This window comes from Scyliorhinus torazame, chromosome 4 (assembly GCF_047496885.1).
Source record: "Scyliorhinus torazame isolate Kashiwa2021f chromosome 4, sScyTor2.1, whole genome shotgun sequence".
In the NCBI taxonomy this organism is placed as follows: Eukaryota; Metazoa; Chordata; class Chondrichthyes; order Carcharhiniformes; family Scyliorhinidae; genus Scyliorhinus; species Scyliorhinus torazame.
In genome coordinates, this window is record NC_092710.1 from 327,594,000 (window position 1) to 327,738,178 (window position 144,179).

General features: G+C 49.9%; 1 protein-coding gene across 1 annotated transcript; it reads right to left on the reverse strand.

Annotated features, from left to right (window-relative positions):
* Positions 1–66,822: 66,822 nt before the first annotated feature.
* Positions 66,823–107,103, reverse strand: LOC140411129 (heme-binding protein 2-like). Its single transcript, XM_072500190.1, has 4 exons — positions 106,896–107,103; positions 105,405–105,534; positions 77,854–78,028; positions 66,823–69,419 (listed from the first exon to the last, which is right to left on the reverse strand). The coding sequence occupies exons 1-4, from the start codon at positions 107,025–107,027 to the stop codon at positions 69,248–69,250; spliced, it is 609 nt and encodes a 202-aa protein (XP_072356291.1). The 5' UTR covers positions 107,028–107,103; the 3' UTR covers positions 66,823–69,247.
* Between the last annotated feature and the right edge of the window lie 37,076 nt (positions 107,104–144,179).

Genomic DNA, 144,179 nt, shown 5'->3' on the forward strand with positions numbered 1-144,179 from the left:
TACTAACTTGAAATTTTCTAACCTGATATTCAAAATGTACCTTTTCTTTACTTGTTCATGGGATGTGGGCCTCGCTGGCTGGGCCAGCATTGATTGCCCATCCCTGGGGGCATTTAAGAGTCAACCACATTGCTGTGGATCTGGAGTCACATGTAGGCCAGACCAGGTAAGGACTGCAGATTTCCTTCCCTAAAGGACATTAGAATCATAGAATTTACGGTACAGAAGGAGGCCATTCGGCCCATCGAGTCTGCACCGGTTCTTAGAAACCTATCCCCATAACCCAGTAACCCCACCCAACGCTAAGGGCAATTTTGGACATTAAGGACAATTTAGCATGGCCAATCCACCTAACCTGCACATCTTTGGACTGTGTGAGGAAACCGGAGCACCCGGAGGAAACCCACGCACGGGGAGAACGTGCAGACTCCGCACAGCCAGTGACCCAAGCCGAGAATTGAACCTGGGACCCTGGGGCTGTGAAGCAATTGTGCTAACCACTATGCTACCGTGCTGCCCTGAACCAGATGTGTGTTTACGACAATTGACAATGGTTTATGGTCACCTTTAGACTTTTAATTCCAGATTTGTATTGAATTCAAATTTCACCATCTGCCCTGGTGGGATCGAACCCGTCACCCCAGAGCATTACCCTGGGTCTCTGGATTACTCATCCAGCGACAATACCTGTAATTCTCTCTGACTCTTTATTCCATGATCTTGTTTGCAGCTTGAAATGTAACTTCCACTAAATCCCATTAGTTTAAAGTTATGTATCAGCAGAAAAAAAATATTGATGAATTTTAAATGAATGAAAGTCAACACATCCCTTAGACCTGGTGGGCTGCATCCCAGGATTGTCAGCGAGGGAATTACTGAGATCGTGAATACACTGGTTATAATTTGTCAAAATTTCCATAAATTCTAGAATCACCCCAATGGTTTGAAGTGAGCTAATTTTACACCACTGTTGAAGAAAGGAGGGCGATAAAAAACAGACAAGTTAGCTTGACATCAGTCTGCAGGGAATGTTGGGATCTATTATGAAGGGAATATTGCTGAAAACACAAACATGCTGTCGAAGCTTTTCATTTTTAAATTTTTTCTTTGCCCCGGTTTCGATTCCGGCCCCGGGTCGATATCCGTGTGGAGTTTGCACATTCTCACCGTCTCTGCGTGCGTTTCCCCCCCATAGCCCAAAGGTGTGCAGGGTTGGTCGATTGGCCACGCTAAATTGCCCCTTAAATGGAAAAAATAAATAACTGGGTACTCTAAATTAGGGTGACACTGTTGCTTCACAGCGCCAGGAACCTGGGTTCGATTCCGGGCTTGGGTCACTATATGTGCGGAGTCTGCACGTTCTCCCATGTCTGTGTGGGACTCCTATGGGCACTCCGGTTTCCTCCCACATTCGAAAGATTTTCAGGTTAGGTGGATTGGTCACGCTAAAGTGCCCCGTAGTGTCCAAATGTTAGGTAGGGTTGCTGGGTTATGGGGATAGGGTGGAGGTATGGCCTTAGGTCGGGTGCTCTTTCAGGGGCTGGTGTAGACTGGATGGGCTAAATAGCCTCATTCTTCACTGTAAATTCTATGATTCTATGATCTTACACTCTTCAGAACAGATGCCAAGAAAATCAAATTTAAAGAGAGCAACAATTTATACTGCATGAGAAGAGGGTGCTGATTGGTTGTCCGTGTCAGCTCTGATTGGTTCAGGAGATATCATGTAGAATGTACCGCTGAACTATTGTTCCCCATTGTTTTGTTTCATTTTTTAAAAGATGCAATGCTGGGTCATGTTCTTTCTGCTTGCAGAGGATAGGCCCCTTGCAAGTCTGAGCTTGACTGATAATTTTAAATTGTTTTTTCGTGAAAATTATTGATACGCTTAGGATTGTTCTGCAATTGCTAATCTTCTTGTCCCTTTCAAGAAGGCCGATCTGACTTTGGACGCTGTGATGGTAGGTATGAGTATGTCCAAGGCTGCTAGTGCAGTTGACAATGGTTTCCTGCTTGAAATTAGCACAGAATGCATTGCGTTCATCGGGGTGTGGTGTTTGATATTGTAAATGTGAATGAAGGGATTTAGTAAAAGGGTCAATAGATCTAACACCCCTGCATTACAGTAAAAACACATGATAGTCAAATGCTCCACCTCAAGGACTAACCACCAGCAGAACTCACCAGCAAGGTTATTCACTCATTAGAAGGGCAGTGGCTAGCTGGGAGATAACAGCTAAGCTTTTGGGTGAAAGGATTGATAATACAAGATTGAAATTAAACAATATTCTGTGTGCCGACTAATAATAATAATAATACTCTTTCAGACTTATTTCTGGCGGTCTCCGTTTTATGAATCTTCACTCCAGCTCCTCACTGTGGATCCTCTTTTGCTGCTAGCTCCACTGACATGGCAATTTCTATCACTGATTCAAGAGTTAACGCGGTTTCCGTAAGCAGCTTCCTCTATATTGCTTCACTGTCGATTTCACATCCTATCCAGTTACAATACCACTGCACCACTGCCTCCCCTATTGCCTGGGATGGAGCATCTGAGCTGTAAGGAGCGACTGGTTAGCCTTGGATTGCTTTCCTTAGAGGGGCAGGAGATTCCACGGGATTGGAGAAAACTATCTTCACTCAGAGGGTGGTGAGAATCTGGAATGCACGGCCTGGGAAGATAGTGGAGAATCTGGAATGCACGGCCTGGGAAGGTAGTGGAGAATCTGGAATGCACAGCCAGGGAAGTTAGTGGAGAATCTGGAATGCGCGGCCTGGGAAGGTAGTGGAGAATCTGGAATGCACGGCCTGGGAAGGGAGTGGAGAATCTGGAATGCACGGCCTGGGAAGGTAGTGGGGAATCTGGAATGCACGGCCTGGGATGGTAGTGGAGAATCTGGAATGCACAGCCAGGGAAGGTAGTGGAGAATCTGGAATGCACGGCCTGGGAAGGTAGTGGAGAATCTGGAATGCGCGGCCTGGGAAGGTAGTGGAGAATCTGGAATGCACAGCCTGGGAAGGGAGTGGAGAATCTGGAATGCACAGCCTGGGAAGGGAGTGGAGAATCTGGAATGCACGGCCTGGGAAGGGAGTGGAGGCTGGAAACCTCAAACCTTTAAAAAGCATTTGCATGGACACTTGAAACATTGTCAAATTCAAGGGTATGGGACAAATGGATTAGCGTGGGATTAGTGGTAGTTATTGTCGGTGCACACTTGATGGGCCGAAGGGTCTTTTGTGGGCTGTAGGACTCTATGACCATGACTGGAGGCAGTTAAGAGAAGTTTCCCTTGGCTGGATCTTGGTGTTAAGGGTTGGAACTATCCACATTGGAGTTTGTAAGAATGAGATCTTATTGCAACTTATAAAATACTGAGAGGATTTGACAGGGTAGATCGCGTGGGAAAGTTCCTCCTGTGGGGGAACCCTGAACTAAGTGGCGTAGTTTAAAAATAAGGACAAGCCCAGGTAAATGCATGTTTTTAATGTTTTGAAAGTTTCCCAGTGTGCAAAGAGGGCAAGAGTGGACCCGTTGTTCCATGGAGTCTGTCCCTCCATCCAGACCCGAGAATCTATCTGAGCACCAATCAAGGACCCACTCAAAACTCTTGACTACTTCTTAGCACAGGCTTCTCTCTCTACACCTTTCTCAGTTGCATTCCCTCTGATCCCTTCCCTCACCAGTTCCCGATGCCAGGGATCATTCCCTCCAGCCTCTGGTGGTGTCCTCATGCTGTGTGGAATCACACTCACCCCCACCACCCACCTCCTCATCCCTGTTAGGTTTGAGTTTCACGGCAATCTGTGTAACTAATCCAGGGAATTAAGTGTCAGGGAGAATTACATTTTGAATATCATGTTAGAAAATCTCAAGTTAGTAAAATTCAGGAATTTGGTTTGTCCAGGTGCATCTGAAGTCACTTAGATCTTGTGACAATGTTTTTCTTCAGCTCCCATGAATTCAACATCAAAGATGCAAAGCACCATGTAAATGTTACTGTGAAGAGAGGCCAGGAGATGGTGGGTGGCTCTGTCAATGCAAAGTAATCACATTAGCTGAGGGCCTCTTGTCGACCACAAAGGAGTCCACATGGAGCAGTTAAAAGAAATAAAGGTTTATTGCAATAACTACTATTTTTAAAATTTTATTATTTGTTTATGGGATGTAGGCCTCGCTGGCTGGGCCAGCATTTATTGCCCATCCCTGAGGGCCTTCAAGAGTCAATCACATTGCTGTGGGTATGGAGTGACATGTAGGCCAGACCAGGTAAGGATGGCAGATTTCCTTCCCTAAAGGGCAGCATGGTAGCATAGTCGTTAGCACAATTGCTTCACAGCTCCAGGGTCCCAGGTTCAATTCCCGGCTTGGGTCACTGTCTGTGCGGAGTCTGCACGTTCTCCCCGTGTCTGCGTGGTTTTCCTCCGGGTGCTCCGGTTTCCTCACACAGTCCAAAGATGTGCAGGTTAGGTGGATTGGCCGTGATAAATTGCCCTGAGTGTCCAAAATTGCCCTTAGTGTTGGGTGGGGTTACTGGGTTATGGGGATAGGGTGGAGGTATGGGCTTGGGTAGGGTGCTCTTTCCAAGAGCCGGTGCAGACTCGATGGTCCGAATGGCCTCCTTCTGATCTGTGAATTCTATGAAATAAAGGACATTTGTGAACCAGAAGGGTTGTAATGACAATCGACAATGGTTTCATGGTCATCATTTCATTTTTAATTCCTGATTTTTTTATTGAATTCAAATCCCACCAACTGTCCTGGTGGGATTCGAACCCGGGTCCCCAGAGCATGATCTTGAGTCTCTGGATTACTACCCCAGTGACAATGCCACAACACCACTGCCTCCCCTATTTACACAGCACAAAAGATTCTGAGCAGAATTCTCCGTAGGCTTGACGCCGAAATTGGTTCCGATGCCAAAATCGCAGAGGACGCCGATTTGATGCCAAATCGCGATTCTCCGTCACCTCGCCAGCAGCATCAATGTGTTGCGGAACACAAATACAGGAAAAATCAGTTGTATATCATTGGCGGGTCTTACCCGGCATTCTCTGCAGCCTCTGCGATGCTCCGCCTCCGATGGGGCGGTTCACTTGTGCTTTCAAAAGTCGTGAAGCGGGTGTCGTGGCTGGTGAGGGAGAGAGAGAATCATCGTATCCACAGTGCAGAAGGAGGCCATTCGGCCCATCGAGTCTACACCGGCCCTTGCAAAGAGCACCCTACTTAAGCACATGCGTCCACCCTATTCCCGTAACCCCACCTGGCATTTTGGATCCGAAGGAACTGTGGTGTTGGGTGCTCTGGTGCACAGATGAGCCAACACAGTTGTATGTGGTACAACTCTATTTTATTATAACTCTTATAATACAGTTCGTTCTGGATACTCTGCACGTGCTGTCTCCCTGAGTGTCTTTGGCAATAGCTGTGTCCTGGTTCTCCTCTGCAGCTCTTACTGACCACCAGGGGTCGTGTCTGTGCTTTTATATCTTTCTGTCATTGGTTGTGGTGTTGTGTGTTCTGATTTGTCTGTTGGTGTGTCTATCATGATGTGTGTGTTTGAATATCATGACATCCCCCCTTTTTACAAAGACAAGTGCCTACGTGGTTATAAATATAATTGTGTCGTGAGTGCATCTAAGAGTGTGCGTTTGTGTTGTGTACAGCGTGTGTTTATGACGTAACTATTTACATGGGGCGATGTCGGGTGCGTCACACTAACAAGGTTGTACCATAACAAAACTTGGATGCGAGAGAAAAAAAAAACTTGAACATTGGTCCGGTCAGACGATATCTGGAACAATAAACAACAACAGGTTATAATACAGAAGTGTTTGACTTTTTGAACATATTAACAGCGTTATAAGTCCAGTCTAATGGGTGACCGCCTCAAGAATGGGCTGGTCCTCAAGCCGGTTCAGCTGTGGAGATTTGGGGTCACACTGGTTCACCTTGGACTGTTGGAGGTGATGCTGTTGCCGAAGTCTCTACTTTACCATTTGTTGTACTTCATGCAGTGCTTGGTTTTTTTCATTCTTGCAAATATAACATTCAACATCTTTGTTAGTGGTGCCCTGGCTGTGGTTTGGTTCTGGTGGCGATGGAAGGGGCATGATCCGTGGCATCTCCACGAAGTCATCCTTGGGAACCAGTGGAGGATCCGGCGTGTGCGTACGGTGCAGTTGCGAGCGTGGAAGGTGGCACAAAGCCCGCTGATTGCGCCTACGCACCAATCCATCCGCCCTGCATGCCAGGAACAAGGTGGAGTCTGTTTTCTTTTTATGTTTGTGGTGGACGGCATCTTGTAGTCGATGGGTCGTTGCCATCGAAGTAGCACCATCACTAATATCATGCAAGGCGATGACTGTGCCAGATGTGGAAGTTGGCCAAGACCGTGTACGCTGGTTCCGGCCACCTGCTGTGCCGGAAGGGCGACTCCGCAGAGAAACGTCGAAGCATGTCGCCTTGGAGAGAGAATTGTTGCTCGCATCAACGTCTGGCGATGGCGCGAGTTGGTGTGTCCATCTTGGACCGCCGGTGCTGGTTGCCACTGCCGACCCAGTGGGACTGCCACGCGATCCATTCCCTGTCGCCGTGGCATCTGCCGTCACCCTGAGCGTGCCATCACCGAGGCCGCGACACCGCCCGTCCGGAGCAAGGTCTGGCGTGCGCAGATCAGAGTCGGCGCTTGGCTGCTCCCCATCTGGAGTCCGGTCTGCCTTCCGTCGATGCCCCCCGTCCGGAGTCCCAACAGGTTCACTGGAGGCAGCCGAGATTCCCTGAAGCTGCACTTCTGGAGTCGGAACATGCAGGAATGCACCAACCAGTGGAGAGGCTCGAGCCATCGAGGGTGGAAGCGGTGCGCCGCCACCGCAGTCGTCAGTGGTCCCACCGTGATCGTTGAGTGCCTCGGTACGCACTAGGCGAGGTCTGTCACCTTGCACCTTTTGCATGGGAAGTGGGATGCTGTCGTCACTCGTCTCACATCCCGTGGATAGATCGTCATTAGCAGCTTGCTGTTCACTAGGGTTGGGTAAATTGTCAGAGTTTTCATCTGGTGGTGCACACCATGTCGGTGGACTGTCATTGTCTTGCCATTGTCCTTCATTTGGGCTTTTCTTCTTTGGAACTTTAAATCTTCCCCCAGACATTGCAGAACCTTGTTTATTACCCCCAAATTATCCCATATGTATGGTCTCGAATATAGGATCCACTGTTTCTATCGACATTGTACCATTTTCCAAAGAACATTCCGTTTCACTTTTCTACTCAGGTACCTCATATGTAACTTTGTTTGATGTACATGCCTTCATGGTCTCTGGGTCTGATTTTGCTGGGACTGGCATGGTCACAGTCTCTCTTTTACTGTTCTCAATTGCCCACATTATACTCCCCATACATAACTGCTTAATCACTGGGGTTAGTGTGGTACAATGGATAATCGGGTCGACCTTATCTGCATCTTCATCATTAGTGGAAAGCACACTTGGTTCACTTGAAACTGCTGTGGGTTTTAAATTCGTTATCTGGCTACTCGATGTCGGTGTCCTCAGGATTCTTGCTCCAATGTTCTGCTCAATAATCAGTGGAGTGTGTATAGGTTCAATGCAATTAATGTTCCCCTCCAGGTTTGAAGAGTCATTACTGACTAACTGCTGGTCTCCGAAGTTGGGATTTTGCGGCATTGTGTTGAAGGGAGACATTTGTCCCTGCTGTAGATATGATTCAGGTTGTGTTATTTCCATTACCTGAGGATCAATGTCTTGTCCATTTTTTCGATCCGTACTAAAACACTGGCAATTCTCAGTCTGCTCCTTGCAAGTTAAACATTCAATTAATTTTGTTAGCAAATCCTCAGCATCCTTCTGTGGCCGTGCTGCATTATTAATCTCTGTTCGGCTACAATGATCCTGAAGGTCAGCGCATAAACCTTTTTTCTTCGGGCTTGGACGAGGCGATTCCTTTGGCTTGTCTTCAGTTGGGCTTGAACAGTCTTCAGCGCTGTGCCCTTTATTGTAGCATGAGAGACCGTCATGGTCATGCTGCTGTGTAGTGGAGCATGGTAGGCTGTTATAGCCTTCTTGCTGTTCACGGGAGCATGGCAGACTTGCATCGTCTGCCGCTGGTTGGTCAGGAGAGGTTGCTAGACCCTCATGGTCTTGTTCCTGCAAGGACTGCGCTCTGGAGTCTTGCGTTCCTTCCATCGTGGAGTCCGTCCACGAGCTCTCTGTGGAGGCTTGTGACACTGGAGTCACTTCTTGTTCGTGCAAGGACTGCGCTCTGGAGTCTTGCGTTGCTTCTATCGTGGAGGCTGTCCACGAGCTCTCTGTGGAAGCTTGTGACACTGGAGTCACTTCTGGTTCATGCGAGGACTGCACTCTGGAGTCTTGCATGTCTTCTTTCATAGAGTCGGGAACGTTGAGCGGGACGTGGACCACGCTCTGTGTGGCAGCAGGGCACTCTCCGTGTGCTTGCACCGCTCCCTGTCTGGTAATGTCAGGCTGCAGCATCATCCGGTACTGATAAGTTGGAACGTCATATCTGCTGGGTTGAAGATCCTCAAATCCGAAAAATGAATCCGCATCTGCGTCGGATTCAATATGGGGGCCGCCAATGTGCAACACGAAAGGTTCGTCCGAGTCATAGTCATATAGGACCACGGAGCTATCATTGGGCTCGCGAGGTCCGGAAACACTGTAAAAATCGTCATCGAAGTATTCAAGGTCGGAATCATCGGCTTGTGCGTAGGTAACTGCTTGTCGGAGGGTTCTTCGGAGGTTAAATTCATCTCCTGGGTCAATTTGCGGCACTGTGCTGTCATTCCAGGTGAAGGAAGGTTGTTTTACAGCTTTAACAGATTTTTGTTTTTTTGATTTGGGACGTTTCCCTTTTAAATTGGATTTGGGACATTTCCTTTTTAAATTGATCCAGTCTTGGGCCTCTGACATCCTGACGCTCGGTATGTAGCACGTAGGAAGCGACTGCGCATGCTCAGATCGCTGTTCCTTTACCGATGGCCGTTTTCTTAACTGCGCATGCGCACCATCTCGCGCATGCGCAAACGAAACTTCCGGTTCTGCGCACTTCTCGCGCAACTGTGCTAGCGTTATACCTTTAGCAAGATGGCCGCCGACCTCGACCCAGCCTTTTCTCAGGCCCGGGATTTCGGGCTCCGGGATCCCAGCCACGAGGTGAGTACTGCAGCTTTTCTTACCTTTAAGTCCCCATTGGATTGCGTATTCTTCACAGTACTTGGCGAATTTGCCCATGACTGCCTGGTAATCGTGCCTTTGCTGCCTCCTGAAGAACCTGAACCTTCTGAACATTGCTCTTGCCCTTGCACCGGCGACGATGAGGAGAAATTCAATTTTTTCCTTATCATCCAGGTCCTTGAGTTCAGCTGCCGCCAGGAACAACTCGAACATTTGCCGGAATCGCCGCCAGTTTTCGTGGAGGTCGCCGTCGCACTGGAGCGCCTGCGGAACCGGGAGCTCGTACATCATGCCTGGGCACTGCTGGTTGTCTGTGTACACGGAGGTATGCCGGCAGGTATCGATCCACTCCTGTACCATGTGGTGTTGGGTGCTCTGGTGCACAGATGAGCCAACACAGTTGTATGTGGTACAACTCTATTTTATTATAACTCTTATAATACAGTTCGTTCTGGATACTCTGCACGTGCTGTCTCCCTGAGTGTCTTTGGCAATAGCTGTGTCCTGGTTCTCCTCTGCAGCTCTTACTGACCACCAGGGGTCGTGTCTGTGCTTTTATATCTTTCTGTCATTGGTTGTGGTGTTGTGTGTTCTGATTTGTCTGTTGGTGTGTCTATCATGATGTGTGTGTTTGAATATCATGACAGGAACAATTTAGTATTGTCAATCCACGTAACCTGCATATCTTTGGACTGTGGGAGGAAACCCGAGCACCCGGAGGAAACCCACGCAGACACGGGGAGGAAGTGAAAACTCCATACAGACAGTCACCCGAGGTGGGAATTGAACATGGGCCCCTGGAGCTGTGAAGCAACTGTGCTAACCACTATGCTACCGTACTGTGGTAGAGATAGGACACAAAGAGGGAGGGTACAGAGACGCCCAACAATGGGTTGCCGGGCCAGACGCTGACCGGGCTGGTTGTGGTGGTGGGGGCCCTGCCAGGGCTGGAAAGGGGGGGTGCTGAGTGGACCTCGCCATGGGACTGGGGCGGTGTCCCGGCATGGACAACCATTGCCACAGCCTGCAAGGCAGCCACCTTGCTGCGCACCCGAATGACAGCCCATCTTGGCCCTTGGTTCTGCAGAGTGACATAAGACCATAAGACCATAAGACATAGGAGCGGAAGTAAGGCCATTCGGCCCAACGAGTCCACTCCGCCATTCAATCATGGCTGATTTCAACTCCATTTACCCGCTCTCTCCATAGCCCTTAATTCCTCGAGAAATCAAGAATTTATCAACTTCTGTCTTAAAGATATCAGTGTATTGGTGTCCTCACTCCCCTACCCCACACACCACCCTCTACCGTACACCCCCCAACCTGGCCGCCACCTGCTGGCTGGACATCAGGCGGCCCACCCAGGACAATGTGCATTGTAGCCCCTGTGAGGGCGCTGGGCAAGGGCTGCGGAGCGTACCCCTGGCATGGGCAGCGCAAGTTGATGGTACTCTGGCAGCAGGGACAGGTGCCAGGGCCAGAGGCCCCTGCGGTGCTGAGCAACAAGGGGCCAGGGTTGCAGAGATGGTGTTGGGTGGGGGACATAAGGGGCCAGAGCCCGCAGTGCCAACTGGGGCCACCGTGTAGCCCATTGGACCTGGTAGCGCATGTTAACATGTTGACCTTTCGCCCCCTGCAGACAATGTATATTGGAATTCAAACAGCAATCGCAGCCTTGCTGCTGGTCACCGCAGCCCTAGGGGCTGCCTTGCAGCTGTGTGACTGGCCCTGCTCAAGGATGAGGATGCTGCAGCAGCGGTTCGTGCTCCAGAGGAACAGGAGCCAGCCGCCCAGCATGGAGAGCCGGCCAACAGGCCGAAGAGGAGGAGCATGAGGTGCCAAGGCGGTGCCGCATGAGGCCTCGTTTGTGCCGCAGTGCCTGCCATTCGATGACCTGTCGAACCGGGCTTGCCATCGTAGACTCCAGCTGAGCAGGGGGACAGTGCAACATATCTGCCTGGGCCGCGGGGGTATGGGGTAGGACACTCGTTCCCGGTGGCTGTCATGGTGATGGCCGCCTTGAACGTTTACGCCACGGGGTCCTTCCAGGCGCCGAGTCGGCACTTCCGGGACCTCACAGACCTCGGTGCAGAGATGCATCCGCACCATCATGCAGGCTCTATATGCCGAGGTGGCTCATACATCCACTTCAATGTGGACCGAGCCCCCCCAGGATGCTCAAGTAGCAGTGTTCGCCACCATCACCAGCATGCCCTGGGTCCAGGATGTTAAGGAATGGGTTCAGAGACATTCCAATTAGATGCCTCATTTATGTTAAGTATTCAATAATTGACTGATATGAAAAAAGGCTACAGGTGGCCTTTGGGGCATGTGATGTTGGTGATAGAGTTTTGTTCAGAGTGTGGTAAAAGGAAAATAAAGGTATTTGTGAAAAGGAACAGAACTCTTGACTCTTTACACAACAGCAGCCAGAGGCGAACAATGGCAGCAGAGGGTAGTTCCTGTGCAAATGTGAAGGGTTGAAAGATACAACTTTTCCAGACTTAAGCAAGGAGTGAGTGAGGAGAAAAAAAAATACATATATATGGCTGAACCTAGAATAAAGATATCCGGATATGACTATCCACCATTATTTTCTGAAAGACGATCGTACGACCAATGGAGAAGTGCAGTTGTTATATGGACTAAGGTAACTGCCTTGAGAAAGAGGAAACAAGGTATGGCAATCCGAAGCAAAGTATTTTCTGAACTGGAATTGGAAGAGTGAGACTCAGAAGAAGGTCTGGAGATTCTATTGTGTTTTATGGATAAGATTTATCAAAAGGATGACTTGTTAAGCCCGTATGAAGCCTGGTCAGAATTTGATAGATTCTGGAAAACGGAGGATATCTCTATTGAGGACTATATAATGGAATTTAGCAGACTATACAAAAGGCTTCCACAGTCCGTGTTGGCATTTAAGTTTGCGGAGGAGTTAAGTTTGCAGATCATGATATCTTATTCGATCAGATGAGAGAGACTTATAAGAAGTTTCTGGGGAAACAGTCAATTCCTCGAGCTCTTATGACACAAATGGGTCAGTCAGCAATAAAGCAGACTATGGACGATATATTAGTGACAGGATGGCGAGGTCGCACAGCTACGAGCAGGTTACGTGACTATGGAAGGAGATCGGAACCCAGAGATAATTAGGACAGAACCCCATTTAATACCTACAACAGGAGGAGGGACATGGAGAATGGTAATAGGAAAATGAATGCCAGAAATGCCCGGGGTATGAAAAATTGGTGTGACTCTCAATACTATTATGCTTTCAACTGTCCAATATGTTATAAAGTAGTGTTTGAAGCTACACATGACACGGAAGAGTCAGAAGAGGAAAAAGATAGTGACCAGAAAGAAGGCATTGTCCTATTGACAAGCAGTTTTACGCAGGTAATGAGGGTGTTGGTTGCAGAATCCTTCAATTGTGCTGTACTGGACAGTGGCTGCACATCTACTGTGTGTGGAATTGACTGGTTAAAATGTTACCTGGGCTCTTTGAATGCTGAAAATCATTACAAGGTTAAGGAATTTGAAAGTTCCACAAGTTTCAGGTTTGGGGATGATAATAGTCTGAAGTCGCTGAAAACAGTGGTGATCCCTTGCAATATTGCCGGAGTGAATCATTTCATTAGCACGGATGTTGTATCAAGTGAGATACCTTTGCTTCTGAGCAGACCGTCGATGAAGAAAGCACACATGAAGCTGGGTATGGAACAGGATAAGGCAACAGTTTTTGGAAAGACGGTGGACTTACAATTTACACCGTCGGGACACTATTGTATTCCATTACTGACAAATAATATTTCAGGTGCAGTTGTTAAGGATGTGTTATTGGCAGCTGGAAATGGGACTTTAACTGATTAAAAAGCTTGTTGTATTAAAAATTGCATAGGCAATTTGCGTATCCGTCTCCTCGGAGGCTAAAAAATTTATTACAGAATGCAGGGTAAGGGATGAAGACTATACTAAGCTGACAGAACAGGTTAGTGATCACTGTGTGGTTTGTAGGAAGTACAGAAGGACACCATCACGACCGATAGTAACTCTACCTTTGGCCAGGGATTTTAACGACATTGTGGCCATAGACCTTAAACTCTGGGATAAAGCTAACAATATATTTATTTAGCATTTTGTAGATTTAGCAACCAGATTTAGTGCTAAATCAACCATTGTATGAATTAAAGCCAAGATAGTAATCCTAGATCAGATCGTGGACAAATGGATAGGGACAGGAATGGGCCCACCGGCAAAATTCCTTACAGACAACGGGGGAGAATTTGCTAATGATGCATTTCGGGATATGTGTGAAAACGTGAATATCACAGTTATGAATACGGCTGCGGAAAGCCCATTCAGTAATGGTGTGTGTGAAAGAAACCACGCAGTAATAGATAACATGCTCCTGAAAATTTTGGCAGATGGACCAAATTGCAAGTTAAATTCAGCTTTAGCATGGGCAGTACATGTGTAAAATTTGTTGCAGCTGGTTGGGGGCTATAGTCCCTATCAATTAGTGTTTGGTAGACTATGACGGACTGGGAAATATAACTGAAAGGTAGGACAGCATACAGGTAATGGCAAGCATTCAAGGAATGCTTGTTGTATCTGCATATTTACATTTCTATCGTTCATGGGGAATGACATTCTAGCCCTTCCGAATAACAACATTTTCCAGTGCAAATTATTCAACTTTTATACTTTTTCCTTATTTGGCTGAATTTTCTCAATAATACATCACATTCTAGTCTCCACGATCTTACCCACTCATTTAACCAACCAAATATGGAGAAATCACATGGTCTTCCAACCACATGTTAACCAGGCGTGAGCCTCCAGCCTGGAAGATCTGGCAACCCCAGACAGAGGAATCCCGGCTGCTATTGTTCCTTTAATATTGTTTAAAATCAGGTTCCCCTTCAATTCCAAATTATTTTGCAATGCAGGTGGCGGAAAGCGTCATAGATCGCAGTTATATAAATGTGGTCACACCCAAGGTGCAGTCAAAGAAACGGGTGACCACCAGAAAGGGCAGGCAGTCAGTGCAGGAATCCCCTGTGGTTGTCCCCCTCTCGAACAGGTATACCCCTTTGGATACTGTCGGGGGGTATAGCCTATCAGGGGAAAACAGCAGCAGCCAGAGCAGTGGCACCACGGCTGCCTCTGATGTTCAGAAGGGAGGGTCAAAGCGCAGAAGAGCAATAGTAATAGGGGACTCTATAGTCAGGGGCACAGATAGGTGCTTCTGTGGACGTGAAAGAGGCTCCAGGATGGTATGTTTCCTCCCTGGTGCCAGGGTCCAGGATGTCTCCGAATGGGTAGAGGGCATCCTGAAGGGGGAGGGCAAACAGGCAGAGGTCGTTGTACATATTGGTACTAACGACATAGGCAGGAAGGGGCATGAGGTCCTGCAGCAGGAGTTCAGGGAGCTAGGCAGAAAGTTAAAAGACAGGAACTCCAGGGTTGCAATCTCGGGATTACTCCCTGTGGCACGTGCCAGTGAGGCTAGAAATAGGAAGATAGAGCAGCTAAACACGTGGCTAAACAACTGGTGTAGGAGGGAGGGTTTCCGTTATCTGGACCACAGGGAGCTCTTCCGAGGCAGGTGTGACCGATATAAGAAGGACTGGTTGCATCTAAATCGGAGAGGCATAAATATCCTGGCCGTGAGGTTTGCTAGTGTCACACGGGGGGGTTTAAACTAGTATGGTAGGGGGATGGGCACGGGAGTAATAGGTCAGAAGGTGAGAGCATTGAGGGAGAACTAGGGAATAGGGACAGTGGGGCTCTGAGGCAGAGCAGACAGTGAGAAGTTGCTGAACACAGCGGGTCTGGTGGCCTGAAGTGCAGATGTTTTAATGCAAGAAGTATTACGGGTAAGGAAGATGAACTTAGAGCTTGGATTAGTACTTGGAACAATGATATTGTTGCCATTACAGAGACTTGGTTGAGGGAAGGGCAGGATTGGCAGCTAAACGTTCCAGGATTTAGATGTTTGAGGCGGGATAGAGGGGGATGTAAAAGGGGAGGCGGAGTTGCGCTACTGGCTCGGGAGAATATCACAGCTGTACTGCGGGAGGACACCTCAGAGGGCAGTGAGGCTATATGGGTAGAGATCAGGAATAAGAAGGGTGCAGTCACAATGTTGGGGGTTTACTACAGGCCTCCCAACAGCCAGCGGGAGATAGAGGAGCAGATAGGTAGACAGATTTTGGTAAAGAGTAAAAACAACAGGGTTGTGGTGATGGGAGACTTCAACTTCCCCAATATTGACTGGGAGTCACTTAGTGCCAGGGGCTTAGACGGGTGGAGTTTGTAAGGAGCATCCAGGTGGGCTGCTTAAAACAATATGTAGACAGTCCAACTAGGGAAGGGGCGGTACTGGACCTGGTATTGGGGAATGAGCCCGGCCAGGTGGTAGATGTTTCAGTAGGGGAGCATTTTGGTAACAGTGACCACAATTCAGTAAGTTTTAAAGTACTGGTGGACAAGGATAAGAGTGGTCCGAGGATAAATGTCCTGAATTGGGGGAAGGCTAATTATAACAATATTAGGCGGGAACTGAAGAACATAGATTGGGGGCGGATGCTTGAGGGCAAATCAACATCTGACATGTGGGAGGCTTTCAAGTGTCAGTTGAAAGGAATTCAAGACCGGCATGTTCCTGTGAGGAAGAAGGATAAATGTGGCAATTTCCGGGAACCTTGGATAACGAGAGATATTGTAGGCCTCGTCAAAAAGAAAAAGGAGGCATTCGTCAGGGCTAAAAGGCTGGGAACAGACAAAGCCTGCGTGGAATAAGTAGGAAGGAACTTAAGCAAGGAGTCAGGAGGGCTCGAAGGGGTCACGAAGATTCATTGGCAAATAGGGTTAAGGAAAATCCCAAGGCTTTTTACACGTACATAAAAAGCAAGAGGGTAGCCAGGGAAAGGGTTGGCCCACTGAAGGATAGGCAAGGGAATCTATGTGTGGAACCAGAGGAAATGGGCGAGGTACTAAATGAATACTTTGCATCAGTATTCACCAAAGAGAAGAAATTGGTAGATGTTGAGTCTGGAGAAGGGTGTGTAGATAGCCTGGGTCACATTGAGATCCAAAAAGACGAGGTGTTGGGTGTCTCTAAAAATATTAAGGTAGATAAGTCCCCAGGGCCTGAAGGGATCTACCCCAGAATACTGAAGGAGGCTGGAGAGGAAATTGCTGAGGCCTTGACAGAAATCTTTGGATCCTCACTGTCTTCAGGGGATGTCCCGGAGGACTGGAGAATAGCCAATGTTGTTCCTCTGTAGTCAATATGGACTATATCGATGTTGTCTATATGGACTTCAGTAAGGCCTTTGACAAGGTCCCTCATGGTAGACTAGTTCAAAAGGTGAAGTCACACGGGATCAAGAGTGAGCTGGCAAGGTGGATACAGAACTGTCTAGGTCATAGAAGGCAGAGAGTAGCAATGAAAGGATGCTTTTCTAATTGGAGGGCTGTGACCAGTGGTGTTCCACAGGGATCAGTGCTGGGACCTTTACTGTTTGTAGTATATATAAATGATTTGGAGGAAAATGTAACTAGTCTGATTAGTAAGTTTGCAGATGACACAAAGGTTGGTGGTACTGCGGATAGCGATGAGAACTGTCAGAGGATGCAGCAGGATTTAGATTGTTTGGAGACTTGGGCAGAGAGATGGCAGATGGAGTTTAATCCGGACAAATGTGAGGTAACGCATTTTGGAAGGTCTAATGCAGGTAGGGAATATACAGTGAATGGTAGAACCCTCAAGAGTATTGAAAGTCAAAGAGATCTAGGAGTACAGGTCCACAGGTCACTGAAAGGGGCAACACAGGTGGAGAAGGTAGTCAAGAAGGCATACGGCATGCTTGCCTTCATTGGCCGGGGCATTGAGTATAAGAATTGGCAAGTCATGTTGCAGCTGTATCGAACCTTAGTTAGGCCACACTTAGAGTATAGCGTTCAATTCTGGTCGCCACACTACCAGAAGGATGTGGAGGCTTTAGAGAGGGTGCAGAAGAGATTTACCAGAACGTTGCCTGGTATGGAGGGCATTAGCTATGAGGAGCGGTTGAATAAACTCGGTTTGTTCTCACTGGAACGAAGGAGGTTGAGGGGCGACCTGATAGAGGTCTACAAAATTATGAGGGGCATAGACAGAGTGGATAGTCAGAGGCTTTTTTCCTAGGGTAGAGGGGTCAATTACTAGGGGGCATAGGTTTAAGGTGAGAGGGGCAAGGTTTAGAGTAGATGTACGATGCAAGTTTTTTACACAGAGGGTAGTGGGTGCCTGGAACTCACTGCCGGAGGAGGTGGTGGAAGCAGGGACGATAGTGACATTTAAGGGGCATCTTGACAAATACATGAATAGGATGGGAATAGAGGGATACGGACCCAGGAAGTGTAGAAGATTGTAGTTTAGTCGGGCAGTATGGTCGGCACGGGCTTGGAGGGCCGAAGAGCCTGTTCCTGGCTGTACATTTCTTTGTTCTTTGTTCTTTTGTCTCAAGTTCATTGCTAACCAACTGTGGTATTATAGGTATTACGGTACCTGAGAGGCTAAAGACCCATTGGTATGCTTGCTATTGGCTAGAGTGTATAATAACCCCACCCCAGCACCCCTCATTCTGTACCTGAGCTGCTTGGGGAAACATTTAGCTTATTAAAGCCAGTTGGACTACAACATCGCTTTAGTGGTCATTGATCGTGCATCACCAACCACCTCAATGCGGCAGCATTGATGATATTAGTCTAACGTCACCACACTGCACCCACACAGGGCTAAACTCAATTGTACAGGGTGGTGGGCCCTCTATTGGGTAACGGGGATTAATCACTGCAGTAATTCGCTTTTTCTGTAATCTTGCTTTAAATGAATTGTGCACAGACTGAGATTGAGATGGTCCGAGTGACAGATACAGTTCCAGAATTTTCTATCTTCACACAGCGATGGTTTATATTCATGTTTATCCATCATACTGACCAGAATGTTTAAAGTTGATGTGAAGGGTTAATTGAAATTGGGATTTGTTACAGAGCACAGAGTATTGAAGCTGTTCAATGTGAAATCATGGAGTGATCAGATGTGGGATTGTCCCTGGGCTCTCTCACTCGGAGTTAGTTCCAGATTGAATTATTTAACGACAAGGGAATGTTTAAACTGTAAAGAGACAGTGTGTTCACATCATCTGGAAGAATTTCCTTCAATGTTTGAATAGTTCTGAAATATAATGGGAATGGACCATATAACAGACTGTGTGGAAGAGACACTGTACACTGTAGAAAGAACACGACACTCACTGGAGAAGCCTGCGAATGGGGACTCCCTGTATGGGGAGTAAAGTATTCACTTTTCCTGTCATTCCTGATAATCAAACACTGGACATTGTGATGGGGATGATTAAAAAGGTTGTTTCTCAATCCAGTTTGGTCTGACTCAGACCAGTCCAGGTTCAGGAAACAGATGGGCCCAGGTCAGGAAAGTGAAGTGGGAGTTTTGTGACTCTGACGTGAAGCAGCTTAAAACTGATCCTTAAACCGGAGCAAGAATCCCAATCTAAAATTAGAATCCAGAGACTGAAGGCGGAATAAAGTTTCAGTTCAGATTTCCTCAAACTCACACTGGGAGCTGACATTGGGAATATCGACAGATTGAATCTGTGATTGAGAAAATGATCGATTCAGATCTGACTCCTGTTAACAGGTGACCCATTCACAGGTTTGTCTTGTGGAGTAAATAAACCATCGTCTTCTCGTCTTTGTTTGTCTTTTGTTTTCCAAACTGCTGGGAATGTCTTCTCACTGTGAAATAAAGAGGGTGATGCATTCACACATTTGGTCTCGTGTTAGATTCTTCCTCAGAAATAAATCTGGGTCAATGATCACATCACTAGTTTCATATCAGATAAACTCTCCACATTTCAGTGAAATGATTCTGTTAAAACATTGAGGTGTAAAATTAAAGAATGAGAAAGAATGAAGAGACAGTGAGTAATTTATTGAGAGATGCAACACTTGGAGAGTGAGCTCCATATTGGTCAGGTGACAGCTCACATCCCCGTGCAGCCTGACACTTCAATCTGTCAAACTCCACTCTGAACATTCTTTCTAACTCTGTTAATGGGATATCAATGAGACAAAAGCAGGATAATGCCATCGGTTGGGATTGCTGTCAGTCTTATCAGGAGAGATTGAGGAAACTGGACCTGTATTCTGTCGAGTTTCGAAGAATGAGAGGTGATCCCATTGAACCTCACAAAATTCTTACATGGACGTGACATGGTTGATGTCAATATGATACTTCCCATGGTTACTGAGTTGAAACCAGGGATCAATCTCAAATTGGCCATTTGAGATAGAGATAAGAAAAAACAGAGAACATATAAAAGTACATGACAGGAACAGGCCCTTTGGCCCTCCAAGCCTGTGCCGATCACGATTTCTGAACTAAAAATCAACATTTGCCCTTACTCGGTCCGTATCCCTCTATTTCCTCCCTATTCATGGGCATCATTCTCCGACCCCCCCGCCGGGTTGGAGAATCGCCGGGGGCTGCCGTGAATCCCGCCCCCGCCGGTTGCCGAAGTCTCCAGTACCGGATATTCGGCGGGGCGGGAATCGGGCCGCGCCGGTTTGCGGGCCCCCCCTGCTGGATGCATTTACACATTTGGTCTCGTGTTAGATTCTTCCTCAGAAATAAATCTGGGTCACTGATCACATCACTAGTTTCATATTAGATAAACTCCACATTTCAGGAAATGATTTTGTTAAAACATTGAGGTGTAAAATTAAAGAATGAGAAAGAATGAATAGATGGAGGGTAACTTATTGAGAGATGTAACATGTGGAGAGTCAGCTCCATATTGGTCAGGTGACAGCTCACATCCCCGTGCAGCCCGACACTTCAATCTGTCAAACTCCACTCTGAACAGTCTTTCTAACTCTGTCAATGGGATATCATTGGATAGATAGTGGCCAACACTCAACAATTCATGGATCGGTCATCCACCTGGTGTTGGGAATTTCTTTACTGTTTGGAAAATCTCCCCAATCTGGGTGGGTAGGGGATGATCTGGGTTGGACCTGTTTAATCCGGATCTCATTCTCCGTTCATCACTTTCAAATTTCCTCCATATTTGACCGGTCCACATGCTGGGAATCAGAGACAGAGTGGGGAAAAGGTAGAGTGGTGGAGGAAATTGGTGGAAGAGGGATTTGTCTTGTGATCTTTGGGCTGTGATTGCAAATGGGATTTTAAATTGGGTGATCTCTGTTCCACCTGCTCCAGGACAGCTTAATGCTGACAGGGGGAGTTTGAACTGTGGATAATATCAGAGTCATTGAGTCACAGATGTTCACAGCACAGAACCAGTCCAAAATATAGAAAATAGAAGGCCATTGGAGCCTGGTCTGCCATTCATTATGATCATGGTTAATCATCCAAGTCAATAGCCTAATTCCACTTTCCCCCAAAACATCCACACAACCAATCCGAATCCCAGCTATCCTAAGCCGATTTTTCCAAGTCTTGGCGTCACAAATGTATATTTAAATACCTCTTAAATGTTAAGAGGGTTTTTGCCTCCACTACACCATTCAGGCGGGAGTTCCACACTCCCATCACCCTCTCCCTTAAAACCTCCTGTCCCTTATCTTAAATTTATGCCCTCTGGTCAGACCTCTCCACCAAGGGAAAAAGTTTCTTCCTGTCTACTCTATCTAAGCCTCTCATAATTTTATACATCTCAATCATGTCCCCGCTCAGCCTCCTCTGCTCGAAGGGAAACAACCCCAGTCTATCCAATCTCTCTTCATAACAAAACTCTCCCCAGGCACACCCTGGTAAATATCAACTGTATCCTTTCCAGTGCTATCACATCCCGTCAATAATGTAGATTCCAGAACTGCTCACAGCATTCGAGCTGTGGCCGACCCCAATGTTTTATGCAGTTCCAGCATAAATTCCCTGTGCGGGATTCTCCCAGCCCTGGGCCGGGCCGGAGAATCCCCGCAGACGGGCCACGCCGCCCCAACGCCGGCGCGCGATTCTCCGCAGAGCAGAGTGGAGAATTGGCGCCATTGGCGCCAGCGTGGTTGGCGCGGCACCGATCGCGGGCCGCTCTACGTAGCCGGCCCACCGATTCTCGGTCCGGGATGGACCGCGCGGCCGGCAGAAAAGAGCCGAGTCCCGCCGGCACCATTCTAACCTTCTCTGAGCCGGCGGGACCTCGGCGTGTTAGGGACGGGTGGCGGCCTTCGGGGGGGGGGGGGTGAGGGCGGGTCGGACCCTGAGGGGGGGGGGCCTCCGATGTGGCCTGGCCAGTGATCGGGGGCCACCGATCGTCAGGCCAGACTCTGTGGCTGGGGCCCTCCTTTCCTACGCGCCGGCTCCTGTAGTCCTGCGCCATGCTGTGTCGGGGCTGCGCGTTGAAGGAGGCCACTGCGCATGACCTCATTGGCACTGGGGCAACTGCGCATGACCTCATTGGCACCGGCGCAACTGCGCATGCTCGGATCCCGCGGTGCCCGGGATCTGCAGCTGGAGCGGCGTGAACCGCTCCAGCTCCATGCAGGCCTCCTGTCGGGGCCAGAATTAGTCGTGGGAGCGGCCAGGTCACGCCGTCGTAAAACAGGACGGCGTTTACGACAGCGCGGACACTCTGCCGCGTAATTGGAGAATCCCGCCCCCTACTTTTAAACTCTATGCTCGGGTAATAAAGACAAATGTTACAAAACCCTGGGCAAGTGTGCGGTCAATTCTAGCCCTCTTGACCCAGAGTTGCAAAACTATTGACTTAGCCAATAATTTTTGGAAAAACACCCAAAATCTTTGGCCTCAGCTGCCCAATAATTACAGTCACCAAGCTTGTGAATTTAAACACAGTCAAGTTGATTAATAACAATGGTCTGGATTCTCCGATCCACCAGCTGTCATCAGGTAATTTGATTTGCTCCTCGTGATATCAATAAACGGCTGAAGGCAATGATACTACAAAGGCACCATGGATCTCATGGCCTGAGCCATGGAGGTCATCAGCTGAGCAATGGAGCAGGCATCCCCTGCCATGGAGTGCATCTCCTGCAGCATAATATCCACTGCTGATACCACCCTTCGCAGTGCTGGCCTCATTGCGCAGGAGTGATGGGACCATCTCCTCCATCAGAAAGCAATGGAATTCCACCAGTCGACCTGCAGTCTGAGTAAAGATGTTCGCAACTCTGCCTTGATGTGTTGTGTGTTCTGGATCACATACAGGTCACCAACACTTGAAATGGTGCAACACTATTTTATTAAAAGGTTTACTATTTAAACATACTTGAACTCTGGGTAAATACGATACTAGCTTTAACTTTAACCTTTGCCTTGTCCTAACCAGGTGATGCACTCAGTACATGGTGAATGTCTGTGTTGCAGGCTGTGAGCTCTGTGCTCCTAGCTAGCTGCTACTCGAATGAGCGGGAACTCGAATGCCTCCTGTCTTTGTAGTGCGTGTGCTCTCACTGGTGATTGGCTGTGGTGTTGTGTATGTTGATTGGTCCCACTCTGTGTCCATCAGTGTGTGTCTGCACCATGATATACTGGTGTATATTATGACATCTCCCCTTTTATATTAAAAAATGTGCCTGCGTGACAATAAATAGTGTGTGGTGAATGTTCCTGACTACGTGTGTGCGACATATTTACAGGACTATGTACATGAAACTAAGCTCTTAGCCTGGTGCAGAAAAAACAACGTGTCACACAAATAACGAGATGAACACTATGTACAAACCACTTGAACGATTAAACGGAAGAACAGAACAGACCAGAGAGTCCATTAGTGCACAAAGTTCACAAATTAAGTCTCTGAGGTGGGCGACGAATTCTGGTTGACCGCTTCAAGGGTGGGCGTATAGCCACCAGCTGAGGAGCGGGCTGGACTGCGTCAGAGTGAGGAGGATGCAGAGTAACTGGATTCTCCGCATAGTCCAGGTCAGGGACAACAGGAGGGAGTGGCACTGGAGGAGGATCACGTAGCGAGCGCGGAACGAGACGAAGGGCACGCCGATTACGGCACAGAATGGAACCATCCGGTAGACAAACCAGGAACGAGCGGGGAGCCACCTGCCAAAGACCCACAGCAGTTGCAGACCAGCCACCATCCGGAAGATGGATGCGGACATTGTCATCTGGAGCCAGAGCAGAGAGATCAGCTGCACGGGAGTCATGAGCCGCCTGGTGCTGTGCACGAGACAGTTTCATTTGTTGAAGGACCGGAATGTGGTCGAGGTCTGGGACGTGAATGGACGGCACCGTCGTCCTCAGGGTGCGACCCATGAGCAGCTGGGCTGGCGACAGGCCAGTGGGCAGTGGGGCCGAGCGATAGGCCAGCAGGCCGAGGTAGAAGTCGGATCCTGCATCGGCAGCCTTGCAGAGGAGCCGTTTGACTATGTGTACTCCCTTCTCTGCTTTGCCGTTGGATTGGGGGTACAGGGGACTGGATGTCACATGCACAAAGTTGTACCTCCTGGCAAAGTTGGACTATTCCTGGCTTGCGAAGCAGGGGCCATTGTCCGACATCACAGTGAGTGGGATGCCGTGGCGAGCAAAGGACACCTTGCAGGCACGGGTGACAGCAGACGATGTGATGTCGTGCGAACGTACCACCTCCGGGTAGTTTGAAAAATAGTCTACAATCAGAACATAGTCCCTGCCCAGCGCGTGGAACAGGTCGATGCCGACCTTGGATCAAGGGGACGTGACCAACTCATGGGGCTGTAGGGTCTCACGTGGTTGGGCTGGCTGGAACCGCTGACAAGTGGGGCAGTTGAGCACTGTGTTGGCGATGTCGTGATTGATGCCGGGCCAGTACACTGCCTCTCAGGCCCGTCGGCGGCACTTCTCCATGCCAAGATGGCCCTCGTGTAGCTGTTCCAAGACGAGCTGGTGCATGCTGTGCCGGATAACAATGCAGTCCAGCTTCAGGAGGACACCATCGACGACCGTCAGATCGTCGCTGATGTTGTAGAACTGCGGGCATTGGTCCTTGAGCCACCTGTCCGTTAGGTGGCGCATGACACGCTGTTACAAGGGTCAGCCGCAGTCTTGCGGTGGATTTGGACAAGGCGTTCATCCGTGGCCGGTAGATTGGAGGCCACGAAGGCCACATGGGCGTCAACCTGGCAGACGAATCCCGCTGGGTCACACGGGGTGTTGACTGCCCTGGACAGAGCGTCGGCTATGATCAGGTCTTTGCCCGGGGTGTGTACGAGCTGAAAGTCGTATCGCCGGAGTTTGAGCAGAATGTGCTGGAGGCGAGGCGTCATGTCGTTCAAGTATTTTTGTATTATATTTACCAGCGTGCGATGGTCGGTCTCGACAGTGAATTGGGGAAGGCCGTACACATAATCATGAAACTTGACAACACCGGTCAAAAGGCCCAGGCTCTCCTTTTCTATCTGCGCATAGCGCTGTTCCGTGGGGGTCATGGCGCGTGACGCATATGTAATGGGGGCCCATGATGAGGTCTCATCGCTTTGCAGGAGCACTGCCCCAATGCCAGATTGGCTGGCATCGGTCGAAATTTTTATCTCTTTCGCTGGATCAACTCAGGCCAATACCGGGGCCGTGGTAAGTTTGGTTTTAAGTTCTCTCCATTCGCGCTCATGGGCAGGAAGCCATTGGAAGTCTGTCGTCTTATTGACCAGGTTCCTGAGAGCTATGGTATGAGAGGCGAGGTTAGGGATGAACTTCCCTAGGAAGTTGACCATGCCCAGAAATCGGAGGACCGCCTTCTTGTCCTCTGGCTTTTTCATGGCTGTGATGGCAGCCACCTTGTCCGCATCCGGCCGCACACCCAACTGGGAGATGTGGTCCCCTAGGAAGAACAAGAACAAAGAACAAAGAAATGTACAGCACAGGAACAGGCCCTTCGGCCCTCCAAGCCCGTGCCGACCATGCTGCCCGACTAAACTACAATCTTCTACACTTCCTGGGTCCGTATCCTTCTATTCCCATCCTATTCATATATTTGTAAAGAACAATTGACGGAACAAGACGGAACTTGAGTTCCGTCTGGCCGAAGGAGCATTTGGCTCTGTTGAGGCTTAGGCCCTGCTCCCGTATGCGTTTGAACACGCGCTGGAGGCGACTGATATGCTCCTGCGGTGTGGTGGATCAAATGATTATGTCGTCGACATAGATGCGAACACCTTCAATGCCTTCCATCATTTATTCCATGATCCTGTGGAACACTTCTGACGCCGATATGATCCCAAACGGCATCCTGTTGTAACAATATCTGCCAAAAGGGGTGTTAAAGGTACACAGTTTCCTGCTGGATCTGTCCAGTTGAATTTGCCAGAATCCTTTCGAGGCGTCAAGTTTGGTGACGAGCTTGGCGTGAGCCATCTCGCATGTGGTCTCTTCGCGCTTGGGGATTGGTAATGCTCCCTCATTATGTTGCAATTCAGATCCTTTTGATCAATGCAGATTCTGAGCTCGCCGGAAGGCTTTTTTACGCACATCATGGACCTGATCCAGTCGGTTGGTTCGGTAACTCTGGAGATCACTCCTTGGTCTTGGAGGTCCTGCAGCTGCTGCTTGAGGCGGACCTTGAGGGGTGCTGGGACTCTGCGATGTGCATGCACCACAGGCGTGGCGTCTTGTTTGAGCAGGATTTTGTAAGTATATGGGAGCGTGCCCATGCCTTCGAAGACGTCGCGGTACTGGTCGATGATGGCGTTGAGTTGCGCCCTAAAGTTAGCATCATGGAAGGCAGACGTGTCATCAGGTGAGAGAATGAACTCTTTGAACGAGGTATAGCAGCTTGCACGCCTATGCGCCAAGCAGAGAGTCCTTCGAGGAGCCCACGATCTCGAAAGGAAGGATAGCTGTTCGTGACTTGTGTGTCACTTCGAGTTGGCATGAGCCGGTAGCAGGAATGATGTTGCCATTGTCGTCCAATAGCTGGCAGGCCGATGGGAGAATGGTTGGTTTGACACGAAAGCTTTGGAAAGCAGACCACGCCATGAGATTGGCGGAGGCACCAGTGTCCAGGCGGAATCGTATTTGGGACCGGTTGACCGTCAGGATGGCACACCACTCATCGTCTGGATCGATGCTGTATACCGACAGCGGCTGGTGTCTTTGCTTCGGGGACAGCCTGTTTTTCGTTACGACACCGACTCGAAAAGGCGCCTTTGGGTCCTCGGTGTCACTGCTGTGCGGGAGGTCGGAATCGGACTCGGTGACCGTGGGTTGAATTGCCCGGACACTCCTGCGAGGCTGGCTGAAGCGATATGAATTGGAAGGCTGAGCTGCTCGACAGCAGGCAACATAGTGGCCAAGTCTTCCACATCATAGGCTTTGTCGAGATTTTGCGGGGCATTGCCGCTGTAAATGGGCGGAGCCACAGTTGCTGCACGTCGTGACGTCAGCACGTTTGCTGTGCCACCGCGCATGCGCGGTGTGGTCATGCGTGGTGCGCGCCTGTGCATTACGTTCCTCCACGTCGCCGTCCCCTCGTTTGGTGCAAACAAGCGCGGGAGTCCGCGAAAAGCGCAAGAAATGGCTGCCCTCATTCAGGCTGAGGCCCTGGAGGTGTTCAATCACTTGGACCCGTTCCGCATCGTGGAGACCTTGCCGTGCCGTTTCAGCCGCTTGTATATGGGAATTCCGACTCGTGGCATTTTCATGTAGGACACAGGTCTCGATGGCGCACGCTAGGGTGAGTTGCTTTACTTTGAGGAGCTGCTGACGTAGGGGGTCCGACTGAACACCGAAAACGATCTGGTCGTGTATCATGGAGTCGGAGGTGGGCCCGTAGCTGCAAGATTGCGCAAAGATGCGGAGGTGCGTGAGAAAGGATTGGAAAGGTTCGTCCTTACCCTGCAAACGCTGCTGGAACACGTAGGGTTCGAAACTTTCATTCACCTCTACGCTGCAGTGAGTGTCAAATTTGAGGAGAACCGTCTTGAACTTCGTCTTGTCTTCGTCATCTGCAAAGGCGAGGGAGTTGAAAGTATGGATGGCATGGTCCCCGTCCGTGGAGAGGAGAAGAGCAATCTTTCTGGTGTCCGAGGCACCCTCCCTGTCCGTGGCTTCGAGGAAGAGCTGGAAGCGCTGTTTGAAAATCTTCCAATTGACCCCGACATTGCCGGCGATGCGGAGCGGCGGCGGCGGGCTGATGTTGTCCATGTTGCAGGATGACGGAATGCTGGCGGAAGGCAGATCACTTGCAGGTAGGTCTAAGAAGTGCTAGTATGCAACCACTCCTGGTATCATGATGTGTTGGGTGTTCTGGATCACATACAGGTCACCAACACTTGAAGTAGTGCAACACTATTTTATTAATAGGTTAACTATTTAAACATACTTGAACTGTGGGTAAATACGACACTAGCTTTAACTAAAGAAATGAAATGAAAATCGCTTATTGTCACAAGTACACTTCAAATGAAGTTACTGTGAAAAGCCCCTAGTCGCCACATTCCGGCACCTGTTCGGGGAGGCTGATTCGGGAAGACCTTTGCCTTGTCCTAACCAGTTGATGCACTCAGCACATGGTGAATGTCTGTGTTGCAGGCTGTGAGCTCTGTGCTCCTAGCTAGCTGCTACTCGAATGAGCGGGAACTCTGATGTCCCCTCTCTTTATAGTGCGTGTGCTCTCACTGGTGATTGGCTGCGGTGTTGTGTATGTTGATTGGTCCCACTGTGTGTCCATCAGTGTGTGCCGGCACCATGATATACTGGTGCATATTATGACATGCCTTTATTGTTCCAGCTGATCAGGGATGACCGGACCGAGGGGCACATTATCGGCCGAGGGCCCAGCAATGCCCTGGGCTCCTGCATGCCTCCAAGTGGTGGTTCTCTGGGATGCCCCCGCCTGCACCTGCTGTGGATCTTTGTTTATGAGGTGCTCACCAGTGAGTGACGCAGAAATCTGCCCACTACTAAAGCCCACAGATGAGTCCTCTGTCTCCAAGGGCACGTCGATGCTCCACCCCAAGGCCCCTCCTGTCACACCATCCCACCCCACGTCTAGGCCTCTCCTGTGACACCGCCCACCCCACACCCAGGGCCCTCCTACCACACTGCCCACCCCACACCCAGGCCCCTCCTGTCACACCGCCCCAACCCACACCCAGGGCCCTCCTGTCACACTGCCCACCCCACACCCAGGGCCCTCCTACCACACTGCCCACCCCACACCCAGGCCCCTCCTGTCACACCGCCCCAACCCACACCCAGGGCCCTCCTGTCACACTGCCCACCCCACACCCAGGACCCTCCTGTCACACCGCCCCACCCCACACCCAGGCCCCTCCTATCACACCACCCCAACCCACACCCAGGCCCCTCCTGTCACACCGCCCCAACCCACACCCAGGGCCCTCCTGTCACACTGCCCACCCCACACCCAGGGCCCTCCTGTCACACCGCCCACCCCACACCCAGGCCCCTCCTGTCACACCGCCCACCCCACACCCAGGCCCCTCCTGTCACACCGCCCCAACCCACACCCAGGCCCCTCCTGTCACACCGCCCCACCCCACACCCAGGCCCCTCCTGTCACACCGCCCCACCCCACACCCAGGCCCCTCCTGTCACACCGCCCCACCCCACACCCAGGCCCCTCCTGTCACACCGCCCCACCCCACACCCAGGCCCCTCCTGTCACACCGCCCCACCCCACACCCAGGCCCCTCCTGTCACACCGCCCCACCCCACACCCAGGCCCCTCCTGTCACACTGCCCACCCCACGTCTAGGCCTCTCCTGTCACACCGCCCCATCCCACACCCAGGCCCCTCCTGTCACACCACCCCACCCCACACCCAGGCCCCTCCTGTCACACCTTCCCACCCCACCCCCAGGCCCCTCTTGTCACACCGCCCCACCCCAGGGGTCTCCTGTCACACCACCACACCCCCAGACTCCTCCTGTCACACTGCCCCACCCCCAGGCCCCTCTAGTCACACCACCCCACCCCACATCCCTCCTGTCAAATCACCCTCACCCCCAGACCTTCCTTTCACATCAGTCCCACCCCCAGACCCCTCCTGTCACAATACCCACATCCCTTGGCCTCTCTTGTCACACAGCCCCACTGTAGCGCACAATGACTTTTGAGAGAGACGAGTAGAGATGAAGTCGATGAGGCTTTATTCAGCGAGACTTGTCCCCAGCAGTTCAGCAACAGAATGGAGCGGCGGGGAGAAGTTCGGGTTCGTATACTCCGCCTTCAGGGCGGAGCCAGGAGTCAACAGCCAACCAGGACCCGGGATCTGTCAGCTAATAGCATCACGGCTTCACAGTCCCACATGACCCCGAATACATACTACCACATTCACCCCTTGTTAAACTGAACCCGGCGGGGTGGTGGTTCGCATGGTGGTAGGGGTTTACAAGGCTGGTCCTGGGAGGAAAATTTCGAGCATGTCATTCCAGTTTTAGCCCTACGCTGGGCTATGTACAAGGTTTGTGAGACTATTTACAATATTAGTAAGAGAAAATTTTTTTGTTACAGTCCAACAACATTCTTGGTGTCACGCCGATGCCACGAGTCGAGCGGGCGGTCTGGTCTTCCTCGTCGATCGCCTAAGCCCTGGTGGTGGTGCAGGTGTTTGTTCCGGCGTTGTCATCTCCGGGAGTGTTTTGGTATTTGTTCCTGTTTCACTCCTGGGCGGACACGGGAGGAGGACCGATCCACCCGGGAAGGGGGCGGTCGCGGGGTGCGCCGGTGGCAGGGAGGGGATGATCGGTGTCGGGGGGGGGTGTGTGTGTTGCCGGCGGGCGCCAGGTCTCGCAGGGAGACCGTGTCCTGTCGGCCGTCGGGGTACGCCACGTAGGCGTACTGCGGGTTCGCGTGGAGGAGCTGAACCCTCTCGACCAACGGGTCCGACTTGTGCGCCCGCACATGTTCTCGTAGCAAGATGGGTCCTGGGGCCTCCAGCCAGGTCGGCAGTGACGTTCCGGAGGAGGACTTCCTGGGGAAGACAAGGAGGCGCTCATGAGGCGTTTGGTTAGTGGTGGTACACAGCAGCGACCGGATGGAGTGGAGAGCGTCCGGGAGGACCTCCTGCCACCGGGAAACTGGGAGATCCTGGACCGTAGGGCCAGTAGGACGGTCTTCCAGACCGTGCCGTTCTCCCTCTCTACTTGCCCGTTCCCCCGGGGGTTGTAGCTGGTCGTCTTGCTCGAGGCTATGCCCTTGCTGAGCAGGAACTGGCGCAGCTCGTCACTCATGAAGGAGGACCCCCTGTCACTATGGATATATGCGGGGCAACCGAACAGTGTGAATATGTTGCCAAGGGCTTTAATGACTGTGGCCGCTGTCATGTCGGGGCAGGGGATGGCGAAGGGGAAACGGGAGTACTCGTCCACCACGTTCAGGAAGTATGTGTTGCGGTCGGTGGAGGGGAGGGGCCCTTTGAAATCCAGACTGAGGCGTTCAAAGGGGCGGGAAGCCTTGATCAGGTGCGCTCCATCCGGCCTGAAAAAGTGCGGTTTGCACTCTGCGCAGATTTGGCAGTTCCTGGTGGCTGTACGGACCTCCTCAACAGAGTTGGGGAGGTTGCGGGACTTCACAAAATGGTAGAATCGAGTGACCCCCCGGGTGGCAGAGGTCCTCGTGGAGGGCTTGGAGACGGTCTACTTGTGCGTTGGGACCCTTAGGAAGTGGTATAGACGCCCGTCTGCCTCGAAGGCCGTGTACTTGCGGTCACTCGGGCGGATGGGGAGCTGGTGGAATGCGGACTTGAGGTCCACGGTGGAAAAGACCTTGTACTGTGCAATCCGATTGACCATGTCGGATATACGGGGGCGAGGGTACGCATCGAGCTGCGTGTACCTATTGATGGTCTGACTATAGTCTACGACCATCCTCTGCTTGTCTCCGGTCTTCACAACTACCACCTGGGCTCTCCAGGGACTATTGCTGGCCTGGATTATGCCTTCCTTCAGCAGCCGCTGGACTTCAGACCGGATAAACATCCGATCCTGGGCGCTGTATCGTCTGCTCCTAGTGGCGACAGGTTTGCAATTCGGGGTGAGGTTCGCAAACAAGGAAAGCGGTTCAACCTTGAAGGTCGCGAGGCTGCAGATAGTGAGGGGGGTATTGGGCCGCCGAATTGGAACGTTAGGCTCTGGAGGTTACACTGGAAATCTAACCCTAAGAGAGTGGGAGCGCAGAGTTGGGGAAGGACATAAAGCCTATAATTCTTAAACTCCCTCCCTTGCACCGTTAGGTTCGCGATGCAGAACCCTTTGAACTCTACGGAATGGGATCCCGCTGCCAGGAAAATCTTTTGGGTGCTCGGACGAATAAAAAGAAAACAGCGTCTGACCGTATCCGGGTGGATAAAACTTTGCATTCTCCCAGAGTCGATTAGGCATGGCGTCTCGTACCCATTGACCAGCACCGTTGTCGTTGCCGTTTGGAACGTCCGGGGACGCGATTGGTCCAGGGTCACCGAAGCCAGTCTTGGTTGCTGCATCGTGATGCTTTCTTCCGACCCCGTGGAGTCGTCTATGCTGGGGTCCTTGGCTATCAGCCAAGATGGCGGCGTGCATGGATCGCTCGCGGTCGGAGGTGGACACAATGGCTGCCCCCATGTATCACACGTAGCCGGGGGGTCACAAGATGGCGGCCCCCATCCTCCCCGCATGGTGTCCGGGACCCAAAATGGCGGCGCCCACTGGGCCGCACATGGATCGCTGGGGGGGTTGAGTCTGTTGTCCCCGTTTTCCCCCAGAGATTGTGGCGACCCCCCGGGACTGGCACACCGCTGCATAATGCCCCTTTTTGCTGCAGCTTTTACAAATAGCTGAGCGGGCCGGGCAGCGCTGCCGGGGGAGTTTCGCCTGCCCGCAAAAATAGCAGCGGGGCCCACCGGGATGGTCTGGTGCTCGAGCCGCGCAGGCTTGCGGGGGAGTGGGGGGTGCCGGGGAGTCGGTCGCAACGGGGTTCCACGGAGCCCAAGGGTCTGCCGCGCGGTTGGGGCCGTAGAGGCGAGCATTTTGTGAGGCCACGTCGAGGGAGGCCGCAAGGACCCATGCCTCTGTGAGTCCTAACGAGTCTCTCTCGAACAGTCTTTGGCGAATTTGAGAAGAAGTCATACCTGCCACAAAAGCATCCCTGATTAGGAGCTCCGTGTGCTCGTTTACGCTCACCGACGGGCAGTTGCAGTTCCTTCCCAATATCAACAGTGCGCTGTAGAACTCGTCTAGCGATTCTCCGGGGATTTGCCGTCTCGTCGCGAGTTGGTGGCGTGCGTAGACCTGGTTTATGGGCCGAATGTAGACTCCTTTCAGCATGGCGAGCAGCGTCGGGAAATCCCCCGCGTCTTCGATGAGCGTGTAGATCTCCGGGCTCACCCTGGAATGCAGGACCTGCATTTTCTGATCTTCCGTGGTCCGGCCGGGGGCAGTTCGAAGGTAACCTTCGAAGCATGCCAGCCAGTGTTTAAACACGGCCGCCGAGTTTGCTGCATGGGTGCTGATTCGCAGACACTCCGGGGCGATCCGGAGCTCCATAGTCTTTTAAGCTTGCTTAATAAATTGTAGCGCAACAATTACTCACTCAAGTCGAGAAGGGATGAAGTCAATCGAGGCTTTATTAAGCAAGACTTGTTCCCCAGCAGCTCAGTTACAGAATGCGGCTGCTGGGAGAACTCGAGCTCTTATACTCCGCCTTCAGGGCGGAGCCAGCAGGCGGCAGGTCCAACCAGGACCCGGGACCTGTCAGCCAATAGCCTCTCGGCTTCACAGGTACTGTACTACCCCTAATACATACCACCACACACTGCTCCACTCCCACGGTTCACATTTCACCCGGCTCCACTCCACTAGAATTCAAGACCGGCAAGTACCTGTGAGGACAAAAGACAAGGGTGCCAAGTATAGGGAACCCTCAAGAATGAGGGACATTATGAATCTTGTCAAAAAGAAAAAAGAAGCATTCGTAAACGTTGAAAAGGCTTAGGACAGATGAAGCGCTTGATGAATATAAAGCAAGTAGGAAGGAACTTATGCTCAGAGTTAGGAAGGTTAAAAGGGGTCATGAAATGTTTTTGGCAAACAGGATTAAGGAAAATCCCAAGGCATTTTATACATATGTAAAGAACAAGAGGGTAGACAGAGAAAGGGTTGGTTCATTCAAGGATATTGGATATATCTCTGTCTGGAACCAGAGGAAATGGGCAAGATACAAAATGAATACTTTGCCTCAGTATTCACCAAAGAGAAGGACTTGGTGGATGAGGAGTATAGGTTAGAGTGTGTAGATATTCTGAGTCATGTTGATATTAATAAAGAGGAGGTGTTGGGCATCTTAAAAAGCATTAAAGTAGATAAGTCCCCAGTGCCTGATGGGATCGACTCCAGAATACTGAGGGAGTCAAGGGAGGAAATTGCTGGCCCTTGACAGTAATATTTGTATCCTCATTGGCTACAGGTGAAGTTCCAGAGAAGTGGAGAATAGCCAATGTTGTTCCATCGTTTCAGAAGGGCAGCAGGGATAATGCAGGCGCCGGAATGTGGAGACTAGGAGCTTTTCACAGTAACTTTATTGAAGCCGACTTGTGTCAATAAGCGATTATTGTTATTATAATCCAGGAAATTATAGGCCAGTGAGCCTGACGTCAGTGGTAGGGAAATTATTGGGAAAGGTTCTTAGAGATTGGATTTACTCACTTTGGAAACAAATGGACTTATTAGTGATGGATAGCATGGTTTTGTGAAGGGGAGGTCGTGCCTCACTAATTTGATTGAGTTTTTTGAGGAAATGACAAAGATGATAGATGAGGGAAAGGCAGTAGATGTTGTATACATGGACTTCAGTAAAGCCTTTGACAAGGTACCTCATACTAGACTGGTACAAAAGGTGAAGTCACACGGGATCAGAGGAGAGCTGGCAAGTTGGGTACAGAACTGGCTTGGGCACAGAAGACAGAGGGTAGCAGTAGAAAGGTGTTTTTCTGAATGGAGGGCCTTTGTTGTTTGTGGTGTATATAAATGATTTGGAAGAAAATGTAGCTGGTCTGATTAATAAGTTCGCAGACGACACAAAAATTGGTGGAGTTGCGGATAGTGAAGAGGATTGTCAGAGGACACAGCAAGATATAAACTGGTTGGAGGCTTGGGCGGAGAAATGGCAGATGGAGTTTAATCCGGACAAGTGTGAGGTAATGCACTTTGAAAGGTCCAATGCATGTAGGAATTACACAGTAAATGGTAGAGCTCTTGCAAGTACTGACAGGCAGAGAGATCTGCATGTCCACCGATCACTGAAAGTGACAACGCATGTGGATAAGATGGTCCAGAAGGCATGTGGCATGCTGGCCTTCATCGGCCAGGGCATTGAATATAAAAATTGGTAGTCATGTTACAGCCGTACAGGACCTTAGTTAGGTCTCTTTTGGAATATTGCGCACAATTCTGGTCGCCACACTGCCAGAAGGATGTGGAGGCTTTAGAGAGGGTGCAGAAGAGATTTACCAGAATGTTGCCTGGTATGGAGGGCATGAGCTATGAGGAGCGGTTGAATAAACTCGGTTTGTTCTCACTGCAACGACGGAGGTTGAGGGGTGACCTGATAGACGTCTACAAAATTATGAGGGGCATAGACAGAGTGGACAGTCAGAGGCTTTTTCCCAGGGTAGAGGGGTCAATTGCTAGGGGGCATAGGTTTAAGGTGCGAGGGGCAAGGTTTAGCGGAGATGTACGAGGCAAGATTTTTACACAGAGGGTCGTGGTTGCCTGGAACTGGCTACCGGAGGAGGTGGTGGAAGCAGGGGCGATAGTGACGTTTAAGGGATATCTTGACAAATACATGAACAGGATGGGAATAGAGGGATACAGACCCCGGAAGTGTAGAAGATTTCAGTTTAGACGGGCAACATGATCGGCGCGGGCTTGGAGAGTCTTATGGCCTTGTATGGAAATAAGCTCTGCCAATTAAGGGAGGATATCACTTGTAGAGTGGCCTTGCCACTATCGGGGGCTACTGCTTGGCAAGAGATCCTGCCTAGAAGGGAGGCTGGTGATTTTCTGGAGATAGCTACTGGAGGTATCAACCTTGTATCTTTCAGAACAGGTGCCTTGTTAGACCTCCTTAGAAACCAAGGTCTTGCCGACCAAAAGAGAGACTGTTCTTTGTCTCGAAATAACTGGGGAGTCAAACGTCCTCAGAAAAGGATATAAATATTTAAGTAAAAGCTGCGAAAGTTAGCATTTCGCGTGGAGAGCTGTTTAGGAGATTACTGGGTGTTTAAACTGCTATCTCGACTCGTAGAGTTATGCTCTTGATTGAGTGTAGAACATCGAGATTACTAGTCGTTGTAAGTATGAAATGTTTATAGTTTAAGCAATTATGTAGTTAAGGAGTTCAGACGCTAACTAATCACATATTCTGTAATTGTCAAACTGTATCATTTATCAAAACACTTGTATTACCCTTTTTTCTTTAAATAAATTGTGTGTATATTTTACCATACAGACCCGTGTCTATTTTAATAAATAAGAGTGACATTTAACTAAGACTCATCATATTCTCACCCTTTGAGGCTATCTGAAGGGTCACTTGTCCATGCCTAGCTCTCAAGAATTAGAAATATTTAGTCAACGTTAAGGAAAAGATTGCATCTCAGTCAAAGTCTAACCTGTACACTGAAGGTAGTAAACGCAAGGCACATTATGTATACTAAATTAGAACTCCCATATAGCGAGTCTTCCTTTAGATATTCACAAGACCTTGTCTGGTAGCTTGCAACCTCGGCTACTCGAGAAGATCTTAGATAGAATACTCCTCAACAGTCACAGGCTGAAAGGCCTGTTCCTGTGCTGTACTTTTCTTTGTTCTTTGTTCTATAATTTTGGTCTGTTCTCACTGGAACAGCAGAGGTTGAGAGGTGATCTGATAGAGGTCTACAAGATTATGAGTGGTATGGACAGAGTGGATAGTCAGATGCTCTTTCCTACGGTTGGAGAGTCAAGTATTGGGGGACATTGGTTTAAAGTGCGTAGGTAAAAGTTTAGAACTGATGTGCGAGGCAAGGTAACACAGAGGGTGGTAAATATATGGAACGCGCTGCCTGGGGAGGTGGTGGGTGCAGGTACGATCGCGGCATTTAAGAGACATCTAGACAAATATATAAGTAGGGTGAGAACGGAAGGATACAGACTCTGTCAGTGCATACGGTTTTAGTTTAGGCAGGTACAATGGTTGGCGCAGGCTTGGAGGGCCGAAGGGTCTGTTCCTGTGCTTCTTTGTTCTTTGGTCCCAGCACTGATCCGTGATAAACACCGCTAGTCACAACCCTACATTCAGAAACATACCCTTCCACTGCTACCCTCTGTCTCCTATGACCGTGCCAGTTCTGTATTCATCTTGCCAGCTCACCTCTGATCCCGGAAGCCTTCACCTTCTGTACCAGTTTGCCATGAGGGACCTTGTCAAAGCCCTTACTGAAGACAATTTAGACAACATTACGATATAATTGGGATTACGGACACATGGCCGCAGGGTGACCAGGGATTGGAACTGAATGTCCCAGGGTATTCAGTAGTTTGGAAGGATAGTCATAAAAGAAAAGGTGCTGACATGGCACTGCTGGTTAAAGAGGAAATTAACTCAACAGTGGGTTAAAGAGGAAATTAACTCAACAGTGAGAAAGGATATTAGCTCTGACAATGTGGAGTCTGTATGGGTAAAGTTGAGAAATACCAAGGGCCGAACAACATTAGTGGGTGTTGGAATGATACACATATAGTCAGGTTAGTGATGGGTTAATAATTACATCTCTGTGCAAATCAAACACTAGAGGGCATTACCACTTCTCTGTGTTTAAGTCAGACTCTGAGGGAATTCTGGGAGTAGCATAAGGTGAAAGCATAAGAAGAAGATTAGAGTAGACAGAGTTAACACGAGGTTAGATCATAGCATAGTTAGTGATCATTTAGATTTTTGAGTACTCTCTTTGAAGACAGATTCAATATTACTTAATTATTATCTGTAGCTCAGTAGAGTGTACAAACTTCATTTCATTAATAGTATCATAATAAATTAGTTTATTTCAATCTTTTGATTGATATATTATTTGTCAACATCACATCAGATCATTCTGGAAGAAAGGACAAAGAATAGAACATATTACCAAGAATGATAATATAATAGGTGTCATATATAGACCCTCCAACTGCAGTGTTGATGTTGGGAATGGCATTGAACATGAAATTAGAGATGCATGTAATAAGAGTATATCGGTGATCATGGATGATTTTAATCTGCACATAGATTGGGCAAATCAAATTAGCCGCAATGCCATAGAGGAGGAATTCCTGGAGTGTATACGGGACGGTTTTCTTGACCAATATGTGGAGGAACCAACTCGAGAAAATGAAATGAAATGAAATGAAAAATGAAATGAAATGTAAATCGCTTATTGTCACAAGTAGGCTTCAAATGAAGTTACTGTGAAAAGCCCGAGTCGCCACATTCCGGCGCCTGTTTGGGGAGGCTGGTACGGGAATCGAACCGTGCTGCCGGCCTGCCTTGGTCTGCTTTCAAAGCCAGTGATTTAGCCCTGTGAAGGCCAAGTTATACTAGGTACTGTGTAATGAGAAGGGAATCATTGCCAATCTGGCTGTGCGAGACCCCTTGGGGATGAGCGACCACAACATTATAGAATTTCTTATCAAGGTGGAGAGAGGAAACTATGAAGATAGGAGGCGTGAGTAGGCCATGACAGATTGGGCAGAGTTACTTAAAGGGATGACAGTGGATAGCCATTGACAAACATTCAAGGAAAGCATGGGGAACTACAGCAACTGTTCATTCCTGTCTGAAACAAAAGCAAAGCGGTTAAGAGGGCCAATCCATGGCTTGCAAAGCAAATTAGAAACAGTATCCGATCCAAGGAAGAAGCATACAGATTGCCTAAGAAAAATAATAGGCCTGAGGATTGGGAGCAGTTTAGAATTCAGCAAAGAAGGACCAAGGGATAGTTTAAGAAGGGGAAAACACAATACGAAAATAAGCTTGCAGGAAACATAAAGACTGACACCATGGGCTAGATTCTCCATTATTGGAACTTTGTCTCCACACCATTGTGAGAACTGAGGTCTTTTATGCCCGGAAACCTCATTCTCCGACCCCCCAGAGGGTCGGAGAATGGCCGTTGGCCGCTGTGAATCCCGCCCCCGCCGGTTGCCGAAGTCTCCGAAGGGAGAAAAGTCGGCGGGGCGTTAATGTCGCCACTGCCGCGGAGAATGTCACGGGTCTGCGCAAGGCAGCCGATTTTCGGCCTGACGATATTCTCCCTTCCGGATGGGCCGAAGTCCCGTCGACGTGATGGCCGTTCACGTCGACGTAAATTAAACCTCCTTTTCATCGGCGTGACCCGGTGCTCCAGACTCACGCCGACCAGCATGGAGGTGAGTGACGGCCTGGGGGGTTGGCTCTGGGCAGGCGATGGCGTGGCCGCAGTCTGAATGCGTGAGGAGAGGTGTGTCTCGGCTTGTGTGTGTGTGTGTGTGCGGCGGGGGGGGGGGGGGGGGGGCGGTGGTTAGAGTAGGCTGGGCTCCGGGGGAGTGCAGGAAGAGGCCCAGTCCTCCCCAGATGAGGGGGATGGGGGCAATGGTCAGGGCAGACGGGGTAGACACAGGCGGGTGGCTGTCCACCGTTACCGGCTGGCCCAACGGGCACGGGACAGACTGATAGACGCCCGCTTCACTGACTAGATGGGCGTGGGAATCGGGTAGTATGGCCAAAGACCGCACACCATGGCAACAGCCGACCACCCACACCCCCCACCCATCCACCCACCCAGCACCCTCACCCCCCTCCCCAACCCCACCCACCCCACCCGCATGCACACCACCCCCCCCCCCCAATTGCCGATCCACCTGCGGCACAACGGGCCGGGCTCACACAGTTGCGGGTGGACGCGTGTCTATCGCAGGCCATGGAGGATGATGACAACCCGCCCTGCGATGAGCTCCTGGCTCTACATCGTTGGACTATGTCTGACCCATGGCCACAGTACCACCATCCACCCGGACCATCCCTGCATGCGGCTGTGACACTGCAGCGCACGGTCCCGTCCTCTGCCCGGGGGATGTTGATGGCGGCCCAGGGGGAAGGGGGGCAGACTCACCTGGGGCTGAGGTAAGACCACCCCTCACACACACACTTGCGCTCAACGTACATGACACCCCCGCACACTTTGGACAGAGCACAAAGGCAGCTTCTGTAGGTGTAACATTGACTTTAATAACCAAAGGAGTTCATGCACCTGCCCTAGCCCCTAAAACTCATCTGTGCCCTGCACCCGTGCCAACTTACTCAGTGTCTAATTGTTTGGACTTACGGGCCCATTGACTACGTCTACGTGGTTCCCCAGCAGAACTGGAGGTGGACTCCTGTGATTCCTGCCCTCTGACACTGGATCCCTTTGGCGGCCGTTTCCTGGGGCGTCCTGGCCTAGATGGGCCAGGCTGCGGCCCGGGCGACTGGGAAGGCGAGCTGCCAGCCTGTCCCGCCCGTTGCCCACCCGATGCACCTGGGACGGAAGGGGGGGAGTCCGAGGTGTCGCGGTGTACCGGGACCTCCCCTACAGAGGGAGCCGGGACGGACCACACCACCTCCTCCTCCCTCGGGGTGCCCGATGGCCCCCAGGCCTCTACATGGGTGGGGGATGCGAACGGACTGGCCATCCGACGCCCCCCCGACATCTGGCGCTGCCAGTCCTGGAGGCCCGTGCTGGTATCGACAGGGGTCTGCAGGTTTGCAGCCATGGAGCCCAAGGGGTTGGCAAACCCTGTCTGTGACAGTGCGACGCCGGCTCGCATATGGCCACTGGCGCCGATGCCCTCAGCGATGGCCTGCAGAGACTGGGCCATGGCCTGCTGAGACTGGGCCATGGCCTGCTGAGACTGGGCTATGGCCTGCTGAGACTGGGCCATGGCCTGCTGAGACTGGGCTATGGCGCTGAGCGCCTCTGCCATCTGGCGCTGGCACTGGCTCATGGCCTCCTGTGAGAGGGCAGCCATTTCCTGGGCCACAGACGCCGCCTGCACGGAAGGCCCCAGGCCTCGCAAACCGTTCCCCATGTCTGACACCGTCGCACCCATTGCCTCCACCGCGGACGCCACCCGTGCGGTGTCGGCCTGGGTGGCACGCATGACCGGCACCACTCCCAGCTCCTGGACGCGGGTGGACTCCTCCACCTGCGACCGCAGCCGCCGCAAGCCGCCCGTCACCCTCTTCGCTCGTCTCAGGGTCGGTGGTTGCATCGAATCTATGTGTGGGTGTGGTAACTGCAGGAACCCGGGATCCATCTGGGCGGCAGATGTTCGCTTGGGCTGGGCTGCCCTCCGACCGCCCGGTCCCTCTGCTGCTCCTACCTCCACCTGCTGTACCGGGACGGCTGTGTTGTGCGCACCAGTGAGTGTACCAGACGCCTCATCACTAAAGTGCCCAACCGTGGTGAGTGTTTCTGCGATGGTGGAGGGTGTTGGTGACAGCAGTGGCGTTGTGTCGTGCTCTTCGTCCCACTCTGAGTCCATGGCACTTTGGGGTGGGGGTTCGTCTCCACCCATCCACTCTGAGTCACTGTCCAGTATTTCGTCTTCCTGGGTAGTGCTGTCCCGGGTAGGGGTGTCCTGGGTAGTGGTGTCCTGGGTAGTGGTGTCCTGGGTAGTGGTGTCCTGGGTAGTGGTGTCCTGGCTCGGATGTGACGGGGGCCTGTGGCTGCCCCCCTCGTCGCTGGGTGGTCGCTCCCGCACGTGACGGGGGTGTCGTCTCCCTGTTGCTCCAGGTCTCTCCGTCTCCCGTGGTGTGCGAGGGGCATCCTGCGGGCGTCGCATGCTGGAGGGTGCGGGTCTCTCCGCCTCCTGTGGTCTCCGAGGGGCATCCTGCTGCCGTCGCATGCTGGAGGGTGCGGGTCTCTCCGTCTCCTGTGGTCTCTGAGGGGCTTCCTGCGGGCGTCGCATGCTGGAGGGTGCGGGTCTCTCCGTCTCCCGTGGTCTCCGAGGGGCATCCTGCGGGCGGTCTGCATCTGCGGGGATGGGTGCCTGGACGTTTGGTCCTGCGATACACAGTGAAGCATGCATGGTTAGACATCAGGCAGTGATCTGGTGATACGGGGGAGGGGGATATAGGGGAGGGGGGATATGGGGACGGGCTGTCGGTGGCTCACTCGCTAGTACGCCCCCGACCTCTGCATCAGCAACCTCCCGGTCCTCAGGTCCGCCAGCCAGTTCCAGGGCCCTTTCCTCGTGTACGGTCAGTGGCCTCTCATCAGCGGGCCCTCCTCCAGTCCTCACATGCTCCTTATTGTTGTGTGCGCGCTTCTCCTGTGGGGGGGGGGGGTCAGGGGTAAAAGGCAACAGTGTTAGGCAGGTATATGAATGCATGCCATCGGTTGCGCGTGCATTGCAGAGGTTAAGGTTAGGGCTGGATTCACTTGGGGATATGGGGGATATGGGGGAGGGGGGATATGGGGAGGGGGGGATATGGGGGAGGGGGATATGGGGGATATGGGGGAGGGGGGATATGGGGGAGGGGGGATATGGGGAGGGGGGATATGGGGGAGGGGGGATATGGGGGATATGGAGGAGGGGGGATATGGGGGAGGGTGGATATGGGGGATATGGGGAGGGGATATGGGGGGGGATATGGGGAGGCGGGATATGGGGGATATGGGGGAGGGGGGATATGGGGGAGGGGGGATATGGGGAGGGGGATATGGGGGATATGGGGAGGGGGATATGGGGGAGGGGGGATATGGGGAGGGGGGATATGGGGAGGGGGGATATGGGGGAGGGGGATATGGGGGATATGGGGGAGGGGGGATATGGGGGAGGGGGGATATGGGGGAGGGGGGATATGGGGGAGGGGGGATATGGGGGATATGGGGGAGGGGGATATGGGGGATATGGGGGAGGGGGGTTATGGGGGAGGGGGGATATGGGGGAGGGGGGATATGGGGGAGTGGGGGATATGGGGGATATGGGGGAGGGGATATGGGGGATATGAGGAGAGGGGACATGGGGGATATGGGGGAGGGGGGGATATGGGGGAGGGGGGCTATGGGGGAGGGGAGATATGGGGGAGGGGGGATATGGGGGAGGGGGGATATGGGGGAGGGGGGGATATGGGGAGGGGGGATATGGTGGATATGGGGGAGTGGGGGAGGGGGGATATGGGGGTTATGGGTGAGGGGGGATATGGGGGATATGGGGAGGGGGGATATGGGGAGGGGGGATATGGGGGAGGCTCACCCTGCCTGCTCTGACGAGGTCGTTCACCTTCTTGTGGCACTGGGTGCCTGTCCGTGGTGTCAGGGCCGCAGCGGTGACGGCCTCTGCCACTTCCCTCCACAGACGCCGGCTGTGGTGTGGGGCAACTCTGCGGCCGTGCCCGGGATACAGGGCGTCCCTCCTCTGCTCCACCGCGTCCAGGAGCGCCTCCACATCGCGTGACTCGAACCTCGGGGCTGAGCGATGGCCAGCCATCCAGTCGGGTGTTGCGGTCGGGTGTTCCGGTCGGGTGGGGGGGAGCAGCGCAGCCTTATGAGCTGTCATGCCGTGCAGCGCGTATGACGCTGCACGGCGTGAACCTCTGCGCAAGCGCGGATCCCGTTACGTCGCTGCTAGCCCATTTCAGGCCGGAGACTATCGACCCATTTTTCCGACGTGACGCAAGTCGGATTTGCGCCGTTTTTTGCGCCGATCGGCGGACTTTCCGCCGATAACGGAGAATTTCGCCCCTGGTTTCCAAAGGCCACAGATTCACAGCCTTGCAGGGGGATAAGAGGCAGCTGTCATGGAGCACACAGCTCCAGCTGGTGATACGGCCTCCCGCACTTCCGGATCAGAGGCCGCACATGCGCACGGCAGTGGCCTCCAGCAGCGCTGTGCTCCATGGCGGACTCAGCCCGCGGACCTGGACTGCCGAAATAGTGCCCGCATCGGCCGCTCGCCTGACCCACACCGCCCGCACACATAGCCCCCAGTACCGAATGTGGCCCGCCTTCCCTCTGATCGGTCTGCCCCTGACTCTGATGGCCACGGACTGTCCACAGCTGCCTCGCGGGTTTCCCAAACGGCAGGACCACATTAGAAACACGGCGTCGGGAATTCGGCCGGTTGGAGACGGAGTGGGTCGGGCCTCAGGCAATGGCCTGAGGTGGCGATACTCGATGTGGCGTACTCCCCGAATACACTGCTTTTTGGGGGGGCGGAAAATCGTGGAACCGGCGCAGGTCCCCATTTTGTGCGGGAAAATGGATTCTCGCCGGAGGCGATTCCGGCGTCGGGGTGTGGAGAATCCAGTCCCATGAATTTCTATAGACATGTGAAGAGAAAGAGATTGGTACAGGCAAATCTAGGCCCCCTACAGAAAGAAACAGGGGAATGCATAATAAGCGACAAAGAAATGGCTAAGCAATTAAATGCATACATTGGCTCTGCCTTCACAAAAGAGGACACAAATCAGACACCAGAAATGTTGGAGAATGAAAGGTTTAGCGAGAGGGAAGAATTGAGGGAGATCAATATTAGTAGCGAGATGGTGCTGGGATTGCAGGTGGATAAATCCCCAGGGCCTGAGAATCTGCATCCCAGAGTGCTTAAGGAGGTGGCTCTGGAAATAGTGGATGCATTGGTGGTCATCTTCCGGGATTCTATAGACTCTGGAACTGTCCCTGCAGATTGGAGGGTATCTAATCTCAGTCCAATATTCAAAAAAGGAGGTCGAGATAAAGCAGGGAATTATAGACCGGTAAACCTAACATCGATGGTGGGGAAAATAATTGAATCCATTATCAAGGACTTCATAGCGGAACATTTAGAAAGCAGTGACAGGATCACTCAGAGTCAGCATGGATTTATGAAGGGAAAATCATGCTTGACAAATCTGTTGGAATTCCTTGAAGATGTAATTAGTACAGTTGACAAGGGGGAGCCAGTTGATGTGGTATATTTGGACTTTTAGAAGGCGTTTGACAAAGTCCCGCATAAGAGATTATTGTGCAAAACAAAAGCGCATGGGATTGGGGGAAGTGTATTGAGGTGGATAGAGAGGAAACCAAGAGTAGGAATTATTGAGTCCTTTTCAAATTAGCAGGCCGTAACTAGTGGGGTGCCACAGGGATCGATGCTGGGACCCCAGCTATTGATAATATATATTAATGATTTGGATGAGGGAACAAAATGTAACATCTCAAAGTTTGCAGATGATACCAAGTTGGGTGGGAGGGTGAACTGTGAAGAGGATGCAGGGATCCTACAGCAAGATCTGGACAGGTTGGGTGAGTGGGAAAATCAATGGCAGATGCAGTATAATTTGGATAAATGTGAGGTTATTCACTTTGGAAGCAAAAACAGGAAGGCAGATTACTACCTGAATGGTTATAAATTTGGAGAGGGGACCTGGGTGCCCTTGTGCACCAGTCGCTGAAGGTAAGCATGCAGGTGCAGCAGGCGGTAAAGAAGGCCAATGGTATGTTGGCCTTCATTGCGAGAGGTTTCGAGTATAGAAGCAGGGATGTGTTGCTGCAATTGTACAGGGCCTTGGTGAGGCCACACCTGGAATATTGTGTACAGTATTGGTCTCCTTTTCTGAGGAAGGATGTTCTTGCTCTTGAGAGAGTGCAGCAAAGGTTTACCAGGGATGGCGGGACTGTCATATGAGGAGAGATTGACTAGGTTGGGATTGTTCTCGATGGAGTTCAGAAGAATGAGGGGGGATCTCATAGAGACTTATAAAATTCTAACAGGACTAGACAGGGTAGGTGCAGGGAAGATGTTCCCAATGATGGGCGTGTCTAGAACCAGGGGTCACAGTCTGAGGATTCAGGGAAATCCATTTCGGACAGAAATTAGGAAATATTTCTTCACCCAAAGAGTGGTGAGCCTGTGGAATTCATTACCACAGGAATTAGTTGATGCTAAAATATAAGAGACAGCTAGATATAGCACTTGGGCAGAATGGCATCAAAGGCTATGGAGAGAAATCAGGATTAGCCAATTGAGTTGGATGATCAGCCACGATTGTGATAAATGGTGGAGCAGGCTCGAAGGGCCAAAAGGCCTCCTCCTGCTCCTATCTTCTTTGTATCTATTTATCTATGTAACATCCACTGCCGACTCTCATCAATCATCTTTGTCACTTCTTCGTATGGCTCCTATTCATGTTTCCATGCCAGTTAATGGTCATGTGCTCCAAATGGAGCTTGATGCGAGAGCTGCCGTTTCTGGGGCAGCGCAGAACACTTTTAATCTTATCAAGCAAGGAGTGCATACTTTGGGCGGGATTCTCCGTGAACCGGCGGGGAGGGCCACTCCAGCGCCGAGGAGTGGCGTGAATCCTCCGCACCTTCAGGGGCTAGGCCGGCGTCGGAGTGTTTGCCGCCGCACCAGACGGCGCGGAAGGGCTTGCCGCCATACCAACCGGCGCCGAACGGCCTCCGCCAGCCAGCGCGAGTTGGCACATGCGCGGGAGCGCCAGCATGTGCTGGCGTCAACCCAGCGCATGCGCAGGGAGATTTTTCTCCGCACTGGCCATGGCAGAGGTTGACAGTGGCTGGTGCGGAGGGAAAGAGTGCCCCCACGGCGCAGGCCCGCCCGCGGATCGGTGGGCCATGATCGCAGGCCAGGCCAGCGTGGGGGCAGCCCCCAGGGCTGGATCCCCCCCCCCACCGAGGACTCTGCTGGCCGCCCATGGAGCCAGGCCCCACCGGTCAGGACCTGTTGTGATTCACGCCGGTGTGACCCGCCGGAAACGGGTGGCCACTCGGCCCATCGTGTGCCAGAGAATAGCCGGGTGGGCCCCCCGCCAAAACCCCGGCGCCGGAGAATTCGGCAGCCAGCGGGGACGGGAGTCACGCCGCCCCACGGCGATTCTCCGACCCGCGGGGCGTCGGAGAATCCCACCCAAGTGTCGACATGGCGGCTCATTTGGCCACTGATACAGGGGAGCGGCTGGTTATCGTATTATCTATCCTCACGCCGGTGGTTTCTGGGCTCCAGTCAATGCACCTTCCTTTTATTGTTGTGCAAGGAAATGGCCCTTGCCTGTTGGGCCACGATTGACTACACCAGCTGCAGTTTGATTGGCAGCATAAACTGCAAATGGGCACTGGCGGTTTGTGTACGGTACTGAGCAAATTGCCGGAGGTTTTCCAGCCTGGTTTGGGTACCATTGGGGCAGTGGCCAAAATCCCGGTGGGCTCGGAAGCCCAGCACCGATATTTTCAGCCGCCGGGTTTCCTACGCTAGAGTAGAGAAGGTTGAGACCGTACCTCAGCATTTGGAAAGTTTGAGCATTATTCAGCCGGTGCGCTTGGCTGATTGGGCGGCGCAGGTTGTCCCCGTAATTAAGCCTGATAAGACAGTCTGCCTCTGTGGAGAATAAAAAGGCGTGCTTGTTAGGTGGATTGAACATTCTGAATTCTCCCTCAGTGTACCCAAACGGGTGCCGTAGTGTGGCGATGAGGGGATTTCACAGAAACTTCATTGTTGTGTTATTGTGAGCCTACTTGTGTCACCAGTAAAGATTATTATTATTATTGAATTCACAGTGAACCAGGCTTCGAGTTCAGACCATTATCCTTTACCTCACATCGAGCTGGTGCTTGATAAAGCCTCACGGAATTACATCACGATTTATGCACACAAGGGACTTTCTGAAGACACCGGTTTGCCCCAGGTTGCGGTTTACTGATTTGGCGTGTTAGTCACAGGGACCATGGAACACAAACATTTGCAGAACCTCAAGGTGGTGTTGAAATGGTTTTCCCAATATGGGATCCGCCTGCACAGGGGGAAGTGCGTGTTTCCCGCGAAGGAAGTGATATATTTGGGATATCAGGTGGATTGAGATGGCCGGCACCCGATTCAAGATGGGCATCAAAATGGCCCCCACTCCAAGAGACGGCACAGAACTTCGATCTTTCCTTTATTCTGCCACTTTATTCTGAATTTGGCTATCATCCTCGCCAGCCTCCACTTACTTTTGAAAAAGCGCCAGCCTTGTCTTGGGGCAAGGCCCAGGATATGGTGTTTAACAAGGTGAAACGACCGTTGCCTTCTTCAGGGGTGTTGACACATTTTGGCTCCTCAAAACCGTTGTACGTCACGTGCGATGCTTCACCGTATGGTATTGGGGCAATTTTGTCCAATCGAATGGACGACGACTGTGACCGTCGGTAGCTTTACCTCCGGGACGCCGGTTGCGTGAAAGAATATGTGGCCAGATCAAAGAAGAAGTTCTGGCAGTCATATTCGGTGTAAAGGCATTTCACCAATCCGTCCATGGTCGTCATTTCTTTATCGTCACCGATCACAGGCCATTGCTAGCCCTCTTCCATGACGACAAGGCGGTTCCACTTCAAATCCCTGGATGAGGAAGATGAGAATGTTTTGGGGATGTGGTTGCAATTGTATCTCTAATAGAACTGGTGGGCTGAGAGAGGTTTGGAAGAATATCACTGTGTTATTTTGCTAAAATATAAGTGGGACCGCTCAAACAAAAATATTTTTAAAAACATTTAACAACATTTGATTTTAAATGTTTTGTTTTTACAATTGGGAAAGTGTCCTTCAGATGGAGAGCAGGCCTCACTTCAGCCAGGACCAGTCCCTGGAATGCAGCTCTCCCAGTTTCCTGCAGGTAGAAGCAGCTTTCATACAAAGAAGGGGGAACTGGCAGCAATCCCAATTGAGGACATTATCCTGTCAGTACAACCTCTTCCTGTGACATCTGCAATGCAAAGTGTGGAGAGCAGGAGTTCTTGTTCCTCCTGAAAATTTGAAGGTGTGAGGAAAGGAGAATGAGACTCAGTTGGCACGGTGGTTAGCACTGCCACCTCACAGCGCCAGGGACCCGGGTTCGATTCCGAACTTGGGTGACAGTCGGTGTGGAGTTTGCACATTCTCCCGTGGCTTGCGTGGGTTTCTTCCGGGTGCTCCGGTATCCTCGTACAGTCCAAAAAGTGCAGGTTATGTGGATTGGCCCCTTAGTGTCAAAAGATTAGGTGAAGTTACGGCTTTGCGCTGGTGTTGGGCCTAGGTAGGGTGCTCTTTCAAAGGGTCGGTGCAGACTCGGTGGGCCGAATGGCCTTCTTCTGCATTTTTGATAAGGGAATAAATAAATGTTTCCATGGCCACAAATGACATTCCAGGATGTTGCCTCCCTGGTGCTACGATCAACGATGTCTCAGAGCTGTTACAGGACATTCTGGATGGTGAACAGCCAGTGATTGTGGTGCTCATTGGTACAACTGACATATCACAAAAAAAGAGATGAGGTCCTAAAAGCAGAATATTGGGACTTAGGAAGAAAGTTTAGATGTCGGACCTCAAAGGTAGTGATCTCAGGATTACTACCAGAGCCACGTGCTAGTCAGAGTAGGAATAGTAGGATGTATCGCATGAATACGTGGCTGAAGAGATGGTGCATGGTGTGAGGGGAAGGGTTTCAGATTCCAGGGACATTGGGACCGGTTTTAGGGAAGGTGGGACCTGTAAAAACTGGCAGGTTACACCTAGGCAAGACCGGGACTGATATTCTTGGGGGGGGTACTTGCTAGAGTGGCCTGGAAGGGTTTAAACACATATGGTTTGTGGGGGGGTGGGGGGGGGGGCAGCAATCTGGATTCAGAGCAGGGGGAATCAAGAAGAAGAGAAAAAGACAGCAAAGGGAGTAAGAAAAGTGACAGGCAGAGAAATCAAGGGCCCGTATCAGATAATGGCACTGTAAAAAATAGCAGGGACAGGGTGAGGGACGTTAAAAGGACTAACCTTAAAGTTTTGTACCTGAAAGCTCGGAACATTCAAACTAAAATGGATGAAATAGTTGCGCAGATCGATGTAAAGGGATGTGGTACAGTAGGGATTTTGGAGATGTGACTCCAAGATGACTAAGGATATGAACTAAACATTGAGGGCTATTCAGTTTTTAGGAAGCACTGACAGAAAGGAAAAAGTGGGGTAGTTACATTGTTGATTAAAGAAGAAATTGTATAAAGTATAAATCTTTTTATTGTCACAAGTAGGCTTACATTAACACTGCAATGAAGTTACTTTGAAAAGCCCCCAGTCGCCACATCGGAGATGCATATGATAACAAAAAAGTTATGATTATGGGTGACTTTAATCTGCATATAGATTGGGTGAGTCAAATTAGTCACAGTGCTGTAGAGGAGGAATTTCTGGGGTGTAGACGGGATGGTTTTCGAGACCAATTCATTGATGAACCAACAAGGGAACAGGCCATCTTGGACTGGGTGTTGTGCAATGAGGAAGGATTAGTTGGCTGTCTAGTTGTGAGAGAACCCTTGAGGACGAGTTGTTGATTCTGAGAGCAGGGTTCTGAATCTCAATAAAGGTAACAATAATGGTATTAGGCATGAGTTGGCAATGATGGACTGGGAACCATTACTGAAAGGAAGGACAGTGGACAGGCAATGGCAGGCATTCAAAGAACGAATCGGTGAACTTAGAAAGATATTTATTTCTATTTAGCGCAAGAAAGGGAACTGTGACCAAACCATGGCTTACAAGAGAAATTAGAGATAGTATTAGATTCAAAGAAGAGGCATATAAATTAGCAAGAAAAAGCAATACTCCTGAGGACTGGGAAGAGTTTAAAATTCAGCAAAATAGAACAAGGGGTTGATAAAGAAGGGGAAAATACAAAATGAAAGGAATCTTGGGATGAACATAAAAACTGATTGTAAAGGTTTCTATAGGAATAGAAAGAGAAAACGATTGATTAAAAACTCATGTAAGCCCCTAACAGTTAGAAACAGGAAAATTCATAATGGGGAACAAAGAAATGGGTGAGGAACTAAATTCGTACTTTGCTTCTGTCTTCACAAAGGAAGACATGAATAATGTACCAGAAGATCTGAGTAACACAAGTTTTTGTGAGGAGCTGAAGGAAATTAATATGAGTAGGGAAATGATTTTGGGGAAATGAATGGGATATATCTGAAGGTGGATATATCTCCAGGGCCTGATAAATCCTTACGGAAGAGGCCCTAGAAATAGAGATCCATTGGAGGTCATTTCCAAAGTTCTTTGGACTTGGTTGTTAGAGATTGGAGGCTAGCTAATACAACCCCTATATTCAAAAAGGGAGGTCGAGAGAACAAATGGAGCAATAGACCAGTGAGCCTAACGTCGGCAGGGGGGAAGTTGCTGGAGACCATTATCAAGGATTTCATTGCACAAAATTCGGAAAGCAGAGGGAAAATCAGACAAAGTCAGCATGGATTTACGAAAAGGAAATCATGCTTGACAAATCTACTCAAATTCTTTGAAGATGTAACTAGTACAGGGGGAGGGGGAGCAACCAGAAGTTGTGGGACACATAGGCACCAACGACATGGCTGAGAAAAGGGAGGAGGATTTAAAAAGTGATTTTACGGAATTAGGTTGGAAGCTAAAGAGCAGGACAAGCAGAGTAGTAATCTCAGGATTGCTACCGATGCCACGTGCAAGTGAGGCAAGGAACAGAGAGCGAGTGCAGCTGAACACGTGGCTACAGGGCTGGTGCGGGAGGAAAGGCTTCAGATACGTGGATCATTGGGATACCTTCTGGGGAAGGTGGGACCTGTACATGGAGCTTCTAGTCAAGAGGAAAGAAGCTTACGTAAGGTTGAGGAAGCAAGGATCTGGCAGGGCTCTAGAGTTACAACGTAGCCAGGAAGGAACTCAGAAATGGACTTCGGAGAGCTAGAAGAGGCATGAAAACGCGCTGGCAAGAAGGATTAGGGAAAACCCCAAGGCGTTCTACACTTGCGTGAGAAATAAAAGGATGGTCAGAGTGAGAGTAGGGCCGATCAAGGATAGTGGAGGGAACTTGTGCCTCGAGTCTGAGGAGATAGGGGAGGCCCTAAATTAATATTTTGCTTCAGTATTCATGAGAGAGAGCGAGACCTTGTTGTTCATGAGAACGGCGTGAAGCAGGTTAATACACTGGAACAGGTTGACATTAAGAAGGAGGATGTGCTGGAAATTTTGAAAAGCATCAGGATAGCTATGTCCCCTGGGCCTGATGGGATATACCCAAGGTTACTACGGGAAGCGAGGGAGGAGATTGCTGTGCCGTTGGCAATGATCTTTGCGTCATCACTCTCCGCTGGAGTAGTACTGGATGATTGGAGAGAGGCGAATGTTGTTCCCCTGTTCAAGAAAGGGAATTGGAAAATCCTTGGGAATTACAGACCCATCAGCCTTACGTCTGTGGTGAGCAAAATATTGGAAAGGATTCTGAGAGATAGGAATTATGATTATTTAGAAAAACATAGTTTGATTAAAGCATGGCTTTGTGGGGGGCAGGTCATGCCTCAGAAGCCTCATTGAATGCTTTGAGGATGTGACGAAACACATTGATGAACATAAGAACATAAGAACTAAGAGCAGGAGTAGGCCATCTGGCCCCTCGAGCCTGCTCCACCATTCAATGAGATCATGGCTGATCTTTTGTGGACTCAGCTCCACTTACCGGCCCGAACACCATAACCCTTAATCCCTTTATTCTTCAAAAACTATCCATCTTTATCTTAAAAACATTTAATGAAGGAGCCTCTACTGCTTCACTGGGCAAGGAATTCCATAGATTCACAACCCTTTGGGTGAAGAAGTTCCTCCTAAACTCAGTCCTAAATCTACTTCCCCTTATTTTGAGGCTGTGCCCCCTAGTTCTGCTTTCACCCGCCAGTGGAAACAACCTGCCCGCATCTATCCTATCTATTCCCTTCATAATCTTATATGTTTCTATAAGATCCCCCCCTCATCCTTCTAAATTCCAACGAGTACAGTCCCAGTCTACTCAACCTCTCCTCGTAATCCAACCCCTTCAGCTCTGGGATTAAACTAGTGAATCTCCTCTGCACACCCTCCAGTGCCAGTACGTCCTTTCTCAAGTAAGGAGACCAAAACTGGACACAATACTCCAGGTGTAGCCTCACTAACACCTTATACAATTGCAGCATAACCTCCCTAGTCTTAAACTCCATCCCTCTAGCAATGAAGGACAAAATTCCATTTGCCTTCTTAATCACCTGTTGCACCTGTAAACCAACTTTTTGCGACTCATGCACTAGCACACCCAGGTCTCTCTGCACAGCAGCATGTTTTAATATTTTATCATTTAAATAATAATCCCTTTTGCTGTTATTCCTACCAAAATGGATAATCTCACATTTGTCAACATTGTATTCCATCTGCCAGACCCTAGCCCATTCACTTAGCCTATCTAAATCCCTCTGCAGACTTCCAGTATTCTCTGCACTTTTTGCTTTACCACTTATCTTAGTGTCGTCTGCAAACTTGGAAACATTGCCCTTGGTCCCCAACTCCAAATCATCTATGTAAATTGTGAACAGTTGTGGGCCCAACACTGATCCCTGAGGGACACCACTAGCTACTGATTGCCAACCAGAGAAACACCCATTAATCCCCACTCTTTGCTTTCTATTAATTAACCAATCCTCTATCCATGCTACTACTTTCCCCTTAATGCCATGCATCTTTATCTTATGCAGTAACCTTTTGTGTGGCACCTTGTCAAAGGCTTTCTGGAAATCCAGATATACCACATCCATTGGCTCCCCGTTATCTACCATACTGTTAATGTCCTCAAAAAATTCCACTAAATTAGTGAGGCACGACCTGCCCTTTATGAACCCATGCTGCGTCTGCCCAATGGGACAATTTCCATCCAGATGCCTCGCTATTTCTTCCTTGATGATAGATTCCAGCATCTTCCCTACTACCAAAGTTAAGCTCACTGGCCTATAATTACCCCCTTTCTGCCTACCTCCTTTTTTAAACAGTGGTGTCACGTTTGCTAATTTCCAATCCGTCGGGACCACCCCAGAGTCTAGTGAATTTTGGTAAATTATGACTAGTGCATTTGCAATTTCCCTAGCCATCTCTTTTAGCACTCTGGGATGCATTCCATCCGGTCCAGGAGACTTGCCTACCTTTAGCCCCATTAGCTTGCCCATCACTACCTCCTTGGTGATAACAATCCTCTCAAGGTCCTCACCTGTCATAGCCTCATTTCCATCAGTCACTGGCATGTTATTTGTGTCTTCCACTGTGAAGACCGACCCAAAACACCTGTTCAGTCCCTCAGCCTTTTCCTCATCTCCCATTATTAAATCTCCCTTCTCATCCTATAAAGGACCAATATTTACCTTAGCCACTCTCTTCTGTTTTAAATATTTGTAGAAACTTTTACTATCTGTTTTTATATTCTGAGCAAGTTTACTCTCATAGTCTACCTTACTCTTTTTTATAGCTTTTTTAGTAGCTTTCTGTTGCCCCCTAAAGATTTCCCAGTCCTCTAGTCTCCCACTGATCTTTGCTACTTTGTATGTTTTTTCCTTCAATTTGATACTCTCCCTTATTTCCTTAGATATCCACGGTCGATTTCCCGTCTTTTCACCGTCCTTCCTTTTTGTTGGTATAAACCTTTGCTGAGCACTGTGAAAAATCACTTGGAAGGTTCTCCACTGGTCCTCAACTGTTTCACCATAAAGTCTTTGCTCCCAGTCTACCTTAGCTAGTTCTTCTCTCATCCCATTGTAATCTCCTTTGTTTAAGCATAAAACACTAGTGCTTGATTTTACCTTCTCACCCTCCATCTGTATTTTAAATTCCACCATATTGTGATCGCTCCTTCCGAGAGGATCCCTAACTATGAGATCCTGAATCAATCCTGTCTCATTACACTGGACCAGATCTAGGACCGCTTGTTCCCTCGTAGGTTCCATTACATATTGTTCTAGGAAACTATCGTGGATACATTCTATAAACTCCTCCACAAGGCTGCCTTGACCGACCTGGTTAAACCAATCGACATGTAGATTAAAATCCCCCATGATAACTGCTGTACCATTTCTACATGCATCAGTTATTTCTTTGTTTATTGCCTGCCCCACCATAATGTTACTATTTGGTGGCCTATAGACTACTCCTATCAGTGACGTTTTCGCTTTACTATTCCTGATTTCCACCCAAATGGATTCAACCTTATCCTCCATAGCACCGATGTCATCCCTTACTGTTGCCCGGATGTCATCCTTAAGTAACAGAGTTACACCACCTCCCTTACCATCCACTCTGTCCTTCCGAATAGTTTGATACCCTCGGATATTTAACTCCCAGTCGTGACCATCCTTTAACCATGTTTTAGTAATGGCCACTAAATCATAGTCATTCACAATGATTTGCGCCATCAACTCATTTACCTTATTCCGAATACTATGAGCATTCAGGTAAAGTACACTTATGTTGGCTTTTTTACCTCTGTTCTGATTCTTAACACCTCGATCAGTAACCTCTCCTAAGTTATATTTCCTCTTAACCTTTCTCCTAATTTTCCTTGTCGTTGAACCCATATCTTCATGTAACAACCTGCTGCGTCGCTTACCATTAATGTTTTCACTTCCCGTTTTATTCCTTTTAGTATTCCTGGTCCTATTCACTGAGCTCCCCTCAGTCACTGTACCTTGTACTGTCGCCCTTTTTGATTTTTGACTATGGCTTCTCTGCCTTACACTTTCCCCTTTACTGCCTTTTGTTTCTGTCCCTGTTTTACTACTAGGGCAGTGGATGTGGTGTGTATGGATTTCAGTGAGGCATTTGATACCATGGTTCCCCATGGTAGGCTCATTCAGAAAGTTAGGGGGCATAGGATACAGGGAAATTTGGCTGTCTGGATACAGAATTGGCTGGCTGAAAGAAGACAGCGTGTGGGATTGGATGGAAAGTATTCCGCCTGCAGGTCGGTGACCAGTGGTGTCCCGCAGGGATCTGTTCTGGGACCTCTGCTCTTTGTGGTTTTTATAAATGACTTACATGAGGAGGTGGAAGGGTGGGTTAGTAAGTTTGCCGATGACACGGAGATTGGTGGATTTGTAGATAGTGTTGAGGGCTGTTGCAGGTTTCAAAAGGACATTGACAGGATGCAGAGCTGAGCTGAGAAGTGGTCGATGGAGCTCAACCTTGATAAATGTGAAGTGATTCATTTTGGAAGGTTGAATTTGAATGCTGAATACAGGGTTAAAGACAGGATTCATGGAAGTGTGGAGGAACAGAGGGATCTTGAGGTCCACATACATAGGTCCCTTAAAGTTGCCAACAAGGTTGATAGGGTTGTTAAGAAGGTGTATGGTGTGTTGGCTTTCATTAACAGGGGGATTAAGTTTAAGAGCCGCAAAGTTTTGCTGCAGCTTAAAAAACCTTAGTTAGACCACACTTGGAATATTGTGTCCAGTTTCGCCGCCTCATTATAGGAAGGATGTGGGTGCTTTGGAGAGGGTGCAGAGGAGATTTCCCAAGATGCTGCCTGGACTGGAGGGCATGTCTTATGAAGAAAGGTTGAAGGAGCTAGGTCTTTTCTCACTGGAGCGAAGAAGGAAGAGAGGTGACTTGATAGAGGTGTACAAGCCGAGCAGGCGCCGGAATGTGGCGACTAGGGGCTTTTCACAGTAACTTCATTTTAAGCCTACTTGTGACAATAAGCGATTTTCATTTCATTTCAAGGTGATGAGAGGCATGAATAGAGTGGACAGCCAGAGACTTATCCCCAGGGTGGAAATGGCTGTCACAAGGGGACATAATTTTAAGGTGATTGGAGGAAGGTATAGGGGAGATGTCAGAGGTTGGTTCTTTACACAGTGAGTGTTGGGTGTGTGGAATGCACTGCCAGCAGAGGTGGTGGAGTCAGAGTCATTCGGGACATTTAAGCGACTCTTAGACAGGCACATGGACAGCAGTAAATTGAAGGGGTGCAGGTTAGGTTGATCTTAGATTAGGATAAATGGTTGGCACAATGTCGTGGGCCGAAGGGCCTGTACTATGCTGTACTGTTCAAATGTTCTGCTATGTTCCATGTAGTAGAGTTCACCAGGGAGAACCAGTGGATGTGGTTAATTTCAACTTTCTGAAGCCTTTCCATCAGGTCTCACATAGCAGATAACTGTGTAAAGTTAAAGTGCATGGGATGGTGGATAATGCATTGAGATGGATAGAAAGCTGGTCAGCAGACAGAAAATATTGGAACAAATGGGTCTTTTTCTGTTTGGCAGACAGTGACTAGCAGGAATCTGTGCTTGGACTCCGACTGCACACGTTACATATTAATGATTTGAACGAGGGTCCAAAGATGTGCAGGTTAGGTGAATTGGCCAATGATAAATTGCCCTTAATGTCCAAAATTGCCCTTGGTGTTGGGTGGAGGTGTTGAGTTTGGGTAGGGTGCTCTTTCCAGGAGCCGGTGCAGACTCAAAGGGCCGAATGGCCTCCTTCTGCACTGTAAATTCAATGATAATCTATGATTAATCTAGGACAAAGGTTCGGCACAACATCGTGGGCCGAAAGGCCTGTTCTGTGCTGTATTTTCTATGTTTCACTATGAGGGACCTAATTGTGTAGGGCGGGATTCTGCATGTCGGGATTCTCCGTTTTGCTGGCAGCCTGGGGGTTTCCCGACGGCGTGGGGCTGCCCTGCAATGGGAAACCCCATTGACCAGCTGGGGAAACGGAGCATTCCGCCGGCGTGCCGCGGGACGAAATTCTCTTACCCGCCCCGCCACATTTCTGCCCCGACCGGCCGGCGGGAGTCTCCGTAACACCGGCCGGTCAATGGGGTTTCCCATTGCGGGGCAGTCCCACGCCGTCGGGAAACCCCCGGGCGCCGGCAAAACGGAGACTCCCGCCGGCGGAGAATGACCCCACAGAAATCTGGCGCAGCGAGACGGAGAATCCAGCCCCGGGATCTCCAAATTTGCAGATGATACAAAGTTGAGAGGTGGATCCTCAGTGAGACCTTGGTGTCCTCGTGCATCAGTCGCTGAAAGTAAGCGAGCAGGTACAGCAGGCAGTAAAGAAGGCAAATGGTCTGATGGCCTTCATAGCGAGAAGATTTGAGTATAGGAATGGAGATTATACTGCAATTATATAGGGCATTGGTGAGATGTGTGCGAAATTCTCCATTATCGGCGCGATGTCTGCCAACTGGCACCAAAAATGGCGCAAATCCCACCTGCATCACGCCGCCCCAAACATCGTTAAGTCTCCGGCCCGGAATGGGCTAGCAGCGACGTGGCGCTATCCGCGCTGGCTCAGGCCGTGCAGCGTCATGCACGCCGCACGGCGTGACGGCTCAAAAGACGCGCTGATCCCCCCACCCGACCAGAAGACGCGACCGGATGGCAGCTCAGCCCCGAGGTTCCAGTCCCGTGACATTGAGGCGCTCCTGGACGCAGTGGAGCAGAGGAGGGAGGCCCTGCATCCCGGACACGGCCGCAGAGTCGCCCCACGCCACAGCCGGCGTCGGTGGAGGGAGGTGGGAGAGGCCGTCAGCGCTGTGGCCTTGACACCACGGACAGGCCCCCAGTGCCACAAGAAGGTGAACAACTTTGTCAGGGCAGCCAGGGTGAGCCCCCCCCCCCCGCATGATATCCATACCCCCCCTCCCCATATTCCCCATATCCCCCTCCCCATATCCCTCCTCCCCCATATCCCCCCTCCCCATATCACCCCTCCCCATATCCCCCTCCCCCATATCCCCCATGTCCCCCTCCCCCATATCCCCCTCCCCATATCCCCATCCCCCATATCGCCCATACCCCCCTCCCCATATCCCTCCTCCCCATATCCCCCCTCCCCCATATCCCCCCTCCCCATATCCCTCCTCCCCATATCACCCCTCCCCATATCCCCCCTCCCCCATATCCCCCATGTCCCCCTCCCCCATATCCCCCTTCCCATATCCCCATCCCCCATATCCCCCTCCCCATATCCCCCCTCCCCATACCCCCCATATCCCTCCTCCCCATATCCCCCCTCCTCCCCATATCCCCCCTCCCCCATATCCCCCCTCCCCATATCCCCATCCCCCATATCCCCACTTGCCCATATCCCCTTCCCCCATATCCCCCTCCCCATATCCCCCCTCCCCCATATCCCCTTCCTCATATCCCCCATATCCCCCCTCCCCATATACCCCCTCCCCATATCTCCCATATCCTCGCGCCACCATATCCACCATCCCCTATATCCCCCATATCCCCCTCCCTCATATCCCCCTCCCCATATCCCCCTCCCCATGTCCCCCCTCCCCCATATCCCCCCACCCCATATCCTCCCTCACCCATATCCCCCTCCTCCATATCCCCCTCCCCATATCTCCCCTCCCCATATCCCCCCTCCCCCATATCCCCCATGTCCCCCCTCCCCCATATCCGCCCTCCCCATATCCCCCTCCCGCATATCCCCCCTCCCCAATCCCCCCTCCCCATATCTCCCATATCCTCCCGCCACCATATCCACCCTCCCCTATTTCCCCCATATCCCCCTCCCTCATATCCCCCTCCCCATATCCCCCCTCCCCCATATCCCCCTCCCCGTATCCCCCATATCTCCCCTCTCCCATATCCCCCCTCCCCCATATCCCCCATATCCCCCTCCCCATATCCTCCCTCCCCCATATCCCCCTCCCCATATCCCCCCTCCCCGTATCCCCCCTCCCCGTATCCCCCATATCCTCCCTCCCCCATATCCCCCTCCCCATATCCCCCCTCCCCCATATCCCCCCACACCATATCCTCCCTCCCCTATATCCCCCTCCTCCATATCCCCCTCCCCATATCCCCCTACCCATATCCCCCCTCCCCATATCCCTCCTCCCCATATCACCCCTCCCCCATATCCCCCCTCCCCATATCCCCCATATCCCCACATCCCCCCTCCCCATATCTCCCCTCCCCCATATCCCCCCCATATCCTCCCACCCCATATCCTCCCTCCCCCATATCCCCCCTCCTCCATATCCCCCTCCCCATATCCCGCCTACCCATATCCCCCCTCCCCCATATCCCTCCTCCCCCATATCCCCCCTCCCCCATATCCGCCTTCCCCCATTTCCCCAAGTGAATCCAGCCCTAACCTTAACCTCTGCAATACACGCGCAACCGATGGCGTGCATTCATATACCTGTCTAACACTGTTGCCTTTTACCCCTGCCACCACCGCCCACAGGAGAAGCGCGCACACATCACCAGGGAGCATGTGAGGACTGGAGGAGGCCCAGCTGATGAGAGTCCACTGACTGAACATGAGGGAAGGGCCCTGGAAATGGCTGGCGGACCTGAGGACCGGGAGGTTGCTGATGCAGAGGCCGGGGGCCCACCAGCAAGTGAGCCACCGACAGCCCGTCCCCAAATCCCCCCTCCCCCATATCCCCCCTCCCCCATATCCCCCCGCCCCCATATCACCTGATCACTGCGTGTCTAACCATGCATGCTTCATTGTGTATCGCAGGAGCAAACGTCGAGGCACCCATCCCCGCAGATGCAGACCGCCCGCATGATGCCCCTCGGAGCCCACGGGAGACGGAGAGACCCGGACCCTCTGGCATGCGACGCCCGCAGGATGCCCCTCGGAGCCCACGGGAGGCGGAGAGACCCGGACCCTCTGGCATGCGACGCCCGCACGATGCCCCACGGAGACCACAGGAGACGGAGAGACCCGGACCCTCTGGCATGCGACGCCCGCACGATGCCCCTCGGAGACCACAGGAGACGGAGAGATCCGGACCCTCTGGCATGCGACGCCCGCACGATGCCCCTCGGAGACCACGGGAGACGGAGAGACCTGGAGCAACAGGGAGACGGTGCCCCCATCTCATGCGGGTGCGGCGACGCAGGCGTGTGCCACCCAGCGACGAGAGGGGTAGCCACAGGCCTCCGTCACAGCCGAGCCACGAAACCATAATCCATGACACCCCTACCCAGGACACCCCTACCCAGGACACCCCACACAGGACACCGCTACCCAGGAAACTGAAATACCGGACAGTGACACAGAGTGGATGGGCGGAGACGAACCGCCACCCCAAAGCGCCATGGACTCAGAGTCGGACGATGCGCACGACACAGCGCCACTGCTGTCACCAACACCCTCCACCATCGCAGAGACTCTCACCTCGGTTGGGCACTTTAGTGATGAGGCGTCTGGTACACTCACTGGTGCGCACAACACAGCCGTCCCGGTACAGCAGGTGGAGGTAGGAGCAGCAGAGGGGCCGGGCGGTCGGAGGGCCGCCCGGCGCAAGCGAACATCTGCCGCCCAGATGGATCCCGGGTTCCTGGGGTTATGACACCCACCCATAGGTCCGATGCAACCACCGAACCTGAGACGAGCGAAGAGGGTGACGGCCAGCTTGCGGCGGCTGCAGTTCCAGCTGGAGGAGTCCACCCGCGTCCAGGAGCTGGCAGTGGTGCCGGTCATGCGTGCCACCCAGGCCGACACCGCACGGGTGGCGTCCGCGGTGGAGGCAATGGGTGCGACAGTGCCAGACATGGGGAGCAGTTTGCGAGGCCTGGGGCTTTCCGGGCAGGCGGCGTCTGTGGCCCAGGACATGGCTGCCCTCTCACAGGAGGCCATGAGCCAGCACCAGCGGCAGATGGCAGAGGGGCTCAACTCCGTGGCACAGTCTCTGCAGGCCATGGCCCAGTCTCAGCAGGCCATGGCCCAGTCTCAGCATGCCATCGCTGAGCCGGCGTTGCACAGTCACAGACAGGGTTTGCCAACTCCCTGAGCTCCATGGCTGCAAACCTGCAGACCCTTGTCGATACCAGCACGGGCCTCCAGGACTGGCAGCGCCAGATGTCGGGGGGGCGTCAGATGGCCAGTCCGTTCACATCCCCCACCCATGTAGAGTCCTGGGGGCCATCGGACACCCCGAGGGAGGAGGAGGTGCTGGGGCCTGTTCCGGGTCCCATTGTAGGGGAGGTCCCGGAACACCTCAACACCTCGGGCTCCCCCCCTTCCGTCCCAGGTGCATCGGGTGGGCAACGGGCGGGACAGGCTGGCAGCTCGCCTTCCCAGTCGCCCGGGCCGCAGCCTGGCCCATCTAGGCCAGGACGCCCCAGGAAACGGCCGCCAAAGGGATCCAGTGTCAGAGGGCAGGAATCACAGGAGTCCACATCCAGTTCTGCTGTACCGTCTGGGGAACCACCTAGGCGTAGTCAAAGGGCCCGTAAGGCCAAACAATTAGACACTGAGTAAGTTGGCATGGGTGCAGGGCACAAATGAGTTTTAGGGGCTAGGGCACGTGCATGAACTCCTTTCGTTATTAAAGTCAATGTTACACCTACAGAGGCTGCCTTTGTGCTCTGTCCAAAGTGTGCGGGGGTGTCATGTACGTTGAGCGCAAGTGTGTGTGTGAGGGGTGGTCTTACCTCAGCCCCAGGTAAGTCTGCCCCCTTCCCCCTGGGCCGCCATCAACATCCCCCCGGGCAGAGGACGGGACCGTGCGCTGCAGTGTCACAGCCGCATGCAGGGATGGTCCGGGTGGATGGTGGTACTGTGGCCATGGGTCAGACATAGTCCAACGATGTAGAGCCAGGAGCTCACCGCAGGGCGGGTTGTCATCATCCTCCATGGCCTGCAATAGACACGCGTCCACCGGCAACTGTGTGAGCCCGGCCATTGTGCCGCAGGTGGATCGGCAATGGGGGGGTGGTGTGCATGCGGGTGGGGTGGGTGGGGTTGGGGAGGGGGGTGAGGGTGCTGGGTGGGTGAATGGGTGGGGGGTGTGGGTGGTCGGGTGTTGCCATGGTGTGCGGTCTTTGGCAATAGACACGCGTCCACCGGCAACTGTGTGGCCATACTACATCTAGTCAGTGAAGCGGGCGTCTATCAGCCTGTCCCGTGCCCGCTGGCCCAGCCGGTAACGTTGGACAGCCACCTGCCCGTGTCTAGCCCGTCTGCCCTGACCATTGTCCCCATCCCCCTCATCTGGGGAGGACTGGGCCTCTTCCTGCGGCTCCTCCACTCCGCCCTCCTCTGCCTGCGGCACATCGCCCGTCTGCTGGGCTATATTGTGCAGGACGCAGCACACCACAATGATGCGGCCGACCCTATCTGACCGATACTGGAGGGCGCCCCCAGAGAGGTCCAGGCACCTGAAGCGCATCTTCAGCACGCCAAAGCACCTCTCTATCACTCCCCTTGTCGCTACATGGGCATCATTGTAGCGGTTCTCCGCCTCATTGCGTGGCCTCCGTATAGGCGCATTCAGCCACGATCGCAATGGTTAACCCCTCTCGCCCAGCAACCAGCCCCTCAGCCGGGGATGGCGTCCCTCGTACATGCCGTGGATGTGTGACATCACGTATGAGTCGTGTACACTGCCCGGGTAACGGGCGCAGACATGCAGGATCATCATGCGGTGGTCGCAGACCACCTGTATGTTCATCAAATAGGTCCCCTTCCTATTGGTGAACACGACCCTGTTATCTGCAGGTGGCCGCACGGCGACGTGCATCCCATCAATCGCGCCCTGGACCATGGGGAACCCGGCCACGGCAGAGAAGCCCACGGCCCGGGCATCTTGGCTGGCCCGGTCCACAGGGAAGCGGATGTAGCAGTGCGCAATGGCATATAGGGCGTCTGTCACTGCCCGGATGCACCGGTGCACCGATGTCTGCGATATGCCGGACAGGTCCCCACTCGGTTCCTGGAATGACCCCGTTGCATAAAGGTTCAGGGCCACCGTAACCTTGACGAACATGGGGAGAGGGTCCCCCCCGCCAGTGCCACGCGGTGATAGGTGCGCCAGCAGGTGGCAGATGTGTGCCACAGTTTCCCGGCTCATCCGGAGTCTCCTCCTGCATTCCCGGTCCGTGAGGTCCTGGTATGACAGCCGGGGCCGGTACACACGGGGCGTCCTCGGGTGCCTCCGTTGCCATGTGGCCACGGCGTCCTCCTCCCCCTCCTCGTCCTGTCGGTCAGGTGTCCCTCCAGCCTGGTCGGCTGCCGCCTGCCCCTCTGCGGTAGCCTGCGCCGCCTCTCTGGCACGCTCCCCATCCTCCTCCTCATCCAGGGCAACATGGACATTAGCGGCTGCCGCCACAGCGGCCAACATCGCTGGCTGATCGGAAAACATGACGGCCTGGGGAGGGTGGGGGAACGACGGCATGTCATCATTGCCCATACCCCCTCAACCTCCCAGCCAGGTGGCATGGACCGCATGGGTCCGACTGTTGGAGGCTGGCACCTGGCCAGGTGGACCAACTCACTTGCCCTCGCACCCCCCCTCCCCGGCACGGACCCCGTCCCCCGTCCCCCTCCCCGGCATGGACCCCCCCCCCCCCGGCACAGACCCCGTCCCCCTCCCCGGCACGGACTCCCCCCCCCGTCCCCCTACCCAGCACGGACCCCCCCTCCTCCCCGGCACTGACCCCCCGTCCCCCTCCCCGGCATGGAACCCCTCCGTCCCCCTCCCCGGCACGGACCCCCCGTCCCCCCGTCCCCCACCCTGGCAGCCATCCTCCCGTCCCCGGCACTCACCTTCCCTCCCGGCACTCCCCCAAAGCCCAGCCCACTCTAACCATCCCCCCCGCCGCACACACACACACACACACAACCCTACACACACCTCTCCCCCACACATACAGACTGCGGCCACGCTATCGCCTCTCCAACGGCCAACGCCCCAGGCCGTCACCCACCTCCACGCTGGTCGGCGTCAACCATGAGCACTGGTTGACGCCAATTAATAGGTAGTTTGATTTACGCCGACGTGACCCATGATCATTCTCCGAGGTGTGCGGTGCGATTGACGCCCCGCCGACTTTTCTCCCTTTGGAGAATTCGGCGGCCGGCGGTGGCGGGATTCACGACGGCCCACGGCGATTCTCCGACCCGGTGGGGGTTCGGAGAATCTCGCCCCACAACTGGAGTATTGTGTGCAGTTTTGGTGACCTGGGGCGAAATTCTCCCCCAACGGCGCGATGTCCGCCGATTGGCATCAAAAATGGCGCCAATCAGACGGGCATCGCGCCGGGCCAAAGGTGCGGAATGCTCCGCATCTTTGGGGGCCGAGCCCCAATATTGAGGGGCTAGGCCGGCGGCGGAGGGATTTCCGCCCCGCCAGCTGGCGGAAATGGCGTTTGTTGCCCTGCCAGCTGGCGCGGAAATGCGACGCATGCGCGGGAGCGTCAGCGGCCGCTGACAGTTTCCCGGCGCATGTGCGGGAGCGTCAGCGGCCGCTGAAAGTTTCCCGCGCATGCGCAGTGGGGAGAGTCTCTTCCACCTCCGCCATGGTGGAGGCCGTGGCGGAGGCGGAAGGGAAAGAGTGCCCCCACGGCACAGGTCCGCCCGCGGATCGGTGGGCCCCGATCGCGGGCCAGGCCACCGCGGGGGCACCCCCCGGGGTCAGATCGCCCCGGGGGGACCCCGGAGCCCGCCCACGCCGCCTGGTCCCGCCGGTAAATACCAGCTTTGATTTACGCCGGCGGGACAGGCAATTTCTGGGCGGGACTTCGGCCCATCCGGGCCGGAGAATTGAGCGGGAGGTCCCGCCAACCGGCGCGGCCCGATTCCCGCCCCCGCCAATCTCCGGTACTGGAGACTTCGGCGGGGGCGGGGGCGGGATTCACGGCGGCCAACGGCCATTCTCCGACCCGGCGGGGGGTCGGAGAATGACGCCCCTTATCTGAGGAAGATATACTTGCTCTGGAGGGAGAGTTTTCGAGGCTGGTTCCTGGGAAAGGGAATGACAAATGAGGAGAGGCTAACTTGGTTAGGATTATATTCATTGGAGTTTAGAAAGTGAGTGGGCATCTTACAGAAACTCATTAAATTTTAAAGAGGCTTCGACGGGGTTGATTCAGAAAGAATTTTCCCGATGGTGGGGACTCCAGAACTAGGAGTCATTGTTTCAGGATAAGGGGTAAACCTTCTGGGACTGAGGTTAGGAGAAATTACTTCACCCAGAGAATTACTTCCCGTACCAGCCTCCCCGAACAGGCGCCGGAATGTGGCGACTAGGGGCTTTTCACAGTAACTTAATTTGAAACCTACTTGTGACAATAAGCGATTTTCATTTCATTTCATTTCAGAGAGTGGTGAATCTGTGGAATTCACTACCACAGAAAGTAGTTGAGGCCAAAACGTTGCGTGATTTCAGAAGGAATTAGATATAACTCTTGGGGCTAAAGGGGCCAAGGGATACAGAGGAAGGCTGGATTAAGTTATTGAACTTGATGAATAGCCATAATTATAATGAATAGCGGAGCAGGCTCAAAGGGCTGAATGGTCTCCTCCTGTATCTCTGTATGTTTCCATGTCGCGAGTCTATGAACCAGATCCCAACCAACGTTCCTCCCCTATCCACCCAGATTGGCGAGATTTTCCAAACAGTGAAGAAATTCCCAACACCAGATGGATGACCGATCCATGGATTGTTGTATGTTGGCCGTTATCTATCCAGTGATACCCCATTGACAGAGTTAGAAAGACTGTTCAGAGTGGAGTTTGATAGATTGAAGCATCAGACTGCACGGGGATGTGAGCTGTCACCTGACCAATATGGAGCTCACTCTCCAAGTGTTGCATCTCTCAATAAATTACTCCCTGTCTCTTCATTCTTTCTCACTCTTTAATTTTACACCTCAATATTTTAACAGAATCCTTTCACTGAAATGTGGAGAGTTTTTCATAGATTATCATAGAATTTACAGTGCAGAAGGAGGCCATTCGGCCCATCGAGGCTGCACCGGCTCTTGGAAAGAGCACCCTACCCAAGGTCAACACCTCTACCCTATCCCCATAACCCAGTAACCCCACCCAACACTAAGGGCAATTTTGGACACTATGGGCAATTTACATTGGCCAATCCACCTAACCTGCACATCTTTGGACTGCGGGAGGAAACCGGAGCACCCGGAGGAAACCCACGCACACACGGGGAGGATTTGCAGACTCTGCACAGACAGTGACCCAAGCCGGAATCGAACCTGGGACCCTGGAGCTGTGAAGCAATTGTGTTATCCACAATGCTACCGTGCTGCCCACTAAAATGGTCATTACAAATGGTGCAATGGTATTTAAGTTTTCTTGCTTCAATCCAATTGCTCCATGTAATATTCACTGTGTAAATTCAATGTGAGTCACTGTGTACCCAATTCATTTTTCCCAATTAAGGGGCAATTTAGCGTGGCCAATCCACCTAGCCTGCACATCTTGGGTTATGGGGGCGAAACACACGCAAACACAGGGAGAATGTGCAAACTCCACACGGGCAGTGACCCAGAGCCGGGATCGAACCTGGGACCTCGGCGCCGTGAGGCAGCAATGCTAACCACTGCGCCACCGTGCACGGTAGCGTTGTGGACAGCACAATTGCTTCACAGCTCCAGGGTCCCAGGTTCGATTCCGGCTTGGGTCACTCTCTGTGCGGAGTCTGCACATCCTCCCCGTGTCTACGTGGGTTTCCTCCGGTGCTCCGGTTTCCTCCCACAGTCCAAAGATGTGCAGGTTAGGTGGATTGGCCATGATAAATTGCCCTTAGTGTTCAAAATTGCCCTTGGTGTTGGGTGGGGTTACTGGGTTATGGGGATAGGGTGGAGGTGTTGACCTTGGGTGGGGTGCTCTTTCCAAGAGCCGGCGCAGACTCGATGGGCTGAATGGCCTCCTTCTGCACAGTAAATTCTATGATAAATTCTAGGCTATCTAATATGAAACTAGTGATGTGATCATTGACCCAGATTTATTTCTGAGGAAGAATCTAACACGAGACCAAATGTGTAAATGCATCACCCTCTTTATTTCACAGTGAGAAGACATTCCCAGCAGTTTGAAAAACAAAAGACAAACAAAGACTAGAAGACGATGGTTTATTTGCTCCACAAGAGAAACCTGTGAATGGGTCACCCGTTAACAGGAGTCAGATCTGAATCGATCATTTTCTCAATCACCGATTCAGTCTGTCGATATTCCCAATGTCAGCTCCCAGTGTGAGTTTGACGAGATCTGAATTGAAACTTTATTCCATCTTCAGTCTCTGGATTCTAATTTTAGATTGGGATTCTTTCTCCGGTTTAAGGACCAGTTTTAAGCTGCTTCACATCTGAGTCACAAAACTCCCACTTCACTTTCCTGACCTGGGCCCATCTGTTTCCTGAACCTGGACTGGTCTGAGTCAGAACAAACTGGATTGAGAAACAACCTTTTAAATCGTCCCCAACACAATGTCCAGTGTTTGATTATCAGGAATGAAAGGAAAAGTGAATACTTTACTCCCCATACAGGGAGTCCCCATTCGCAGGTTTCTCCAGTGAGTGTCGTGTTCTTCCTACAGTGTACAGTGTCTATTCCACACAGTCTGTTATATGGTCCATTCCCATTATATTTCAGAGCACAGGAGTCAGAACTATTCAAACATTGAAACATGTGATGAAAATCTCAGTGTTTTACAAATGGTGAACACACTCTCTTTACAGTTTAAACATTCCCTTATAGTTAAATAATTCAATCTGGAACTAACTCCGAGTGAGAGAGCCCAGGGACAATCCCACATCTGAACACCTCATGATTTCACATTGAACAGCTTCAATACTCTGTGCTCTGTAACAAATCCCAATTTCATTTAACTCTTCACATCAACTTTAAACATTCTGGTCAGTATGATGGATAAACTTGAATATAATCCATCGCTGTGTGAAGATAGAAAATTCTGGAACTGCATCTGTCACTCGGACCATCTCAGTCTCAGTCTGTGCGCAATTCATTTAAAGCAAGATAACAGAAAAAGCGAATTACTGCAGTGATTAATCCCCGTTACCCAATAGAGGGCCCACCACCCTGTACAATTGAGTTTAGCCCTGCATATGTGCAGTGTGGAGACGTTAGACTAATATCACCAATGCTGCCGCATTGAGGTGGTTGGTTAGCAATGAAATTAAGACATCGCAAAATAATTTGGAATTGAAGGGAAACCTGATTCTAAACAACATTAAAGGAACAATAGCAGCCGGGATCCCTTTTCTGGGATTGCCAGATCTTCCAGGGCTGGAGGCTCACCAGCTCCCCGAACAGGCGCCGGAATGTGGCGACTAGGGGCTTTTCATAGTAACTTCATTTGAAGCCTACTTGTGACAATAAGCCATTTTCATTTCATTTTATTTCATTTTATTTCACGCCTGGTTAACATGTGGTTGCAAGACCATGTGATGTCTCCATATTTGGTTGTTTAATTCAGTGGGTAATACATCACTGGAATGTGATGTATTGTTGACGGAAGTCAGCCAAATAAGGAAAAAGTATAAAAGTTGAATATTTTGCAATGGAAAATGTTGTTATTCAGAGGGGCTTGATGTCATTCCACATGAACGATAGAAATGTAAATATGAAGATACAACAAGCACGTTTCACATATTTGTTCCCTGAATACCTGCCATTGCCTGTCCGCTGTCATACCTTTCAGTAATATTTCCCAGTCCGTCATAGTCAGCTCAAGCCTCATATCCTTAATCACATGCATCACTGATTTCCTGTCTAATGTTATTCCCAACATCACAACCCCTACGATTGCCCCTTGATGCTTCTTAACTCGTCCCACACAGATTCCACATAATTTGTACTAATATATTTCCTCAATATTGAATCAATATCTTCTTTAATCAACAATACAACTCCACCACCTTTTCCTTTCTGTCTGTCCTTGTTAAAAACTCTATAGCCCTCAATCTTTAGATGTTTAGTTCCCATCCTTGGTCACCTTGGAGCTATGTCTCCGTAATCCCAACTATATCATATCCCTCTACACCGATCTGCGCAACTAATTCATGCATTTTATTTTGAATGGACAGACATTGCATTCCCTCTGAGGTAAATATATCCTGTCTTAAGTAAGGAGATGAAATTTATGGTCAATATTCCAGGTTAAACTCAATGTGTACTTTGTGGAAAATGAAATCAGTTTTAGAATAGAGGCCGGAATTCTCCGGCCATTCGCTGGCGGCAAGCTTCTCTGGTCCCGCTGGCAGGGTACCAGTGTTGTGGGGTCGCTTCAATGGGAATTCCCATTGACTCTGGCGGGAGCAGATAATCCCGCCGCCAGTGAATGGCGCTCCGCTTCCTGCTGCCGAAAAAACACTTGGCTGGAGGCCCGGAGAATCCCGCCCAGAGTTAAGCACATCTCACTGTTTAGTGTCCACAAAGGTAACAATACCTAGTTTTCAGCTTCTTCAGTTCTTTCAAAAGCAATGAACATGAGCCCACGTGTGGTATACAAAGCGATACGAAATACTTCTCCAAAACTTTGATTGTCCTGTTCTAAGTCCTTCTGGAATTGAGCCACGCGATTTTCAATTTCATCTTCATCAGCTTCGTCGTCAAAAGCCCTGGAACAGAATTAATAGAGGAATTGAATTTTTATTCATCCTGATAAAACTTGTTTGGAAACCAAGTCGGTTGTCAGGACAACAGGAACAGGAGTTGACCATTCAGCCCATTGAGCCGCCCCCACCATTCAGTTAGTCCACAGCTGTAGTGACATCATAGAGAAGCTCGCCAAAGGTACAGACAAATGGCAAAGTTTAATACAGAGAAATGTGAGGTGGTGCATTTTAGAAGGAGGTGAAGGGAGAGTCAATATAGACTTTATGTTCCAATTCTACAGAGTGTACCAGGCCAGGGGACCTCAGGATGTATTGCTCTTTGAAGGTGGCAGCAGATCTTGAGAAAGTTGTCAATAAAGCATATGGGCACCTGGTTTCCCAGTCACATGGGTTGTGATGATATGAAGGCACCAATCTCTTATATGGATGGCATTGTCCATGGGGGGTGGGGGGCCTTGAAGCTCACTCAGAGATCAGGGTACCCTTTCAAAATGGCGCCACAATCTCTGAGGAGCCGGTCTCGCCGGCAGGTTCGGCCCGAAATGTGGGCTAGACCGGCGGGAAACTTCCCAAGGAATGAAAAAATGACAATAAGATATCGGAGCAGAATTAGGCTATTCGGCCCATCGAATCTGGTCCGCCATTCGATCATGGCTGATGCGTTCCTCATGCCCATTCATCTGCCTTCGCCCCATAACTTCTGATCTCCTTATTAATCAAGAAATTCCCTTATTAATCGAGCACCCCAGATTGGTGCTTCAGGTGCTGTTACCTACAGGGCTCCAGACCCAGAGCTGGAAGGTGGAATTAGCAGAATCGTTCTCTTCTAGAACATAAGAACTAGGAGCAGGTGTAGGCAATTTAACCTCTCTAGCCTCCTCCACCATTCAATATGATCATGGCTGATTTCATCATGGCCTCAACTCTACCATTCTCACTAACCCTTAAACCCATTATGAATTAAAAATCGGTCTAACTCCTCCGTAAATTTACTCACTGTCCCAGCATCCCCCGCACTCTGTGGTAGCGAATTCCACTCATTCATGACTCTCTGGGAGAAAAAGTTTCTCCTCATCTGTTTTACGCTGCTGCTTATCCTGAGACTATGACCTCTTGTTCTAGAATGCTCCACAAGAGCACCACCACCACCGGCCGTATGGGTGCCCCTCAAAAGGCCGTTCCCCCCGAGGAGCCCACAGACTTCCCACCTCCATCCACAACCTGGCGCCACATTGCTGCTGGGGCAGCACGCAGTCCACCTATGGGGGAAGCCCACAGTAGATCCCACAAGAAGCCACAGGACAGGGGCTGCAGGGCGTACTGTTGGCATGGGTAGGGGAGCAACCGGTACCCCTGCTGGCAGGGATGGGTGCCGGGGTCAGAGGCCCCCCCCCAGTTGCCATGGAACGATGGGCAAGGGCTGCGGTGCAGATGGGGGCATGCGGAGAGGCAGCAATGCAGACTGGGGCCACCATGTAGCCCGTTGGACCTGGATGGGCTCAGGTGTACCGTGCTAACATGTTCGCTTTTCAGCCCCTGCAGAGAATGGATTTCGGTATCCAACCGGGAATGGCTGGAATCTGCCTGGCCGTCGCAGCCCTGGCGGATGTACTGCGGCTGTACAAGCTGGATATGCTCTGGGAATCCCTGCCGAACAGGAGTCTGCCCCAGAGGAGCAGGGAGCCACCGAGTGGGAACAGAGAGCTGGTCATCCAACAGGCGGAGGAGGAGGTGCGAAGGAAGCGCCGCATCAGACCCCGTGTGTGTCGGCAGCACCTGTCATTGGAGGACCTGCCGGACCCAGCATGTCACCAAAGACTCCGGCTGGGCAACGAGACTGTGCAACATCTCTGCTGCATCATGGAGCATCTGGAACCGTGGGGAGTCTGGGGGAGGACACCTGCTCCTCAAGGCCGCCAAGGTGATGGTCACCTTGAACTTCTATGCAACGGAGTCCTTCCATATGCCGAGTGGGGACCTGTCGAGGATCTCCCAGACCTTCATGCACAGGTGCAACTGTGCCATTGCAGAGGCTCTGAATACCCAGGCACCGCAACGCATCAACCTCAATGTGGACCAAGCCCACCAGGATGCCTGGGCAGCGGGATTCGCTGCCATCGCTAAGATGCCCCAGGTTCTGGGGGTGATCGATGAGACACATGTCCCCATATGAGCACCACATGAGGAGTTGACCTTCATAAACCAAAAGGGTACAACTCCATGAATATGCAGCTGATGTGTGACCAGCAGCTGCACATCAGGCACATCTGCGGCGATAACCAGGCAGCGTGCACGACGGCTTCATCCTGGCACACTGGACATTTCCCAAAATATTTGAGGCACCACCTGAGTGAGGAGTTAAGGGTTGTCTTCTGGGTGACAGGGGTTATCCACTGCAGTCGTGGCTAATGACGCCGATCTGGAAGCCACAACCAACACAGGGACCCGTTACAATGATGCCATGCAATGACCAAGGGTGTGATCGAGCAGTGCTTCGGCATCCTGTAGATGTGATTCAAGTGCCCGGGCCACTCTGGAGGTGCCCTTTAGTATAGCACCAGGAGAGTCTCCCTCATCGTGGTGGCCTGCTGCATCCTCCACAAAATCATGCAGCAGAGATGCTGGAGGAAAAGGAAGTACTCCAGGCCTCATCCAACAAAGAGCATGCGGAGGAGGGCAAGGATGGCAGGGCATGGGGCCTGGGCGGCCACTGGAGGCCGCACAATGTGTGCACCTGCACATGGGACACAAATTGGCACCAGGTTCACTGGCTACTCGAACATCCCCTTTCAACCCACACATCCACCTCTCCGCCATGTCTAATCTCCCCAGCCCCTGTGCACCCCTCTGGCACTTGAAACCGCCTTCATTAACGTGGAACTCTCGTGATTCAGTCCCGGCATCAGCGCTTAGTCTCTCAAACGGAGAATCCTGGAGCTCATCTCTGGAATCAATCGAGTGAACCTCCTCTGAAATTTCTCCAATGTCATTATATTTTTCCTCAAATAAGGAGACCAAAACTGTGCACAATACTCCAGGTGCAGTCTCACCAATGACTTATATAGTTGCAACAACACTTCCTTACCGTTAAATTCAATTTTTGCTGTAAATGCCAAAATTGTATTCGCTCTCCTTATTACCTGCTACATCTACATGCTAGTTTTCTGCGACTCATGCATTAGGACCCCCAGGTCCCTCTGCCCCGGAACATCCCAAAGTCCCTCCCAATTTAGTTAATAAGTTGCGATTCCATTTTTCCGACCAAAATGGATTATCTCACACTTATCCACGTTAAATGCCATCTGCCACATTTTGGCCCACTCGCCTAACCTACCCATATTCGCCGTATTATTGCCAAGTTTGAGGCTGCAACAAAAATAGGTGGGAAGGCAAATGGCGAGGATGATGCAAAGGGTCTCCAGTGGGATATAGGCAGGTTAAGTGAATGGGCAACAACTTGGCGGAAGGAATATGATGCAGGAAAATGTGAAGTTATGCGTTTTGGTAGGAAGAATAAAGAAACTGAAAACTATTTAAATGTAGCAAAATTGCAGAAAGTTGCAGCCCAGAGAGATTTAGGGGGTTCTCATGCATAAATCACAAAAAGTTTGCAAGCAAGTTCAGCAGATAATAGGGAAGGTAAATGGAATTGTTGGCCTTTATTTCAAAGGGAATGGAACAGAAAAATAGGGAAGTCTTGCTAAAACTGCAAGGCACTAATTCGACCACACCTAGAATACTGCGAATAGTTTTGGTCTCCTTATCTAAGGAAATATATATTGGCAGTTTCAGGCAGTCCAGAGAAGATTCACCAGGTTGAGCCCGGGTATGGAGGGATTTTCTTATGAGGCGAGGTCGAGTAGGTTGGGCCTGTACTCATTGGAGTTTAGAAGAATGAGGGGTGACCTTATTGAGACGTACAGGATTCACAGGAGTTTGACAGGTGATAGAAATCAGATTTTGTAGTTAGCTATAGATAAGATAGATAAAAGGTTTAATGAAGAAATCCTGGTTGGAAAAATCCTTTAATCCTTAAGAGTATTTAACTAAATCAAAATATATTAACCATGAGAGTGAGGAAAAAGCTGACTAATTATGAACTGAACAGATAAGACACACCATTCTCACATTTTGCAAGTTGTTTGAAGACCGCTGGCGAGTGCAAGCCCAGATAGCAGAAAAGACCCTTTGTGTTATGGAAAACTGGGATGACATCCCAGTTCCGTTTCGATGGTAACGGCTGTCAGCTCATCATGATAATTTCTTGTGGGAAACGTGTTTCGCTCAGACCATCATGGAAAATTACCACAAATCGTTCATCTCTTAAATTTGACAGACAGACACTTCGGTCGAATTAAGTGAATTACAAATTAGTCAAAACCAATCACAGCTGTAAAGAGGATGGAACTTTAAAGATAGTAGTATCCTTAAAAAGTTCAGTTGTCGGGATGAGAAACCACCCCTTTTTCTACTCCGGAATCATTCTTACTTAATCTCTGAAACCTATTCTCTTGCTTGCTTTGCAAATCGCCAGTTTTATGTTGTTTAAATCACTCAGGCATTTTTAATAGTGTGTATTTGATTTGAAGAAGTACCGAGTTGTATTTTAAAATTCAACCACTGTATTTGCTAAAGACAATCAATCTGACTAGCTTGTTGCAGGGCTAGTTGGAACTTCCTCAATTCTGTATTGAAAAATAAACTTTATCAGTAGACACTAAAGCTGACGAATAAAGTTTCAAATAACTTTACCAAGAAGCACAGTCTGGAATTTCTGTTATTTGGGAACTAAAAAGGGATAATGCATATCCAGGGTTCCGAGTAGACACAGAGATCCATCAATTGGCATAGTCGGCAGGGTGGTTCCTCTTGTAGCAGAGTCTAGGACCAGAGGGCACAATCTCAAAGGAAGAGGTTGTCCATTTAAGACAGAGATAATGAGGATATTCTGCTCTTTGGGTGAAAATAGAACGGGAGTTACCACCTCAAAATAAGGGGGAGCAGGTTTAAGACTGAGTCGAGGAGGAACTTATTCACCCAAAGGGTTGTGAATCTGTGGAATTCCCTCACCAGTGAAGTAGTTGAGGCCGCTTCATTAATTGTTTTTAAGGTGAAGATAGATAGATTTTGAATAGAAAAGGAATTAAGTGTTATGATGAGCAGGTGGGTTAGTGGATCTGAGTCCACAAAAAGATCAGCCATGATCTTATTGAATGGCAGAGCAGGCTCGAAGGGTCAGGGGGCCTACCCCTGCTCTTAGTCCTTATGTTCTTATGTTCTGTCAGAGGGTAGTGAATCTTTGGAATTCTTTACCTGGGACAACGGAAGCTGTATGTTAAGTATGTCCAGGGCTGAGGTAGATAGATTTTTTAATCGGTAAGGCAATCAAAGATTATTTGGAGAAGGTGGGTAAATGGAGTTGAGGATTATCATCTCACATTTAATGGTGGAGCAGACTCGATGGGCCTACGTCTTGTGACCTAACGGTATGACAATTTATAAATGGTGTATTTAAACATTGTGGAAGAGACATACTCTCAGTGGTCTGTCCTTATGGACACACGGAATTGAGCTGCACAGTTCTGTCTGTTTGGCCGAAGAGGCTCCAGGGTCAGTTTCACCAACCCTTGCTCCAAATATGCCCTTACGCTTGTGATTTATCTGTGCAAAGATTGCCTGCAGAGTTTCCTGTGCTACAACTCCAGCACATACTGTCCACACCCAGCAGATATCTCAGAAACTCCTTCTCCATCACCGTCTGTACTTTTGAAGGGAGAACTTCCATTTTTTCTGATTGTTCATGAGACCTGAATCCCTGATCAGGAATTCCTGGGGTGAACTGTTGTTCACAGGAATGACTGGCTGGAAATTCACAGGCCCCCAAGTCCATGAATTTCTGCCAATGATTTAAACAGACTAAAAACCAGCCAATAATTTCCCAAAGAGCAACGTCTGCCATCAAGACTACAGATGAGAAATAGCATCACAGTTCATTACAACAGGAGAATAATGTCAACATTGGGATTGTGCTGTGGTGTGACCCACGCCGATGGTGTGATATGGGGGATGTCGAATGAGGAATTGACTAGGCCCAGCTCTGTTACTCTTGTACAGTAAATCAAACTGACATTCATCATCCAGACATAATGTTTCCCCCTCCCTCCCTCCACCACCACAGGTTACAGGAGGTGGGGAGTAACATTGTAACTGTGTGAGAAAAACAGGTAAGTTTAAGTGATCTATAGTTGCATAGTTAAATATGAGATATAGCTTTAAGAGGGTTGAATTAAATGTTGCCGTTTAAGGCAGTGTAAGCCTATTGTTAGATTCATGCTAGACAGAAGTGTTTGTATCTGTGGGGGTCTGGACAACTCAACTTCTTCTTGTTTTGTGCTGAGAGAGGGTTGTGGCATGAAACATAAACAAGCTTAATAACCAGTGGCACCGTGAGGATAGGAATGCTTTCTGAGTGTAGATTTTGCTGAATATAGCAGTTGGTTTTAGAAGGCTAGATAGAGAGGAAACATCTCTTTCAGATTTGCTAGAAGAAAAGCTAGATCATGATGCAATGGTTCAGAAAACAATTGCAGGAATGGCTCATTAAGGAGACTAGAGAATGAAGATAAGTTTCCAAGAAGTCTGAAGTTACATTAACAAAGAAAGAACCGGGCAGCACGGTGGCGCAGTGGGTTAACCCTGCTGCCTCATGGTGCCAGGGTCCCAGGTTTGATCCGGGCTCCAGATCACAGTCCGTGTGGAGTTTGCACATTGTCTGCGTGGGTTTCGCCCCCACAACCCAAAGATGTGCACGGTAGGTGCATTGGCCTCGATAAATTGTCCTTAATTGGAGAAAATGAATTGGGTACTCTAAATTTATTTTTAAAAATAAAAAAAAACAAAGAAAGAACCGCCTGAAAAATAAGATAATTTTTCTGGACATTAAAGTCAGATCTGGGAAGAGAAGAGCTGATACGGTAGGCCGCAGACAAACGACAATTCTGAAGCAATTGGAAGGTTTGTTGTCCTTATTTCTCCAGTTTGAGTAGCATTTTGGAAGCATGTTGCGATTCAAGATAAAGGCAGTTTTAAAGGAGAGGTGGAAAACCTGGTGCTGGATCTCTTGTTAAAAGTGAAGTGGAAGCTTTGTTTGACAGGATAGTTGGAAAATCAGGAGTGTATTTTTAATACAAACAGCTGATGGAAAATATTGTTTGAAAAAAATGTTTTAAAGTGTGCCTTTTTGGGAGTGGAGTTAGGAAAATCTCATGTGCCAATCATCTGGGGGGATTGTGAGAGAAATTCGCAGAAGATCAGTTGAGCGGCATCGACCATTTGGTTTCAGAGTTTGGGGTTATTTTTGAAAACTGTATATACATTTATGAACCTAAGGGAGGTGTAAAGAAGCATTGTATTAAAATCAAACTTTCCATGTTTAATAATGTTTTCTTTCATATTATTAAAAATTAATGAGCAATCCAGTGACTCTGTTCCTCCACATTTTCTAAAAAAAACGTAAAAGTTACAGTTCTTTGCGCCAGCGTTCCATTCTGGAATGTTTCTGTCCAGTGGTAACACCAATTGGAGTAACAACTGTGTCATTTATGACTATGCAGAGAAACGAGCAGGTAAAGAGACATTTAAAGTAATGACCATGGAATAGAACATCAGATATCTCAATGATGGGATGATGTATTTTGGATGAGGCACTGATCGAAGGAAGTGAAATTGTCCTTCCAGAAATATAGAACGTGGTGTATGTGAGAATTACAGATAAACAGGAGCTAACTCCACATGATCCAGAGTAATGGGAATGGGAGGTCTGGCTGCCTGATCAGAAGAGAATCTGTAGGCTGTAAAATATGGACCAATCCATTTCACAATTAATATTGACCAATGTTCCCATGTGACTGGATGACCCTATTAATCACAGATTGACTTTACGTAGAGTCTTGGTGGCATGGTGACACAGTGGTTAGCACTGCTGCCTCACAGCTCCAGGTTCCTGGGTTCAATTCCGGCCTTGGGTGACTGCCTGTGTGAAGTTTGTGCTTTCTCCCCGTGTCTGTGTGGGTTTCCTCCAGTTCTCCGGTTTCCTCCCGCAGTCCAAAGATGTGCAAGTTAGGTGGATTGGCCATGCGAGATTTCCCCCCAGTATCCAAAAAGGTTGGGTGGGATTACTGGGTTACAAGGATAGGGTGGAGGTGTGGGCTTAAGAACGCTGCTCTTTCCCAGAGCCAGTGCAGCCTCAATGGGCCAAATGGCCTCCTGTAGGGATTCTATGATATTCTATGATGTTGGCTCAAGAGCTGATATGTTGAAAGGTCATTTGGACTCAAACCATTAATTGCTTCTCTCCACAGATGCTGCCAGACCTGTTATGCTTATCCAGCTTTTCCTCTTTCATTTTGATATCAAATATATCAGCAACGAAACTCACCTGACATAGAACCAAACATCAGATCTGCTTCCGAGTTGAACTGTGTCATCTAATGGTTCCGGTAACTTGGCGATTTCAGGAAGGAGTAGACGATATACGACAAATGACTGTTGCATTGTGCCATTTTCCAAACGTCCAAGAACTCCCCAAGGAGCAGCGACAGGAACAATTGTACCTGTGGATAAAGAAACACTTACAGCAGTTCCAGGTAAGGGGACTGGGTGACATCGCTGAGATGTGGAAAACACTGATGTGGGTACATTGAATTATGGACACACAGAATGCTACTGTTCCTGTGCCCTTTGCTGAAGTTATCCAATTAATCACATTGACCTCTTTTCCCACTGACCCACTTAAATGTTCCCCATCAGTTCAACATTTATCTTTTGAGCGGCGCTATTGAACTTTCTTCCACCACCATTTCAGACAGAGCATTCCAGATCACAATGATTTATTGTTTAAATGAAAGTTTCCTCTGTTCTTTTGCCAATCATATTAATTCTCTGTCCTCCGGTTATTGACTCCTCTGCACTGGAAACAATTTCACCACATTTACTCTGTCAAAACCCTTCTTGGTTTGAAAACCTCTCAAATCTCCTGGTAACTTTGTCTGCTCAAAGGAAATTCCCTCCAACTTTCCCAGTCTCTCCATGTAGCTGAGGCCTATCAACACTCACGTTATTCTCACAAATCTCTTGCGCAACCTCTCCAAGGCCCTGGGCTCCTTCCTGAAGTGTGGAGCCCAGGGTTAAACACAATACTCCAGCTAAGGCATAACCGGTGTTGCATGAAAGTTGAACAGAATGTTTTCACTTTTCTCTTCTATTCTTCTAATAACACCAAGGATTCTGTACATTGTGGCAAATCATGGAAGCTGGTTGTCCCTGGTGACCACGTCCGCAGGAGGTGTGTCCAACTGCAGCTACTGGTTAGCCGCATTTCGGAGCTGGAGCTGAGGGTGGATTCACTGTGAAGCATCTGCGACGCTGAGCAAGTCGGGGATAGTACGTTCAGTGAGGTAGTCACACCGCAGATGAGGATTGAACAGGCAGAAAGGACCACCAGGCAGAGTAGAGGAAGGCAGGTGGTGCAGGAGATCCCTGTGGCCATCTCTCTTTCTAACAGATATCATCTTTTAGATACTGTTGGTGGAGGTGACTGTGTCGGGAAAAGCAGTGTCATGGCACCATGGGTACACAGGAGGGGCGGAGCAGTAACGTCAAGGTTACAGTGGTAGGGTATTCAATTGTAATTGGAGCAGACAGGCATTTCTGTGGCTGCAAAAGTGATTCCGGAATGGAATGTTGCCTCCCTGGTGCCCAGGATATCTGAACGACTGCAGGGCATACTGAAGGGGGAGGGCAAACAGGCAGATATGAAGTACACATTGTTACTAACGATATAGGCAGAAGTCCCGTACCAGCCTCCCCGAACAGGCGTCGGATTGTGGCGACTAGGGGCTTTTCACAGTAACTTCATTTGAAGCCTATTTGTGACAATAAGCGATTTTCATTTCATTTTCATTTCAAGTCCTGCAAGCAGAATTTAGGGAGCTAGGAAGTAGATTGAAAAAACAGGAGCCAGAAGGCAGTAATCGCTGGATTACCTCCAGTGCCACTTGAGAGTGAGTAAAGAAATAGAAAATTGGTCAAGATGAATGCATGGCAATGGTGCAGGAGGCTTCAGATTCCTGGGACATTGGGACCGCTTGTGGGAACGGTGGGACCTGTACAAGGCAGACAGTTTGAACCGAAACCAAAATGGAACCAATGTTTTTGCAGGGAGGTTTGCTAGTGTTGTTGGGGAGGGTATAAACAAACTTGTCGGGGGGGGGGGGGATTATGAGAGAAGATCCAGCAGGGATAGATGCACAGCCAAAATTAGAAAAGACATCGAGTGGCATAGAAAGGCACAGAATGTCTGGACTAGTAAAGTCAGAAAGGAGTTTGTAAGATTGGTTGGCATTTATTTCAATGCCAGGACTCTGACCAACAAGGCAGATGAATTGAGGGCGCAAATTAAAACATGGGGGTATTATTTCATTGCTGTACTGAGATATGGTTGAGAGAGGGGCAGGATTGACAGCTCAATATTCCAGGATACAGGATTTTCAAGTGAGATAGGGAAGAAGGTAAAAGAGGAGGGGGTGTGGCAATTTTGATCAGGGAATCAAATACAGCAGTAAGGAGGGACAACATCTTAGAAGGCCCTTCAACTGAAGCCATATGGATCGAACTTAAAAACCGAGAAGGAGCAATCAGATTGCTGGGAGTGTTCTGTAGACCTGTGAGCAGCCTGAGAGAAATAGAAGAGCAGATATGTGGGCAAATCTCAGAGAAGTGTAAAAGTAGGGCAGTGACAGTGGGCATTTCAGTTTCAAAAGAACAAAGAACAAAGAAATGTACAGCACAGGAACAGGCCGTTTGGCCCTCCAAGCCCGTGCCGACCATGCTGCCCGACTAAACTACAATCTTCTACACTTCCTGGGTCCGTATCCCTCTATTCCCATCCTATTCATGTATTTGTCAAGATGCCCCTTAAATGTCACTATCGTCCCTGCTTCCACCACCTCCTCCGGCAGCGAGTTCCAGGCACCCACTACTCTCTGTGTAAAAAACTTGCCTCGTACATCTCCTGTAAACCTTGCCCCTCTCACCTTAAACCCATGCCCCCTAGTAATTGACTCCTCTACCCTGGGAAAAAAGCCTCTGACTATCCACTCTGTCTATGCCCCTCATAATTTTGTAGACCTCTATCAGGTCGCCCTTCAACCTCCTTTGTTCCAGTGAGAACAAACCGAGTTTATTCAACCGCTCCTCATAGCTAATGCCCTCCATACCAGGCAACATTCTGGTAAATCTCTTCTGCACCCTCTCTAAAGCCTCCACATCCTTCTGGTAGTGTGGCGACCAGAATTGAACACTATACTCCAAGTGTGGCCTAACTAAGGTTCGATACAGCTGCAACATGACTTGCCAATTCTTATACTCAATGCCCCGGCCAATGAAGGCAAGCATGCCGTATGCCTTCTTGACTACCTTCTCCACCTGTGTTGCCCCTTTCAGTGATCTGTGGACCTGTACTCCTAGATCTCTTTGACTTTCAATACTCTTGAGGGTTCTACCATTCACTGTATATTCCCTACCTGCACTAGACCTTCCAAAATGCATTACCTCACATTTGTCCAGATTAAACTCCATCTGCCATCTCTCCGCCCAAGTCTCCAAACAATCTAAATCCTGCTGTATCCTCTGACAGTCCTCATTGCTATCCGCAATTCCACCAACCTTTGTGTCGTCTGCAAAATTACTAATCAGACCAGTTACATTTTCCTCCAAATCATTTATATATACTACAAACAGCAAAGGTCCCAGCACTGATCCCTGTGGAACACCACTGGTCACAGCCCTCCAATTTGAAAAGCATCCTTCCATTGCTACTGCATAGAAGGCTCTGCCTTCTATGACCTAGCCAGTTCTGTATCCACCTTGCCAGCTCACCCCTGATCCCGTGTGACTTCACCTTTTGTACTAGTCTACCATGAGGGACCTTGTCAAAGGCCTTACTGAAGTCCATATAGACAACATCCACTGCCCTACCTGCATCAATCATCTTTGTGACCTCCTCGAAAAACTCTATCAAGTTAGTGAGACATGACTTCCCCTTCACAAAACCATGCTGCCTCTCACTAATACGTCCATTTGCTTCCAAATGGGAGTAGATTCTGTCTCGAAGAATTCTCTCCAGTAATTTCCCTACCACTGAAGTAAGGCTCACCGGCCTGTAGTTCCCTGGATTATCCTTGCTACCCTTCTTAAACAGAGGAACAACATTGGCTATTCTCCAGTCCTCCGGGACATCACCTGAAGACAGTGAGGATCCAAAGATTTCTGTCATGGCCTCAGCAATTTCCTCTCCAGCCTCCTTCAGTACTCTGGGGTAGATTCCATCAGGCCCTGGGGACTTATCTACCTTAATATTTTTTAAGACACCCAACACCTCGTCTTTTTAGATCTCAATGTGACCCAGGCTATCTACACACCCTTCTCCAGACTCAACATCTACCAATTCCTTCTCTTTGGTGAATACTGAGGCAAAGTATTCATTTAGTACCTCGCCCATTTCCTCTGGCTCCACACATAGATTCCCTTGCCTATCCTTCAGTGGGCCAACCCTTTCCCTGGTTACCCTCTTGCTTTTTATGTACGTGTAAAAAGCCTTGGGATTTTCCTTAACCCTATTTGCCAATGACTTTTCGTGACCCCTTCTAGCCCTCCTGACTCCTTGCTTAAGTTCCTTCCTACTTTCTTTATATTCCACACAGGCTTCGTCTGTTCCCAGCCTTTTAGCCCTGACAAATGCCTCCTTTTTCTTTTTGACGAGGCCTACAATATCTCTGGTTATCCAAGGTTCCCGAAAATTGCCGTATTTATCCTTCTTCCTCACAGGAACATGCTGGTCCTGAATTCCTTTCAACTGACACTTGAAAGCCTTCCAACTGTCAGATGTTGATTTGCCCTCAAACATCCGCCCCCAATCTATGTTCTTCAGTTCCCGCCTAATATTGTTATATTTAGCCTTCCCCCAATTTAGCACATTTAACCTAGGACCACTCTTATCCTTGTCCACCAGCACTTTAAAACTTACTGAATTGTGGTCACTGTTCCCGAAATGCTCCCCTACTGAAACCTCTACCACCTGGCCGGGCTCATTCCCCAATACCAGGTCCCAGTACCGCCCCTTCCCTAGTTGGACTGTCTACATATTGTTTTAAGAAGCCCTCCTGGATGCTCCTTACAAACTCCGCCCCGTCTAAGCCCCTGGCACTAAGTGAGTCCCAGTCAATATTGGGGAAGTTATTAACTTTAATATTAACTGTGGTAGTCATAGTGTGAAAGATTTAGAGGGAGGATAATTCTTAACATGCATCCAGGAGAACGTTTTAAGCCAGTAAGGAGAAGGTCCTACAATAGAGGGAGCGGTCCTGGTCTTAATTTTAGGTAACGTCGTTGAGCAAATGGTTGAAGTATCAATTTGTGAACATTTTGCAGACAATGTTCATAACTTAATCAGATTATAGACTGTTATGGAAAAGACCAAGGATGTGCCTGCAATCAAAGTCCTAAACTGGGGAAGGCCGATTTTAATAAGATCAAATATGATTTGGACAGAGTGGACTGGGAGCAGATAATTCTGAGAGGCCAAATTGTTCTGCAATTGGAGAGGCAGAAATTAATCAAGAACAGTCCGCATGGTTTTGTTAAGGGAAGGTCACATCTGACCAACTTGATTGAATCATTTGAACAGGTGTCCAGGTGTGTAGATGAGGGACATGTATTTTACATCGTCTACTTGGACTTCAGCAAGACTTTTGATAAGGTCCCCAATGGGAGACTGATAGCGAAGGTAAGAGCCGATGGATCCAAATATTTTGGCAAATTGGATCCAGAATTGTCTGAGTGGCAGGAAGCAGAGGGAGATGGTAAAGGGAAGCTTTTTTGCCTGGAATCCTGTGTCCAGTGGGGTCCAACAGGCATCAGTTGAATTAAATGAAATGAAAATTGTTTATTGTCACAAGTAGGCTTCAAATGAAGTTACTGTGAAAAGCCCCTAGTCGCCACATTCCGGCGCCTGTTCGGGGAGGCTGGTACGGGAATTGAACCATGTTGCTGGCCTGCCTTGGTCTGCTTTCAAAGCCAGCGATTTAGCCCTGTGCTAAACAACCCCTAATTTTTGGGGTCCTTGCAGTTTGTGGTTTATATAAATGATTCAGACATTAATGTAGGAGGATTGATCAGTAAATTTGTGGATGACACAAAAATTGGTAGGGTGGTAAATGGTGTGGAAGATAGCCTGAGATTACAGGAGGATGGACAGGCTGGTCAGATGGGCTGATCAATGACAAACGGAATTCAATCCAGATAAATGTGAGGTGATGCACTTGGGCAAGACAAACAAGGCAAAGGAATACAGGATGAACGGCAGGACCCTGGGAAGCACCAAGGTTCATAGGGACCTTGCTGTGCATGTACATTAGGCCCTTAAGGTAGCAGAGCAGGTGGATACAGTTGTTAAGAAGGCATATGGTATACTTGCCATTATTAGCCGAGACATAGAGTTTGAGATCAGGGAGGTTATGCTGGAACTGTATAAGACGTTGGTGAGGACACAGCTGAAGTATTGTGTACAGTTTTGGTATCCACATTATAGGAGCAATGTGATAGCACTGGAAAGGGTGCAGAGTAGATTGACCAGGATGTTGCCTGGGCTGGAGAGTATTAGCTATGAAGAGAGATTGGATAAACTGGGATTGTTTTCCTTGGAGCAGAGGAGACTGATGGGGGACATGATTGAGATGTATAAAATTATGAGGGGCATAGATCGAGTAGACAGGAAAAAAACGTTTCTCTTGGTGGAGCGGTGAATAACCAGGGGGTTTAGATTTAAGGTAAGTGGCAGGAGGTTTAGAGGGCATGTGAGGAAAAACCTTTTCACCCAGAGGTGGTGGGAGTCTGGAACTCGCTGCCTGAAAGGGTAGTGGAGGCAGAGACTCTTGTCATGATATGCAAACATGCAGCTAATGAACACTTAGAATAGGACATGACCAATGAGCGGTCAGGACACTCAGGGCTGGTAAAAGGGACGAGGCACTCACACCCCGTCTCTTTCCACAGACCAACATCTATAGAGTGAGACAGGGTGCATCCGCAGCATCACACACCAGAACGTGGCTTAGAGCAGGCTGGTTCAGTTAGACTGAGTTGCTACAATTAGATTAGCAGAGTGTCGAACTCATTGAAAACTGAGCTAAGAGCTCAATACACACATTAAACTCATTTCAAAGTCTGGAGCATCTTTTACTTAAAACTGCACCAAGTGGCAGCTTGTGTTATTCCAAACAACATAACACAACATGATACCAGGAGTCTGTTCAATCTAGCTAGTTCAACTCAGCAAGATGTGTGACGACCAGTGACTGCATACCGGCACAATGGAAAAGCTTCAGGATCCTCACCAGCTCAGGACCACCGGCAATCTCAGTGCCAACTGGCGGACATTCAAACAGAAATTTCAGCTTTACGTCAAAGTATCAGACCTCAATGGTGCGCCTGATGCATGGAAGATAGCTCTTCTTCTCACCACAGCGGGTGATCATGCCATAAAAATGTTCAATATTCATAGAACACGCATGGTCAGACTCAAAGCAGCTTCTTCCCTGCTGTTACCAGACTCCTAAATAACCCTCTTATGGACTGACCTCATTAACATTACACCCTGTATGCTTCATCCGATGCCGGTGTTATGTAGTTACATTGTATACCTTGTGTTGCCCTATTATGTATCTTCTTTTATTCCCTTTTCTTCCCATGTACTTAATGATCTGTTGAGCTGCTCGCAGGCAAATACTTTTCACTAACCTCGGTACACGTGACAACAAACAAACAAATCCACAAATCCAAATCCAACTCCTTTCACTTCGCCGAGGACCAGGATAAGACAAAGTACCAGACCATTCTGGAAAAATTTGACAGCCACTGTGAGGTGGACACCAACAAAATCTTCGAGCACTACATATTCAAGCAGCGATTGCAAGGTAAGGACAAAACCTTCAACTCCTGTATAACTAACCTTAGACTGCTAGCGCAATCCTGCAACTTCGGTGATATCACTGACTCCATGATCAGAGACCAAATCGTTTTTGGAGTTCACTCTGATCCTCTGCGGGAGCAGTTACTGAAGATCAAGCACATGACCCTGCCAGTCGCGATTGAAACATGCACTGTTTAGAGCGCTAAAAATCGTTATTCCCAGTACAAAACGGCAGAAAGTGAAAAACTAGCCTCCGATGAGGCGGAGGGTGTGCAGGCCATCTCCCGGATGCAGCACCTCAACATTGACGAAAGTGGTCATTTGGCACTCTCTTCCCAGGGCCCGACGCATGCACAATGCGATCGGGGTAACGCAGCGGCCAAAACCTGCACTGCACAGGTGCAGATGTCCGACAACTGCACTGCGCATGCGCAACGACGCACGGAGCGTCAGCACGCCAACGTCATGACGTGTGCGAACTGTGGCACTGCCCATTTAAAGAAACACTGCCCTGCAAGAGGCAGACGCTGTTTAAGCTGCGGGAAACCAAACCACTATGCAGCCTTTTGCAACTCTGCATCACCAGTCAGAAGCCAGCGCTCCCAGTTCCGACAACGGCGCATCCGGAGTGTGCAACACCGCCTACAGGATTCTGATCCCGGCACTGCAACGGATCCAGATGATGAATGCCTGGACAACACTTGCCATGTGGGCATTATTACAAAGTGTGAATATGCCACACCAGACACTTCGCAAAGTCAATCAATCCTAGCTGTGGATTCCGAGGACAAATGGCGAGCAGAGATAAAGGTCAGTCACTGCCCCATCCAGTTCAAGCTGGACACAGGTGCCTCTGCCAACCTACTCTCACAGGCCCCCCCCCATGGTCCTTCCAGTTGCCTGTAAGCTCCTGGATTACAATAGGAATGCCATCACGGCACTGGGGTCCTGCCATCTGAAAGTATCCAACCGACACACACAAGCACGGTTACGCTTCAAAATTGTTTAGCCAGACAGGGCATCCCTACTAGGTGCGCATGCCTGCAAGCAGCTGAACGTCATTCAAAGGGTTTACACCACGACGCCCTCCCATTTGGATCTTCTGGCCAGCATCGACGACATCCTCGCCCAGTATCCAGATGTGTTCAACGAGATGGGCACGCTGCCGTAGCGAAACAAGATTCTGCTACGACCTGATGCCAAGCCAGTGGTCCATGCACCACGACGAGTCCCTACTCCACTGAGAGAGCGCCTGAAGGCAGAGCTCAAGAATCTTCAGCAAAAAGGGCATCATTTCCAAGGTCACCAAACCGACTGACTGGGTCAGCTCGATGGTGTGCGTAAAGAAGCCTTCGGGGGACCTGCGCATCTGCATCGATCCCAAGGATCTCAATAAGAATATCATGCGGGAACATTACCCCATCCCGAAGCGGGAGAAACTCACAAGTGAGATGGCACATACGCGCTTCTTTATAAACTTGGACGCATCCCAGGGATTTTGGCAAATCCAACTGGAAGAGTCCAGCAGAAGACTCTGCACCTTCAACACGCCTATTGGCAGATACTGCTACAATCGCATGCCATTTGGCATAATCTCGGCATCGGAGATATTCTATCGCATCATTGAACAGATGTTGGAGGGCATTGAAGGGGTTCGTGTGTACGTGGCCGATATCATCATCTGGTCCACGACCCCTGAAGAACATGTGTCCCGTCTCCAGAAGGTATTCCGCCGTGTAAATGACTACGGCCTAAAGTTAAACAGGTCCAAGTGCTGTTTCGGAACATCCACGCTCAAGTTCCTAGGCGACCAGATCTCGCAACATGGAGTGCGCCCGGACACAGACAAAATCAAAGCCATCGAGGCAATGAGAGTCACTGAGGACAAGAAGGCAGTACTGCGCTTCCTGGGTATGGTCAATTTCCTTGGCAAGTTCATCCCAAACTTGGCCACACACACCACGGCCCTCCGCAACCTGGTAAAAAACTCAACTGCCATTGAGTGGAAGACGGAACACCAGACAGAGTGGCTGGAGCTGAAAGCCGAGCCCACCACTGCACCTTTCCTAGCATTCTTTGACCCAGACCGGGAAACAAAGATATCCGCAGATGTGAGTCAGGATGGCATTGGTGCGGTATTAGTTCAACCAGGTGACACATCATCCTGGGCACCAGTAGCTTACGCGTCACGGGCAATGACACCCACTGAAACCAGATATGCACAGATTGAAAGGAGTGCTTAGGTCTTCTCACCGGCATCCGCAAATTTCATGATTATGTCTACGACCTGCCGACATTCACTGTCAAGACGGATCATAGGCCTCTGGTCCACATCATCCATAAGGACCTGAACGACATGACGCCTCGGTTGCAGAGAATCCTGCTTAAACTTAGGAGGTATGACTTCAATTTGGTGTACACACCTGGCAAGGAGCTCATCATCGCTGATACATTGTCCCGCTCCATTAACACGCCCAGTGAGCCGCAGGAGATTATCCAGCACATCGAATCGCAGGTGCAACTGTGTGCAAGCACTCTCCCGGCGTCAGATGAGAAGATCGTTCTCATCCGAGATGAGACAGCCAAAGACCCCCTGTTGCAGCGAGTCATCCACAACCTCATCAATGGCTGGCAGAAAGGGCAATGCCCACAATTTTACAATGTTAAGGATGACCTGACAGTGATTGATGGCGATGGCATCCTCCTCAAGCTTGACAGGATTGTCATTCCGCTCAGTCTCCAGAGCTTGGTGCTGCGCCAGATTCATGAGGGACACCTGGGCGTTGAGAAGTGCAGATGCAGAGCCCGGCAAGTTGTCTACTGGCCCGGCATCAGCCAGGACATCACGAACATGGTCCTGAACTGTGCCACCTGTCAGCGATGAGAATCTCCAACCGCATGACCTAGAGACCTCTCCGTGGTCCAAGGTTGGCATCGATCTCTTCCATGTGAATGGTTGCGACTACATATTGATCATCGACTACTTCTCAAACTACCCTGAGGTGCTGAAGCTCCCGGACCTCACCTCTCGGACCGTCATCAAAGCCTGTAAGGAGACGTTCTCACGGCATGGCATTCCAATCACCGTCATGAACGACAATGGCCCGTGCTTTCACAGTCGAGAATGGTCCACGTTTGCCAGGTCATACAATTTCAAGCGTGTCACCTCCAGTCCGCACGATCCGCAGTCCAATGGAAAAGTCAAAAAAGGGTGCACATTGTTAAATAGCTCATCTGCAAGGCCGCGGACTCTGCTTCTGACATACACCTTGCACTGCTCGCTTACAGGGAGACTCCATTGTCCACTGCCATGTCGCCGGCTCAACTCCAGATGAACAGGGACCTGCGGACGACGCTTCCAGCCATACACCTGCCCAACCTTGATCACCCCCCAGTGCTGCAGAAGATACAGCAGCTTCGAGACGATCAGAAAAAGGGCTTTGATGCCCATGCCACCGATCTGGCCGTGCTATCCCCGGCAGACACTGTCAGGGTCAAGATACCGGATGGTGGGTGGTCTGCTCCGCCTGTCGCTGTTTGGCAGGCCGCCCCCGCTCTTATGTTGTACGTATGGCTGATGGCTCCATCATGCAAAGGAATCGACGGGCACTGAGCAAAGTTGCTTGCCTACAACCTCTTTCCCCTCCATTTCCACATGTTGAATTGCCACCTCCAGATACCTCGAACCACAAGGCCACCAGTCAGGCTTCCATCCCGCCTGTCAAGGTGCCGTCATCCCCTCCACCACTTCTCCAGCGGTTGACCAGGATCAGACGCAAGCCTCAGACACTGGACTTATGAATATTTGTTTTGTTTACTCTGTTCTGTATTCCTCAGTCAGTCACGTTAGACAGACTCATTCACATGTACAGACATTCAGAAACACCAACAAAACATAAAAAAGGGGAGATGTCATGATAAGCAAACATGCAGCTCATGAACACTTAGAATAGGACACGACCAATGAGCAGTCAGGACACTCAGGGGTGGTATCTCACTACAAAAGGGATGAGGCACTCACACCCCACCTCTTTCCACAGACCAACATCTACAGAGTGAGACAGGGTATATCCTCAGCTTCACACCCCGGCACGTGGCTTAGAGCAGGCTGGATCAGTTAGACTGAGTTACTACAATTAGATTAACAGAGAGTCAAACTCATTGAGAACTGTGCTAATAGTCCAGTAAACACATTGAACTCATTCCCAGTCGATTTCGGCGGGAGAACAGCTGGTGAGTCAGTTTCAGCGGGAGCAGTGCGGAAGTGGTTGCTGGGAGGTAAGTCTGTCCTTTAAAAGCACTTGTCTTTGCAGGGGCAGGCCAGTCGATTTCGGCGGGAGAATCAGCTGGTGAGTCAGTTTCAGCGGGAGCAGTGCGGAAGTGGTTGCTGGGAGGTAAGTCTGTCCTTTAAAAGCACTTGTCTTTGCAGGGGCAGGCCAGTCGATTTCGGCGGGAGAATCAGCTGGTGAGTCAGTTTCAGCGGGAGCAGTGCGGAAGTGGTTGCTGGGAGGTACGTCTGTCCTTTAAAAGCACTTGTCTTTGCAGGGGCAGGCCAGTCGATTTCGGCGGGAGAATCAGCTGGTGAGTCAGTTTCAGCGGGAGCAGTGCGGAAGTGGTTGCTGGGAGGTAAGTCTGTCCTTTAAAAGCACTTGTCTTTGCAGGGGCAGGCCAGTCGATTTCGGCGGGAGAACAGCTGGTGAGTCAGTTTTTTTTAAATTAGTGTTTTAGGCGGGAACAGGAAGTCGACCCGCGGACGTCTGGGAACACCCTCACCAATAAATTCTGGTGGAGAGGAAACCCGAGACACTACACATGTAGTGTCTCCCACCCGCCCTCCTCCTCCAACCTAATAATAAAACCCATTGGTCTGAGGTAAGTACCATATTTTATTATATTATTATTTTTTATAAAAAATTTAATTTAGTTGTTAGCCAGATCTTGGTAGAAAGTTAGAGGAATGGCAGGGAAGGGAGTGCAATGTTCCTCCTGCAGGATGTTTGAGGTGAGGGATGCAGTTAGTGTCCCTGCTGATTTTACCTGCAGGAAGTGCTGCCATCTCCAGCTCCTCCAAGACCGAGTTAGGGAACTGGAGCTGGAGTTGGAAGAACTTCGGATCATTCGGGAGGCAGAAGGGGTCATAGATAGCAGCTTCAGGGAATTAGTTACACCAAAGATTGGAGATAGGTGGGTAACTGTAAGAGGGACTGGGAAAAAGCAGTCAGTGCAGGGATCCCCTGCGGCCGTTCCCCTGAGAAACAAGTATACCGCTTTGGATACTTGTGGGGGGGGGGACTTACCAGGGGTAAGCCATGGGGTACGGGCCTCTGGCACGGAGTCTGTCCCTGTTGCTCAGAAGGGAAGGGAGGAGAGGAGCAGAGCATTAGTAATTGGGGACTCTATAGTCAGGGGCACAGATAGGAGATTTTGTGGGAGCGTGAGAGACTCACGTTTGGTATGTTGCCTCCCAGGTGCAAGGGTACGTGATGTCTCGGATCGTGTTTTCCGGGTCCTTAGGGGGGAGGGGGAGCAGTCCCAAGTCGTGGTCCACATTGGCACTAACGACATAGGTAGGAAAGGGGACAAGGATGTCAGGCAGGCTTTCAGGGAGCTAGGATGGAAGCTCAGAACTAGAACAAACAGAGTTGTTATCTCTGGGTTGTTGCCCGTGCCACGTGATAGTGAGATGAGGAATAGGGAGAGAGAGCATTTAAACACGTGGCTACAGGGATGGTGCAGGCGGGAGGGATTCAGATTTCTGGATAACTGGGGCTCTTTCTGGGGAAGGTGGGACCTCTACAGACAGGATGGTCTACATCTGAACCTGAGGGGCACAAATATCCTGGGGGGGAGATTTGCTAGTGCTCTTTGGGGGGGGGGGTTTAAACTAATGCAGCAGGGGCATGGGAACCTGGATTGTAGTTTTAGGGTAAGGGAGAATGAGAGTATAGAGGTCAGGAGCACAGATTTGACGTCGCAGGAGGGGGCCAGTGTTCAGGTAGGTGGTTTGAAGTGTGTCTACTTCAATGCCAGGAGTATACGAAACAAGGTAGGGGAACTGGCAGCATGGGTTGGTACCTGGGACTTCGATGTTGTGGCCATTTCGGAGACATGGATAGAGCAGGGACAGGAATGGATGTTGCAGGTTCCGGGGTTTAGGTGTTTTAGTAAGCTCAGAGAAGGAGGCAAAAGAGGGGGAGGTGTGGCGCTGCTAGTCAAGAGCAGTATTACGGTGGCGGAGAGGATGCTAGATGGGGACTCTTCTTCCGAGGTAGTATGGGCTGAAGTGAGAAACAGGAAAGGAGAGGTCACCCTGTTGGGAGTTTTTTATAGGCCTCCTAATAGTTCTCGGGATGTAGAGGAAAGGATGGCGAAGATGATTCTGGATAAGAGCGAAAGTAACAGTGTAGTTATTATGGGAGACTTTAACTTTCCAAATATTGACTGGAAAAGATATAGTTCGAGTACAATAGATGGGTCGTTTTTTGTACAGTGTGTGCAGGAGGGTTTACTGAAACAATATGTTGACAGGCCAACAAGAGGCGAGGCCACGTTGGATTTGGTTTTGGGTAATGAACCAGGCCAGGTGTTGGATTTGGAGGTAGGAGAGCACTTTGGGGACAGTGACCACAATTCGGTGACGTTTACGTTAATGATGGAAAGGGATAAGTATACACCGCAGGGCAAGAGTTATAGCTGGGGGAAGGGCAATTATGATGCCATTAGACGTGACTTGGGGGGGATAAGGTGGAGAAGTAGGCTGCAAGTGTTGGGCACACTGGATAAGTGGGGCTTGTTCAAGGATCAGCTACTGCGTGTTCTTGATAAGTATGTACCGGTCAGGCAGGGAGGAAGGCGTCGAGCGAGGGAACCGTGGTTTACCAAGGAAGTGGAATCTCTTGTTAAGAGGAAGAAGGAGGCCTATGTGAAGATGAGGTGTGAAGTTTCAGTTGGGGCGATGGATAGTTACAAGTTGGCGAGGAAGGATCTAAAGAGAGAGCTAAGACGAGCAAGGAGGGGACATGAGAAGTATTTGACAGGTAGGATCAAGGAAAACCCAAAAGCTTTCTATAGGTATGTCAGTAATAAGCAAATAACTAGGGAAAGAGTAGGACCAGTCAAGGACAGGGATGGGAAATTGTGTGTGGAGTCTGAAGAGATAGGCGAGATACTAAATGAATATTTTTCGTCAGTATTCACTCAGGAAAAAGATAATGTTGTGGAGGAGAATGCTGAGCTCCAGGCTAATAGAATAGATGGCATTGAGGTACGTCGGGAAGAGGTGTTGGCAATTCTGGACAGGCTGAAAATAGATAAGTCCCCGGGACCTGATGGGATTTATCCTAGGATTCTCTGGGAGGCCAGGGAAGAGATTGCTGGACCTTTGGCTTTGATTTTTATGTCATCATTGGCTACAGGAATAGTGCCAGAGGACTGGAGGATAGCAAATGTGGTCCCTTTGTTCAAAAAGGGGAGCAGAGACAACCCCGGCAACTATAGACCGGTGAGCCTCACGTCTGTAGTGGGTAAAGTCTTGGAGGGGATTATAAGAGACAAGATTTATAATCATCTAGATAGGAATAATATGATCAGGGATAGTCAGCATGGCTTTGTGAAGGGTAGGTCATGCCTCACAAACCTTACTGAGTTCTTTGAGAAGGTGACTGAACAGGTAGATGAGGGTAGAGCAGTTGATGTGGTGTATATGGATTTCAGCAAAGCGTTTGATAATGTTCCCCACGGTAGGCTATTGCAGAAAATACGGAGGCTGGGGATTGAGGGTGATTTAGAGATGTGGATCAGAAATTGGCTAGCTGAAAGAAGACAGAGGGTGGTGGTTGATGGGAAATGTTCAGAATGGAGTACAGTCACAAGTGGAGTACCACAAGGATCTGTTCTGGGGCCGTTGCTGTTTGTCATTTTTATCAATGACCTAGAGGAAGGCGCAGAAAGGTGGGTGAGTAGATTTGCAGACGATACTAAAGTCGGTGGTGTTTTCGATAGTGTGGAAGGATGTAGCAGGTTACAGAGGGATATAGATAAGCTGCAGAGCTGGGCTGAGAGGTGGCAAATGGAGTTTAATGTAGAGAAGTGTGAGGTGATTCACTTTGGAAGGAATAACAGGAATGCGGAATATTTGGCTAATGGTAAAGTTCTTGAAAGTGTGGATGAGCAGAGGGATCTAGGTGTCCATGTACATAGATCCCTGAAAGTTGCCACCCAGGTTGATAGGGTTGTGAAGAAGGCCTATGGAGTGTTGGGCTTTATTGGTAGAGGGATTGAGTTCCGGAGTCAGGAGGTCATGTTGCAGCTGTACAGAACTCTGGTACGGCCGCATTTGGAGTATTGCGTACAGTTCTGGTCACCGCATTATAGGAAGGACGTGGAACTTTGGAGCGGGAGCAGAGGAGATTTACCAGGATGTTACCTGGTATGGAGGGAAAATCTTATGAGGAAAGGCTGATGGACTTGAGGTTGTTTTCGTTGGAGAGAAGAAGGTTAAGAGGAGACTTAATAGAGACATACAAAATGATCAGAGGGTTAGATAGGGTGGACAGTGAGAGCCTTCTCCCGCGGATGGAAATGGCTGGCACGAGGGGACATAGCTTTAAACTGAGGGGTAATAGATATAGGACAGAGGTCAGAGGTAGGTTCTTTACGCAAAGAGTAGTGAGGCCGTGGAATGCCCTACCTGCTACAGTAGTGAACTCGCCAACATTGGGGGCATTTAAAAGTTTATTGGATAAACATATGGATGATAATGGCATAGTGTAGGTTAGATGGCTTTTGTTTCGGTGCAACATCGTGGGCCGAAGGGCCTGTACTGCGCTGTATTGTTCTATGTTCTATTTCAAAGTCTGGAGCATCTTTTACTTAAAACTGCACCAAGTGTCATCTGTGTTATTCCAAACTACATAACACAACAACTCTAATAACATTGAAGATGTGCAGTTGCGATCCCAGGGCAGACAAGGATGTGGGCCAAGTGCTGGAAAATGGGATTAGAATAGTTAGCTGGTTGTTTTTGACGGGTGCTGACGGGTCTTTCTGTGCTGTAGATCTCTGTGACTCTATAATTTTTAAAACCACCTTCTCAAATTGCCCTGCCACATTTGAGAAATTTGGCAGTTGGCCAAAAATCAGTTTCGCTCTGGGCTAAAAATAGACAGCAGTTGTCCGCTCCAGAGTTTCCTGGTGGGTTGGGTCGTCTTAAAAAAGCAGCTTGTCAGAATCACGGCCATCCCCCCACTCCAAATCAAAAGACCAGCCCAGTGGCTAATTAAAGCAGGGGGATTCATCACCGGCTGGAAGTATATAAGCAGCTGGTGAATGACACTTCCTTTGTGACCTCACATGTACGGTCACCCGCCTTTCAGAGCGCTGAGATGGCGGGTGCTACGACTCTGTGCCAGGCTCCGCATGCAAGATCAGGGGGAGCTCAAGAAGGGTTGGAGGATTCAGAGTCAAGTTTCTCCATTTCAGACAGGCGGTAAGATGGGCTGTTGGGGGTGGAAAGGGCCAGACGGCAAAGACTTGAGGACAAGAGGGGGGGGGGGGAGATGGGGGGGGGGGGGGGTGCAGCAGCGAGGGGAGAGTGCTTTATGAGTCAAGACTGTTTTCTGTGGAGTGGGAAGAGATGGGAAGAGACACACATTTGGGGGAAGGAAAAACTAGGTAAGGTTGCACGCAAAAACATGGAAAATAGAAGCAAGAGAAGGCCTTGCGGCCCTTCGAACCTGTTCTGGCATTCAATATGATCATGGCTCAGTAATATGTTCCCTTTTCCCCCCCACATCTTTTGATCTGTTTAGCGCCATGTGTTGTACCTAACTCCTGGAAAACATAAAATGCTTTGTCCTCCACTGATTCCTGTGATAGCGAGTTGCACAGAACAACAAAGAACAAAGAACAAAGAAATGTACAGCACAGGAACAGGCCCTTCGGCCCTCCAAGCCCGTGCCGACCATGATGCCCGACTCAACTACAATTTTCTACACTTCCTGGGTCCTTATCCCTCTATTCCCATCCTGTTCATGTATTTGTCAAGATGCCCCTCAAATGTCACTATCGTCCCTGTTTCCAACACCTCCTCCGGTAGCGAGTTCCAGGCACCCACTACCGTCTGTGTAAAAAACTTGCCTCGTACATCTACTCTAAACCTTGCCCCTCTCACCTTAAACCTATGCCCCCTAGTAATTGACCCCTCTACCCTGGGGAAAAGCCTCTGACTATCCACTCTGTCTATGCCCCTCATAATTTTGTAGGCCTCTATCAAGTTGCCCCTCAACCTCCGTCGTTCCAGTGAGAACAAATCGAGTTTATTCAACCGCTCCTCATACCTAATGCCCTCCATACCAGGCAACATTCTGGTAAATCTCTTCTGCACCCTCTCTAAAGCCTCCACATCCTTCTGGTAGTGTGGCGACCAGAATTGAACACTATACACTTAACTAAGGTTCTATACAGCTGCAACATGACTTGCCAATTCTTATACTCAATGCCCCGGCCAATGAAGGCAAGCATGCCGTATGCCTTCTTGACTCCCTTCTCCACCTGTGTTGCCCCTTTCAGTGACCTGTGGACCTGTACACCTAGATCTTTCTGACTTTCAATACTCTTGAGGGTTCTACCATTCACTGTATATTCCCTACCTGCACTAGACCTTCCAAAATGCATTACCTCACATTTGTCCGGATTAAACTCCATCTGCCATCTCTCCGCCCAAGTCTCCAAACAATCTAAATCCTGCTGTATCCTCTGACAGTCCTCATCGCTATCCGCAATTCCACCAACCTTTGTGTCGTCTGCAAACTTACTAATCAGACCAGTTACATTTTCCTCCAAATCATTTATATATACTACAAACAGCAAAGGTCCCAGCACTGATCCCTGTGGAACACCACTGGTCACAGCCCTCCAATTAGAAAAGCATCCTTCCATTGCGACTCTCTGCCTTCTATGACCTAGCCAGTTCTGTATCCACCTTGCCAGCTCACCCCTGATCCCGTGTGACTTCACCTTTTGTACTAGTCTACCATGAGGGACCTTGTCAAAGGCCTTACTGAAGTCCATATAGACAACATCCACTGCCCGACCTGCATCAATCATCTTTGTGACCTCCTCGAAAAACTCTGTCAAGTTAGTGAGACACGACCTCCCCTTCACAAAACCATGCTGCCTCTCACTAATACATCCATTTGCTTCCAAATGGGAGTAGATTCTGTCTCGAAGAATTCTCTCCAGTAATTTCCCTACCACTGAAGTAAGGCTCACCGGCCTGTAGTTCCCTGGATTATCCTTGCTACCCTTCTTAAACAGAGGAACAACATTGGCTATTCTCCAGTCCTCCGGGACATCACCTGAAGACAGTGAGGATCCAAAGATTTCTGTCAAGGCCTCAGCAATTTCCTCCCAGCCTCCTTCTGGATTCTGGGGTAGATCCCATCAGGCCCTGGGGACTTATATACCTTAATATTTTTTTAAACGCCCAACACCTCGTCTTTTTGGATCTCAATGTGACCCAGGCTATCTACACACCCTTCTCCAGACTCAACATCTACCAATTCCTTCTCTTTGGTGAATACTGAGGCAAAGTATTCATTTAGTACCTCGCCCATTTCCTCTGGCTCCAGACATAGATTCCCTTGCCTATCCTTCAGTGGGCCAACCCTTTCCCTGGCTACCCTCTTGCTTTTTATGTACGTGTAAAAAGCCTTGGGATTTTCCTTAACCCTATTTGCCAATGACTTTTCGTGACCCCTTCTAGCCCTCCTGACTCCTTGCTTAAGTTCCTTCCTATTTTCCTTATATTCCACACAGGCTTCGTCTGTTCCCAGCCTTTTAGCCCTGACAAATGCCTCCTTTTTCTTTTTGACGAGGCCTACAATATCTCTCATTATCCAAGGTTCCCGAAAATGGCCATATTTATCCTTCTTCCTCACAGAAACATGCCGGTCCTGAATTCCTTTCAACTGACACTTGAAAGCCTCCCACATGTCAGATGTTGATTTGCCCTCAAACATCCACCCCCAATCTAGGTTCTTCAGTTCCCGCCTAATATTGTTATAATTAGCCTTCCCCCAATTTAGCACATTCATCCTAGGACCACTCTTATCCTTGTCCACCAGCACTTTAAAACTTACTGAATTGTGGTCACTGTTCCTGAAATGCTCCCCAACTGAGACTTCTGCCACCTGGCCAGGCTCATTCCCCAATACCAGGTCCAGTACCGCCCCTTCCCTAGTTGGACTATCTACATATTGTTTTAGGAAGCCCTCCTGGATGCTCCTTGCAAACTCTGCCCCGTCTAAGCCCCTGGCACTAAGTGAGTCCCAGTCAATATTGGGGAAGTTCAAGTCTCCCATCACCACAACCCTGTTGTTTTTACTCTTTTCCAAAACCTGTCTACCTATCTGCTCCCCTATCCCCCGCTGGCTGTTGGGAGGCCTGTAGTAAACCCCCAACATTGTGACTGCACCCTTCTTATTCCTGATCTCTACCCATATAGCCTCACTGCCCTCTGAGGTGTCCTCCCGTAGTACAGCTGTGATATCCTCCCTAACAGTAGCGCAACTCCACCACCCCTTTTACATCCCCCTCTATCCCGCCTGAAACATCTAAATCCTGGAACGTTTAGTTGCCAATCCTGCCCTTCCCTCAACCAGGTCTCTGTAATGGCAACAACCTCATAGTTCCAAGTACTAATCCAAGCTCTAAGTTCATCTGCCTTACCTGTAATACTTCTTGCATTAAAACATATGCACTTCAGGCCACCAGACCCGCTGTGTTCAGCAATTTCTCCCTGTCTGCTCTGCCTCAGAGCCACACTGTCCCTATTCCCTAGTTCTCCCTCAATGCTCTCACCTTCTGACCTGCTCCAGTGCCCACCCCCCTGCCATACTAGTTTAAACCCTCCCGTGTGACACTAGCAAACCTCACGGCCAGGATATTTATACCTTTCCAGTTTAGATGCAACCCATCCTTCTTATATAGGTCACACCTGTCCCTGAAGAGCTCCCAGTGGTCCAGATAATGGAAACCCTCCCTCCTAACCAGCTGTTTAGCCACATGTTTAGACCATAAGACCATAAGACATAGGAGCGGAAGTAAGGCCATTCGGCCCATCGAGTCCACTCCGCCATTCAATCATGGCTGATTTCAACTCCATTTACCCGCTCTCTCTCCATAGCCCTTAATTCCTCGAGAAATCAAGAATTTATCAACTTCTGTCTTAAAGACACTCAACGTCCCGGCCTCCACCGCCCTCTGTGGCAATGAATTCCACAGACCCACCCCTCTCTGGCTGAAGAAATTTCTCCTCATCTCTGTTCTAAAGTGACTCCCTTTTATTCTAAGGCTGTGCCCCCGGGTCCTAGTCTCCCCTGCTAATGGAAACAACTTCCCTACATCCACCCTATCTAAGCCATTCATTATCTTGTAAGTTTCTATTAGATCTCCCCTCAACCTCCTAAACTCCAATGAATATAATCCCAGGATCCTCAGACGTTTAGCTGCTCTATCTTCCTATTTCTAGCCTCACTGGCATGTGGCACAGGGAGTAATCCCGAGATTACAACCCTAGAGGTCCTGTCTTTTAACTTTCTGCCTAGCTCCCTGAACTCCTGCTGCAGGACCTCATGCAATATGTCGTTAGTACCAATATGCACAACGACCTCTGCCTGTTTGCCCTGCCCCTTCAGGATGCCCCCTACCCGTTTGGAGACATCCTGGACCCTGGCACCAGGGAGGCAACATACCATCCTGGAGTGTCTTTCTCGTCCACAGAAGCGCCTATCTGTGCCCCTGACTATAGAGTCCCCTATTACTATTGCTCTTCTGCGCTTTGACCCTCCCTTCTGACCATCAGAGCCAGCCGTGGTGCCACTGCTCAGACTGCTGCTGTTTTCCCCTGATAGGCTATCCCCCCCCACAATATCCAAATGGGTCTACCTGTTCGAGAGGGGGACAACCACAGGGGATTTCTGCACTGACTGCCTGCCCTTTCTGGTGGTCACTCATTTCTCTGCCTGCACCTTGGGTGTGACCACATTTATATAACTGCTATCTATGACGCTTTCCGCCACCTGCATGCTCCTAAGTGCATCCAATTGCCGCTCCAACCGAACCATGCGGTCTGTGAGGTGCTCCAGTTGGGTGCACGTTCTGCAGATGAAGCCATCTGGGATGCTGGAAGCCTCCCGGACCTGCCACATCTCACAGTCAGAGCACTGCACCCCTCTAACTGACATTGCATCAGTTAATTAGTAAATTAAAGTTAAAAGTTAAAAAATCTGTTTTAAAGTTACTGTTAACTATCTGTTTCCTAGCACTAGATTTCTACTATAAATGTGAACGGTAAATATAGTACTCTCCGATCTCTGGCTTAGAGACCCCTCTAAATTATAATTAAGCAATTAGGTTTAATTAGTTACCAATGCTTAATTTTTTTAATTTAGTGTAGATTCCCAACCAGCCACTCAGGTCACAGCTTTTCTGTGATGTCACTTCAGTTTCCCCCCCCCCCACACACACAATTTGAAAAGGTAATAAAAGTAAAAATGAGTAAAAATCACTTACTTACCTTCTGAGGATCTCAGATGCTCTCTGGTTCTCTCCCTGCTGATTAAAAGTTACAGGCCAGAAGAAAGAGAGAGAACAAAACAGTAGGGAAAAGCACCTTCTCCCACTCTGCACCGAGTTACCTCACTGCACCAAATTACCAAATCACTCTCTGGGTGCACAAATTTCTCCTCATCTTAGTCTGAAATGGTCAACCCAATATCCTCAGACTGTGACCCCTGGTTCTGGACACACCCACCATCAGGAACATCGGGCGGGATTCTCCGATCCCTTGCCATTCGCGCCGGCGCAGTCGGCATGGCACCGGCCGTGGGCTGCGCCACGCGGCCGCCCCCCGATTCTCTGCGATGGGGCGAGTTAGCCGAGTCCCGCCGGCGCTGTTCTCGTGTGTTCCCACCTGGCGGGACCTCGGTGTTCATATTGCGAGGGCGGCCTGGTGGGGGGGAGGGGGTATCCGACCCCGGGGGGCCCTGGCCTGCCCCACGATCGGGGCCTACTGATCGGCGGGCGGGTTCACCCTGGTGGGGGCCTATATTCCTCCGTGCCGGGCCCCTGTTGCTCTTTACTATGTTGCGTCAGGGCCGGAGCGGAGAAGGCGAGCCCGTGCTTGCTGTAGCGCGTAGGTGCGAACTCGTGCCAGCAGTAGCGCGCATGCGCGGACCCGTGGTGCCCGTATCGGCAGCTGGAGCAGCGTGAGGCTCTCCAGTGCCGTGCTGGCCTCAGGTGACCCACAGGATCGCTGATCCCAGAGGCCTGTTGATGCCGGCGTAAAACGCTCCAGTGTTTACAATGGCGTCAACGCTTGGCCCCAGGATCCCTCCCATCATTCCTGAATCTACCCTCTCTGGACTTGTTAGAATGTTGCAGGGTTCTATGAGATTCCCCTTCATTTTTGTGAACTTCAGCAAATACAATCCCAACTGACTCAACCCCTCCTCATCCATCCATCTATTTTTCCCAGGAATCAGTCAGGACTGGGGAGATTGGAAACTAATCAGAGTCAGAAAGCATAGAGGCTGGATAGGCTGGGACGTTTTTTCCCTGGAGCGTCGGAGGCTGTTTTGATGCAGTTCATGCATAGGATCTGGAGTGAGGTGATGCACGATCAATTGTACAAAGACTCAGGTTGGGTACAACTGCGGCTTTATTGCAGTAAGGTGGTTTACCTCATGGGTGAAGGCAGATTCAATTGAGGCATTTAAGAGGCAAGTCTAAAACGAAGCTACGGGAAGAAGGCCACATGGAGGGCAGTGAAAACATTGTAAAAATCGATAGAAGGAGTTTGGAAAGAGTGATTGATTGGGTGTGGACATCGTAGACAAGACCAGCCTTTTTTGCCCATCCCCAAATTGCCCTTTAACTGAGTGGCTTGGTAGGCCATTTCAGAGGGCAGTTAAGACTATAAGACCATAAGACATAGAAGCAGAATTAGCCCACTCAGCCCATCGAGTCTGCTTCACATTCAATCATGGTTGATACTTTTCTCATCCCCATTCTCCTGCCTTCTTCCCATGACCCCTGAGCCCGTGTTAATCAAGGACCTATCTATCTCTGTCTTAAAGACACTCAGTGATTTGGCCTCCACAGCCTTCTGCGGCAGAGTTCCACAGATTCACCACCATCTGGCTGAACAAATTCCTCCTCATCGCTGTTTTAAAGGATCGTTCCTTTAGTCTGAGATGGTGTCCTCTGGTTCTAGTTTTTCCTACAAGTGGAAACATCCTCTCCACATCCACTCTATCCAGGCCTTGCAGTCTCCTGTAAGTTTCAATAAGATCCCCTCTCATCCTTCTAAACTCCAACGAGTACAGACCCAGAGTCCTCAACCGTTCCTCATACGACAAGCTGTTCATTCCAGGGATCATTCTTGTGAACCTCCCCTGGACCCTTTCCAAGGCCAGCACATCTTTCCTTAGATAAGAGGCGCAAAACTCATCCTCCCAGTGTGTGCGTGGGTTTCCTCCGGGTGCTCCGGTTTCCTCCCACAGTCCAAAGATGTGCAGGTTAGGTGGATTGGCCGTGATAAACTGCCCTTCATGTCCAAAATTGCCCTTAGCGTTGGGTGGGGTTACTGGGCTCTGGGGATAGGGTGGAGGTGTTGACCTTGGGTGGGGTCTTTCCACAGCCCGGTGCAGACTCGATGGGCTGAATGGCCTCCTTCTGCACTGTAAATTCTATGATCTATGATCTATAAAACTGCTCACAATACTCCAAATGGGGTCTGACCAGAGCCTTATAGAGTCTCAGAAGTACATTTCCAATAATAATAATAATAATCGCTTATTGTCACAAGTAGACTTCAATGAAGCCCCGAGTCGCCCCATTCCGTCGCCTGTTCGGGGAGGCCGGTACAGGGATTGAACCCGCACTGCTGGCCTTGTTCTGCATTACAAACCAGCTGTTTAGCCCACTGTGCTAAACCAGCCCCAATCAAATCTGGCCAGCTCCTCCCTCATGTCTTTGTAGTTACCCTTATTTAATTGTAATACCGTTACATCTGATTGCAGCTTCTCCCTCTCAAACTGCAGGGTAAATTCTATCATATTGTGGTCACTGCTCCCTGAGGGTTCCTTCACCTTAAGTTCCCAAATCAAGTCTGTCTCATTACACATCACTAAATCCAGAATTGCCTGTTCCCTAGTAGGCTCTGTCACAAGCTGCTCCAAAAAAAATCTCTTAAACATTCCACAAATTCCTTTTCTTGGCTTCCATTACCAATCTGATTTTCCCAGTTCACCTGCATATTGAAGTCCCCCATGATTATTGTAACATTGCCTATTTTACATGCTTTCAAAACTCCTAATTTATTTTCTGCCCAGGCAGGAATGTTCCCTTCCAGTCGGGGAACACTTCAGCAGTCAAGGGCATTCAGCCTCTGATCTCCGAGTAAGCATTCTCCAAGGCGGCCTTCAGGACGTGCGACAACGCAGAATCGCCAAGCAGAAACTTATAGCCAAGTTCCGCACACATGAGTACAGCCTCAACCGGGACCTTGGATTCATGTCACATTACATTATCCCCCACCATCTGGCCTGGGCTTGCGAAATCCTACCAACTGTCCTGGCTTGAGACAATTCACACCTCTTTAACCTGGGGCTACCCCTACCTCTGGATCTGTAAACACTTAATTAACTGCAAATGCTCACATTCCAAGCATTGTCTTGCATCTTTGAATCTGTCTATATATATGTTTCTGGAACATACCTCTTCATTCACCTGAGAAAGGAGCAGTGCTCCGAAAGATAGTGTTTGAAACAAATCTGTTGGACTTTAACCTGGTGTTGTAAGACTTCTTACTTTTCTGCCCCACATCCTGGCTACTGCTAGGGGAAACTGCACATAACTCCCATCAGGGTCTTTTTACCTTTGCTCAACTCTACCCACACAGATTCTATGCCTTCTGATCCTATATCGCTCCTTGCTATCGATTTAACTTCATTCCTTACTAACTGCAACCCTACCCTCTTTGCACATCTGCCTGTCTTTTCCATAGGACACATATCCTTTTATATTTAGATCCCAGCCCTGTTCCCCTTGCAGCCACGTCTCGGTGATGCCCACAACATCGTACCGGCCAATTCCAATGTGAGCAACAAGCTCATTTACCTTGTTCCGTATACATGACAGCCAGGTAAGTTTGGCAGATTTCCTTCCCTAAAGGACATCAGTGAATCAGATGATTTTTTTCCCCAACAATCAACAATGGTTTCATGGATCATCATTTGACTTTTTGGGCGGAATTCTCTGCAAACCGGCGGGGCTGGCAACACTGGCGCCGAGGAGTGGCGTGAACCACTCCAGCGTCAGGCCGCAACTAAGGTATGGAATCCTCCGCACCTTCAGGGGCTAGGCTGGTGCCGGTGTGGTTTGCGCATGCGCGGGAGCGCCGACGCGGAGGAATAGAGTGCCGTCACGGCACAGGCTTGCCCGCGGATCGGTGGGTCCCGATCGCGGGCCAGGCCACCGTGGGGGCACCTCCCGGGGCCAGATCCCCCCGCGCCCTCCAAAGCCCCCGGAGGCCGCACGCGCAGCCAGGACCTGCCGGTAAGTACCTACTCTAATTTACGCCGGCGGAACCGGCCGAAAATGGGCGGTCACTCAGCCCATCGTGGGCCAGATAATCGCCCGGGGGCAGCTGCCAGTGGCCGCCGACCGGCGCAGCGCGATTCCCGCCTGCGCCAAATTTGGCAGCCGGCAGGGGTGGGATTCACGCCGCCCCCCCCCCCCCCGGCGATTCTCCGATCCAGCGGGGGGGGGGGGCATGGGAAGGTGTGTGAGAACAGGAGAGGTTTGGGGTGGTTTGAGTAAATGTGAATTGAACGTGAAATGCCACATTTAATAATTCATGCACCGACACCACAGATCTCTCTGTTTTTCCACCCCAGTAAAATTATTGGATTTAGTTCATATCGGTTTTCCTGTTAGCACCCTCCTCCATTTCCCAATTATTATATCACCTGCAAAAGTTGAAATTATGCCAAATCCATATTATTAATATTTATCCAAAGTGTAATTATACTAATACAGATCCCTGGGGAACATCACTGATTACTTCTCCCAGCCTGAAAAACAACTGTTCACCACTACTCTCTAGTTTCTGTCACTGAGATAATTCTGTATCAATGCTGCCAATCACTTTAAACCCATGCGTTTAAATGTCGCTATCATATTGTAATTTCACAAACGCCGTTTGAAAGTGTATAACCACAACAACAGCTGTACAATCGCCATTATCCATTAAATATCGAAATGATGTTTTTCAAACACGATTCCCCTTGAACAAAGATGTGGAAATGCCGGTGTTGGACTGGGCTGGGCACAGTAAAATGTCTGACAACACCAGGTTAAAGTCCAACAGGTTTATCTGGAATCACGAGCTTTCGGAGCGCCTGATGAAGGAGCTGCGCTCCGAAAGCTAGTGATTCCAAACAAGCCTATTGGACTTTAACCTCTTGAACAAGGCAGGATTTCCACTGAGTCTCAGTCAGGAGCCAGCATTCTTGCAGCATCCAGTAAGCTGAGAGAGACGCAGTTTGTCAGCTTCCACAAAGGTTCATGTCGACTCCAATAGTGGGATTCATGCCTGACAAAGATCCTTTATTATACTCGGAAAATTCAACAGCCCCACAGCTGGAGTCAGAACATGAGTTTGGAATCTCACTCCCAGCACATCTGGGAGCATAAATCCTGCCGGTATCAAAGAAGTAGCCCAAATGGCCCTTCAACCCACTAGTCACATGTGAACGAGGAACGCTCTGGGATTGACAATGGTGGAATTCTTTGGTCAGTGTGTCAATCTGTACAGAAAGTTTCAAACGTGACAGGTTAAAGAGTGAATGGTTGGTTCATATTCTGTTGTTACTTTGAAGGAACACCTGACATACCTGCAGAATTATTAAAATATACATAATTGAAAAGTTTCTCCAGGCCGATCTCCAGTGCACTTTCCATATCCATTCCAGAAACCTCAGTTTCAACCCATTGGTGGCTTTTGAATTTCATTACATCATAATTCTAAGATTAGAAGAGAAAATCGATTACGACATGACAACTGAACTAACACCAAAATAGATCAGTGTTGAGAGGTTTGGGATGGTCGCAGTATTCATGTCCTGGATGGACTGACCATGTAAAAGATTTCGGAGTTTTTGATGGAATTCTTGGCATCAGCACTTTCAGATTAATTTTCCTTTCTCTCTCCCTCTTTCAACTTTAGTGTATCCCTGCACCCTGGGCCTCGTCCCTTCCCCTTCGTTTAAAAAAATAATAACATACATTGTGAGAGGTTTATTGATGTTTTTCTACACTGAATCAATGCAATGAACACATTCCCAGTTTTGTAACCCCCACTAGGCCCATGGGGACAACCCGTCCAATCTACCCGTGGGGCTTGTGGATTACGAGCTCGCTCACTGAGGGGCAGAGGCCTGTTAATTTCACCAAATAAAAGCCAACCTAGAAAGGAACCGGCATTGTCAGATGGTCCTGGCTGGGACGAGCTGTGCCCTTCACTTAGCTGAGCTGAAGGAGCTGAGTAAAATATACCCATGTTGGCTGATGATACAAATCTAGCTGGGAATGTAAGCTGTAAGCAGGACACAAAGAAGCTCAGAGGTATAGACCGGATGGGTAAATGGACAATGCGTTGCCGGACAGAGTTGGAAATGCTGCACAGCAGCTCCACCAGCTGTTAAAGAAGGGGCACCAGTGGGTATGGCCCCCCACCACCCCCACCCCCACCCCCCCACCCCCACCCCCGCACCAGATGAGATTCACAGAGATGAAACAGAGATTTTCCTCTGAGAAATTGCTCACCCATTTCGACCCAGCCAAGTTGCTTCTACTCACATGTGACACTTCCCCTTACGGAGTGGAGGCCGTGTTCGCACATCGAATGTGCGACGGATCGTAACAGCCTGTCACATTTGCGTCCTGCACACTGACTGACGAGAGCACAATTATGCGCAAATTGAGAAGATATAACATAGTGACCTTAAGTCTGTTATAAGTTTCCTTTCAGAAAGTGGGTTAGATTCAGTGAATACAGGTGGAGCTGGAACGATCCCCAAGTGTACAGTCCTTCACATTGTCCCACTAACTCATCCCAGTTCCCACACCGACCCCTCTCTTGATCCGGTGCTAGAGAAGTAATCCCTGATATTTTCCTTACTATTCTACCTGGTAGTGAAGACCAATCAGGCGATGACAGCTCCTGTATAAAATGTTAATGAGAGCCGAGAACCGATTCCAGTCCAGTCTCATGTCTCAGGGTTGACGTGTGAGCTGTCGGTGCGCCGCACATGTACCCCAAAAAACAGGCATTAAATAATTTCCACAAACAATAGAGAATGCGGTAAACTCTGAACTATACTCACCTCTCCCTGCATGACGAAAATGGGTTTGAAGCAGTCAACATCTTCACAGAGATCGAGTATCTTGTTTACCGCATTCTGTGCAGCGAGTTGGTTCCAGAAGAGGACAGACACAGTTAAGAAGATTCTCAGCATCTTGGTGTCGGCTCAGATCACTGGTGAATCCACTGAATGGCTCTCAGCACCTTCAGCTCGATCTGCAGTTTGAGCAGAGAGCTCAGAGATTTTTATCCTGTTTTCGGGAGATGATTTTGAATAAAGTTTAGCTACAGGCATGAACATAATGTGTTGAAGAAATGCCCCAGCTAATTAACTATGGAAATGTTTTTTGGTCCCCGCCTTGAATTTAGAAATCATTAACCCCGTGAGTGCTGGTTCCGGGGCAGCTATTTCACTATTGGTTCCAGTTCACACACTAAGGATTGACCTCCCTGTTTGCAAGGTGAGTGGAATGGAAGATTCTGGTGTTGGTGACCCAGCAGAAAACAATTTCACATTCGGGTTTTATATCCGCTCAATTTTATTTGCTGGGTTTCCTGCAGCGGCAGTAAGTGTGAACACAGTGACCATGCTGCACTCCTACCACAGCACAGACCACTATGTCCTCAGTGAGTTGGTGAGGCTGCTGTGCCTCTCACATTTCACATTGTTTCTCTTTCATCTCCACTTTTCCAAGACGGGCTGAGGTACATTTTCATTGTGTCATAATCATAACAGCACTTACGAGGTGGCAATGATTAAACTCCCCGTGAACTTCGCCGAATAATACCTCCCCGTTAAAGGGGTTGGGGAACCCGAAACGATGTACAGTTATGGTCTGTATAAGGTCGGCCAGTTCTGGTCCCGACGGGGGACACTCGTAAGGGGGCTGGATTCTCCGTTTCTGAGACTAAGTGTTGACGCCGGCGCACGATTCGTGGAGTTCCCCGACAGCAAATCTGGCACTGCACCTGGATCGATTCTGCTGCTGTTGAGGGACTAGCACCGTGGCACGGGGAACACAATCGATTCCAATGAGAAGCAGAACGGGATTCGCCGGTTTCACAATTGCCAGTCAGGAAGCTGACAAGCTGCAGCTGCATATACACACTGCACTCCCCACACCCACCATCCCAGCCAACAAGGTGGCAGTAAGACGTACGGCCCAATGATTCACGCACACCAAGCTGGAAACTCTCCCGGGCGTCATGGATCACCCTGTGTCCCACACTGTGCCTGGGCACAAGGGGCAGAGGTGGTCAGCGCCGTAGGTAACTCTGTCTGGACAGGCCAGCAGTGCTGTAAAAACCCCGCACAACCTCCTCAGGGTCTCCAGGGTGGGTAGGCAGAACCGTTCCCCTGGCACTAACCCGTGTTCCACACACCCGTAACCCCACTACCCCCAACTCAGAGCACCACAGAACCACCATCCTGCACCAGATGCTGGAACCCATGCCGGCGCCACAGCCCATGGCCGGGTGCCCTGGCCACTGAGGCCCCCAGCTACCCACTCCCTGGGCTTCATGCGTCTGTCTGTCTAACACAATCATTTTCTGTTTGCCCCCCCCACCAGTACCAAGGAGAAGGCCGCCCATAGTTGTCGGGAGTGGAGACAACTGGAGGGGGACTGCCAGACCTGCAGCCCCTGCCCCTGGCGGATCTTTTGGGCAGAACAATGCAGCACCATGCCACCAGGACACCTGAGCAGCCAGACCCATCCAGGCCCGGTCGCCCCATAAGATGGCCACTAATGGGGACCCAGGTCGCAGGGCGGGAATTGCTCCAGCACATTGCCCCTCTGCTGTGCGATGTTGTGGAGGACGCAGTAGGCCGCCACAATGAAATGAAATGAAATGAAAATCGCTTATTGTCACAAGTAGGCGTCAGTGAAGTTACTGTGAAAAGCCCCTAGTCGCCACATTTCGGCGCCTGATCGGGGAGGCTGGTACGGGAATTGAACTGTGCTGCTGGCCTGCCTTGGTCTGCTTTCAAAGCCAGCAATTTAGCCCTGTGTTAAACCAGCCCCTGCCACCCTCTCAGCGTCATACTGGCGGCCTCTGCAGAGCGGTCCAGGCACCTGAAGCACACCATCAGGAGGCTGAACACGATTCCATCACGCACGTGGCCGCTGTATGGGTGTCCTTGCATCGGGTGTCCGCATCAGTCTGTGGCATCTGGATAGGTGTCATCAGCAATGACCGCAGTGGATAACCCTTGTCTCCCAGGAGCCAAGCTCCCAGCCGAGGGGGTCCCTTTTAGTTTGTGTCGAGCGACCTGTCATCTGCAGGTGCTCGTAGGAGAACATTCATCCCACCGATCACTCCCTTGATCCAGGGCTCCACTGCCCGGGCATCATGGTGGGCTCAGTCCACATTGAAAGGGATGTAATCTTCAGATTTCTGGGTAACTGGGGCTCTTTCTGAGGAAGGTGGGACTTCTACAGACAGGATGGTCTACATCTGAACCTGCGGGGCACAAATATCCTGGGGGGGAGATTTGTTAGTGCTCTTTGGGGGGGTTTAAACTAATGCAGCAGGGGCATGGGAACCTGGATTGTAGTTTTAGGGTAAGGGAGAATGAGAGTATAGAGGTCAGGAGCTCAGATTTGACGTCGCAGGAGGGGGCCAGTGTTCAGGTAGGTGGTTTGAAGTGTGTCTACTTCAATGCCAGGAGTATACGAAATAAGGTAGGGGAACTGGCAGCATGGGTTGGTACCTGGGACTTCGATGTTGTGGCCATTTCGGAGACATGGATAGAGCAGGGACAGGAATGGATGTTGCAGGTTCCGGGGTTTAGGTGTTTTAGTAAGCTCAGAGAAGGAGGCAAAAGAGGGGGAGGTGTGGCGCTGCTAGTCAAGAGCAGTATTACGGTGGCGGAGAGGATGCTAGATGGGGACTCATCTTCCGAGGTAGTATAGGCTGAGGTTAGAAACATGAAAGGAGAGGTCACACTATTGGGAGTCTTCTATAGGCCTCCAAATAGTTCTAGGGATGTAGAGGAAAGGATGGCGAGGATGATCCTGGATAAGAGCGAAAGTAACAGGGTAGTTATTATGGGAGACTTTAACTTTCCAAATATTGACTGGAAAAGATATAGTTCGAGTACATTAGATGGGTCGTTTTTTGCACAGTGTGTGCAGGAGGGTTTCCTGACACAATATGTTGACAGGCCAACAATAGGCGAGGCCACATTGGATTTGGTTTTGGGTAATGAACCAGGCCAGGTGTTGGATTTGGAGGTAGGTGAGCACTTTGGGGACAGTGACCACAATTCGGTGACGTTTACGTTAAGGATGGAAAGGGATAAGTATACACCGCAGGGCAAGAGTTATAGCTGGGGGAAGGGAAATTATGATGCCATTAGACGTGACTTGGGGGGGATAAGGTGGAGAAGTAGGCTGCAAGTGTTGGACACACTGGATAAGTGGAGCTTGTTCAAGGATCAGCTACTGCGTGTTCTTGATAAGTATGTACCGGTCAGGCAGGGAGGAAGGTGCCGAGCGAGGGAACCGTGGTTTACCAAAGAAGTGGAATCTCTTGTTAAGAGGAAGAAGGAGGCCTATGTGAAGATGAGGTGTGAAGTTTCAGTTGGGGCGATGGATAGTTACAAGGTAGCGAGGAAGGATCTAAAGAGAGAGCTAAGACGAGCAAGGAGGGGACATGAGAAGTATTTGGCAGGAAGGATCAAGGAAAACCCAAAAGCTTTCTATAGGTATGTCAGGAATAAGCGAATGACTAGGGAAAGAGTAGGACCAGTCAAGGACAGGGATGGAAAGTTGTGTGTAGAGTCTGAAGAGATAGGCGAGATACTAAATGAATATTTTTCGTCAGTATTCACTCAGGAAAAAGATAATGTTGTGGAGGAGAATGCTGAGCTCCAGGTAAATAGATTAGATGGCATTGAGGTACGTAGGGAAGAGGTGTTGGCAATTCTGGACAGGCTGAAAATAGATAAGTCCCCGGGACCTGATGGGATTTATCCTAGGATTCTCTGGGAGGCCAGGGAAGAGATTGCTGGACCATTGGCTTTGATTTTTATGTCATCATTGGCTACAGGAATAGTGCCAGAGGACTGGAGGATAGCAAATGTGGTCCCTTTGTTCAAAAAGGGGAGCAGAGACAACCCCGGCAACTATAGACTGGTGAGCCTCACGTCTGTAGTGGGTAAAGTCTTGGAGGGTATTATAAGAGACAAGATTTATAATCATCTAGATAGGAATAATATGATCAGGGATAGTCAGCATGGCTTTGTGAAGGGTAGGTCATGTCTCACAAACCTTATCGAGTTCTTTGAGAAGGTGACTGAACAGGTAGACGAGGGTAGAGCAGTTGATGTGGTGTATATGGATTTCAGCAAAGCGTTTGATAAGGTTCCCCACGGTAGGCTATTGCAGAAAATACGGAGGCTGGGGATTGAGGGTGATTTAGAGATGTGGATCAGAAATTGGCTAGCTGAAAGAAGACAGAGGGTGGTGGTTGATGGGAAATGTTCAGAATGGAGTACAGTCACAAGTGGAGTACCACAAGGATCTGTTCTGGGGCCGTTGCTGTTTGTCATTTTTATCAATGACCTAGAGGAAGGCGCAGAAAGGTGGGTGAGTAAATTTGCAGACGATACTAAAGTCGGTGGTGTTGTCGATAGTGTGGAAGGATGTAGCAGGTTACAGAGGGATATAGATAAGCTGCAGAGCTGGGCTGAGAGGTGGCAAATGGAGTTTAATGTAGAGAAGTGTGAGGTGATTCACTTTGGAAGGAATAACAGGAATGCGGAATATTTGGCTAATGGTAAAGTTCTTGAAAGTGTGGATGAGCAGAGGGATCTAGGTGTCCATGTACATAGATCCCTGAAAGTTGCCACCCAGGTTGATAGGGTTGTGAAGAAGGCCTATGGAGTGTTGGCCTTTATTGGTAGAGGGATTGAGTTCCGGAGTTGGGAGGTCATGTTGCAGCTGTACAGAACTCTGGTTCGGCCGCATTTGGAGTATTGCGTACAGTTCTGGTCACCGCATTATAGGAAGGACGTGGAGCTTTGGAGCGGGTGCAGAGGAGATTTACCAGGATGTTACCTGGTATGGAGGGAAAATCTTATGAGGAAAGGCTGATGGACTTGAGGTTGTTTTCGTTGGAGAGAAGAAGGTTAAGAGGAGACTTAATAGAGACATACAAAATGATCAGGGGGTTGGATAGGGTGGACAGTGAGAGCCTTCTCCCGCGGATGGAAATGGCTGGCACGAGGGGACATAACTTTAAACTGAGGGGTAATAGATATAGGACAGAGGTCAGAGGTAGGTTCTTTACGCAAAGAGTAGTGAGGCCGTGGAATGCCCTACCTGCTACAGTAGTGAACTCGCCAACATTGGGGGCATTTAAAAGTTTATTGGATAAACATATGGATGATAATGGCATAGTGTAGGTTAGATGGCTTTTGTTTCGGTGCAACATCGTGGGCCGAAGGGCCTGTACTGCGCTGTATTGTTCTATGTTCTATGTTCTATGTTCTAATCAGCCACTTGGCCATATAGGGCGTCGGTAATCGCGCAGGTGCACCTGTGCACCGAGGTCTGTGAGATCCCCGGCAGGCCACCACTCGGCACCTGGAAGGACCCCGTGGCGTAAAGTTTCAGGGCAACCATCACCTTAACGACCTCCAGGAGTGGGTGTCCTCCCCCATACTCCCGCGGTTCCAGGTGTGCCATGATCTGGTAGATATGCCGCACTGTCTCCCTACTCAGCTGGTTTCTTCGATGGCATTGCCAGTCCGTCAGGTATTCCAATGACAGGTGCTGCGGTATGCACGCGGCTACCTCCTGTCCTCTGGGGAAATCTCCACTGCTGCAGCTTCTTCCTCCTCAAGCAACGCCAGCTCTCACAGCCGCAGTGCAGCCCCCAGGACCAGCAGGAAAGCCACCATGCGGCAACCATCAGAAAGGCCACCATGCAGCGGCCATCAGGACGGCCACCTTGTGCCGACCAGCAGGAAGGCCACCATGCAGCGACCAGCAGGAAGGCCACCATGCAGCAACCAGCAGGACGGCCACCTTGTGCCGACCAGCAGGAAGACCACCATGCAGCGACCAGCAGGAAGGCCACCATGCAGCAACCAGCAGGAACGCCACCATGCAATGACCAGCAGGACGGCTACCTTGTGCCGACCAGCAGGAAGGCCACCATGCAGCGACCAGAAGGAAGGCCACCATGCAGCAACCAGCAGGAAGGCCACCATGCAGCAACCAGCAGGAAGGCCACCATGCAGCGACCAGCAGGAAGGCCACCATGCAGCGACCAGCAGGACGGCCACCATGCAGCAACCAGCAGGAAGGCCACCATGCAGTGACCAGCAGGAAGGCCACCATGCAACGACCAGCAGGAAGGCCACCATGCAGCAACCAGCAGGAAGGCCACCATGCAGTGACCAGCAGGACGGCCACCTTGTGCCGGCCAGAAGGAAGGCCACCATGCAGCGACCAGCAGGAAGGCCACCATGCAGCAACCAGCAGGAAGGCCACCATGCAGCGACCAGCAGGAAGGCCACCATGCAGCGGCCAGCAGGAAGGCCACCATGCAGCGACCAGTAGGAAGGCCATCATGCAGCGACCAGCAGGACGGCCACCTTGTGCCGACCAGCAGGAAGGCCACCATGCAGCGACCAGCAGGAAGGCCACCATGCAGCAACCAGCAGGAAGGCCACCATGCAGCGACCAGCAGGAAGGCCACCATGCAGCGGCCAGCAGGACGGCCACCATGCAGCAACCAGCAGGAAGGCCACCATGCAGCGACCAGCAGGAAGGCCACCATGCAGCGGCCAGCAGGACGGCCACCATGCAGCAACCAGTAGGAATGCCACCATGCAGCGACCAGCAGGAAGGCCACCATTGATGGTTGAATTCCAATATCCATTGTCAGGGGGTGAAAGACTGACATGTTAGCATGGTGCGTACCCCCATGCCAAACCAGGTCCGATCGGCTACACGGTGGCCGGTTGGCACCGCTGCATGTTCGCCCCCCCCCCCATCTCCACACCCTGGCCCCGTTTCTGCCCTGTTCTGTGGTGCCTAATCTGTGCTGCCAAGGGTGCCATTGGCTGGAGCTGCCCGTATGCTCTGGGACCCGCGCCTGGCACCCCCCCGTAGGGGCTACAGTGGCAATTGTCCTGGGTAGGCAAACTGAAGCCCCGCTGGCCGATGGCAACTGGGTTGGGGTGGTGTATGGTGGAGGATGGGGTGCGGGGGTAGGGTGTATAGGCACCCATGGGCCTGTCTCACTCTGCAGAAGTAGGAGTCAAGGTGGGTGGTCAGTGGGGTGTGCAGTAGGATGGATGCCTTGTAGGCCGTGGCAATGGCAGTCCGTGCCTCCTGCCTGGCACTGGTATAGTCCCCCCACGCCAGATAGCCCAGCAGTGTCCGATCCAGCAGGACTCGGTCACACCTCCCTGTGTCCTAACTCTCTGTCCTCCCTCTACCGAGGCATGGTGGCACAGTGGTTCACAGCTCAAGGGACCCTGGTCAATTCTGACCTTGGGTGACTATCGGTGTGGAGTTTGCACTCCCTTCCCATGTCTGCGTGGGTTTCCTCCGGGTGCTCAGGTTTCCTCCCAAAGATGTGCAGTTTGAGTGGATTAACGATGCTAAATTTGCCCTTATTGTCCAAAAGGCTAGGTGGGGTTACTGGGTTACAGGGATAAAGTGGAGGCATGGGCTTAAGTAGGGTGCTCTTTCCAAGGTCCGGTGCCGACTCGATGGGCCAAATGGCCTCCTTCTCCACTGTAAATTCTATGGTTCTATGGTTCTCTCTCTCCTCCTTCAGCCACCACGCTGGTTTCAGGATTTTTAAAAGCCAAGTGAGCCGCGCCTTCGGGAACCTGGCCCATCAGAGGCAGAGAATTGCGGATGACCCGGAGAACACTGGGTCAGGCCCGCTAATGCTATTCCAACGGAGTTTACTGTACATTCACATTGGCTCCTCTGTCAAAATGAGGAAGAATTCCAATTTTGCGTCAAATCGGCGCCCACCATGATTTTGGAATCAGAAACTATTCTCCATCCAATCGCCTTTCCCAATTTCATCGTCAGCCAATGGAAAACCCCGCCCAGGATCTTTCGTGCTGTGTAAATAATAGTTATTGTAATAGACATTTATTTCTTTTAACTGCTCCATGTGGACTCCTTTGTGGTCTACAAAAGGCCCTCAACTGATGTGATTACTTTGCATTGACAGAGCCACCCACCATCTCCTGGCCTCTCTTCACAGTTACATTTACATGGTGCTTTGCATCTTTGATGTTGAATTCATGGGAGATGAAGAAAAACATTGTCACAAGATCTAAATAACTTCATCTGCACCTGGACAAACCAAGTTCCTAAATTTTACTAATTTAAGATTTTCTTTTTTTGAAAGTATTTTTATTGACATTTTCAATTTTACATAGTTAAACTTTGCGTCCGGTATTATCAGTTTATACAGTTCTTATGTACATACAATCCTTCATGATATATCCTCTCCCCCCTTTTCCCCTCTCCCTACCCCCCTCCCCACCCTGACCTCTCTTTGGCGTCTCCCTCTTCCGTTCTGGGTGTTCTATCCCTGAGTTCCTGTTCGCCCCTTGCCCCCTCCCTTCGTTCTATGTTTTTTGTTGCAGGCCTTGTGGGTTTGGGGGTGAGGGACCTTCCTGCCCCCTCTCCTTCCTCCTCCTCCATGCTTCTTCCTGTGGTTCCTCTAAGTTTCCTCCTCATTTCCTCGCCCCCTCCCTTTTGTACCTCTTCGTGTTGTGTATTTCTGTCTGCTCTCCCCTGCCTCTCGCTCTTTCCCCTTGCCCTCGTCGCTGTTCGCTGCAAACGGGTCTTGGAATAGGCCAAAGAATTGCCCCCACGCTTTGAGGAAACCTTCTTTCGACCCTTGGATTATGTACTTGATCTTCTCCAGATGGAGAAATTCCGGCAGGTCTACCAGCCAGCCTGCAGCTGTGAGTGGTGCTGCTGATTGCCAAACGAGCAGGACTCTTCGGCGATTAGGGAAGTGAAAGCAAGGGCATCGGCACTCTTCCCCATGTATTGCCCGGGCTGTTCTGATACCCCGAAGATTGCCACTCTCGGGCATGGCTCCATCCTCACCCCCAGAGCCTTGGACATCGCCTCGAAGAAGGCTGTCCAGAACCCTACAAGTCTGGGCAAGCTCAGAACATGTTGGTGTGGTTGGTTGGGCCTTCCTGGCACCGTTCACATTTATCTTCTGGAAGAACCTGTACTTCTCCTCCGTTCAGGTGATTTTTGTTGATTTTTTGGGTCAAATTCGTCTAAAAATATCTTTTTTGGTTCTCTTTGGGTGGAGAGCCACCTGATGTGCTTCCGCTCAGCACAGTAGCACAAGTGGATAGCACTGTGGCTTCACAGCACCAGGGTCCCAGGTTCGATTCCCCGCTGGGTCACTGTCTGTGCGGAGTCTGCACGTTCTCCCCGTGTGTGCGTGGGTTTCCTCCGGGTGTTCCGGTTTCCTCCCACAGTCCAAAGACCTGCAGGTTAGGTGGATCGGCCAAGATAAATTGCCCTCAGTGACCAAAAGGTTTAGGAAGGATTATTGGGTTACGGGGATGGGGTGGAAGTGATGGCTTAAGAAGGTCGGTGCAGACTCGATGGGCCGAATGGCCTCCTTCTGCACTGTATGTTCTCTGTTTTATGTTCACATCACTGTCACTGCACGCCTCAATTTAAGATTTTCTAAAATACCTGGAATTCTGTCTGAATCTTTAATCCCTGGATTAGTTACACAGATTATTGTCAAACTCGAACCTAACAGGAATGAGGAGGTGGGTGGTGGGGGTGAGTGTGATTCCACACAGCATGAGGATACCACCAGAGACAGGAGGGAATGATCCCTGGCATCGGGAACTGGTGAGGGAAGGGATCAGAGGAAATGCAACTGAGAACGATAACGAGGGGCCTGTGCCAAGAAGTAGTCACGAGTTTTGAGTGGGTCCTTGATTGGCGCTCAGATAGACTCTCGGGTCTGAATGGAGGGACAGACTCCATGGAACAACGGGTCCACTCTTGCCCTCTTTGCACACTGGGAAACTTTCAAAACATTAACTGCGCTTGACCTGATTTTTAACGATGCCACTTAGTTCAGGGTTCTTGCACGCAAAGAAATATCCTATCAAGATCTACCCTGTCAAGTCCTCTCGGTATTTTATACATTGCAATAAGATCTCATTCTTCTGAACTCCAATATGTCTCGGCCCAACCTACTCAAGCGTTTCTCGCATGACACCCCCTTAACACCAAGACCCAGCCGAGTGAAACTTCTCTTCACTGCCTCCACTTATAGAGTCATAGAGTCGTGCAGCTCGGGAAAGGCCCTTCAGCCCATCGAGTTTGCACCGACGATAACTACCCCTAATCTCGTGCTAATCCCATTTACCAGCACTTGTTCCATAACCTTGAATCTGATGGTGTTTCACATACTTATCCAAGTGCTTTTTAAAGGTTGTGAGGTTTGCAGCCTCCACTACCATCCCAGACCGTGCATTCCAGATTCTCCACTACCTTCCCAGGCTGTGCATTCCAGATCCTCACCACCCTCTGAGTGAAAATATTTTTCTTAAATCCCCGTGGAATCTCCTGCCCCCCAACCTAAAGCTATACCCCTTTGTGATCGACTTCCACAACCCTGTATTCAGTAAAGTAGATCTATCCCAGGCACATTTACAACTGAATTTGGCTGCAAAATCACAACCTTATATGTCATGATGCACATATATACAGGATACTTATATTTGGAATAACATCTGCGTCAGAGGCCCTTGGATCAAATTCTGAATTGGTTAAATGGAGGACAATGTTATCTGTATGATATCCTCATCAAGGCTTAAGTGAACAAGAGCACTTGAAGAGCTTGGAAGCTACAATGGAATGTCTAAAAAACTTTAATCTCTGAGCAAACGAGTGTGGTAGTCACCACTGATGTATATATTGTATAGAGAGGATGTCGGTGTAGGCACTTTACGGTAAGGCCCCTGTACTACAGGTACGGGGGTAGTTCCCTGCCTGCTGGCTCCGCCCAGTAGGCGGAGTATAAATATGTGTGCTCCCCGTACAGCAGCCATTTCACCAGCTGCTGTAGGAGGCCACACATTTTAGTGTAATAAAGCCTCGATTACATCCTACTCTCGTCTTTGTCTAATTGATCGTGCATCAACGAGTCAAAATGTGACTTTCTCAAGGCGTCCATAAACTACTTGGGTCACATTATTGATAAAGATGGCCTGCATAAAGAGCCAAAAAAAATGACAGAAATCTTAGACGCATCACGTCCTCAAAATGTAACTTAAGTTTTTGTTTCTGGGATTAATAAACTATACGATAAGCAATGTTATTGAAGCCATTGCACACTTTGTATGTGCCAAACAGGCATGATACTGGACAAAAGAATGTGCAAGTATGCATAAAGAGCTAAAAGAAGCTTTAAAGAATTCAGAGATATTGGTTCACTACAATCTCAAGTTGAAGTTCCAACTTGGTTGCGACACATCGCACTATGGGGTTGGTGCATTTGTCTCTGCACGTTCTTCATCCTTTCCAGTGCTATCACATTCTCCTAGAATGTGGATTCCAAAGCTGTACACAATACTCTAGATGTGGCCTAACCAATGCTTTACACAGTTCCGGCATAACCTCCCTGCTCTTAAACGCTATGGCTCGGCTAATAAGGGCAAGTGCACCATATTGTCAGGGTTCTTCCTGATGATTCTCTTATTTCCCCTTGCTTTTTTTTTCAGTTATCATTTTTGATCCATGGATGCTTACAGGACATGTCCTTCCCATTTCTAAATGGGGAAATGCTCAGGAAATCAGAAGCACAAAGGGACTTGGGGGTCTTTGTTCGAGAGGGCTAGAATACAAGACCAGGGATGTACTTCTGAGGCTGTATAAGGCTCTGGTCAGACCCCATATGGAGCATTGTGAGCAGTTTTGGGACTCGTATCTAAGGAAGGTTGTGCTGGCCTTGGAAAGAGTCCAGAGGAGTTTCACAAGAATGATCCCGGGAATGAAGAACAGTTGAGGGCTCTGGGTCTGTATCCTTTAGAGTTTAGAAGGATGAGGAGGGGGGATCTTATTGAAACTTACAGGGTACTGCGAGGCCCGGATAGAGTGAAGGTGGAGAGGATATTTCTACTTGTAGGAAAAACTAGAAGCAGAGGACACAATCTCAGACTGAAGGGACGATCCTTTAAAACAGAGTGAGGAGAAATTTCTTCAGCCAGAGGGTGGTGAATCTGTGGAACTCTTTGCCACAGACGGCTGTGGAGGACAAATCACTGAGTGTCTTTAAGACAGAGATAGATAGGTTCTTGATTATTAAGGGGATCACAGGTTATGGAGAGAAGGCAGGAGAATGGGGATGAGAAAATATCAGCCATGACTGAATGGCGGAGCAGACTCGAAGGAACGAGTGGCCTAATTCTGCTCCTATGTCTTATGGTCTTATATATCTTTAAGTCAAGCTGTGGAGTGGCACGGTAGCACAGTGGTTAGCACTGTTGCTTCACAGCACCAGGGACCCGTGTTCGATTCCTGCTTGGGTCACTGTCTGTGCGAAGTCTGCCGTTCTCCCCGTGTGTGCGTGGGTTTCCTCCGGGTGCTCCGGTTTCCTCCCACAAGTCCTGAAAGACGTGCTTGTTAGGTGAATTAAACATTTTGATTTCTACCTCTGTGTACCCGAACAGGCGCCGGAGTGTGGTGACGAGGGGATTTTCACAGTAACTTCATTGCACTGTTAAGCCGACAATAAAGATTATTAATATTATCCGCAGCGAGAAGGAGGAATTCAAGAAGTTGCAACATAGTATATGTTGATGCCAGATTTGGACAGCACACCCAGACCTTTGGCACCTGCGAGATGGGGTGGGACTCAATTCCATTGGTTGGCTGGTTGCCAATGAATTGGCCAAAAGGCCATATTCTGCCTGGTAACAGGGGGTGATTGAATCCTGCCTAAGTGGGGTGATTTACAGAGACCGAAGGAAAGCAAACTTGAATCCTGGACACGGAGACAAGAACCTTCTCTCTCTCTCTCTCCAGATAGGCTGTGAGTTGCTGTATTTCTGAAACTGCAGAGACTTGTACGAATCTACATTGAATCTTTTACAGGCTGAAAACAGAGACCTGGATCTGAAAGCTTCCTTTGAAGGAAGGTCTGCTGAAAGACAACCATCTGAAACAAAGACTCTTTGCCCTTTTACTTATTATGTTCACCCCTCCCATCCCCTCTGTCTGTGTGTGTGTGTATGCTTGTGTGTGTGTGTGTGTGCATGTGTGTATGCTTGCTTGTGTGTGTGCGTGTGTGCATGTGTGTATGCTTGCTTGTGTGTGTGCGTGTGTGTGTGTGGAGGGTGGTGGAAGTTAAAGTGGGGGGTTAGGTATTAGATAATAGTTAACCAATTGTACTTGCTGCATATTTCGTCATAGTTCTTAGAATCATAGAATTCATACACTGTAAAAGGAGGCCATTCAGCTTATCGAGTCTGCACCATCCCTTCGAATTTGCACTCCACCAATGTCCACCTTGCTCTCTCCCCATAACCTGCACAACCATGGACACTAAGGGACAATTTATCATGACCATCCCACCTAACCTGTGGACTGTGGGAGGAAACGGGAACACCCGGAGTAAACCCACGCAGACAAGAGGAGAACACACAAACTCCACACAGATAGTGACTCAAGGTCGGAATTGAACCCATGGCCCTTGCACTGTGAGTCAGCAGTGCTAACTTCTGAGCCACAGTGCCGCCTCTGGTTATAGAATCACAGAGTCACAGAAAGATACAGGGCAGAAAAGGCCCTTTCATGCACTGCCGCATGAAAGTCACCTGATTGGCCAATCCTAATCCCATTTGCCAGCACGTGGCCCACAACCTTGAATGTTAAGACATGCCAAGTACTCATTCAGGTTCCTTTTGGGCAGCCAGGGGTCACAGACTTAGGGTATTTTTCTAAGCATTATTGGTTAATTGAATTGTGCTGCAACTCTGGGTTGGGTGGGGCTGGACTTGGCCACACACTAACCCATGGTGTTATAACAATGTACCACTGTATCAACCTGCTCTGCTAACTTAAGGGATTGGAGTATACACGAACCAAGGCCCCACTGATCCTCGGTGCTTCCCAGAGTCCTGCTATTTATCGTGTGATAGAGTCTAGTTTTATTCATAAAAGGGCTAGTTGAATGCACATAGCAAAATATTAAAAGTGTCTTGACTGTGGGAACCCAGTCATTTTCTCACATAATGAATTAACCATTGTATTCAGTACTGACAACGGATTGTTCTCTGTCTGATCACCTGGTCAATTCTAGTTTGGTCTCCGCCAAGCTATGAAACATGGAAAAATGTGAGAAAACATATCCAGTATTTTTCATAAAACTGTGTATGCTGATGCTAAGCAAATCTTGATAGGCACCAGTCAATATTAAGTAATGTCCAATGTTTGATTAACAAACCATCCTCGAAGTAACAGACATTCATTTGAACTAGTCAGGAAGTCACAGCTGAGAATTAGAAGCCAATGAATGTAAATGACGGGTTAAACCAGAGATAAGAATTCCCTTAAAGATAGAATCTCGTGGTCGAGGTTCTTTGTTCCTGTCATGTGAATGTCGCTTTAAGAAATGTTTGTCCTCTCAAGCAGCTGCATTGATGTCATTGTGTGGGTGGAGCTGGGCTCTGTCTCTGCTTTTTACTTTTGTTTTGAGCTGGAAGCTTTTTTTGCTCTGTGTTTTAGTTTCGCTTTCAGTTGGAGAGCCCCATTCAAACCAAGAAGATGTGTATTGATCTCTCTCTCTGCAATCTAAAGAATGTCTCCAGATCACTTGATGATTTACCTGTTTCTGTAGAGAATTCAAATCTACTGTCTTTGTTAAAAAGTGTTTTGGCTTATGGATGTTGTTTGGAAAGATACTAAGGGTTACCTATAGAGTACTGTATCTTTTTGGGGGGTTATCAGGGTTGGTAGTTGATAAAATGTTTACTGTGTGTTTAAAACATGTTAACTGAATTCATAAAATAAACATTGTTTTTGTTTTAAAATACTTTTCGATCTCTGTTGCATCTCACCTGTAAAGTGGGTCCTTGTGCTCCCCATAACCAAAATCTATTAAAAGTTGTGGGTCAGGTGAACTCCATGAAATACTTTGGTGTTCTCTAAACCCTGGCCCATAATACTTCCTGAATTCTTCAATCATTTGTCTGTCTGTTTGTGTTTTAGTGATTTCTTTGTGCTTATCCTTTTGCCAGGTGCTTGAATTTTATGTATTGTTTGATATTTAATTTCTGAGTTTTATTCAGTTCCTGCTCAAGTGTATACCAGTGAGTAACTAACAATAAAGTCGCATTTTTGACACTTCCCACCAACCGGACTACCGATTCTTATTAGAAGAGAAAAATGAGAGTCCCTACATCATGTATTCCCTTGCCTTGTTTGTCCTTCCCATGTGAATCACCTCACACTTATCCGAATTGAATTCCATTTGCCAGTGACCAGCCCATCTGACCAACCGTCTACATCCTCCTGTAATCTAAGGCGGTCCTCGTCACTATTTACCACTCCTCCAATTTCTGTATCATCCACAAAATTACTTATCATTCGACATTCATGTCTCAATCATTTATACAAACCATAAACAGCACAGGCCCCAAAACTGATCCCTACGGGGCCCCACTGGACGTAGACTTCGAGTCAGAAACACTCCCTCGACTATTACCCTCTGCTTCCTGCACTCAGCCAATTCTGGATCCAATTTGCCAACTTTCCCTGGACTCCATGGGTTCCCATGTAAGAAGAAAGTAACTTTTGGCAGCACGATTCCAGGACAACTCCCTGGAGATTCTCCTCCAGGCCGCCCAGGAAAGGAGGAGGTGCTAGTTCCTAGAAATGGGAGCAGCCCATCTGATCTCAGTGGCCTGAGAGGAGATCACAAGAGGTCAAAAAGTAACTGGCCTTCAGTGCAGGAAGTGATTGGCCAATCTGCTGTTGAATTGGGAATGGAGTCAGGAATCGCAGAATTTGATCCTGCTGACTACACAAAATTGTGAAATATGTACATCTTCCACCCTAACCACAGGAAAGCCAGGGGAAGGTTGCAATAATTTATTAATGACTCCAAAACCTAGAACTTGGCTCCTCCCTCTGCAATTGGATCCTCACCTTCCTGTCCCATAGACCACAATCAGTAAGGATAAACAACAACACCTCCTCCACGATAGTTCTCATTGCTGGGGCCTCGCAAGGCTGCTTACTTAGTCCCCTACTATACTCCCTACACACACACGACTGTGTGGAAATATTAGGCTTTAACTCCATCTCCAAGTTTGCTGATGACATGACCGAAATGGGTCGGATCTCAAACAACGATGAGTCAGAGTACAAGAGGGAGATAGAGAATTAGTGGTGAGGTGTAACAACAACAATCTCTCCCTCAACATCAGCCAAACTAAGGAGCTGGTCATTGACTTCAGGAAGCAAAGTATCATACACGCCCCTGACTGCATCAATGGTGCCGAGGTGGAGATCCTTCAAATTCCTAGGTGTGAACATCATAGAGTCATAGATATTTACAGCATGGAAACAGGCCCTTTGGCCCAGCTTGTCCATGCCGCCCAGTTTCTATCACTAAGCTAGTCCCACTTGCCCGCATTTGGCCCATATCCCTTTGTACCCACCCTGCCCATATAACTGTTTGACTGTTTTTTAAAGGGAAAAATTGTACCCACCTCCACCACTGCCTCTGGCAGCTTGTTCCAGATGCTCACCACCCTCTGTGTGAAGAACTTTCCTCTCTGGCCTCTTTTGTATCTCTCTCCTCTCACCTTAAACCTATGCCCTCTAGTTCGGGAGTCCTCCACCCTTGGGAAAAGATGTTGACTATCTACTTCATCTTCACCTGAGGAAGGAGCAGCGCTCCGAAAGCTAGTGACATCGAAACAAACCTGTTGGACTTTAACCTGGTGTTGTAAGACTTCTTACTGTGCTCACCCCAGTCCAACGCCAGCATCTCTATATGATACTTTATCTATGCCCTCGTTCTTTTATAGACCTCTATAAAATCATCCCTAAGCCTCCTACGCTCCAGGGAACAAGTTCCAGCCTATCCAGCCTCTCCTTATAACTCAGACCATCAAGTCCTGGCAGCAGTCTCGTAAATCTCTTCTGCACTTTTTCCAGTTTAACAATATCCTTCCTATAATAAGGCGACCAGACCTGAACACCGTATTCCATGTGTGGTCTTAGTAATGTCTTGTACAACTTCAACAAGACATCCCAACTCCTGTATTCAATATTCTGACCAATAAAACCCAGCATGCTGAATGCCTTCTTCACCACCCTGTCCACCTATAACTCCACCTTCAAGGAGCTATGAACCTGTACTCCTGGATCTTTGTTCTGTAACTCTCCCCAACTCCCTACCATTAACTGAGTAGGTCCTGTCCTGATTTGATCGACCAAAATGCATCACCTCAGATTTATCCAAATTAAACTCCATCGGCCATTCATCGGCCCACTGGCCCAATTGGTCAAGATCCTGTTGCAATCTTATATAACCTTCTTCGCTATCCACTATAACCACCAATCTTGGTGTCATCTGCAATTTGAAATTTGAGTTCAACGTCTCGGATGCAAACAAGAATCTTTTATTGCCTCGATTTGATTACAATTAGGAGAAACTTAAATCTATTCGCAATAAAGTCCGGCAAGCAAAGGACTTAAAGAGAAGTAACTTATAAACAATTTAACTTTCAAAATAATACAGATATAGTTTCTTGCTTACGGCAAAACAGCTTGCATTTACTCCAAGAGTTAGAGTGGAAAAGTGAAAATATGAAATACAGAGATAGCGAATAGTTAGATCAAAGTATAGAATGATCCCGGAATAAAGATGGCCATACGGACCATCATATTTAAGGAGAACTCTATCAGTCGAAAGCCATCTGTCCTTACCTCTATGTTGTCCTAATTGGTTTGGGTGGGAATCAAATACATTTGATTTGGTGGTTAACTGTCAATCCTCAATGTGGATGATAAGGACAGTGTATTCCAGTCAATGTTTCATAGTCTACAGACTTCCTTACAAACAACACCTGTAAAGTGGGTTCTGTCATGATATTCAGGTAAACATCATAGCACATACATATATACATACTGATGGACAGATCAACGGACCAATCAACACACACAACACGACAGCCAATCACAGGCAAGAGCATACACAGTACAAAACAGGGAACACGACACTTCCTGGGCACTCGAGCAGGAGACGGCTCAGGGCACAGAGCTCATTACAAGCCACTCAGACATCCACCATGTGCTGAGTGCCACTACACGATAGAATTAGGAATAGGTCCACAGAATCAAGGGTCATGATCGAACCTCAGTAAACAGTTTACCAGTGTAAATAGATGTTTGAAATAAAACTGCGTTGTACCATTCGCAACCGTGTTGGTTCGTCTGTGTAGCAGAATACCCAACACTTCAGGTTCCATTGTCTGAGTCAATGTTAGCTGGTACTCCCCATCTGGGGATAAAGTCTTTGCATAGCACTTTGGCTGTATGGGCAGCTGTCGCTCTTCTATCTGGAGCAGCTTCCTCCCATCTAGAGGATTTATCCACTATTACAAGGACGTCATTGTATTGTTGACATTTAGGAAGGGTGATGTAATCTACCTGTATATCCTGGAATGGGCCTGCGGGAGCAGGAGCTCTTAATTGAGGTATTGATGCTGTAGGTCCCAAGTTATTCTTTTGACAGGTTACACAACGGTTTGATCCTAATTGTGCATGGTTTTTGAATCGTTTACCACACCAACTTCTATGGAATTGATCCATCATTTGTTGAGGTGATAGATGTCCCCATGAATTAATTTGTTGAGCTAAGAAGGGCATTAGTGCTTGAGGTGCCACTGGTTTCTCAGTTTGAACTTGTCTCCAAATATTGTCATCATCAAGGTAATTTTGTATCCAATTGGCAACCTCACCCTGGATTGCGTGAGATTTAACCTTTTGCAACAACCTATCATACAATACCTTGTCAAAGGCCATGCTAAAGTCCATGTAGACAACGTCAACTGCACTGCCCTCATCTACCTTCTTGGTTACCCCTTCAAAAAACTCAATCAAATTGGTGAGACATCACTTTCCTCTTACAAAGCCATGCTGACTTTCCCTAAATAACTCTTGCCTGTTTAAATGCCTGTAGATCCTGTCCCTCAGAATACCTTCTCACAATTTACCAACTACAGAAATAAGGCTAACTGGTCTATAGTTCCCAGGCTTATCCCTACAGCCCTTCTTAAACAAGGGCACAACATTTGCTGCCCTCCATCTTCAGGCACCTCTCCTGTGGCTGTTGATGGTTCAAATATCTCAGCTAGGGGGCGGGGAATTTCATTTCTAGCCTCCCACAGCGTCCTGGGATACATTTCATCAGGTCCTGGGGATTTATCTATCTTGATGCACTTTAATACATCCAGCACCTCCTTCTCTGTAATATGTACACTCCTCAAGATATCATTTTTAATTTCCCCAATTTCCCTGACATTCGTGCCTTTCTCAAAAGTAAATACTGACGAGAAATATTCATTTAGGACCTCTCCCATCCCTTGTGGATCCGCACATAGATGACCTTGTTTATCCTTAAGAGGCCCTACTCTCTCCATTGTCACACTTTTAACATTTCTGTATCTGTAAAAGCTCTTTGGAATTTCCTTTGTCTTATCTGCCAAGATAATCTCATGTCCCCTTTTTGCCCTCCTAATTTCGCTCTTAATAATAATAATAATAATCGCTTATTGTCACAAGTCGGCTTCAATGAAGTTGCTGTGAAAAGCATCTAGTCGCCACATTCTGGCGCCTGTTCGGGGAGGCCGGTGCGGGAATTGAACCCACGCTGCTGGCATTGTTCTGAATTGCAAGCCAGCTATTTAGCACACAGTGCTAAACCAGCCCCAACTCTACTCCGACAAGCCCTATACCCTTCAAGGGATCCATTTTGAGGTGTTGTGTGCTCTGAGGTACAGATGAACCAACACGGTTGCGATTGGTACAACGCAGTTTTATTTCATCTAACTATTTATACATCAGGCTTGGTACTCAGCACGTTGTGACGGTGTGAGTGTCTTGCTAATGAGGTCCTGGCCCTGTGCTGTCTCCAGATGGACTGCCCAGGAAGCGTCGTGTTTCTTGTCTTAGACTGTGTCTGCTCTTGTCTTTGATTGGCTGTCGTGTTATGTGTGCTAATTGGTCCGTTGGTCTGTCTATCATTATGTATGTGTTGAGATGTATGTTTGAATATCATGACATCCTCCCTTTTTTACAAGATTATGTGCCTACGTGGTTATAAATATAAATGTGTCCTGAGTGCAGCTAAAGGTGTGTGTGCGTAATATTTACATCATGTACATGGGGCTTAACTATATACAAGGGGCGATGTCAGGTGTGACATGCTAACGAGGTTGTACGATAACAAAATAAGAACAACGTTGAAATTTGGAACGATCAAACGAGGCCTGGAACGATAAAACAGTGACATGTTACAAAACAGTAGTTGCTAAAGTTTGACGTGTGAACAGTCTCATAAGTCCAGTCTGGTAGGTGGGCGACGAATTCAGGTTGACCGCCTCAAGGGTGGGTCGAGAACCACCGGCTGAGGTGCGAGCCTGGCCAGGGGCGGCAACAGAAGGGGCATGGTATACGGCAGCTCCACGAAGTTGCTATCAGGAACCAGTGGAGTACACGGCGTCTGTGTAGGGTCCCATTGCGAGCGTGGAAGTAAGCGAAGGACTCGGCGATTGTGCCTTCGCACGGATCCATCCGGCATGCATACCAGGAACGAGCGGGGAGCCACGCGTCGGAAAACTTCGGCAGGTGCTGACCAGCCACCGCCTGGTAGGTGGATGCGGATGTTGTCTCCAGGGGCCAGGGAGGGAAGATCAGTTGCCCGTATGTCGTACGATCTCTTCTGGCGATCGCGCTGCAGTTGCATCCTATGCAGTACCGGAGCATGGTCTATTGTTGGTGCCAGGATGGAAGGCACAGTGGTTCTGAGGGCGCGACCCATCAACAGCTGGGCTGGTGAGAAACCAGTGGCTAGTGGGGCCGAGCGATAGGCCAGCAGGGCGAGGTAGAAGTCCGACCCGGCAGCAGCAGCCTTGCAGAGGAGCAGCTTGGCAATGTGAACGCCCTTCTCCGCCTTTCCATTGGACTGGGGATGCAGAGGGCTGGACGCCACGTGTGTGAAGCCATACGAAGCAGCAAAGGACGACCATTCATGGCTGGCAAAACAGGGCCCATTGTCCGACATGACAGTCATCGGAATGCCGTACTTTGCAGGCCCTGATGACAACAGACAACGTCAAATCGTGCAGGCGTATGACTTCTGGGTAGTTTGAGAAGTAGTCAACTATGATGACATAGTCCATGCCGAGCGCGTGAAATAGGTCGACAGTCACCTTCACCCAGGGGGACGTCACCAGCTCATGGGGCAGAAGCGTCTCAGGAGGTTGCGCCGGCTGAAACCTCTGGCAGGTTATACAGTTGAGCACCATGTTGGCAATATCGTCACTGATGCCCGGCCAGTATATCGCCCCTCGAGCCCGCCGTCTGCACTTCTCGACTCCCAAGTGGCCTTCGTGTAATTGGTCGAGAACCAGCTGGCGCATGCTGTGCAGAATCACAATCCGGTCCAGCTTCAGAAGGACACCATCAATGATGGCTAGGTCGTCTCGGACATTGTAGAACTGCGGGCACTGCCCTTTGAGCCACCCTCCCATCATGTGGCGCATCACTCGCTGCGGAAGGGGGTCGGCCGCAGTCTCTCGGTGGATACGGGCCAGACTGGAGTCGTCAACCGGCAGATTTGCCGCTGTAAAAGCCACCTGTGCCTCGACCTGACATACGAACCCCTCCGCATCTGGCGGCATGCTCACTGCTCTGGATAGGGCATCCGCCACGATGACGTCCTTCCCTGGAGTGTGGACCAGTTGGAAGTCGTACCTCCTGAGTTTAAGTAGGATGCGCTGGAGGCGAGGGGTCATCTCGTTCAGGTCCTTGTTTATTATGCTGACCAGGGGGCGGTGGTCAGTTTCGACCGTGAACCGTGGAAGACCATAGACGTAATCGTGGAATTTGTCTAAACCGGTTAGCAAGCCCAGGCATTCTTTTTCGATTTGCGCGTAGCGTTGCTCTGTGGGGGTCATGGCCCGCGATGCATAGGCAACCGGGGCCCATGACGACGTGTCATCCCTCTGCAGGAGCACTGCTCCAATGCCGGATTGGCTGGCATCAGTTGAAATTTTGGTGGCACGAGACGTGTCAAAAAACGCCAGCACTGGTGCCGTAGTGAGTTTGCGTTTGAGCTCCTCCCATTCCAGCTGGTGTGTGTGTTGCCACTGGAACTCTGTGGATTTTCTGACGAGGTGGCGCAGAGTCGTTGTGTGGGAGGCAAGGTTGGGAATGAACTTCCCCAGGAAGTTGACCATGCCAAGGAAGCGTAGGACAGCCTTCTTGTCGGCCGGCTGCGGTATGGCTGTGATGGCGCTCACCTTGTCTGCATCCGGACGGACCCCTGACCGGGAGATATGGTCCCCCAGGAACTTCAACTCGGTCTGGCCAAAGGGGCACTTGGCTCGGTTGAGGCGCAGGCCGTTTTCCCGTATGCGGGCAAAAACGCGTTGGAGACGATGTATGTGCTCCTGCGGTGTGGTGGACCAGATGATTACGTCGTCCACGTAGACGCGCACCCCTTCGATGCCTTCCGTCATCTGCTCCATGATTCTATGGAAGACCTCGGATGCCAAGATGATGCCAAATGGCATCCGGTTGTAGCAGAACCTGCCGAAAGGGGTGTTGAAGGTACATAGCTTTCGGCTGGACGGGTCCAGTTGGATCTGCCAAAATCTTGTAGAAGCATCCAGTTTCGTGAATATCTTCGCCTGGGCCATTTCACTGGTGATCTCCTCCCGTTTGGGTATGGGATAATGTTCCCTCATAATATTATTATTGAGGTCTTTGGGGTCTACACAGATGCGGAGCTCGCCAGAGAGCTTCTTGACACACACCATGGAGCTGACCCATGGCGTGGGCTCCGTGACCCTGAATAGGTCCCCTTGGTCCTGGAGATCCTGCAGCCACCTGCTTGAGGCGGTCTTTAAGTGGCGCAGGAACCCTGCGAGGTGCGTGAACGACCGGGATGGCGTCCGGTTTGAGGCGCATTCGGTAGGTGTATGGCAGTGTTCCCATGCCTTCGAATGCCCCCTGGTTGTGGGCGAGGAGCGATTGGAGCTGTGCGTAGAACTCTGCATCCGGGAAGTCAGACGTGCCATCTGGAGAGAGAGAGAGAATTTGTTGCACAAGGTGGAGAGCCTTGCATGCCTGTGCGCCCAGCAGGGAGTCCTTCGATGAGCCAACTATCTCGAACGAGAGTGTGGCCGTGTGTGTTTTGTGTGTCACCTGGAGCTGGCAGGATCCCATGGCCGGGATAACGTTCCCGTTGTAGTCGACCATCTTGCACCGGGATGGCTGGATTGGTGGTCTGACCTTCAAGGCGTAGAAGGCTGACTATGCTATGAGGTTGGCGGAGGCGCCAGTGTCCAGGCGGAAAGTGATCGGTGATCGGTTGACCGTTAGGGTGGCACTCCATTCATCACCCGGATTGATGGTGTTGACCCGGTTCGCATCAATGACCGCAACGCGGAAGGCGTCTTGGTCATCTGTGTCGTCGGTTTGGATGTCGTGCTGTGGAGGCTGAATGGTCCGCACGTTCCTGCGAGGTTGTCAGAGATGTGGAAGATCAACAGGTTGAGCCGCTCGACAGTAGGCAGCGTAGTGGCCCATCTTGCCACAGCGTAGGCATTGTTGGGTTTTTGCAGGACATTGCCCTTTTAAATGTGCAGCTCCACAGTTGCCGCACGTCATGACGTCATGGCGTTCGTTACGCCACTGCGCATGCGCAGTTCGGTCTTGCGTTGGGCGCGCCTGTGCAGCACGTCCCTCAGTGTTGCCGTAGGTTTTGGCGCGCACAATCGCGGGAGGCCTTAAAAAGCGCGCGAAATGGCCCCCCTCGTCCGGGCCGCGGGCCGGGAGAAACTCGATTGCCCCTGGACGCGTTCGGCCTTGTGGGCGGCCTAGCTTGCCGATTCGATCGCATGGGACCCCTCCGTGCCGATTCGGTCGCCTGAAATTGGGCATAGCGGCTGGTCGCATTCTCATGCAGGACATAGGCTTCAACTGCAGATGCTAAGGTCAGGCCTTTAATTTTTAGAAGCTGCTGGTGTAGGCCACTGGAGGCAACGCCAAAACCGATCTGGTCCCGGATCATGGACTCTGAGGTGGTGTCGTAACCGCAGGACTGCGCGAGTATGCGGAGGTGCGTCAGGAAGGACTGAAAGAGCTCATCCTTACCTTGCAGGCGCTGCTGAAAGACATACCTCTCAAAGCTTTCGTTGACCTCAACGTTGAAGTGCTTGTCGAGCTTGAGGAGGACCGTGTCATGTTTAGCTCTGTTCTCGCCTTCCGCGAACACCAAGGAGTTGTATACATCGATGGCGTGCTGACCTGCGGTAGTGAGGAGCATGGCAATCTTTGTTTCGTCCGAGGCGCCCTGTTTTTCATTGGCTTGCATGAAGAGTTCGAATCGCTGCTTGAAGAGCTTCCAATTTGTGCCCAGGTTCCCAGCGACTTGCAACGGCTGCGGTTTGTTGAGGGTGTCCATGGCTCAGGATGGCAGATTTGCCGGTAGGTATCGATTCACTCCTGGTATCATGAGGTGTTGGGTGCTCTGAGGTACAGACGAACCAACACGGTTGTGATTGGTACAACGCAGTTTTATTTCATCTAACTATTTATACATCTGACTTGGAACTCAGCACGTTGTGACTGTGTGAGTGTCTTGCTATGAGGTCCTGGCCTTGTGCTGTCTCCAGATGGACTGCCCAGGAAGTGTTGTGTTTCTTGTCTTATACTGTGTCTGCTCTTGTCTGTGATTGGCTGTTGTGTTATGTGTGCTAATTGGTCCGTTGGTCTGTCTATCATTATGTATGTTTTGTGATGTATGTTTGAATATCATGACACATTTGATCCCAGCTGCCCATGCATGTCATATGCCTCCTTTTTCCTTTTGACCATGGCCTCAAAATCCCGAGTCATCCAGGGTTCCCTCCTTCTACGAGCCTCACCCTTCACTCTAAGAGGAATGTGCTCACTTTGAAACCTATTTAACACCTTTTTGAAAGATTCCCACTTACCAGCTGTCCCCTTGCCTGCAAATAGACACCCCCAATCAACTTTTGAAAGTTCCCACCTAATACCCTCGAAATTTGCCTTGCCCCAATTTAAAATTTTAACTTTTGGGACAGAACTACCATTCTCCATAGGTATCTTGAAACTAATGGAATTATGGTCAATGGTCCCAAAGTGATCCTTCACTAACACTTCCGTCACCAGCACATCATCAACAATCTGTCCTGGTCCGCCCACGTCAACGCTATGACCAAGAAAGCACAACAACGCCTATACTTCCTCAGGAAACTAAGGAAATTCGGCATGTCCACATTGACTCTTACCAATTTCTGTGGATGTACCATAGAAAGCATCCTATCTGGATGCATCACAGCCTGGTATGGCAACTGCTTGGTTCAAGACTGTAAGAAACTACAGAGAGCCATGAACATACCCTGGCCCATCACACAAACCCACTTGCCAACCATTGACTACGTCTACACCTCCCACTGCCTTGGGTAAGCAGGCAGCACAATCAAAGACCTCTCGTACCTGGGTTATTCTCTCTTTCAACCTTTTTCATCGGACAGGAGATACAAAAGTCTGAGAACACCCACTAACAGATTCAAATACAGCTTCTTCCCCGTTGTTACCAGGCTCCTGAATGACCCTCATATGGACTGAACTGGGGCACAATTCTCCCGAAACGGCGCGATGTCCGCCGACTGGCGCCCAAAATGGCGCCAATCAGACAGGCATCGCGCCGCCCCAAAGGTGCGGAATGCTCCGCATCTTTGAGGGCCGAGCCCCGACATTGAGGGGCTAGGCCGGCGCCGGAGGAATTTCCGCCCCGCCAGCTGGCGGAAACGGCCTTAGTTGCCCCGCCAGCTGGCGCGGAAATGACATCCCCGGGCGGCGCATGCACGGGAGCGTCAGTGGCCGCTGACAGTTTCCCACGCATGCGTAGTGGAGGGAGTCTTTTCCGCCTCCGCCATTGTGGAGACCGTGGCGGAGGCGGAAGGGAAAGAGTGCCCCCACGGCACAGGCCCGTGCGCGGATCGGTGGGCCCCGATCGCGGGCCAGGCCACCGTGGGGGCAACCCCCGGGGCCAGATCACCCCGCGCCCCCCCCACAGGACCCCGGAGCTCGCCCACGCCGCCTTGTCCCGCCGTTCAAAAGGTGGTTTAATCCACGCCGGCGGGACAGTCAATTTATCGGCGGGACTTCGGCCCATCCGGGCCGGAGAATCGAGCGGGGGGGGGGCCCGCCAACCGGCGTGGCGCGATTCCCGCCCCCGCCGAATATCCGGTGCCGGAGACTTCGGCAACCGGCGGGGGCGGGATTCACGCCAGCCCCCGGCGATTCTCCGACCAGGCGGGGGGTCGGAGAATGACGACCTAGCCGGTTGGCGGGCCCCCCCACTCGATTCTCCGGCCCAGATGGGCCGAAGTCCCGCCAATAAATTGCCTGTCCCGCCGGCGTAAATTAAATCACCTACCTTACCGGCGGGACAAGGCGGCGTGGGCAGGCTCCGGGGTCCTGGGGGGGCGCGGGGCGATCTGACCCCGGGGGGTGCCCCCACGGTGGCCTGGCCCGCGATCGGGGCCCACCAATCCGCTGGCGGGCCTGTGCCGTGGGGGCACTCTTTCCCTTCCGCCTCCGCCACGGTCTCCACCATGGTGGAGGTGGAAGAGACTCCCTCCACTGCGCATGCGTGGGAAACTGTCAGCGGCCGCTGACGGTCCCGCGCATGCGCCGCCCAGAGATGTCATTTCCGCGCCAGCTGGCGGGGCAACAAAGGCCGTTTCCGCCAGCTGGCGGGGCGGAAATCCCTCCGGCGCCGGCCTAGCCCCTCAATGTTGGGGCTCGGCCCCCAAAGATGCGGAGCATTCCGCACCTTTGGGACGGCGCGATGCCCGTCTGATTGGTGCCGTTTTGGGCGCCAGTCGGCGGACATCGTGCCGTTTCCAGAGAATTTTGCACCTGATCTCTCACACATCTTCTCTGCTCAGTAATACTGCACTCCTGTATGCTTCACCCGATGCCTGGGTCTATGTGTTTACATTGTGTATTTCTGTATGTCCTAAGTTTTTTTTCATGTATGGAATGATCTCTCTGGACTGTACACAGAACAATTCTTTGCACAGTACCTAATAAATCAAATCAAACCTTTGGCTGTTCACAGTGGGCAGAGTACTGACAACCAACCTGTGCTTGAAAAACTGAGAACATAATGCCTAACATTAGATGTAATTCAATGATTGGGCAGCATTCGCTGAACAATCCTAAGGGCATCAATAATTTCATTAAAAAACAATTTAAAATTATCAGGAGGGCTCAGAATACAGTTTACACTTGCAAGGGATTCATACAGAGGGACCTATCCTCTGCAAGCAGAAAGGACATGACCAGCATTGCATCTTTTTGAAAATTAAACGAAACAATGGGGAATAATAGTTCAGCGGTACATTCTGCATGGCAACTCCTTAACCAATCAGAGCTGACATGGACAACCAATAAGCACCCTCTTCTCATGCAGTATAAATTGCTGCTCTCTTTGAAATTTGGCTTTCTCGGCATCTGTTCTGAAGAGCATAAGATCATAGAATCATAGAATTTACAGTATAGAAGGAGGCCATTCGGCCCATCAAGCCTGCACCGGCCTCTGAAAGAACACCCTACCTAAGCCCATGCCTCCACCCTATCCCCATAACTCAGCAACCCCACCTAACGTTTGGACACTACGGGGCAATTTAGCGTGACCAATCCACCTAACACACACATCTTTGGACTGTGGGAGGAAACCGGAGCACCCGGAGGAAACCCACACAGACTCGGCAGATCGTGCAGACTCCACACATATAGTGACCCAAGCCGGGAATTGAACCCAGGTTCCTGGCGCTGTGAAGTAACAGTGCTAACCACTGTGCGACAGTGCCACTCTAATTTATAGTACCCAATTATTTATTATTTTCCAATTAAGGGGCAATTTAGCATGGCCAATCCACCTGCCCTGCACATCTTTGGATTATGGGGGTGAAACCCACGCAAACAGGAGGAGAATGTGCAAACTCCATGCAGACAGTGACCCGGTGCCAGGATCGAACCCGGGGCAAAGAAAAAATTAAAAAATGAAAAGCTTCGATTCTGTGTTTTCAGCAATTTTCCCTTCATAATAGATCCCAACATTCCCTGCAGATTGATGTCATGCTAACTTGTCTGTTTTATTTTCTCCTTCCTTTCAATAGTGGCGTAAAATTATTTCATTTCAAACCATTTGGGAAATTTGAATTCAATAAAAATCTGGAATTAAAAGTCTAAAGGCAAGCATGAAACCATTGTCGATTGTCGTAAACAAACATCTGGTTCACTAATGTCCTGTAGGGAAGGAAATCTGCTGTCCTTACCTGGTCTGGCCTACATGTGACTCCAGATCCACAGCAATGTGTCCTCATAAATGTCCTCAGGTTTGGGCAATAAATGGTGGCCCAGCCAGCGAGGCCCATATCCCGTGAACTAATTAAAAAAAAGGTACATTTTGAATATCATGTCAGAAAATCTCAAGTTAGTAAAATTTAGGAATTTGGTTTGTCCAGGTGCAGATGTGGTCACTTTGGTCTTGTGACAATGTTTTTCTTCATCTCCCATGAGTTCAACATCAAAAGATGCAAAGCACCATGTAAATGTTACTGTGAAGAGAGGCCAGGAGATGACTTGGGGCGCTGTCAATGCAAAGTAATCAAATCAGCTGAGGGCCTCACTCAAAAACAAGGTCATTGGAAATGTAGGTGAGATCTGGACCACCCAATGACCACTGAAGTAAAGCTGCCTCCAAAGGCAGATCTGAAACCTCATTTCAATTGTCCATTGGGACATTTACAGGATCCACATTTCAGAGCAATAGGTGGAGCTGACTCTTATATTAATCATTTTTTCTTGTCAAAATATGCAGTAAATGTATTTGGAACAAATTTGGCTGGATTATTACGGATTGTGTTCTCATTGTTTGTTTCTTCCTTCTTGAGATGTGAACATCATTGATAAAATTGCCCTTCCCTCGGTGCCCTTGTGAAGATGGCGGTGAGTCACATTGTTGAACTGCTGCAGTCTGTACTGTGAAGGCGTTATTGGTTATTGTAATTGTGGGAATGTCTCTTTGTGAAAGGAGTCAGCTGACTTACATGAGGTCATTGGCTATTCCGAAGACCTTTGGGGAGCCTAGTACCAAACCTTGTACAATGCGGACCTATTCAACAAACCTCTGTTAACCTTGCATCAAACCCATGTGCTTTGGCAATCTATTTATTTTGGTAGTCCAAAGATACAACAGTTTACTGGGAATATCCAGGAACTTGTCCAAGTGAAGATGAATAAATGTCAATTTTATATCTTTGTTGAGCACTGGGTGCTACTCCTGGGCACCAATTGCCCTGTCCTTCTAGACAATGATAGTTGTGGGTTTGGGAGCTACTGAGGAAGCAGATTGGTGATTTGTTGCGGTGTGTCCTGTAAACTGTACACACTAGCTACCACTGTTGTGGGAAATGGCTGTTTAAACTCATGACCGGGGAACCTGTCAGGTCAGGCCTAGTTTCTGGATATTAGAGTCAGTGAATCATTTGAGCTTCCTGAGTGTTGTTGGAGCTGCACCTATCCAGGCAAGTACAGCACATCCCATGATACTCCTGGAGCGTTTGCTATCTTTTATCTTCCACAGTACATACATTTGGTTTAGCTGCAGCATAAAGCTGGTGTAGCTCAGTGGGCTAGACAGCTGATTTGTGATGCAGAACAAAGCCAGCAGCGCGGGTTAAATTCCTGTACCAGCTTACCCGAACAGGCACCGGAATGTGGCGACTAGGGGCTTTTCACAGTAACTTCATACTTATGACAATAAAAGGTTATTATTATTATTATTTGGGGTTATGCGAATCTCTGTTGCCTGGGATCTAACACACATCATGTCCAATGAGCTGTAAAACATGTGCTCAGTGACCTACACGTCTTTTGAGACCGTATTGAACTTCATCAAAGTGGCTTTTATTCAACCAGCATGAGGGAGAGCAGGACTCGGAGCTGTAATTCCAGTTTGCTTCCGAGCTGCTCTGCCCCTCCAAAGTTCTTTCACATTCTAATCCCCTTTATGTTACAAAGCATTACATTTCCATGAGGTCATCATATTGTTACTTTGAATTTGTCACAGTTCCGTTCTGATCACATTTTGCGGACCCACTGCCCTGTGAGCTTTAACTTTAATCGTTTTCTAGACATCTCCTGCCTAGACCATAAGATTTAGGAGTAGAATTGGGCCACTCGGCCCATCGAGTCTGCTCCGCCATTCAATCATGGCTGATATTATCTCATCCCCATTCTCCTGCCTTTTCCCCATAACCCCTGATGCCCTTATTCATCAAGAACCTATCTATCTCTGTCTTCAAGACACTCAGTGAATTGGCCTCCACAACCTTCTGCGGCAAACAGTTTCACAGATTCACCAGCCTCTGGCTGAAGAAATTCCTCCTCATCACTGTTTTATAGGATCGGCCCTTTAGTCTGAGATTGTGTCCTCTGGTTCTAGTCTTTCCTACAAGTGGAAACACCCTCTCCAGGTCCACTCTATTCTGGCCTTGCAGTATCCTGTAAGTTTCAATAAGATCCCCCCTCATTCTTCTAAACTCCAACGAGTACGGACCCAGAGTCCCCAATCATTCCTCAAATGATAAGCTCTTCATTCCAGCGATCATTCTTGTGAACCTCCTCTGGACCCTTTCCAAGGCCATTCTTTAGATACGGGGCCCAAAACTGCTCACAATACTCCAAATGGGCTCTGACCAGAACCATATATAGCCTCAGGAGTATATCCCTGGTCTTGTATTCTAGCCCTCTTGACATGAATGCTAACATTGCATTTGCCTTCCTAACTGCCAACTGAACCTGCACATTAACCTTAAGAGAATCATGAACAAGGACTCCCAAGTCCCTTCATGCTTCTGATTTCCTAAGCATTTCCCCATTTACAAAATAGTCTATGCTTAAATTGTCCTTCCAAAGTGCATAACCTCGCACTTTTCCATATTGTATTTCATCTGCCACTTCATTGCCCACTCTCCTAGCCTGTCCAAATTATTCTGCTGCCCCCTTGCTTCCTCAATACTACCTATCCCTCTACAGATCTTTGTATCATCTGCAGACTTAGCAACAGTGCCTTCAGTTCCTTCTTCCAGATCATTAATGTATATTGTGAAAAGCTGTGGTCCCAGCACTGACCCCTGAGACACACCAATAGTTACCGTCTGCCATCATGAAAAAGACCCCTTTATCCCCACTTTCTGCCTTCAGCCAGTCAGTCGATCCTCTATCGATGCCAGGATCTTACCATTAACACCATGAGCTCTTAAACTATTTAACAATCTCCTGTGCGGCACCTTGTCAAAGACATTCTGGAAATCTAAATAAATCACGTCCACTGGTTGTCCTTTGTCGAATTTCTTTGTTACCTCCTCAAAGAACTCTAACAGACCTGTCAGATACGACATCCCTTTGACAAAACCATGCTGACCCAGTCCTATTTTATCAAGTACTCCACCACCTCAGCTTTAATAATGGAGTCTTAAACTTTACCAATGATCGAAGTCAGGCTAACCGGCCTATAATTTCCTGTCTTCTGCCTCTCTCCCTTCTTAAACAGGAGTGTTACATTTGCCACTTTCCAGTCCTCTGGGACTGTTGCTGCCTCCAGTGATTCCTGAAAGATCACCACCAATGTCTCCACAGTCTCCTCAGCTGTCTTTTTTAGAACCCTGGGTTGTAGTCCATCCGATCCAGGTCACTTATCCAACTTCAGATCTTTGTGTTTCCTTAGATGCAACCCGTCCTTCTTGTACATGTCCCACCTGCCCCGGAAGAGATCCCAATGGCCCAGAAATCTGAAACCCTCCCTCCTACACCACTGTTTTAGCCACACATTTAGCTGCACTGTCCTCCTATTTATAGCCTCACTGGCACGTGGCACCGGGTTTAATCCTGAGATTACAACCCTTGAGGTCCTGCTTTTTAGCTTACTACCTAACTCCCTGAACTCCTTCTGCAGGACCGCATCACTCTTCCTGCCTATGTCGTTAGTACCTATGTGTACTACAACCTCTGGCTGTTCACCCTCCCCCTTCAGGATCTCCTGTGTTCGTTCAGAGACATCCTGGACCTTGGCACCAGGGAGGCAACACACCATCCTGGAGTCTTCAGCTATGTCTTTTAGATCCGTGTGGTGTAGTCCATCTGGTCCAGGTGATTTATCCACCTTCAGACCTTTCAGTTTCCCCAGAACCTTCTCCTTAGTCATGGTCACTGCACTCACCTCTGCCCCCTGATTCTCCTGGAGCTCAGGCATCCCACTCGTGTCTTACACCATGAAGTAACTATTCAGTTCCTCTGTCATTTCTTTGTTTCCTGTTATTACATCTCCAGCCACGTTTTCCAGTGGTCCAATGTCTATTTTTGCCTCTCTTACCTTTTATAGATTGGAAAAAAATCTTCCTATCTTCTTTTATATTACCAGCTATCTTAGCATTCATATTTCATCTTCTGCCCCCTTTTTGATATTTAAGTTGTCCTCTGCTCGGATTTGAAGTCCTCTGGCACCTCCCTGTGGCCACAGAGGAATTGAAAACTCAGCAGCCTGGAATACATTCAGCTGACCCTGGTGATTTATCTACCTTTAAGCCTGCCAGACCACTCAGAACCTCCTCTCTGTCTGTATTCATCACTTTACTTTTATCACAGTCTTCTCCCTGATTTGTATACCCCTGATTTGTATACCCACACTGTCTCTCTCAGTAGTGAAGGCCGGGATTCTCCGACACGACGCCATGTCTGAGAATCCCTGGGGAGACGCGTCGGGGGCCCCAATGCCGGCTTCCCCATTTTCTGGCGCCATTTTTTGGGCGCCTGCGGAATCGCTGCCACGCCAGTCAGAGGCTGTTGACAGCAGCCCCCGGCGATTCTTCGGGCCCCGATGGGCCGAATGGCCGACGAGTTTGGCCGACTCCTGCCTGCATGGATTCTCAGCTCCCACACAGCAGGACCTGGAAGGTAAGTGTGCGGGGGCCATCCGGGGGGGAGAGGGGGGATCCGACCCCGAGGTTGGCCCCGACTGTGGCCTGGCCCACGATTGGGGCCTACCAATCGGTGGGCGGGCTGGCTCCATGGGGGCCTACTTTACTCCGCGCCAGGCCCCTGTAGGGTTCCGCCATATTGCCCGGGGGCTGGCGCGGAGAAGGGAACCCCCGCACATGTGTGGAAATCAGCAGGCTATTCCGCACATGCGCGCACTCGCGCAGGCCGTTCCGTGCCAGCTGGAGCTGCGGGGACCACACCGGCGACAATCTAGCCCCCTAGAAAGGGGGGAATTCCTCACTTTCGGGGGCCGTTGACGCCGGAGTCGTTGGTGAGGGTGGTCCTGGTGAATTGGCTGATGAGCCTTCATTTGCCTTGTGAAGCCTGTGGGGACCTTCTTAAGTGTACCAATAAATGTTATATTGCGGTGATGTTCTTGCCCGGTTAAGGGCAAGCAGCCAATCCGCTCAATGGAAATCCGGGCCTTGCGCTGTTTCTCGTTTGGAATTGGGAGAGCGTTTCTGAAACTTCTGGAGCAGGAGAAGCCAGGGTCATTTTGTCAGTTCTGAGAAAAAGGAAGCTTGAAAGCGTTTGGAAGGCACTCTCTCTCCCTCTGCTGCTCTCACTCCCTCAGCCAGGTGATTTCTATCTTTATAAATTTCATTTTCCAATAAAGGGGCAATTTAGCTTGGCCAATCCACCTACCCTGCACATCTTTGGGTTGTGAGGTGAGACCCACATGGACACGGGGAGAATGTGCAAACTCCACACGGACAGTGACCTGAGCAGGGATCGAACCCGGTGTTGCTAATGTTTGGTTGGCTCTTAATTTGGTTCTGTTTAATTACGTTTGCTCAAGAGTCGCCAGGTATCTTTCGACACCGCCACAAGGTTCAGAACCGAATACTGATCAATGACTCGATACACCAATTAGTAAGTTCAAAAGCAATGCTCATTTATTTACACACAGTCAAATCTACTCATGCATAAACTCTACAAACTAAACTACCACTATTACTAAAGCCTATACTTAGCTTCGGGTGCCCATTCAGTCAGAGGAACAATGTCCGTTGCTCGGTTCTGAGGCTGCTGGGTTGAGCTGTTTACAGGGTAGCAACTAGGAGCGTCTATCTTGTAGCGTGCGTTGACTTGGAACTTACTTTGTCTGGTGTAGCTGCTAGGCTGGTCTCTCTCTTCACTGAGAGCCAAAGCCAAAGAAGAAAGATTCTCCCTTGGGGGATACCTTTTATACTGAAAAGGGCTTTGTGCGCTTTTGGGTGGGCCTTGAACTTGGCCTCAACTAATTGGGCCTTTCCCAATCATCTGTATCGATTTTCCTCCAATAGAGGGGTGGTTCCCTGATCGCTGGGCGTGTCCTGGTGACTGTCAGTCTGCTTTGTCTTAGCCCCTTCTGGCGCCGGGGAGTCTGCCTTAACATCGCGTATCTAAATGTTTTCCTTTTGTCCCCGGAGATGGCTCATTAGGATGTAGATTGCTTGGTAGTTTCTGTCCTGTCTGAGAGTTTCAGGTTCTAAACCTGCTTGTTTCTTAGCATTGTCCAATTTTCCCTGCAGTCTTTGCAAGTGTCCATTTCGTAATCGGGACGTGGCCACCCCAGATGGCTATACTGGGTCCCTGGCGCCGTGAGGCAACAGTGTTAACCACTGCGCCACCATGCTGCCCCAGCCAGGCAATCTCTAAAACCTCCAAGCCAATGCTGTGAAGGCTCTCTTAGTAAAAACTCGCAGGTAGCACTCAGGTCTGTGGAAGTCTTCTGGAGTAAGGAAACAAGCAGTCACTCAGCAGGTCTGTAACCTCTGTCTGGACTGCTGGGAAGAGGTCAAAATGAAGCTTAAACTGAGAGCAGCTTTTGTAATACAGCCAAAGTATCTTCACAGAAATCAGACAAACAAAAGCTCTGCAAACCTTTAGATTTAAAACCCAGTAAAAACTCAGGGAGGCAAAGGCTTCAGCTGATTGCAGAGGGGGTAGAAGGGCATCGACTTGAATCCTGCGTAAAGCTCCCCTGGTGGTAGAAGGATAGAATTGCACCAACCTGGAACTGTGTGTGACCCTTGAGGTCACAACTGCAGCAATGAAGATTAATCATGAGCCTGTATTCTTAATCCCTGTTTGTTTTATCCTCTCCAACCCTCACCGTGTGTCTGACTTGTTTGTGCCTGGGTAAGGGGGAACTGGGTTTGGGGATTGTGTGGACTGGTAGACAATTGTCCAGTTATTTGTTATCTATTCACCTTTTCCTCTGATTGTTAACAAACAATTTGTTCATGTTTCATTTATAAATCTGGGGAACAATTCTCCATCCCTGAGACTAAATGTTGATGCCAGGGTAGGATTACTGGAGTTCTATGACAGCAAAACTGGCAGCGCACTTGGACCAATTCACCGACCAATAAGGGACTAGCAGCGGCGCCACGTGGAACACAATCGATTCCAATGAGAAATGGTGCCGGATTCACTGGGTGCAGGATTGACACTCAGGAAGCTGACGAGCTGCAGCCGCACATACACAATTCACTCCCCACACACACCATCCCAGACAACAAGATGGCAGCAAGACAAGTGGCACCAAGGTTTAGAGATCCCGAACTGGAGACCCCGCTGGGTGCCGTGGAGGAGAGGCGTGCAATCCCATATCCCAGGGTGGGAAAGAGGCTGCCAGCCGTTGCCGATCGCTGGGCCTGGATGCAGGTGGCAGAGGACGTCAGCGCCGTGGGCAGCACTGTGAAGACCGACCAGCAGAAAGAAACTGCACAACCTCCTCGGCGCCCACTGGGTGAGTAAGCAGCACTGCGCCCCTTGCATCTAAATCCCATCCCAAATACCCGTAACCCCACCCCCTAACTCGGAGGGCAACCGAACTCCCACCTGCAGCCGGCACCCATACCGCCCCCATGGCTGGGTGCCCTGGCCACTAAAGCCACCATCTAACCACACCCTGGCTTGCATGCGTCAGACTGTCTAACGCTGTGTGTTTTCTGTGTGGAGTCTGCGTGTTCGCCCCGTGTGTGCGTGGGTTTCCTCCGGGTGCTCCGGTTTCCTCCCACTGTCCAAAGATATTCAAGTTAGGTGGATTGGCCATGATAAATTGCCCTTAGTGTCCAAAAAGGTTAGACTGGTTTATTGAGATAGGGTGGGGGTATGGGCTTAGGTGGGGTGTTCTTTGCAAGGGCCGGTGCAGACTCGATGGGCCGAATGGCTTCCTTCTGCATTGCAAATTCTATGATGATTCCCCCCCCTCACCACCACCAGGAGAAGGCCGCCCACAATCGCTGAGAGAGGGAGAAGACTGGAGGAGGACCGCCGGACCTGCGGCCCCTCACCACAACAGAATAGAGGCACAGGAAGTGGTCCGAGGGCCCGAAGAAAGAGCAGTCGCCGAGGTTGAAGGCGGCATCAGGCGAGGAAGTGAGTCCTCGCTGAGTTGCGGTTCCCCATGGTATGTGTATAACCCCACCACCCTCACACCCAAACCACCCCCACACGCACCAGCATCCCACCACCAGCCTCACACCCAAACAACCGCCACACACACCACCATCATCACCACCCTCACACCCAAACCACCCCCACACACACCACCATCCCACCACCAGCCTCACACCCAAACCACCCCCACACACACCACCATCCCACCACCACCCTCACACCCAAACCACCCCCACACGCACCAGCATCCCACCACCACCCTCACACCCAAACCACCCCCACACGCACCACCATCCCACCATCACCCTCACACCCAAACCACCCCCACACACACCACCATCCCACCACCACCCTCACACCCAAACCACCCCCACACGCACCACCATCATCACCACCCTCACACCCAAACCACCCCCACACACACCACCATCCCATCACCACCCTCACACCCAAACCACCCCCACACACACCACCATCCCATCACCCTCACA

Excerpts from the sequence above, each read along its gene's own strand:
- LOC140411129 (XM_072500190.1), bottom strand. The coding sequence starts at position 107,027 with ATGCTGAGAATCTTCTTAACTGTGTCTGTCCTCTTCTGGAACCAACTC. Across the intron at positions 105,535-106,895 it reads TTTTCGTCATGCAGGGAGAG|AATTATGATGTAATGAAATT; the intron begins GTGAGTATAGTT and ends TTCTAATCTTAG. Across the intron at positions 69,420-77,853 it reads GATGTTTGGTTCTATGTCAG|GGCTTTTGACGACGAAGCTG; the intron begins GTGAGTTTCGTT and ends ATTCTGTTCCAG.